The sequence below is a fragment of the Platichthys flesus genome, chromosome 20, assembly GCF_949316205.1.
Source record: "Platichthys flesus chromosome 20, fPlaFle2.1, whole genome shotgun sequence".
NCBI lineage: Eukaryota > Metazoa > Chordata > Actinopteri > Pleuronectiformes > Pleuronectidae > Platichthys > Platichthys flesus.
Window position 1 is genome coordinate 1,666,704 of NC_084964.1, and position 144,179 is coordinate 1,810,882.

General features: G+C 39.0%; 20 non-coding genes across 20 annotated transcripts; all 20 read left to right on the forward strand.

Moving 5' to 3' along the window:
• The first annotated feature begins 4,826 nt into the window (after positions 1 to 4,826).
• trnam-cau (transfer RNA methionine (anticodon CAU)) lies at positions 4,827 to 4,900 on the forward strand. Its single transcript has one exon. It is a non-coding gene; the product is annotated as a tRNA-Met (tRNA).
• A 455-nt stretch (positions 4,901 to 5,355) lies between these two features.
• trnak-uuu (transfer RNA lysine (anticodon UUU)) lies at positions 5,356 to 5,429 on the forward strand. The gene has a single exon. It is a non-coding gene; the product is annotated as a tRNA-Lys (tRNA).
• Positions 5,430 to 12,199: 6,770 nt separating this feature from the next.
• Positions 12,200 to 12,273, forward strand: trnak-uuu (transfer RNA lysine (anticodon UUU)). The gene has a single exon. It is a non-coding gene; the product is annotated as a tRNA-Lys (tRNA).
• A 7,080-nt stretch (positions 12,274 to 19,353) lies between these two features.
• Positions 19,354 to 19,427, forward strand: trnak-cuu (transfer RNA lysine (anticodon CUU)). The gene has a single exon. It is a non-coding gene; the product is annotated as a tRNA-Lys (tRNA).
• Positions 19,428 to 32,259: 12,832 nt separating this feature from the next.
• On the forward strand, positions 32,260 to 32,333 carry trnak-uuu (transfer RNA lysine (anticodon UUU)). Its single transcript has one exon. It is a non-coding gene; the product is annotated as a tRNA-Lys (tRNA).
• Positions 32,334 to 39,413: 7,080 nt separating this feature from the next.
• Positions 39,414 to 39,487, forward strand: trnak-cuu (transfer RNA lysine (anticodon CUU)). The gene has a single exon. It is a non-coding gene; the product is annotated as a tRNA-Lys (tRNA).
• A 9,165-nt stretch (positions 39,488 to 48,652) lies between these two features.
• Positions 48,653 to 48,727, forward strand: trnak-uuu (transfer RNA lysine (anticodon UUU)). Its single transcript has one exon. It is a non-coding gene; the product is annotated as a tRNA-Lys (tRNA).
• A 456-nt stretch (positions 48,728 to 49,183) lies between these two features.
• On the forward strand, positions 49,184 to 49,257 carry trnak-uuu (transfer RNA lysine (anticodon UUU)). Its single transcript has one exon. It is a non-coding gene; the product is annotated as a tRNA-Lys (tRNA).
• A 453-nt stretch (positions 49,258 to 49,710) lies between these two features.
• On the forward strand, positions 49,711 to 49,785 carry trnak-uuu (transfer RNA lysine (anticodon UUU)). Its single transcript has one exon. It is a non-coding gene; the product is annotated as a tRNA-Lys (tRNA).
• Positions 49,786 to 54,981: 5,196 nt separating this feature from the next.
• On the forward strand, positions 54,982 to 55,055 carry trnak-uuu (transfer RNA lysine (anticodon UUU)). Its single transcript has one exon. It is a non-coding gene; the product is annotated as a tRNA-Lys (tRNA).
• A 5,714-nt stretch (positions 55,056 to 60,769) lies between these two features.
• On the forward strand, positions 60,770 to 60,843 carry trnak-uuu (transfer RNA lysine (anticodon UUU)). The gene has a single exon. It is a non-coding gene; the product is annotated as a tRNA-Lys (tRNA).
• Positions 60,844 to 74,503: 13,660 nt separating this feature from the next.
• On the forward strand, positions 74,504 to 74,577 carry trnak-cuu (transfer RNA lysine (anticodon CUU)). The gene has a single exon. It is a non-coding gene; the product is annotated as a tRNA-Lys (tRNA).
• A 6,250-nt stretch (positions 74,578 to 80,827) lies between these two features.
• Positions 80,828 to 80,901, forward strand: trnak-cuu (transfer RNA lysine (anticodon CUU)). The gene has a single exon. It is a non-coding gene; the product is annotated as a tRNA-Lys (tRNA).
• Positions 80,902 to 90,316: 9,415 nt separating this feature from the next.
• trnak-cuu (transfer RNA lysine (anticodon CUU)) lies at positions 90,317 to 90,390 on the forward strand. Its single transcript has one exon. It is a non-coding gene; the product is annotated as a tRNA-Lys (tRNA).
• A 14,674-nt stretch (positions 90,391 to 105,064) lies between these two features.
• On the forward strand, positions 105,065 to 105,138 carry trnak-cuu (transfer RNA lysine (anticodon CUU)). The gene has a single exon. It is a non-coding gene; the product is annotated as a tRNA-Lys (tRNA).
• A 7,814-nt stretch (positions 105,139 to 112,952) lies between these two features.
• Positions 112,953 to 113,026, forward strand: trnam-cau (transfer RNA methionine (anticodon CAU)). The gene has a single exon. It is a non-coding gene; the product is annotated as a tRNA-Met (tRNA).
• A 4,148-nt stretch (positions 113,027 to 117,174) lies between these two features.
• Positions 117,175 to 117,248, forward strand: trnak-cuu (transfer RNA lysine (anticodon CUU)). The gene has a single exon. It is a non-coding gene; the product is annotated as a tRNA-Lys (tRNA).
• A 981-nt stretch (positions 117,249 to 118,229) lies between these two features.
• trnam-cau (transfer RNA methionine (anticodon CAU)) lies at positions 118,230 to 118,303 on the forward strand. The gene has a single exon. It is a non-coding gene; the product is annotated as a tRNA-Met (tRNA).
• A 2,565-nt stretch (positions 118,304 to 120,868) lies between these two features.
• trnak-cuu (transfer RNA lysine (anticodon CUU)) lies at positions 120,869 to 120,942 on the forward strand. The gene has a single exon. It is a non-coding gene; the product is annotated as a tRNA-Lys (tRNA).
• Positions 120,943 to 133,502: 12,560 nt separating this feature from the next.
• Positions 133,503 to 133,576, forward strand: trnak-cuu (transfer RNA lysine (anticodon CUU)). Its single transcript has one exon. It is a non-coding gene; the product is annotated as a tRNA-Lys (tRNA).
• Positions 133,577 to 144,179: the final 10,603 nt, after the last annotated feature.

The window sequence follows — 144,179 nt, forward strand, 5'->3', positions numbered from 1 at the left end:
TTTCATACAAGAGGGTTTTACTTGTCATGAAACATATTTCTTGCATTCTAACATTTCTATTGTGATGGGAAGTTATAAGGAAGAAGCCCGGCTAGCTCAGTTCGGTAGATTATGAGACTCTTAATTTCAGGGTCGTGGTTTCGAGCCCCACGTTGGGCTATGGAGCTTTTGAGATTCGGAATTGAGCACCAGCATGCAGATCAAAGTCTTAGCTTAAAAGACTCCTTATTAAAGGATACTTCAGAGCAAATACATTCCATAGAGTTCACACACACCAAGCAAACATCAACGGCTGATCAGAAAATTATATATATACTGAACCCATCAATTTGTCTAGATTATCTAGCTTAACTAGAATGGAAAACTGCAAGAGATTGAATCCCTAACCAATGACAAGCGTTGGTTTGGTCTTCTTGCGAAAGAATTGGACAACATGGTTCAGGGTGTTTTTGTTCACGGAACTTGTGCTGAAAACATTAAAGGAAAAATTTATTCTGTAATCTGATCATTATCTCAGACCTATGTTGTTTTCATACAAGAGGGTTTTACTTGTCATGAAACATATTTCTTGCATTCTAACATTTCTATTGTGATGGGAAGTTATAAGGAAGAAACCCGGCTAGCTCAGTTCGGTAGAGCATGAGACTCTTAATTTCAGGTTCGTGGTTTCGAGCCCCACGTTGGGCTATGGACCGTTTGAGATTCGGAATTGAGCACCAGCATGCAGATCAAAGTCTTAGCTTAAAAGACTCCTTATTAAAGGATACTACAGAGCAAATACATTCCATAGAGTTCACACACACCAAGCAAACATCAACGGCTGATCAGAATATTATATACATATTAAACCCATCAATTTGTCTAGATTATATAGCTAAACTAGAATGGAAAACTGCAAGAGATTGAATCCCTAACCAATGACAAGCGTGTGTTTGATCTTCTTGCGAAAGAATTGGACAACATGGTTCAGGCAGTTTTTGTTCACGGAACTTGTGCTCAAAAATATTAAAGGTAAAACTTATTCGGTAATCGCATCATTATCTCAGACCTAGGTTGTTTTCATACAAGAGGGTTTTACTTCTCATGAAACATATTTCTTGCATTCTAACATTTCTATTATGATGGGAAGTTATTTGGAAGAAGCGCCAGCTAGCTCAGTTCGGTAGAGCATGACACTTTTAATCTCAGGGTTGTGGGTTCGAGCCCCACGTTGAGCTATGGAGCTTTTGAGATTCGGAATTGAGCACCAGCATGCAGATCAAAGTCTTAGCTTAAAAGACTCCTTATTAAAGAATACTTCAGAGAAAATACGTTCCATAGAGGTCACACACACCAAGCAAACATCAACGGCTGATCAGAAAATTATATATATACTGAACCCATCATTTTGTCTAGATTAACTAGCTTAACTAGAATGGAAAACTGCAAGAGATTGAATCCCTAACCAATGACAAGCGTTGGTTTGGTCTTCTTGCGAAAGAATTGGACAACATGGTTCAGGGTGTTTTTGTTCACGGAACTTGTGCTGAAAACATTAAAGGTAAAACTTATTCTGTAATCTGATCATTATCTCAGACCTATGTTGTTTTCATACAAGAGGGTTTTACTTGTCATGAAACATATTTCTTGCATTCTAACATTTCTATTGTGATGGGAAGTTATAAGGAAGAAGCCCGGCTAGCTCAGTTCGGTAGAGCATGAGACTCTTAATTTCAGGGTCGTGGTTTCGAGCCCCACGTTGGGCTATGGAGCTTTTGAGATTCGGAATTGAGCACCAGCATGCAGATCAAAGTCTTAGCTTAAAAGACTCCTTATTAAAGGATACTTCAGAGCAAATACATTCCATAGACTTCACACACACCAAGCAAACATCAACGAATGATCAGAAAATTATATATATACTGAACCCATCAATTTGTCTAGATTATCTAGCTTAACTAGAATGGAAAACTGCAAGAGATTGAATCCCTAACCAATGACAAGCGTTGGTTTGGTCTTCTTGCGAAAGAATTGGACAACATGGTTCAGGGTGTTTTTGTTCACGGAACTTGTGCTGAAAACATTAAAGGTAAAACTTATTCTGTAATCTGATCATTATCTCAGACCTATGTTGTTTTCATACAAGAGGGTTTTACTTGTCATGAAACATATTTCTTGCATTCTAACATTTCTATTGTGATGGGAAGTTATAAGGAAGAAACCCGGCTAGCTCAGTTCGGTAGAGCATGAGACTCTTAATTTCAGGGTCGTGGTTTCGAGCCCCACGTTGGGCTATGGAGCTTTTGAGATTCGGAATTGAGCACCAGCATGCAGATCAAAGTCTTAGCTTAAAAGACTCCTTATTAAAGGATACTACAGAGCAAATACATTCCATAGAGTTCACACACACCAAGCAAACATCAACGGCTGATCAGAAAATTATATATATAATGAACCCATCAATTTGTCTAGTTTAACTAGAATGGAAAACTGCAAGAGATTGAATCCCTAACCAATGACAAGCGTCGGTTTGATCTTCTTGCGAAAGAATTGGACAACATGGTTCATGCGGTGTTTGTTCACAGAACTTGTGCTCAAAAATATTAAATGTAAAACATATTGTCTAATCTCATCATTATCTCAGACCTAGGTTGTTTTCATACAAGAAGGTTTTACTTCTCATGAAACATATTTCTTGCATTCTAACATTTCTATTGTGATGGGAAGTTATTTGGAAGAAGCGCCAGCTCAGTTCTGTAGAGCATGACACTTTTAATCTCAGGGTTGTGGGTTCGAGCCCCACGTTGGGCTATGGAGATTTTAAGGTTAGGAATTGAGCACCAGCATGCAGATCAAAGTCTTATCTTAAAAGACTCCTTATTAAAGGATACTTCAGAGCAAATACATTCCATAGAGTTCACACACACCAAGCAAACATCAACGGCTGATCAGAATATTATATATATATTAAACCCATCAATTTGTCTACATTATATAGCTAAACTAGAATGGAAAACTGCAAGAGATTGAACCCCTAACCAATGACAAGCGTGTGTTTGATCTTCTTGCGAAAGAATTGGACAACATGGTTCAGGCGGTTTTTGTTCACGGAACTTGTGCTGAAAACATGAAAGGTAAAACTTATTCTGTAATCTCATCATTATCTCAGACCTAGGTTGTTTTCATACAAGAGGGTTTTACTTCTCATGAAACATATTTCTTGCATTCTAACATTTCTATTGTGATGGGAAGTTATAAGGAAGATGCCAGGCTAGCTCAGTTCGGTAGAGCATGAGACTCTTAATTTCAGGTTCGTGGTTTCGAGCCCCACGTTGGGCTATGGAGCTTTTGAGATTCGGAATTGAGCACCAGCATGCAGATCAAAGTCTTAGCTTAAAAGACTCCTTATTAAAGGATACTTCAGAGAAAATACATTCCATAGTGTTCACACACACCAAGCAAACATCAACGGCTGATCAGAAAATTATATATATATTGAACCCATCAATTTGTCTAGATTATCTAGCTTAACTAGAATGGAAAACTGCAAGAGATTGAATCCCTAACCAATGACAAGCGTTGGTTTGGTCTTCTTGCGAAAGAATTGGACAACATGGTTCAGGGTGTTTTTGTTCACGGAACTTGTGCTGAAAACATTAAAGGTAAAACTTATTCTGTAATCTGATCATTATCTCAGACCTATGTTGTTTTCATACAAGAGGGTTTTACTTGTCATGAAACATATTTCTTGCATTCTAACATTTCTATTGTGATGGGAAGTTATAAGGAAGAAACCCGGCTAGCTCAGTTCGGTAGAGCATGAGACTCTTAATTTCAGGGTCGTGGTTTCGAGCCCGACGTTGGGCTATGGAGCTTTTGAGATTCGGAATTGAGCACCAGCATGCAGATCAAAGTCTTAGCTTAAAAGACTCCTTATTAAAGGATACTTCAGAGCAAATACATTCCATAGAGTTCACACACACCAAGCAAACATCAACGGCTGATCAGAAAATTATATATATATTAAACCCATCAATTTATCTAGATTATATAGCTAAACTAGATTGGAAAACTGCAAGAGAATGAATCCCTAACCAATGACAAGCGTGTGTTTGATCTTCTTGCGAAAGAATTGGACAACATGGTTCAGGCAGTTTTTGTTCACGGAACTTGTGCTCAAAAATATTAAAGGTAAATCTTATTCGGTAATCGCATCATTATCTCAGACCTAGGTTGTTTTCATACAAGAGGGTTTTACTTCTCATGAAACATATTTCTTGCATTCTAACATTTCTATTATGATGGGAAGTTATTTGGAAGAAGCGCCAGCTCAGTTCGATAGAGCATGACACTCTTAATCTCAGGGTCGTGGGTTCGAGCCCCACGTTGGGCTACGGAGATTTTAAGGTTAGGAATTGAGCACCAGCATGCAGATGAAAGTCTTGGCTTAAAAGACTCCTTATTAAAGGAAACATCAGAGGATATACATTCCATAGGGTTCACACACACCAAGCAAACATCAACGGCTGATCAGAATATTATACATATATTAAACCCATCAATTTGTCTAGATTATATAGCTAAACTAGAATTGAAAACTGCAAGAGATTGAATCCCTAACCAATTACAAGCGTTGGTTTGGTCTTCTTGCGAAAGAATTGGACAACATGGTTCAGGGTGTTTTTGTTCACGGAACTTGTGCTGAAAACATTAAAGGTAAAACTTATTCTGTAATCTGATCATTATCTCAGACCTAGGTTGTTTTCATACAAAAGGGTTTTACTTGTCATGAAACATATTTCTTGCATTCTAACATTTCTATTGTGATGGGAAGTTATAAGGAAGAAGCCCGGCTAGCTCAGTTCGGTAGAGCATGAGACTCATAATCTCAGGGTCGTGTGTTCAAGCCCCACGTTGGGCTATGGAGCTTTTGAGATTCGGAATTGAGCACCAGCATGCAGATCAAAGTCTTAGCTTAAAAGACTCCTTATTAAAGGATACTTCAGAGCAAATACATTCCATAGAGTTCACAAACACCAAGCAAACATCAACGGCTGATCAGAATATTATATATATATTAAACCCATCAATTTGTCTAGATTATATAGCTAAACTAGAATGGAAAACTGCAAGAGATTGAATCCCTAACCAATGACAAGCATGTGTTTGATCTTCTTGCGAAAGAATTGGACAACATGGTTCAGGGTGTTTTTGTTCACGGAACTTGTGCTCAAAAATATTAAATGTAAAACTTATTCTGTAATCTCATCATTATCTCAGACCTAGGTTGTTTTGATACAAGAAGGTTTTACTTCTCATGAAACATATTTCTTGCATTCTAACATTTCTATTGTGATGGGAAGTTATAAGGAAGAAGCCCGTCTAGCTCAGTTCGGTAGAGCATTACACTTTTAATTTCAGGGTCGTGGGTTCGAGCCCCACGTTGGGCTATGGACCTTTTGAGATTCGGAATTGAGCACCAGCATGCAGATCAAAGTCTTAGCTTAAAAGACTCCTTATTAAAGAATACTTCAGAGAAAATACATTCCATGGAGTTCACACACACCAAGCAGACATCAACGGCTGATCAGAAAATTATATATATACTGAACCCATCAATTTGTCTAGATTATCTAGCTTAACTAGAATGGAAAACTGCAAGAGATTGAATCCCTAACCAATGACAAGCGTTGGTTTGGTCTTCTTGCGAAAGAATTGGACAACATGGTTCAGGGTGTTTTTGTTCACGGAACTTGTGCTGAAAACATTAAAGGTAAAACTTATTCTGTAATCTGATCATTATCTCAGACCTATGTTGTTTTCATACAAGAGGGTTTTACTTGTCATGAAACATATTTCTTGCATTCTAACATTTCTATTGTGATGGGAAGTTATAAGGAAGAAGCCCGGCTAGCTCAGTTCGGTAGAGCATGAGACTCTTAATTTCAGGGTCGTGGTTTCGAGACCCACGTTGGGCTATGGAGCTTTTGAGATTCGGAATTGAGCACCAGCATGCAGATCAAAGTCTTAGCTTAAAAGACTCCTTATTAAAGGATACTTCAGAGCAAATACATTCCATAGAGTTCACACACACCAAGCAAACATCAACGAATGATCAGAAAATTATATATATACTGAACCCATCAATTTGTCTAGATTATATAGCTTAACTAGAATGGAAAACTGCAAGAGATTGAATCCCTAACCAATGACAAGCGTTGGTTTGGTCTTCTTGCGAAAGAATTGGACAACATGGTTCAGGGTGTTTTTGTTCACGGAACTTGTGCTGAAAACATTAAAGGTAAAATTTATTCTGTAATCTCATCATTATCTCAGACCTAGGTTGTTTTCATACAAGAGGGTTTTACTTCTCATGAAACATATTTCTTGCATTCTAACATTTCTATTGTGATGGGAAGTTATAAGGAAGAAGCCCGGCTAGCTCAGTTCGGTAGAGCATGAGACTCTTAATTTCAGGGTCGTGGTTTCGAGACCCACGTTGGGCTATGGAGCTTTTGAGATTCGGAATTGAGCACCAGCATGCAGATCAAAGTCTTAGCTTAAAAGACTCCTTATTAAAGGATACTTCAGAGCAAATACATTCCATAGAGTTCACACACACCAAGCAAACATCAACGAATGATCAGAAAATTATATATATACTGAACCCATCAATTTGTCTAGATTATCTAGCTTAACTAGAATGGAAAACTGCAAGAGATTGAATCCCTAACCAATGACAAGCGTTGGTTTGGTCTTCTTGCGAAAGAATTGGACAACATGGTTCAGGGTGTTTTTGTTCACGGAACTTGTGCTGAAAACATTAAAGGTAAAATTTATTCTGTAATCTGATCATTATCTCAGACCTATGTTGTTTTCATACAAGAGGGTTTTACTTGTCATGAAACATATTTCTTGCATTCTAACATTTCTATTGTGATGGGAAGTTATAAGGAAGAAGCCCGGCTAGCTCAGTTCGGTAGAGCATGAGACTCTTAATTTCAGGGTCGTGGTTTCGAGCCCCACGTTGGGCTATGGAGCTTTTGAGATTCGGAATTGAGCACCAGCATGCAGATCAAAGTCTTAGCTTAAAAGACTCCTTATTAAAGGATACTTCAGAGCAAATACAGTCCATAGAGTTCACACACACCAAGCAAACATCAACGGCTGATCAGAAAATTATATATATATTGAACCCATCAATTTGTCTAGATTATCTAGTTTAACTAGAATGGAAAACTGCAAGAGATTGAATCCCTAACCAATGACAAGCGTCGGTTTGATCTTCTTGCGAAATAATTGGACAACATGGTTCAGGGTGTTTTTGTTCACGGAACTTGTGCTGAAAACATGAAAGATAAAATTTATTCTGTAATCTCATCATTATCTCAGACCTAGGTTGTTTTCATACAAGAGGGTTTTACTTCTCATGAAACATATTTCTTGCATTCTAACATTTCTATTGTGATGGGAAGTTATAAGGAAGAAGCCCGGCTAGCTCAGTTCGGTAGAGCATGAGACTCTTAATTTCAGGGTCGTGGTTTCGAGCCCCACGTTGGGCTATGGAGCTTTTGAGATTCGGAATTGAGCACCAGCATGCAGATCAAAGTCTTAGCTTAAAAGACTCCTTATTAAAGGATACTTCAGAGAAAATACATTCCATAGAGTTCACACACACCAAGCAAACATCAACGGCTGATCAGAAAATTATATATATATTGAACCCATCAATTTGTCTAGATTATCTAGCTTAACTAGAATGGAAAACTGCAAGAGATTGAATCCCTAACCAATGACAAGCGTGTGTTTGATCTTCTTGCGAAAGAATTGGACAACATGGTTCAGGCGGTTTTTGTTCACAGAACTTGTGCTCAAAAATATTAAATGTAAAACATATTGTGTAATCTCATCATCATCTCAGACCTAGGTTGTTTTCATACAAGAAGGTTTTACTTCTCATGAAACATATTTCTTGCATTCTAACATTTCTATTGTGATGGGAAGTTATTTGGAAGAAGCGCCAGCTCAGTTCGGTAGAGCATGACACTTTTAATCTCAGGGTTGTGGGTTCGAGCCCCACGTTGGGCTTTGGAGATTTTAAGGTTAGGAATTGAGCACCAGCATGCAGATCAAAGTCTTAGCTTAAAAGACTCCTTATTAAAGGATACTTCAGAGCAAATACATTCCATAGAGTTCGCAAACATCAACGGCTCATCAGAATATTATATATTTATTAAACCCATCAATTTGTCTAGATTATATAGCTAAACTAGAATCGAAAACTGCAAGAGATTGAATCCCAAACCAATGACAAGCGTGTGTTTGATCTTCTTGCGAAAGAATTGGACAACATGGTTCAGGCAGTTTTTGTTCACGGAACTTGTGCTCAAAAATATTAAAGGTAAAACTTATTCGGTAATCGCATCATTATCTCAGACCTAGGTTGTTTTCATACAAGAGGGTTTTACTTCTCATGAAACATATTTCTTGCATTCTAACATTTCTATTATGATGGGAAGTTATTTGGAAGAAGCGCCAGCTCAGTTCGATAGAGCATGACACTCTTAATCTCAGGGTTGTGGGTTCAAGCCCCACGTTGGGCTATAGAGATTTTAAGTTAAGGAATTGAGCACCAGCATACAGATGCATGTCTTATCTTAAAAGACTCCTTATTAAAGGATACTAAAGAGAAAATACATTCCATAGAGTTCACACACACCAAGCAAACATCAACGGCTGATCAGATAATTATATATATATTGAACCCATCAATTTTTCTAGATTTTCTAGCCTAACTAGAATGGAAAACTGCAAGAGATTGAATCCCTAACCAATGACAAGCGTTGGTTTGATCTTCTTGCGAAATAATTGGACAACATGGTTCAGGTTGTTTTTCTTCACGGAACTTGTGCTCAAAAACATTAAAGGTAAAATGTATTCTGTAATCTGATCATTATCTCAGACCTAGGTTGTTTTCATACAAGAAGGTTTTACTTCTCATGAAACATATTTCTTGCATTCTAACATTTCTATTGTGATGGGAAGTTATTTGGAAGAAGCGCCAGCTCAGTCCGGTAGAGCATCACACTTTTAATTTCAGGGTCTTGGTTTCGAGCCCCATGTTGGGCTATGGAGCTTTTGAGATTCGGAATTGAGCACCAGCATGCAGATCAAAGCTTAGCTTAAAAGACTCCTTATTAAAGAATACTTCAGAGCAAATACATTCCATAGAGTTCACACACACCAAGCAAACATCAACGTCTGATCAGAAAATTATATATATACTGAACCCATCAATTTGTCTAGATTATCTAGCTTAACTAGAATGGAAAACTGCAAGAGATTGAATCCCTAACCAATGACAAGCGTTGGTTTGGTCTTCTTGCGAAAGAATTGGACAACATGGTTCAGGGTGTTTTTGTTCACGGAACTTGTGCTGAAAACATTAAAGGTAAAACTTATTCTGTAATCTGATCATTATCTCAGACCTATGTTGTTTTCATACAAGAGGGTTTTACTTGTCATGAAACATATTTCTTGCATTCTAACATTTCTATTGTGATGGGAAGTTATAAGGAAGAATCCCGGCTATCTCAGTTCGGTAGAGCATGAGACTCTTAATTTCAGGGTCGTGGTTTCGAGCCCCACGTTGGGCTATGGAGCTTTTGAGATTCGGAATTGAGCACCAGCATGCAGATCAAAGTCTTAGCTTAAAAGACTCCTTATTAAAGGATACTTCAGAGCAAATACATTCCATAGAGTTCACACACACCGAGCAAACTTCAACGGCTGATCAGAATATATTATATATATTAAACCCATCAATTTGTCTAGATTATATAGCTAAACTAGAATGGAAAACTGCAAGAGATTGAACCCCTAACCAATGACAAGCGTGTGTTTGATCTTCTTGCGAAAGAATTGGACAACATGGTTCAGGCGGTTTTTGTTCACGGAACTTGTGCTGAAAACATGAAAGGTAAAACTTATTCTGTAATCTCATCATTATCTCTGACCTAGGTTGTTTTCATACAAGAGGGTTTTACTTCTCATGAAACATATTTCTTGCATTCTAACATTTCTATTGTGATGGGAAGTTACAAGGAAGAAGCCCGGCTAGCTCAGTTCGGTAGAGCATGAGACTCTTAATTTCAGGGTCGTGGTTTCGAGCCCCACGTTGGGCTATGGAGCTTTTGAGATTCGGAATTGAGCACCAGCATGCAGATCAAAGTCTTAGCTTAAAAGACTCCTTATTAAAGGATACTTCAGAGCAAATACATTCCATAGAGTTCACACACACCAAGCAAACATCAACGGCTGATCAGAAAATTATATATATATTGAACCCATCAATTTGTCTAGATTATCTAGTTTAACTAGAATGGAAAACTGCAAGAGATTGAATCCCTAACCAATGACAAGCGTCGGTTTGATCTTCTTGCGAAATAATTGGACAACATGGTTCAGGGTGTTTTTGTTCACGGAACTTGTGCTGAAAACATGAAAGATAAAATTTATTCTGTAATCTCATCATTATCTCAGACCTAGGTTGTTTTCATACAAGAGGGTTTTACTTCTCATGAAACATATTTCTTGCATTCTAACATTTCTATTGTGATGGGAAGTTATGAGAGAAGCCCGGCCAGCTCAGTTCGGTAGAGCATGAGACTCTTAATCTCAGGGTCGTGGTTTCGAGCCCCACGTTGGGCTATGGAGATTTTGAGATTCTGAATTGAGCACCAGCATGCAGATCAAAGTCTTAGCTTAAAAGACTCCTTATTAAAGGATACTACAGAGCAAATACATTCCATAGAGTTCACACACACCAAGCAAACATCAACGGCTGATCAGAATATTATATACATATTAAACCCATCAATTTGTCTAGATTATTTAGCTTAACTAGAATGGAAAACTGCAAGAGATTGAATCCCTAACCAATGACAAGCGTTGGTTTGGTCTTCTTGCGAAAGAATTGGACAACATGGTTCAGGGTGTTTTTGTTCACGGAACTTGTGCTGAAAACATTAAAGGTAAAACTTATTCTGTAATCTGATCATTATCTCAGACCTAGGTTGTTTTCATACAAGAGGGTTTTACTTCTCATGAAACATATTTCTTGCATTCTAACATTTCTTTTGTGATGGGAAGTTATAAGGAAAATGCCAGGCTAGCTCAGTTCGGTAGAGCATGAGACTCTTAATCTCAGGGTGTGGTTTCGAGCCCCACGTTGGGCTATGGAGCTTTTGAGATTCGGAATTGAGCACCAGCATGCAGATCAAAGTCTTAGCTTAAAAGACTCCTTATTAAAGGATACTACAGAGCAAATACATTCCATAGAGTTCACACACACCAAGCAAACATCAACGGCTGATCAGAATATTATATACATATTAAACCCATCAATTTGTCTAGATTATATAGCTAAACTACAATGGAAAACTGCAAGAGATTGAATCCCTAACCAATGACAAGCTTGTGTTTGATCTTCTTGCGAAAGAATTGGACAACATGGTTCAGGCGGTTTTTGTTCACGGAACTTGTGCTCAAAAATATTAAAGGTAAAACTTATTCGGTAATCTCATCATTATCTCAGACCTATGTTGTTTTCATACAAGAGGGTTTTACTTGTCATGAAACATATTTCTTGCATTCTAACATTTCTATTGTGATGGGAAGTTATAAGGAAGAAGCCCGGCTAGCTCAGTTCGGTAGAGCATGAGACTCTTAATTTCAGGGTCGTGGTTTCGAGCCCCACGTTGGGCTACAGAGATTTTAAGTTAAGGAATTGAGCACCAGCATGCAGATCAAAGTCTTAGCTTAAAAGACTCCTTATTAAAGGATACTTCAGAGCAAATACATTCCATAGAGTTCACAAACACCAAGCAAACATCAACGGCTGATCAGAATATTATATATATATTAAACCCATCAATTTGTCTAGATTATATAGCTAAACTAGAATGGAAAACTGCAAGAGATTGAATCCCTAACCAATGACAAGCGTTTGTTTGATCTTCTTGCGAAAGAATTGGACAACATGGTTCAGGGTGTTTTTGTTCACGGAACTTGTGCTCAAAAATATTAAATGTAAAACTTATTCTGTAATCTCATCATTATCTCAGCCCTAGGTTGTTTTCATACAAGAAGGTTTTACTTCTCATGAAACATATTTCTTGCATTCTAACATTTCTATTGTGATGGGAAGTATAAGGAAGAAGCCCGGCTAGCTCAGTTCGGTAGAGCATTACACTTTTAATCTCAGGGTCGTGGGTTCGAGCCCCACGTTGGGCTATGGAGCTTTTGAGATTCGGAATTGAGCACCAGCATGCAGATCAAAGTCTTAGCTTAAAAGACTCCTTATTAAAGAATACTTCAGAGAAAATACATTCCATAGAGTTCACACACACCAAGCAAACATCAACGGCTGATCAGAAAGTTATATATATACTGAACCCATCAATTTGTCTAGATTATCTAGCTTAACTAGAATGGAAAACTGCAAGAGATTGAATCCCTAACCAATGACAAGCGTTGGTTTGGTCTTCTTGCGAAAGAATTGGACAACATGGTTCAGGGTGTTTTTGTTCACGGAACTTGTGCTGAAAACATTAAAGGTAAAACTTATTCTGTAATATGATCATTATCTCAGACCTATGTTGTTTTCATACAAGAGGGTTTTACTTGTCATGAAACATATTTCTTGCATTCTAACATTTCTATTGTGATGGGAAGTTATAAGGAAGAAGCCCGGCTAGCTCAGATCGGTAGAGCATGAGACTCTTAATTTCAGGGTCGTGGTTTCGAGCCCCACGTTGGGCTATGGAGCTTTTGAGATTCGGAATTGAGCACCAGCATGCAGATCAAAGTCTTAGCTTAAAAGACTCCTTATTAAAGGCTACTTCAGAGCAAATACATTCCATAGAGTTCACACACCAAGCAAACATCAACGAATGATCAGAAAATTATATATATACTGAACCCATCAATTTGTCTAGATTATCTAGCTTAACTAGAATGGAAAACTGCAAGAGATTGAATCCCTAACCAATGAAAAGCGTTGGTTTGATCTTCTTGCGAAAGAATTGGACAACATGGTTCAGGGTGTTTTTGTTCACGGAACTTGTGCTCAAAAATATTAAATGTAAAACTTATTCTGTAATCTCATCATTATCTCAGACCTAGGTTGTTTTCATACAAGAAGGTTTTACTTCTCATGAAACATATTTCTTGCATTCTAACATTTCTATTATGATGGGAAGTTATTTGGAAGAAGCGCCAGCTCAGTTCGATAGAGCATGACACTCTTAATCTCAGGGTCGTGGGTTCGAGCCCCACGTTGGGCTACGGAGATTTTAAGGTTAGGAATTGAGCACCAGCATGCAGATGAAAGTCTTGGCTTAAAAGACTCCTTATTAAAGGAAACATCAGAGGATATACATTCCATAGGGTTCACACACACCAAGCAAACATCAACGGCTGATCAGAATATTATACATATATTAAACCCATCAATTTGTCTAGATTATATAGCTAAACTAGAATGGAAAACTGCAAGAGATTGAATCCCTAACCAATGACAAGCGTTGGTTTGGTCTTCTTGCGAAACAATTGGACAACATGGTTCAGGGTGTTTTTGTTCACGGAACTTGTGCTGAAAACATTAAAGGTAAAACTTATTCTGTAATCTGATCATTATCTCAGACCTAGGTTGTTTTCATACAAGAGGGTTTTACTTGTCATGAAACATATTTCTTGCATTCTAACATTTCTATTGTGATGTCAAGTTATAAGGAAGAAGCCCGGCTAGCTCAGTTCGGTAGAGCATGAGACTCTTAATCTCAGGGTCGTGGTTTCGAGCCCCACGTTGGGCTATGGAGCTTTTGAGATTCGGAATTGAGCACCAGCATGCAGAGCAAAGTCTTAGCTTAAAAGACTCCTTATTAAAGGATACTTCAGAGCAAATACATTCCATAGAGTTCACACACACCAAGCAAACATCAACGTCTGATCAGTAAATTATATATATATTGAACCCATCAATTTGACTAGATTATCTAGCCTAACTAGAATGGAAAACTGCAAGAGATTGAATCCCTAACCAATGACAAGCGTTGGTTTGATCTTCTTGCGAAATAATTGGACAACATGGTTCAGGTTGTTTTTGTTCACGGAACTTGTGCTCAAAAACATTAAAGGTAAAATGTATTCTGTAAACTGATCATTACCTCAGACCTAGGTTGTTTTCATACAAGAGGGTTTTACTTCTCATGAAACATATTTCTTGCATTCTAACATTTCTATTGTGATGGGAAGTTATAAGGAAGAAGCCCGGCTAGCTCAGTTCGGTAGAGCATGAGACTCTTAATCTCAGGGTCGTGTGTTCAAGCCCCACGTTGGGCTATGGAGCTTTTGAGATTCGGAATTGAGCACCAGCATGCAGATCAAAGTCTTAGCTTAAAAGACTCCTTATTAAAGGATACTTCAGAGCAAATACATTCCATAGAGTTCACAAACACCAAGCAAACATCAACGGCTGATCATCTCATCTCATCTCATTTTCATCCGCTTATCCGGGGTCGGGTCGCGGGGGGAGCAGCTCAAGCAGGGGGCCCCAGACTTCCCTTTCCCGGGCCACATTGACCAACTCTGACGGGGGGATCCCGAGGCGTTCCCAGGCCAGTGTTGAGATATAATCTCTCCACCTAGTCCTGGGTCTTCCCCGAGGTCTCCTCCCCACTGGACGTGCCTGAAACACCTCCCAAGGAAGGCGCCCAGTGGGCATCCTTACCAGATGCCCGAACCACCTCAGCTGACTCCTTTCTAAGTGAAGGAGCAGCGGCTCTAATCCGAGTTCCTCACGGATGGCTGAGCTTCTCACCCTATCCCTAAGGGATACGCCAGCCACCCTTCTGAGAAAACTCATCTTGGCCGCTTGTACCCGTGATCTCGTCCTTTCGGTCATCACCCAGCCCTCATGACCATAGGTGAGGATAGGAACGAAGATCGACCGGTAGATCGAGAGCTTTGCCTTGCGGCTCAGCTCTCTTTTCGTTACAACGGTGCGGTAAAGCGAACGCAATACCGCCCCCGCTGCTCCGATTCTCCGGCCAATCTCACGCTCCATAGTACCCTCACTCGCGAACAAGACCCCAAGGTACTTGAACTCCTTCACTTGGGCTAAGGACTCATTTCCTACCCGGAGTAAGCAATCCATCGGTTTCCTGCTAAGAGTCATGGCCTCAGATTTAGAGGTGCTGATCCTCATCCCAGCCGCTTCACACTCGGCCACCGGCCGATCCAGTGAGTGCTGAAGGTCACAGGCCGATGAGCCAATGAGGACCACGTCATCTGCAAAAAGCAGTGACGAGATCCTCAGACCACCGAACTGCAACCCCTCCCCACCCCGACTACGCCTCGATATCCTGTCCATGTATATCACAAACAGGATTGGTGACAAGGCGCAGCCCTGGCGGAGACCAGCATCCACTGAGAACGAAACTGACTGGCTGCCGAGGACGCGAACACAGCTCTCGCTTTGGGAGTACAGGGATTGGATGGCCCTGAGGATAGACCCCCTTACCCCATACTCCCGCAGCACCTCCCACAGTTTCTCCCGGGGGACCCGGTCATACGCCTTCTCCAGATCCACAAAACACATGTAGACCGGATGGGCATACTCCCAGGCCCCCTCCAGGATCCTTGCGAGAGTGAAGAGCTGGTCTGTAGTTCCACGTCCGGGGCGAAAACCGCATTGTTCCTCTTCAATCTGAGGTTCGACGATCGGCCGAACCCTCCTTTCCAGCACCTTGGAGTAGACTTTACCAGGGAGGCTGAGAAGTGTGATGCCCCGGTAATTGGCACACACTCTCTGGTCCCCCTTTTTGAACAGGGGAACCACCACCCCAGTTTGCCACTCCTTTGGCACTGTACCCGACTCCCACGCGATGTTGAATAGGCGTGTCAACCATGACAGCCCCTCAACACCCAGAGCCTTTAGCATTTCTGGCCGGATCTCATCAATCCCTGGGGCCTTGCCACTGCGGAGATGTTTGACCACCTCAGTGACCTCCACCAGGGAAATTGACGATGAAACACCATCAACCTCGAGCTCTGCCTCCAACATAGAGGGCGTGTTATTCGGATTCAGGAGTTCCTCAAAGTGTTCCTTCCAACGTCCGACAACCTCCTCAGTTGAGGTCAACAGAGTCCCATCCTTACTGTACACAGCTTGGATGGTTCCCCGTTTCCCCCTCCTGAGGTGCCGGATAGTCTTCCAGAAACACTTTGGTGCCGACCGAAAGTCCTTCTCCATGACCTCTCCGAACTTCTCCCACACCCGCTGCTTAGCCTCCGACACGGCAGCAGCTGCAGCCCTTCGGGCCTGTCGGTACCCTGCAACCGAGTCAGGAGTCCTCCAGGATATCATATCCCGGAAGGCCTCCTTCTTCAATCGGACGGCTTCCCTGACCACCGGTGTCCACCACGGTGTCCGAGGGTTACCGCCCCTTGAGGAGCCTAAGACCCTGAGGCCACAGCTAGCCGCCGCAGCTTCAGCAATGGAGGCTTTGAACACCGCCCACTCCGGCTCAATGCCCCCAACCTCCACAGGAATGCCAGAAAAACTCCGCCGGAGGTTTGAGTTGAAGATACCTAGGACGGGGGCCTCCTCCAGACGTTCCCAGTTCACCCGCACTACTCGTTTGGGCTTACCAGGTCTATCCGGAAATTTCCCCCACTCCCTGATCCAACTCACAACCAGATGGTGGTCGGTTGACAGTTCCGCCCCTCTCTTTACCCGAGTGTCCAAAACATGCGGCCTCAGATCAGATGACACGATCACAAAATCGATCATTGATCTTCGGCCTAGGGTACTCTGGTACCAGGTACACTTATGAGCACCCTTATGTTCGAACATGGTGTTTGTTATGGACAATCCATGGCTAGCACAGAAGTCCAATAACAAACGACCGCTCGGGTTCAGATCAGGGAGGCCGTTCCTCCCCACCACGCCTCTCCAGGTGTCTCCATCGTTGCCCACGTGGGCGTTGAAGTCACCCAGCAGAACTACGGAGTCCCCTACTGGAGCCCCATACAGGACTCCATTCAGGGTCTCCAAGAAGGCCGAGTACTCTGAACTGCTGTTTGGTGCATACGCACAAACAACAGTCAGAGTTTTCCCCCCTACAACCCTTAGGCGCAGGGAGGCGACCCTCTCGTCTACCGGGGTAAACTCCAACACCGCGGCGCTCAGCCGGGGATTTATGAGTATCCCCACACCCGCCCGACGCCTCACGCCCTTGGCAACTCCGGAGAAGAATAAAGTCCAACCCTTATCCAGGAGTACGGTACCAGAGCTGAGACTGTGCGTGGAGGTAAGCCCCACCAGATCTAACTGATAGCGCTCCACCTCCCTCACAAGCTCCGGTTCCTTTCCCCACAGCGAGGTGACGTTCCACGGCTCAAAGGCTGATCAGAATATTATATATATATTAAACCCATCAATTTGTCTAGATTATATAGCTAAACTAGAATGGAAAACTGCAAGAGATTGAATCCCTAACCAATGACAAGCGTGTGTTTGATCTTCTTGCGAAAGAATTGGACAACATGGTTCAGGGTGTTTTTGTTCACGGAACTTGTGCTCAAAAATATTAAATGTAAAACTTATTCTGTAATCTCATCATTATCTCAGCCCTAGGTTGTTTTCATACAAGAAGGTTTTACTTCTCATGAAACATATTTCTTGCATTCTAACATTTCTATTGTGATGGGAAGTTATAAGGAAGAAGCCCGGCTAGCTCAGTTCGGTAGAGCATTACACTTTTAATCTCAGGGTCGTGGGTTCGAGCCCCAGGTTGGGCTATGGAGCTTTTGAGATTCGGAATTGAGCACCAGCATGCAGATCAAAGTCTTAGCTAAAAAGACTCCTTATTAAAGAAAACTTCAGAGAAAATACATTCCATAGAGTTCACACACACCAAGCAAACATCAACGGCTGATCAGAAAATGATATATATACTGAACCCATCAATTTGTCTAGATTATCTAGCTTAACTAGAATGGAAAACTGCAAGAGATTGAATCCCTAACCAATGACAAGCGTTGGTTTGGTCTTCTTGCGAAAGAATTGGACAACATGGTTCAGGGTGTTTTTGTTCACGGAACTTGTGCTGAAAACATTAAAGGTAAAACTTATTCTGTAATCTGATCATTATCTCAGACCTATGTTGTTTTCATACAAGAGGGTTTTACTTGTCATGAAACATATTTCTTGCATTCTAACATTTCTATTGTGATGGGAAGTTATAAGGAAGAAGCCCAGCTAGCTCAGTTCGGTAGAGCATGAGACTCTTAATTTCAGGGTCGTGGTTTCGAGCCCCACGTTGGGCTATGGAGCTTTTGAGATTCGGAATTGAGCACCAGCATGCAGATCAAAGTCTTAGCTTAAAAGACTCCTTATTAAAGGATACTTCAGAGCAAATACATTCCATAGAGTTCACACACCAAGCAAACATCAACGAATGATCAGAAAATTATATATATACTGAACCCATCAATTTGTCTAGATTATCTAGCTTAACTAGAATGGAAAACTGCAAGAGATTGAATCCCTAACCAATGACAAGCGTTGGTTTGGTCTTCTTGCGAAAGAATTGGACAACATGGTTCAGGGTGTTTTTGTTCACGGAACTTGTGCTGAAAACATTAAAGGTAAAATTTATTCTGTAATCTAATCATTATCTCAGACCTATGTTGTTTTCATACAAGAGGGTTTTACTTGTCATGAAACATATTTCTTGCATTCTAACATTTCTATTGTGATGGGAAGTTATGAGGAAGAAGCCCGGCCAGCTCAGTTCGGTAGAGCATGAGACTCTTAATCTCAGGGTCGTGGTTTCGAGCCCCACGTTGAGCTATGGAGATTTTAAGGTTAGGAATTGAGCACCAGCATGCAGATCAAAGTCTTATCTTAAAAGACTCCTTATTAAAGGATACTTCAGAGAAAATACATTCCATAGTGTTCACACACACCAAGCAAACATCAACGGCTGATCAGAAAATTATATATATATTGAACCCATCAATTTGTCTAGATTATCTAGTTTAACTAGAATGGAAAACTGCAAGAGATTGAATCCCTAACCAATGACAAGCGTGTGTTTGATCTTCTTGCGAAAGAATTTGACAACATGGTTCAGGCGGTTTTTGTTCACAGAACTTGTGCTCAAAAATATTAAATGTAAAACATATTGTGTAATCTCATCATTATTTCAGACCTAGGTTGTTTTCATACAAGAAGGTTTTACTTCTCATGAAACATATTTCTTGCATTCTAACATTTCTATTGTGATGGGAAGTTATAAAGAAGAAGCCCGGCTAGCTCAGTTCGGTAGAGCATGAGACTCTTAATCTCAGGGTCGTGGGTTCAAGCCCCACGTTGGGCTATGGAGCTTTTGAGATTCGGAATTGAGCACCAGCATGCAGATCAAAGTCTTAGCTTGAAAGACTCCTTATTAAAGGATACTTCAGAGCAAATACATTCCATAGAGTTCACACACACCAAGCAAACATCAACGTCTGATCAGAAAATTATATATATACTGAACCCATCAATTTGTCTAGATTATCTAGCTTAACTAGAATGGAAAACTGCAAGAGATTGAATCCCTAACCAATGACAAGCGTTGGTTTGGTCTTCTTGCGAAAGAATTGGACAACATGGTTCAGGGTGTTTTTGTTCACGGAACTTGTGCTGAAAACATTAAAGGTAAAACTTATTCTGTAATCTGATCATTATCTCAGACCTAGGTTGTTTTCATACAAGAGGGTTTTACTTCTCATGAAACATATTTCTTGCATTCTAACATTTCTATTGTGATGGGAAGTTATAAGGAAGATGCCAGGCTAGCTCAGTTCGGTAGAGCATGAGACTCTTAATCTCAGGGTCGTGGTTTCGAGCCCCACGTTGGGCTATGGAGCTTTTGAGATTCGGAATTGAGCACCAGCATGCAGATCAAAGTCTTAGCTTAAAAGACTCCTTATTAAAGGATACTACAGAGCAAATACATTCCATAGAGTTCACACACACCAAGCAAACATCAACGGCTGATCAGAATATTATATACATATTGAACCCATCAATTTGTCTAGATTATCTAGCCTAACTAGAAAGGAAAACTGCAAGAGATTGAATCCCTAACCAATGACAAGCGTGTGTTTGATCTTCTTGCGAAAGAATTGGACAACATGGTTCAGGCGGTTTTTGTTCACGGAACTTGTGCTCAAAAATATTAAATGTAAAACTTATTCTGTAATCTCATCATTATCTCAGACCTAGGTTGTTTTCATACAAGAAGGTTTTACTTCTCATGAAACATATTTCTTGCATTCTAACATTTCTATTGTGATGGGAAGTTATTTGGAAGAAGCGCCAGCTCAGTTCGGTAGAGCAGTGATTCTCAAATTGGGGTATGCGTACCCCTGGGGGTACTTGAAGGTACTCCAGGGGGTACTTGAGATTTTTTTTAAATATATTTAAAATAAGCATCCATTCAAAAATCCTTGAAAAATTGTTATTTAACATATATTCAATAAAATATAAGTGTAAGTTCATGAACTAAATTTTATATTCAGTAGGCTTTTCAATTTAATTATCCTAAAAAAACAGAGTCTCCCCCATACCGATGGTTTGACCCAACCTGGCACACGCCACCTGTCATCACCTGTCATCACCTGCCTTGAAAACTTCAAAAATGGAGTCGAGTTGAAGTGCAGCAGCAATGCTGCTGAAACACGGAGGGACAAGTACCAAAGATGGCGAAACCAGAGCAGAGAGCCTTCTCTAAACAACACCGTGAGAGCTAGTGCTTCTTCGGAGGGGCGCTAAAATGGAAAAGTTTTCCGTTGTGAAGGTAATGATTCATAACAATAAGTCTGCGTCTCTACCGGTACCCTTTCAAAATAAAAGCATGTAATACAAAAGCGGAAATTAAATTGTATGACCCTAAAGCGAGCAAATATGTCACAATAAAATAACAGAAAGACACTTCAATAATATTAACAATAACATAGATTGGGTTATTTACACTTTATGTTTTTTCTGTGGGGAGAGATTAGCCAGCAGTGGCATTAAGCCACCACATCTTCAGCGGTATCTCCAGACAAAACATGAAAGTCATGTTGGTAAGCCACCTGAGTTTTTTAAGAGGAAACTTTCTGAATTCAGGTCATCTCAAGACACGATGCGAAAAGCCTCCCCAAAACCCGGAAACAAGCTACCTGTCAGTATTCTTTTCAATCCTTAAAGAAGATATTTTAAGATGATGAATATTAAAAAAATATGTTTTGAGCTAATCTTTTATTTAAAACTAAGTTAATGATTTATTTTTTGGGAAGAAGTGTTTAGCTATAATTAAGTTCATGAGTTCAGTTTGAGAACATATCTTTATTATGATCCCAAAAGAGGTCACTTTAAGTTGATAATTATTTTGAGGTGCACAAATCTTTATTTATATTGAGATAATAATAAAAGTCTTTAGTTATTTTATATCTTTTTATTTCGTAATAGTTCAAGAGAGACCACTACAAATGAGCAATGTTATGGACATTGATGGAGTTTTAAATTTGAATGTGTCTAGTTACAAGGCTTAATACATCACATTACATCTTTCTTTCAACCAAAAATACTTTGCGCTGGTTAGGGGGTACTCGGCAGAATTTTTTCTTCGAAGGGGGTACTTCACTGAAAAAAGGTTGAGAACCACTGCGGTAGAGCATGACACTTTTAATCTCAGGGTCGTGGGTTCGAGCCCCACGTTGGGCTATGGAGATTTTAAGGTTAGGAATTGAGCACCAGCATGCAGATCAAAGTCTTATCTTAAAAGACTCCTTATTAAAGGATACTTCAGCGCAAATACATTCCATAGAGTTCACACACACCAAGCAAAAATCAACGTCTGATCAGAAAATTATATATATATTGAACCCATCAATTTGTCTAGATTATCTAGCTTAACTATAATGGAAAACTGCAAGAGATTGAATCCCTAACCAATGACAAGCGTGTGTTTGATCTTCTTGCGAAAGAATTGGACAACATGGTTCAGGCGGTTTTTGTTCACGTAACTTGTGGTCAAAAATATTAAAGATAAAACTTATTCTGTAAACTGATCATTACCTCAGACCTAGGTTGTTTTCATACAAGAGGGTTTTACTTCTCATGAAACATATTTCTTGCATTCTAACATTTCTATTGTGATGGGAAGTTATTTGGAAGAAGCGCCAGCTCAGTTTGATAGAGCATGACACTTTTAATCTCAGGGTCGTGGGTTCGAGCCCCACGTTGGGCTATGGAGCTTTTGAGATTCGGAATTGAGCACCAGCATGCAGATCAAAGTCTTAGCTTAAAAGACTCCTTATTAAAGGATACTTCAGAGAAAATACATTCCATAGAGTTCACACACACCAAGCAAACATCAACGGATGATCAGAAAATTATATATATATTGAACCCATCAAATTGTCTAGATTTTCTAGCCTTACTAGAATGGAAAACTGCAAGAGATTGAATCCCTAACCAATGACAAGCGTTGGTTTGATCTTCTTGCGAAATAATTGGACAACATGGTTCAGGTTGTTTTTGTTCACGGAACTTGTGCTCAAAAACATTAAAGGTAAAATGTATTCTGTAAACTGATCATTACCTCAGACCTAGGTTGTTTTCATACAAGAGGGTTTTACTTGTCATGAAACATATTTCTTGCATTCTAACATTTCTATTGTGATGGGAAGTTATGAGGAAGAAGCCCGGCTAGCTCATTTCGGTAGAGCATGAGACTCTTAATCTCAGGGTCGTGGTTTCGAGCCCCACGTTGGGCTATGGAGCTTTTGAGATTCGGAATTGAGCACCAGCATGCAGAGCAAAGTCTTAGCTTAAAAGACTCCTTATTAAAGGATACTTCAGAGCAAATACATTCCATAGAGTTCACACACACCAAGCAAACATCAACGGCTGATCAGAAAATTATATATATACTGAACCCATCAATTTGTCTAGATTATCTAGCTTAACTAGAATGGAAAACTGCAAGAGATTGAATCCCTAACCAATGACAAGCGTTGGTTTGGTCTTCTTGCGAAAGAATTGGACAACATGGTTCAGGGTGTTTTTGTTCACGGAACTTGTGCTGAAAACATTAAAGGTAAAACTTATTCTGTAATCTGATCATTATCTCAGACCTATGTTGTTTTCATACAAGAGGGTTTTACTTGTCATGAAACATATTTCTTGCATTCTAACATTTCTATTGTGATGGGAAGTTATAAGGAAGAAGCCCGGCTAGCTCAGTTCGGTAGAGCATGAGACTCTTAATTTCAGGGTCGTGGTTTCGAGACCCACGTTGGGCTATGGAGCTTTTGAGATTCGGAATTGAGCACCAGCATGCAGATCAAAGTCTTAGCTTAAAAGACTCCTTATTAAAGGATACTTCAGAGCAAATACATTCCATAGAGTTCACACACACCAAGCAAACATCAACGAATGATCAGAAAATTATATATATACTGAACCCATCAATTTGTCTAGATTATATAGCTTAACTAGAATGGAAAACTGCAAGAGATTGAATCCCTAACCAATGACAAGCGTTGGTTTGGTCTTCTTGCGAAAGAATTGGACAACATGGTTCAGGGTGTTTTTGTTCACGGAACTTGTGCTGAAAACATTAAAGGTAAAATTTATTCTGTAATCTCATCATTATCTCAGACCTAGGTTGTTTTCATACAAGAGGGTTTTACTTCTCATGAAACATATTTCTTGCATTCTAACATTTCTATTGTGATGGGAAGTTATAAGGAAGAAGCCCGGCTAGCTCAGTTCGGTAGAGCATGAGACTCTTAATTTCAGGGTCGTGGTTTCGAGACCCACGTTGGGCTATGGAGCTTTTGAGATTCGGAATTGAGCACCAGCATGCAGATCAAAGTCTTATCTTAAAAGACTCCTTATTAAAGGATACTTCAGAGCAAATACATTCCATAGAGTTCACATACACCAAGCAAACATCAACGAATGATCAGAAAATTATATATATACTGAACCCATCAATTTGTCTAGATTATCTAGCTTAACTAGAATGGAAAACTGCAAGAGATTGAATCCCTAACCAATGACAAGCGTTGGTTTGGTCTTCTTGCGAAAGAATTGGACAACATGGTTCAGGGTGTTTTTGTTCACGGAACTTGTGCTGAAAACATTAAAGGTAAAATTTATTCTGTAATCTGATCATTATCTCAGACCTATGTTGTTTTCATACAAGAGGGTTTTACTTGTCATGAAACATATTTCTTGCATTCTAACATTTCTATTGTGATGGGAAGTTATAAGGAAGAAGCCCGGCTAGCTCAGTTCGGTAGAGCATGAGACTCTTAATTTCAGGGTCGTGGTTTCGAGCCCCACGTTGGGCTATGGAGCTTTTGAGATTCGGAATTGAGCACCAGCATGCAGATCAAAGTCTTAGCTTAAAAGACTCCTTATTAAAGGATACTTCAGAGCAAATACAGTCCATAGAGTTCACACACACCAAGCAAACATCAACGGCTGATCAGAAAATTATATATATATTGAACCCATCAATTTGTCTAGATTATCTAGTTTAACTAGAATGGAAAACTGCAAGAGATTGAATCCCTAACCAATGACAAGCGTCGGTTTGATCTTCTTGCGAAATAATTGGACAACATGGTTCAGGGTGTTTTTGTTCACGGAACTTGTGCTGAAAACATGAAAGATAAAATTTATTCTGTAATCTCATCATTATCTCAGACCTAGGTTGTTTTCATACAAGAGGGTTTTACTTCTCATGAAACATATTTCTTGCATTCTAACATTTCTATTGTGATGGGAAGTTATGAGGAAGAAGCCCGGCCAGCTCAGCTCGGTAGAGCATGAGACTCTTAATCTCAGGGTCGTGGTTTCGAGCCCCACGTTGGGCTATGGAGATTTTAAGGTTAGGAATTGAGCACCAGCATGCAGATCAAAGTCTTATCTTAAAAGACTCCTTATTAAAGGATACTTCAGAGCAAATACATTCCATAGAGTTCACACACACCAAGCAAACATCAACGAATGATCAGAAAATTATATATATACTGAACCCATCAATTTGTCTAGATTATCTAGCTTAACTAGAATGGAAAACTGCAAGAGATTGAATCCCTAACCAATGACAAGCGTTGGTTTGGTCTTCTTGCGAAAGAATTGGACAACATGGTTCAGGGTGTTTTTGTTCACGGAACTTGTGCTGAAAACATTAAAGGTAAAATTTATTCTGTAATCTGATCATTATCTCAGACCTATGTTGTTTTCATACAAGAGGGTTTTACTTGTCATGAAACATATTTCTTGCATTCTAACATTTCTATTGTGATGGGAAGTTATAAGGAAGAAGCCCGGCTAGCTCAGTTCGGTAGAGCATGAGACTCTTAATTTCAGGGTCGTGGTTTCGAGCCCCACGTTGGGCTATGGAGCTTTTGAGATTCGGAATTGAGCACCAGCATGCAGATCAAAGTCTTAGCTTAAAAGACTCCTTATTAAAGGATACTTCAGAGAAAATACATTCCATAGAGTTCACACACACCAAGCAAACATCAACGGCTGATCAGAAAATTATATATATATTGAACCCATCAATTTGTCTAGATTATCTAGCTTAACTAGAATGGAAAACTGCAAGAGATTGAATCCCTAACCAATGACAAGCGTGTGTTTGATCTTCTTGCGAAAGAATTGGACAACATGGTTCAGGCGGTTTTTGTTCACAGAACTTGTGCTCAAAAATATTAAATGTAAAACATATTGTGTAATCTCATCATCATCTCAGACCTAGGTTGTTTTCATACAAGAAGGTTTTACTTCTCATGAAACATATTTCTTGCATTCTAACATTTCTATTGTGATGGGAAGTTATTTGGAAGAAGCGCCAGCTATGTTCGGTAGAGCATGACACTTTTAATCTCAGGGTTGTGGGTTCGAGCCCCACGTTGGGCTTTGGAGATTTTAAGGTTAGGAATTGAGCACCAGCATGCAGATCAAAGTCTTAGCTTAAAAGACTCCTTATTAAAGGATACTTCAGAGCAAATACATTCCATAGAGTTCGCAAACATCAACGGCTCATCAGAATATTATATATTTATTAAACCCATCAATTTGTCTAGATTATATAGCTAAACTAGAATCGAAAACTGCAAGAGATTGAATCCCAAACCAATGACAAGCGTGTGTTTGATCTTCTTGCGAAAGAATTGGACAACATGGTTCAGGCAGTTTTTGTTCACGGAACTTGTGCTCAAAAATATTAAAGGTAAAACTTATTCGGTAATCGCATCATTATCTCAGACCTAGGTTGTTTTCATACAAGAGGGTTTTACTTCTCATGAAACATATTTCTTGCATTCTAACATTTCTATTATGATGGGAAGTTATTTGGAAGAAGCGCCAGCTCAGTTCGATAGAGCATGACACTCTTAATCTCAGGGTTGTGGGTTCAAGCCCCACGTTGGGCTATAGAGATTTTAAGTTAAGGAATTGAGCACCAGCATACAGATGCATGTCTTATCTTAAAAGACTCCTTATTAAAGGATACTAAAGAGAAAATACATTCCATAGAGTTCACATACACCAAGCAAACATCAACGAATGATCAGAAAATTATATATATACTGAACCCATCAATTTGTCTAGATTATCTAGCTTAACTAGAATGGAAAACTGCAAGAGATTGAATCCCTAACCAATGACAAGCGTTGGTTTGGTCTTCTTGCGAAAGAATTGGACAACATGGTTCAGGGTGTTTTTGTTCACGGAACTTGTGCTGAAAACATTAAAGGTAAAATTTATTCTGTAATCTGATCATTATCTCAGACCTATGTTGTTTTCATACAAGAGGGTTTTACTTGTCATGAAACATATTTCTTGCATTCTAACATTTCTATTGTGATGGGAAGTTATAAGGAAGAAGCCCGGCTAGCTCAGTTCGGTAGAGCATGAGACTCTTAATTTCAGGGTCGTGGTTTCGAGCCCCACGTTGGGCTATGGAGCTTTTGAGATTCGGAATTGAGCACCAGCATGCAGATCAAAGTCTTAGCTTAAAAGACTCCTTATTAAAGGATACTTCAGAGCAAATACAGTCCATAGAGTTCACACACACCAAGCAAACATCAACGGCTGATCAGAAAATTATATATATATTGAACCCATCAATTTGTCTAGATTATCTAGTTTAACTAGAATGGAAAACTGCAAGAGATTGAATCCCTAACCAATGACAAGCGTCGGTTTGATCTTCTTGCGAAATAATTGGACAACATGGTTCAGGGTGTTTTTGTTCACGGAACTTGTGCTGAAAACATGAAAGATAAAATTTATTCTGTAATCTCATCATTATCTCAGACCTAGGTTGTTTTCATACAAGAGGGTTTTACTTCTCATGAAACATATTTCTTGCATTCTAACATTTCTATTGTGATGGGAAGTTATGAGGAAGAAGCCCGGCCAGCTCAGCTCGGTAGAGCATGAGACTCTTAATCTCAGGGTCGTGGTTTCGAGCCCCACGTTGGGCTATGGAGATTTTAAGGTTAGGAATTGAGCACCAGCATGCAGATCAAAGTCTTATCTTAAAAGACTCCTTATTAAAGGATACTTCAGAGCAAATACATTCCATAGAGTTCACACACACCAAGCAAACATCAACGAATGATCAGAAAATTATATATATACTGAACCCATCAATTTGTCTAGATTATCTAGCTTAACTAGAATGGAAAACTGCAAGAGATTGAATCCCTAACCAATGACAAGCGTTGGTTTGGTCTTCTTGCGAAAGAATTGGACAACATGGTTCAGGGTGTTTTTGTTCACGGAACTTGTGCTGAAAACATTAAAGGTAAAATTTATTCTGTAATCTGATCATTATCTCAGACCTATGTTGTTTTCATACAAGAGGGTTTTACTTGTCATGAAACATATTTCTTGCATTCTAACATTTCTATTGTGATGGGAAGTTATAAGGAAGAAGCCCGGCTAGCTCAGTTCGGTAGAGCATGAGACTCTTAATTTCAGGGTCGTGGTTTCGAGCCCCACGTTGGGCTATGGAGCTTTTGAGATTCGGAATTGAGCACCAGCATGCAGATCAAAGTCTTAGCTTAAAAGACTCCTTATTAAAGGATACTTCAGAGAAAATACATTCCATAGAGTTCACACACACCAAGCAAACATCAACGGCTGATCAGAAAATTATATATATATTGAACCCATCAATTTGTCTAGATTATCTAGCTTAACTAGAATGGAAAACTGCAAGAGATTGAATCCCTAACCAATGACAAGCGTGTGTTTGATCTTCTTGCGAAAGAATTGGACAACATGGTTCAGGCGGTTTTTGTTCACAGAACTTGTGCTCAAAAATATTAAATGTAAAACATATTGTGTAATCTCATCATCATCTCAGACCTAGGTTGTTTTCATACAAGAAGGTTTTACTTCTCATGAAACATATTTCTTGCATTCTAACATTTCTATTGTGATGGGAAGTTATTTGGAAGAAGCGCCAGCTCAGTTCGGTAGAGCATGACACTTTTAAACTCAGGGTTGTGGGTTCGAGCCCCACGTTGGGCTTTGGAGATTTTAAGGTTAGGAATTGAGCACCAGCATGCAGATCAAAGTCTTAGCTTAAAAGACTCCTTATTAAAGGATACTTCAGAGCAAATACATTCCATAGAGTTCGCAAACATCAACGGCTCATCAGAATATTATATATTTATTAAACCCATCAATTTGTCTAGAATATATAGCTAAACTAGAATCGAAAACTGCAAGAGATTGAATCCCAAACCAATGACAAGCGTGTGTTTGATCTTCTTGCGAAAGAATTGGACAACATGGTTCAGGCAGTTTTTGTTCACGGAACTTGTGCTCAAAAATATTAAAGGTAAAACTTATTCGGTAATCGCATCATTATCTCAGACCTAGGTTGTTTTCATACAAGAGGGTTTTACTTCTCATGAAACATATTTCTTGCATTCTAACATTTCTATTATGATGGGAAGTTATTTGGAAGAAGCGCCAGCTCAGTTCGATAGAGCATGACACTCTTAATCTCAGGGTTGTGGGTTCAAGCCCCACGTTGGGCTATAGAGATTTTAAGTTAAGGAATTGAGCACCAGCATACAGATGAATGTCTTATCTTAAAAGACTCCTTATTAAAGGATACTAAAGAGAAAATACATTCCATAGAGTTCACACACACCAAGCAAACATCAACGGCTGATCAGATAATTATATATATATTGAACCCATCAATTTTTCTAGATTTTCTAGCCTAACTAGAATGGAAAACTGCAAGAGATTGAATCCCTAACCAATGACAAGCGTTGGTTTGATCTTCTTGCGAAATAATTGGACAACATGGTTCAGGTTGTTTTTCTTCACGGAACTTGTGCTCAAAAACATTAAAGGTAAAATGTATTCTGTAATCTGATCATTATCTCAGACCTAGGTTGTTTTCATACAAGAGGGTTTTACTTGTCATGAAACATATTTCTTGCATTCTAACATTTCTATTGTGATGGGAAGTTATAAGGAAGAAGCCCGGCTATCTCAGTTCGGTAGAGCATGAGACTCTTAATTTCAGGGTCGTGGTTTCGAGCCCCACGTTGGGCTATGGAGCTTTTGAGATTCGGGATTGAGCACCAGCATGCAGATCAAAGTCTTAGCTTAAAAGACTCCTTATTAAAGGATACTTCAGAGCAAATACATTCCATAGAGTTCACACACACCGAGCAAACATCAACGGCTGATCAGAATATATTATATATATTAAACCCATCAATTTGTCTAGATTATATAGCTAAACTAGAATGGAAAACTGCAAGAGATTGAACCCCTAACCAATGACAAGCGTGTGTTTGATCTTCTTGCGAAAGAATTGGACAACATGGTTCAGGCGGTTTTTGTTCACGGAACTTGTGCTGAAAACATGAAAGGTAAAACTTATTCTGTAATCTCATCATTATCTCTGACCTAGGTTGTTTTCATACAAGAGGGTTTTACTTCTCATGAAACATATTTCTTGCATTCTAACATTTCTATTGTGATGGGAAGTTACAAGGAAGAAGCCCGGCTAGCTCAGTTCGGTAGAGCATGAGACTCTTAATTTCAGGGTCGTGGTTTCGAGCCCCACGTTGGGCTATGGAGCTTTTGAGATTCGGAATTGAGCACCAGCATGCAGATCAAAGTCTTAGCTTAAAAGACTCCTTATTAAAGGATACTTCAGAGCAAATACATTCCATAGAGTTCACACACACCAAGCAAACATCAACGGCTGATCAGAAAATTATATATATATTGAACCCATCAATTTGTCTAGATTATCTAGTTTAACTAGAATGGAAAACTGCAAGAGATTGAATCCCTAACCAATGACAAGCGTCGGTTTGATCTTCTTGCGAAATAATTGGACAACATGGTTCAGGGTGTTTTTGTTCACGGAACTTGTGCTGAAAACATGAAAGATAAAATTTATTCTGTAATCTCATCATTATCTCAGACCTAGGTTGTTTTCATACAAGAGGGTTTTACTTCTCATGAAACATATTTCTTGCATTCTAACATTTCTATTGTGATGGGAAGTTATGAGAGAAGCCCGGCCAGCTCAGTTCGGTAGAGCATGAGACTCTTAATCTCAGGGTCGTGGTTTCGAGCCCCACGTTGGGCTATGGAGATTTTGAGATTCTGAATTGAGCACCAGCATGCAGATCAAAGTCTTAGCTTAAAAGACTCCTTATTAAAGGATACTACAGAGCAAATACATTCCATAGAGTTCACACACACCAAGCAAACATCAACGGCTGATCAGAATATTATATACATATTAAACCCATCAATTTGTCTAGATTATTTAGCTTAACTAGAATGGAAAACTGCAAGAGATTGAATCCCTAACCAATGACAAGCGTTGGTTTGGTCTTCTTGCGAAAGAATTGGACAACATGGTTCAGGGTGTTTTTGTTCACGGAACTTGTGCTGAAAACATTAAAGGTAAAACTTATTCTGTAATCTGATCATTATCTCAGACCTAGGTTGTTTTCATACAAGAGGGTTTTACTTCTCATGAAACATATTTCTTGCATTCTAACATTTCTTTTGTGATGGGAAGTTATAAGGAAAATGCCAGGCTAGCTCAGTTCGGTAGAGCATGAGACTCTTAATCTCAGGGTGTGGTTTCGAGCCCCACGTTGGGCTATGGAGCTTTTGAGATTCGGAATTGAGCACCAGCATGCAGATCAAAGTCTTAGCTTAAAAGACTCCTTATTAAAGGATACTACAGAGCAAATACATTCCATAGAGTTCACACACACCAAGCAAACATCAACGGCTGATCAGAATATTATATACATATTAAACCCATCAATTTGTCTAGATTATATAGCTAAACTACAATGGAAAACTGCAAGAGATTGAATCCCTAACCAATGACAAGCTTGTGTTTGATCTTCTTGCGAAAGAATTGGACAACATGGTTCAGGCGGTTTTTGTTCACGGAACTTGTGCTCAAAAATATTAAAGGTAAAACTTATTCGGTAATCTCATCATTATCTCAGACCTATGTTGTTTTCATACAAGAGGGTTTTACTTGTCATGAAACATATTTCTTGCATTCTAACATTTCTATTGTGATGGGAAGTTATAAGGAAGAAGCCCGGCTAGCTCAGTTCGGTAGAGCATGAGACTCTTAATTTCAGGGTCGTGGTTTCGAGCCCCACGTTGGGCTACAGAGATTTTAAGTTAAGGAATTGAGCACCAGCATGCAGATCAAAGTCTTAGCTTAAAAGACTCCTTATTAAAGGATACTTCAGAGCAAATACATTCCATAGAGTTCACAAACACCAAGCAAACATCAACGGCTGATCAGAATATTATATATATATTAAACCCATCAATTTGTCTAGATTATATAGCTAAACTAGAATGGAAAACTGCAAGAGATTGAATCCCTAACCAATGACAAGCGTTTGTTTGATCTTCTTGCGAAAGAATTGGACAACATGGTTCAGGGTGTTTTTGTTCACGGAACTTGTGCTCAAAAATATTAAATGTAAAACTTATTCTGTAATCTCATCATTATCTCAGCCCTAGGTTGTTTTCATACAAGAAGGTTTTACTTCTCATGAAACATATTTCTTGCATTCTAACATTTCTATTGTGATGGGAAGTATAAGGAAGAAGCCCGGCTAGCTCAGTTCGGTAGAGCATTACACTTTTAATCTCAGGGTCGTGGGTTCGAGCCCCACGTTGGGCTATGGAGCTTTTGAGATTCGGAATTGAGCACCAGCATGCAGATCAAAGTCTTAGCTTAAAAGACTCCTTATTAAAGAATACTTCAGAGAAAATACATTCCATAGAGTTCACACACACCAAGCAAACATCAACGGCTGATCAGAAAATTATATATATACTGAACCCATCAATTTGTCTAGATTATCTAGCTTAACTAGAATGGAAAACTGCAAGAGATTGAATCCCTAACCAATGACAAGCGTTGGTTTGGTCTTCTTGCGAAAGAATTGGACAACATGGTTCAGGGTGTTTTTGTTCACGGAACTTGTGCTGAAAACATTAAAGGTAAAACTTATTCTGTAATATGATCATTATCTCAGACCTATGTTGTTTTCATACAAGAGGGTTTTACTTGTCATGAAACATATTTCTTGCATTCTAACATTTCTATTGTGATGGGAAGTTATAAGGAAGAAGCCCGGCTAGCTCAGATCGGTAGAGCATGAGACTCTTAATTTCAGGGTCGTGGTTTCGAGCCCCACGTTGGGCTATGGAGCTTTTGAGATTCGGAATTGAGCACCAGCATGCAGATCAAAGTCTTAGCTTAAAAGACTCCTTATTAAAGGCTACTTCAGAGCAAATACATTCCATAGAGTTCACACACCAAGCAAACATCAACGAATGATCAGAAAATTATATATATACTGAACCCATCAATTTGTCTAGATTATCTAGCTTAACTAGAATGGAAAACTGCAAGAGATTGAATCCCTAACCAATGAAAAGCGTTGGTTTGATCTTCTTGCGAAAGAATTGGACAACATGGTTCAGGGTGTTTTTGTTCACGGAACTTGTGCTCAAAAATATTAAATGTAAAACTTATTCTGTAATCTCATCATTATCTCAGACCTAGGTTGTTTTCATACAAGAAGGTTTTACTTCTCATGAAACATATTTCTTGCATTCTAACATTTCTATTATGATGGGAAGTTATTTGGAAGAAGCGCCAGCTCAGTTCGATAGAGCATGACACTCTTAATCTCAGGGTCGTGGGTTCGAGCCCCACGTTGGGCTACGGAGATTTTAAGGTTAGGAATTGAGCACCAGCATGCAGATGAAAGTCTTGGCTTAAAAGACTCCTTATTAAAGGAAACATCAGAGGATATACATTCCATAGGGTTCACACACACCAAGCAAACATCAACGGCTGATCAGAATATTATACATATATTAAACCCATCAATTTGTCTAGATTATATAGCTAAACTAGAATGGAAAACTGCAAGAGATTGAATCCCTAACCAATGACAAGCGTTGGTTTGGTCTTCTTGCGAAACAATTGGACAACATGGTTCAGGGTGTTTTTGTTCACGGAACTTGTGCTGAAAACATTAAAGGTAAAACTTATTCTGTAATCTGATCATTATCTCAGACCTAGGTTGTTTTCATACAAGAGGGTTTTACTTGTCATGAAACATATTTCTTGCATTCTAACATTTCTATTGTGATGTCAAGTTATAAGGAAGAAGCCCGGCTAGCTCAGTTCGGTAGAGCATGAGACTCTTAATCTCAGGGTCGTGGTTTCGAGCCCCACGTTGGTCTATGGAGCTTTTGAGATTCGGAATTGAGCACCAGCATGCAGAGCAAAGTCTTAGCTTAAAAGACTCCTTATTAAAGGATACTTCAGAGCAAATACATTCCATAGAGTTCACACACACCAAGCAAACATCAACGTCTGATCAGTAAATTATATATATATTGAACCCATCAATTTGACTAGATTATCTAGCCTAACTAGAATGGAAAACTGCAAGAGATTGAATCCCTAACCAATGACAAGCGTTGGTTGGATCTTCTTGCGAAATAATTGGACAACATGGTTCAGGTTGTTTTTGTTCACGGAACTTGTGCTCAAAAACATTAAAGGTAAAATGTATTCTGTAAACTGATCATTACCTCAGACCTAGGTTGTTTTCATACAAGAGGGTTTTACTTCTCATGAAACATATTTCTTGCATTCTAACATTTCTATTGTGATGGGAAGTTATAAGGAAGAAGCCCGGCTAGCTCAGTTCGGTAGAGCATGAGACTCTTAATCTCAGGGTCGTGTGTTCAAGCCCCACGTTGGGCTATGGAGCTTTTGAGATTCGGAATTGAGCACCAGCATGCAGATCAAAGTCTTAGCTTAAAAGACTCCTTATTAAAGGATACTTCAGAGCAAATACATTCCATAGAGTTCACAAACACCAAGCAAACATCAACGGCTGATCATCTCATCTCATCTCATTTTCATCCGCTTATCCGGGGTCGGGTCGCGGGGGGAGCAGCTCAAGCAGGGGGCCCCAGACTTCCCTTTCCCGGGCCACATTGACCAACTCTGACGGGGGGATCCCGAGGCGTTCCCAGGCCAGTGTTGAGATATAATCTCTCCACCTAGTCCTGGGTCTTCCCCGAGGTCTCCTCCCCACTGGACGTGCCTGAAACACCTCCCAAGGAAGGCGCCCAGTGGGCATCCTTACCAGATGCCCGAACCACCTCAGCTGACTCCTTTCTAAGTGAAGGAGCAGCGGCTCTAATCCGAGTTCCTCACGGATGGCTGAGCTTCTCACCCTATCCCTAAGGGATACGCCAGCCACCCTTCTGAGAAAACTCATCTTGGCCGCTTGTACCCGTGATCTCGTCCTTTCGGTCATCACCCAGCCCTCATGACCATAGGTGAGGATAGGAACGAAGATCGACCGGTAGATCGAGAGCTTTGCCTTGCGGCTCAGCTCTCTTTTCGTTACAACGGTGCGGTAAAGCGAACGCAATACCGCCCCCGCTGCTCCGATTCTCCGGCCAATCTCACGCTCCATAGTACCCTCACTCGCGAACAAGACCCCAAGGTACTTGAACTCCTTCACTTGGGCTAAGGACTCATTTCCTACCCGGAGTAAGCAATCCATCGGTTTCCTGCTAAGAGTCATGGCCTCAGATTTAGAGGTGCTGATCCTCATCCCAGCCGCTTCACACTTGGCCACCGGCCGATCCAGTGAGTGCTGAAGGTCACAGGCCGATGAGCCAATGAGGACCACGTCATCTGCAAAAAGCAGTGACGAGATCCTCAGACCACCGAACTGCAACCCCTCCCCACCCCGACTACGCCTCGATATCCTGTCCATGTATATCACAAACAGGATTGGTGACAAGGCGCAGCCCTGGCGGAGACCAGCATCCACTGAGAACGAAACTGACTGGCTGCCGAGGACGCGAACACAGCTCTCGCTTTGGGAGTACAGGGATTGGATGGCCCTGAGGATAGACCCCCTTACCCCATACTCCCGCAGCACCTCCCACAGTTTCTCCCGGGGGACCCGGTCATACGCCTTCTCCAGATCCACAAAACACATGTAGACCGGATGGGCATACTCCCAGGCCCCCTCCAGGATCCTTGCGAGAGTGAAGAGCTGGTCTGTAGTTCCACGTCCGGGGCGAAAACCGCATTGTTCCTCTTCAATCTGAGGTTCGACGATCGGCCGAACCCTCCTTTCCAGCACCTTGGAGTAGACTTTACCAGGGAGGCTGAGAAGTGTGATGCCCCGGTAATTGGCACACACTCTCTGGTCCCCCTTTTTGAACAGGGGAACCACCACCCCAGTTTGCCACTCCTTTGGCACTGTACCCGACTCCCACGCGATGTTGAATAGGCGTGTCAACCATGACAGCCCCTCAACACCCAGAGCCTTTAGCATTTCTGGCCGGATCTCATCAATCCCTGGGGCCTTGCCACTGCGGAGATGTTTGACCACCTCAGTGACCTCCACCAGGGAAATTGACGATGAAACACCATCAACCTCGAGCTCTGCCTCCAACATAGAGGGCGTGTTATTCGGATTCAGGAGTTCCTCAAAGTGTTCCTTCCAACGTCCGACAACCTCCTCAGTTGAGGTCAACAGAGTCCCATCCTTACTGTACACAGCTTGGATGGTTCCCCGTTTCCCCCTCCTGAGGTGCCGGATAGTCTTCCAGAAACACTTTGGTGCCGACCGAAAGTCCTTCTCCATGACCTCTCCGAACTTCTCCCACACCCGCTGCTTAGCCTCCGACACGGCAGCAGCTGCAGCCCTTCGGGCCTGTCGGTACCCTGCAACCGAGTCAGGAGTCCTCCAGGATATCATATCCCGGAAGGCCTCCTTCTTCAATCGGACGGCTTCCCTGACCACCGGTGTCCACCACGGTGTCCGAGGGTTACCGCCCCTTGAGGAGCCTAAGACCCTGAGGCCACAGCTAGCCGCCGCAGCTTCAGCAATGGAGGCTTTGAACACCGCCCACTCCGGCTCAATGCCCCCAACCTCCACAGGAATGCCAGAAAAACTCCGCCGGAGGTTTGAGTTGAAGATACCTAGGACGGGGGCCTCCTCCAGACGTTCCCAGTTCACCCGCACTACTCGTTTGGGCTTACCAGGTCTATCCGGAAATTTCCCCCACTCCCTGATCCAACTCACAACCAGATGGTGGTCGGTTGACAGTTCCGCCCCTCTCTTTACCCGAGTGTCCAAAACATGCGGCCTCAGATCAGATGACACGATCACAAAATCGATCATTGATCTTCGGCCTAGGGTACTCTGGTACCAGGTACACTTATGAGCACCCTTATGTTCGAACATGGTGTTTGTTATGGACAATCCATGGCTAGCACAGAAGTCCAATAACAAACGACCGCTCGGGTTCAGATCAGGGAGGCCGTTCCTCCCCACCACGCCTCTCCAGGTGTCTCCATCGTTGCCCACGTGGGCGTTGAAGTCACCCAGCAGAACTACGGAGTCCCCTACTGGAGCCCCATACAGGACTCCATTCAGGGTCTCCAAGAAGGCCGAGTACTCTGAACTGCTGTTTGGTGCATACGCACAAACAACAGTCAGAGTTTTCCCCCCTACAACCCTTAGGCGCAGGGAGGCGACCCTCTCGTCTACCGGGGTAAACTCCAACACCGCGGCGCTCAGCCGGGGATTTATGAGTATCCCCACACCCGCCCGACGCCTCACGCCCTTGGCAACTCCGGAGAAGAATAAAGTCCAACCCTTATCCAGGAGTACGGTACCAGAGCTGAGACTGTGCGTGGAGGTAAGCCCCACCAGATCTAACTGATAGCGCTCCACCTCCCTCACAAGCTCCGGTTCCTTTCCCCACAGCGAGGTGACGTTCCACGGCTCAAAGGCTGATCAGAATATTATATATATATTAAACCCATCAATTTGTCTAGATTATATAGCTAAACTAGAATGGAAAACTGCAAGAGATTGAATCCCTAACCAATGACAAGCGTGTGTTTGATCTTCTTGCGAAAGAATTGGACAACATGGTTCAGGGTGTTTTTGTTCACGGAACTTGTGCTCAAAAATATTAAATGTAAAACTTATTCTGTAATCTCATCATTATCTCAGCCCTAGGTTGTTTTCATACAAGAAGGTTTTACTTCTCATGAAACATATTTCTTGCATTCTAACATTTCTATTGTGATGGGAAGTTATAAGGAAGAAGCCCGGCTAGCTCAGTTCGGTAGAGCATTACACTTTTAATCTCAGGGTCGTGGGTTCGAGCCCCAGGTTGGGCTATGGAGCTTTTGAGATTCGGAATTGAGCACCAGCATGCAGATCAAAGTCTTAGCTTAAAAGACTCCTTATTAAAGAAAACTTCAGAGAAAATACATTCCATAGAGTTCACACACACCAAGCAAACATCAACGGCTGATCAGAAAATGATATATATACTGAACCCATCAATTTGTCTAGATTATCTAGCTTAACTAGAATGGAAAACTGCAAGAGATTGAATCCCTAACCAATGACAAGCGTTGGTTTGGTCTTCTTGCGAAAGAATTGGACAACATGGTTCAGGGTGTTTTTGTTCACGGAACTTGTGCTGAAAACATTAAAGGTAAAACTTATTCTGTAATCTGATCATTATCTCAGACCTATGTTGTTTTCATACAAGAGGGTTTTACTTGTCATGAAACATATTTCTTGCATTCTAACATTTCTATTGTGATGGGAAGTTATAAGGAAGAAGCCCAGCTAGCTCAGTTCGGTAGAGCATGAGACTCTTAATTTCAGGGTCGTGGTTTCGAGCCCCACGTTGGGCTATGGAGCTTTTGAGATTCGGAATTGAGCACCAGCATGCAGATCAAAGTCTTAGCTTAAAAGACTCCTTATTAAAGGATACTTCAGAGCAAATACATTCCATAGAGTTCACACACCAAGCAAACATCAACGAATGATCAGAAAATTATATATATACTGAACCCATCAATTTGTCTAGATTATCTAGCTTAACTAGAATGGAAAACTGCAAGAGATTGAATCCCTAACCAATGACAAGCGTTGGTTTGGTCTTCTTGCGAAAGAATTGGACAACATGGTTCAGGGTGTTTTTGTTCACGGAACTTGTGCTGAAAACATTAAAGGTAAAATTTATTCTGTAATCTAATCATTATCTCAGACCTATGTTGTTTTCATACAAGAGGGTTTTACTTGTCATGAAACATATTTCTTGCATTCTAACATTTCTATTGTGATGGGAAGTTATGAGGAAGAAGCCCGGCCAGCTCAGTTCGGTAGAGCATGAGACTCTTAATCTCAGGGTCGTGGTTTCGAGCCCCACGTTGAGCTATGGAGATTTTAAGGTTAGGAATTGAGCACCAGCATGCAGATCAAAGTCTTATCTTAAAAGACTCCTTATTAAAGGATACTTCAGAGAAAATACATTCCATAGTGTTCACACACACCAAGCAAACATCAACGGCTGATCAGAAAATTATATATATATTGAACCCATCAATTTGTCTAGATTATCTAGTTTAACTAGAATGGAAAACTGCAAGAGATTGAATCCCTAACCAATGACAAGCGTGTGTTTGATCTTCTTGCGAAAGAATTTGACAACATGGTTCAGGCGGTTTTTGTTCACAGAACTTGTGCTCAAAAATATTAAATGTAAAACATATTGTGTAATCTCATCATTATTTCAGACCTAGGTTGTTTTCATACAAGAAGGTTTTACTTCTCATGAAACATATTTCTTGCATTCTAACATTTCTATTGTGATGGGAAGTTATAAAGAAGAAGCCCGGCTAGCTCAGTTCGGTAGAGCATGAGACTCTTAATCTCAGGGTCGTGGGTTCAAGCCCCACGTTGGGCTATGGAGCTTTTGAGATTCGGAATTGAGCACCAGCATGCAGATCAAAGTCTTAGCTTGAAAGACTCCTTATTAAAGGATACTACAGAGCAAATACATTCCATAGAGTTCACACACACCAAGCAAACATCAACGGCTGATCAGAATATTATATACATATTGAACCCATCAATTTGTCTAGATTATCTAGCCTAACTAGAAAGGAAAACTGCAAGAGATTGAATCCCTAACCAATGACAAGCGTGTGTTTGATCTTCTTGCGAAAGAATTGGACAACATGGTTCAGGCGGTTTTTGTTCACGGAACTTGTGCTCAAAAATATTAAATGTAAAACTTATTCTGTAATCTCATCATTATCTCAGACCTAGGTTGTTTTCATACAAGAAGGTTTTACTTCTCATGAAACATATTTCTTGCATTCTAACATTTCTATTGTGATGGGAAGTTATTTGGAAGAAGCGCCAGCTCAGTTCGGTAGAGCAGTGATTCTCAAATTGGGGTATGCGTACCCCTGGGGGTACTTGAAGGTACTCCAGGGGGTACTTGAGATTTTTTTTAAATATATTTAAAATAAGCATCCATTCAAAAATCCTTGAAAAATTGTTATTTAACATATATTCAATAAAATATAAGTGTAAGTTCATGAACTAAATTTTATATTCAGTAGGCTTTTCAATTTAATTATCCTAAAAAAACAGAGTCTCCCCCATACCGATGGTTTGACCCAACCTGGCACACGCCACCTGTCATCACCTGTCATCACCTGCCTTGAAAACTTCAAAAATGGAGTCGAGTTGAAGTGCAGCAGCAATGCTGCTGAAACACGGAGGGACAAGTACCAAAGATGGCGAAACCAGAGCAGAGAGCCTTCTCTAAACAACACCGTGAGAGCTAGTGCTTCTTCGGAGGGGCGCTAAAATGGAAAAGTTTTCCGTTGTGAAGGTAATGATTCATAACAATAAGTCTGCGTCTCTACCGGTACCCTTTCAAAATAAAAGCATGTAATACAAAAGCGGAAATTAAATTGTATGACCCTAAAGCGAGCAAATATGTCACAATAAAATAACAGAAAGACACTTCAATAATATTAACAATAACATAGATTGGGTTATTTACACTTTATGTTTTTTCTGTGGGGAGAGATTAGCCAGCAGTGGCATTAAGCCACCACATCTTCAGCGGTATCTCCAGACAAAACATGAAAGTCATGTTGGTAAGCCACCTGAGTTTTTTAAGAGGAAACTTTCTGAATTCAGGTCATCTCAAGACACGATGCGAAAAGCCTCCCCAAAACCCGGAAACAAGCTACCTGTCAGTATTCTTTTCAATCCTTAAAGAAGATATTTTAAGATGATGAATATTAAAAAAATATGTTTTGAGCTAATCTTTTATTTAAAACTAAGTTAATGATTTATTTTTTGGGAAGAAGTGTTTAGCTATAATTAAGTTCATGAGTTCAGTTTGAGAACATATCTTTATTATGATCCCAAAAGAGGTCACTTTAAGTTGATAATTATTTTGAGGTGCACAAATCTTTATTTATATTGAGATAATAATAAAAGTCTTTAGTTATTTTATATCTTTTTATTTCGTAATAGTTCAAGAGAGACCACTACAAATGAGCAATGTTATGGACATTGATGGAGTTTTAAATTTGAATGTGTCTAGTTACAAGGCTTAATACATCACATTACATCTTTCTTTCAACCAAAAATACTTTGCGCTGGTTAGGGGGTACTCGGCAGAATTTTTTCTTCGAAGGGGGTACTTCACTGAAAAAAGGTTGAGAACCACTGCGGTAGAGCATGACACTTTTAATCTCAGGGTCGTGGGTTCGAGCCCCACGTTGGGCTATGGAGATTTTAAGGTTAGGAATTGAGCACCAGCATGCAGATCAAAGTCTTATCTTAAAAGACTCCTTATTAAAGGATACTTCAGCGCAAATACATTCCATAGAGTTCACACACACCAAGCAAAAATCAACGTCTGATCAGAAAATTATATATATATTGAACCCATCAATTTGTCTAGATTATCTAGCTTAACTATAATGGAAAACTGCAAGAGATTGAATCCCTAACCAATGACAAGCGTGTGTTTGATCTTCTTGCGAAAGAATTGGACAACATGGTTCAGGCGGTTTTTGTTCACGTAACTTGTGGTCAAAAATATTAAAGATAAAACTTATTCTGTAAACTGATCATTACCTCAGACCTAGGTTGTTTTCATACAAGAGGGTTTTACTTCTCATGAAACATATTTCTTGCATTCTAACATTTCTATTGTGATGGGAAGTTATTTGGAAGAAGCGCCAGCTCAGTTTGATAGAGCATGACACTTTTAATCTCAGGGTCGTGGGTTCGAGCCCCACGTTGGGCTATGGAGCTTTTGAGATTCGGAATTGAGCACCAGCATGCAGATCAAAGTCTTAGCTTAAAAGACTCCTTATTAAAGGATACTTCAGAGAAAATACATTCCATAGAGTTCACACACACCAAGCAAACATCAACGGATGATCAGAAAATTATATATATATTGAACCCATCAAATTGTCTAGATTTTCTAGCCTTACTAGAATGGAAAACTGCAAGAGATTGAATCCCTAACCAATGACAAGCGTTGGTTTGATCTTCTTGCGAAATAATTGGACAACATGGTTCAGGTTGTTTTTGTTCACGGAACTTGTGCTCAAAAACATTAAAGGTAAAATGTATTCTGTAAACTGATCATTACCTCAGACCTAGGTTGTTTTCATACAAGAGGGTTTTACTTGTCATGAAACATATTTCTTGCATTCTAACATTTCTATTGTGATGGGAAGTTATGAGGAAGAAGCCCGGCTAGCTCATTTCGGTAGAGCATGAGACTCTTAATCTCAGGGTCGTGGTTTCGAGCCCCACGTTGGGCTATGGAGCTTTTGAGATTCGGAATTGAGCACCAGCATGCAGAGCAAAGTCTTAGCTTAAAAGACTCCTTATTAAAGGATACTTCAGAGCAAATACATTCCATAGAGTTCACACACACCAAGCAAACATCAACGGCTGATCAGAAAATTATATATATATTGAACCCATCAATTTGTCTAGATTATCTAGTTTAACTAGAATGGAAAACTGCAAGAGATTGAATCCCTAACCAATGACAAGCGTCGGTTTGATCTTCTTGCGAAATAATTGGACAACATGGTTCAGGGTGTTTTTGTTCACGGAACTTGTGCTGAAAACATGAAAGGTAAAACTTATTCTGTAATCTCATCATTATCTCAGACCTAGGTTGTTTTCAAACAAGAGGGTTTGACTTCTCATGAAACATATTTCTTGCATTCTAACATTTCTATTGTGATGGGAAGTTATGAGGAAGAAGCCCGGCCAGCTCATTTCGGTAGAGAATGAGACTCTTAATCTCAGGGTCGTGGGTTCGAGCCCCACGTTGGGCTATGGAGATTTTAAGGTTAGGAATTGAGCACCAGCATGCAGATCAAAGTCTTAGCTTAAAAGACTCCTTATTAAAGGATACTTCAGAGAAAATACATTCCATAGTGTTCACACACACCAAGCAAAAATCAACGTCTGATCAGAAAATTATATATATACTGAACCCATCAATTTGTCTAGATTATCTAGCTTAACTAGAATGGAAAACTGCAAGAGATTGAATCCCTAACCAATGACAAGCGTTGGTTTGGTCTTCTTGCGAAAGAATTGGACAACATGGTTCAGGGTGTTTTTGTTCACAGAACTTGTGCTGAAAACATTAAAGGTAAAACTTATTCTGTAATCTGATCATTATCTCAGACCTAGGTTGTTTTCATACAAGAGGGTTTTACTTGTCATGAAACATATTTCTTGCATTCTAACATTTCTATTGTGATGGGAAGTTATAAGGAAGAAGCCCGGCTAGCTCAGTTCGGTAGAGCATGAGACTCTTAATCTCAGGGTCGTGGTTTCGAGCCCCACGTTGGGCTATGGAGCTTTTGAGATTCGGAATTGAGCACCAGCATGCAGAGCAAAGTCTTAGCTTAAAAGACTCCTTATTAAAGGATAATTCAGAGCAAATACATTCCATAGAGTTCACACACACCAAGCAAACATCAACGGCTGATCAGAAAATTATATATATATTGAACCCATCAATTTGTCTAGATTATCTAGTTTAACTAGAATGGAAAACTGCAAGAGATTGAATCCCTAACCAATGACAAGCGTCGGTTTGATCTTCTTGCGAAATAATTGGACAACATGGTTCAGGGTGTTTTTGTTCACGGAACTTGTGCGGAAAACATGAAAGGTAAAACTTATTCTGTAATCTCATCATTATCTCAGACCTAGGTTGTTTTCATACAAGAGGGTTTTACTTGTCATGAAACATATTTCTTGCATTCTAACATTTCTATTGTGATGGGAAGTTATGAGGAAGAAGTCCGGCCAGCTCATTTCGGTAGAGCATGAGACTCTTAATCTCAGGGTCGTGGTTTCGAGCCCCACGTTGGGCTATGGAGATTTTGACATTTGGAATTGAGCACCAGCATGCAGATCAAAGTCTTAGCTTAAAAGACTCCTTATTAAAGGATACTTCAGAGCAAATACATTCCATAGAGTTCACACACACCAAGCAAACATCAACGGCTGATCAGAAAATTATATATATATTAAACCCATCAATTTGTCTAGATTATATAGCTAAACTAGAATGGAAAACTGCAAGAGCTTGAATCCCTAACCAATGACAAGCGTGTGTTTGATCTTCTTGCGAAAGAATTGGACAACATCGTTCAGGCGGTTTTTGTTCACGGAACTTGTGCTCAAAAATATTAAATGTAAAAGTTATTCTGTAATCTCATCATTATCTCAGACCTAGGTTGTTTTCATACAAGAAGGTTTTACTTCTCATGAAACATATTTCTTGCATTCTAACATTTCTTTTATGATGGGAAGTTATTTGGAAGAAGCGCCAGCTCAGTTCGATAGAGCATGACACTCTTAATCTCAGGGTCGTGGGTTCGAGCCCCACGTTGGGCTACGGAGATTTTAAGGTTAGGAATTGAGCACCAGCATGCAGATGAAAGTCTTGGCTTAAAAGACTCCTTATTAAAGGAAACATCAGAGGATATACATTCCATAGGGTTCACACACACCAAGCAAACATCAACGGCTGATCAGAATATTATACATATATTAAACCCATCAATTTGTCTAGATTATATAGCTTAACTAGAATGGAAAACTGCAAGAGATTGAATCCCTAACCAATGTCAATCGTGTGTTTGATCTTCTTGCGAAAGAATTGGACAACATGGTTCAGGCGGTTTTTGTTCACGGAACTTGTGCTCAAAAACATTAAAGGTAAAACTTATTCTGTAATCTCATCATTATCTCAGACCTAGGTTGTTTTCATACAAGAAGGTTTTACTTCTCATGAAACATATTTCTTGCATTCTAACATTTCTATTGTGATGGGAAGTTATTTGGAAGAAGCGCCAGCTCAGTTCGGTAGAGCATGACACTTTTAATCTCAGGGTCGTGGGTTCGAGCCCCACGTTGGGCTATGGAGATTTTAAGGTTAGGAATTGAGCACCAGCGTGCAGATGAAAGTCTTGGCTTAAAAGACTCCTTATTAAAGGAAACATCAGAGGATATACATTCCATAGGGTTCACACACACCAAGCAAACATCAACGGCTGATCAGAATATTATACATATATTTAACTCATCAATTTGTCTAGATTATGTAGCTAAACTAGAATGGAAAACTGCAAGAGATTGAATCCCTAACCAATGACAAGCGTTGGTTTGGTCTTCTTGCGAAAGAATTGGACAACATGGTTCAGGGTGTTTTTGTTCACGGAATTTGTGCTGAAAACATTAAAGGTAAAACTTATTCTGTAATCTGATCATTATCTCAGACATAGGTTGTTTTCATACAAGAGGGTTTTACTTGTCATGAAACATATTTCTTGCATTCTAACATTTCTATTGTGATGGGAAGTTATAAGGAAGAAGCCCGGCTAGCTCACTTCGGTAGAGCATGAGACTCTTAATCTCAGGGTCGTGGTTTCGAGCCCCACGTTGGTCTATGGAGCTTTTGAGATTCGGAATTGAGCACCAGCATGCAGAGCAAAGTCTTAGCTTAAAAGACTCCTTATTAAAGGATACTTCAGAGCAAATACATTCCATAGAGTTCACACACACCAAGCAAACATCAACGGCTGATCAGAAAATTATATATATATTAAACCCATCAATTTGTCTAGATTATATAGCTAAACTAGAATGGAAAACTGAAAGAGATTGAATCCCTAACCAATGACAAGCGTTGGTTTGATCTTCTTGCGAAATAATTGGACAACATGGTTCAGGTTGTTTTTGTTCACGGAACTTGTGCTCAAAAACATTAAAGGTAAAATGTATTCTGTAAACTGATCATTACCTCAGACCTAGGTTGTTTTCATACAAGAGGGTTTTACTTCTCATGAAACATATTTCTTGCATTCTAACATTTCTTTTGTGATGGGAAGTTATAAGGAAGAAGCCTGGCTAGCTCAGTTCGGTAGATCATGAGACTCTTAATCTCAGGGTCGTGGGTTTGAGCCCCACGTTGGGCTATGGAGCTTTTGAGATTCGGAATTGAGCACCAGCATGCAGATCAAAGTCTTAGCTTAAAAGACTCCTTATTAAAGGATACTTCAAGGCAAATACATTCCATAGAGTTCACACACACCAAGCAAACATCAACGAATGATCAGAAAATTATATATATACTGAACCCATCAATTTGTCTAGATTATCTAGCTTAACTAGAATGGAAAACTGCAAGAGATTGAATCCCTAACCAATGACAAGCGTTGGTTTGGTCTTCTTGCGAAAGAATTGGACAACATGGTTCAGGGTGTTTTTGTTCACGGAACTTGTGCTGAAAACATTAAAGGTAAAATGTATTCTGTAATCTGATCATTATCTCAGACCTATGTGGTTTTCATACAAGAGGGTTTTACTTGTCATGAAACATATTTCTTGCATTCTAACATTTCTATTGTGATGGGAAGTAATAAGGAAGAAGCCCGGCTAGCTCAGTTCGGTAGAGCATGAGACTCTTAATCTCAGGGTCGTGGTTTCGAGCCCCACGTTGGGCTATGGAGCTTTTGAGATTCGGAATTGAGCACCAGCATGCAGATCAAAGTCTTAGCTTAAAAGACTCCTTATTAAAGGATACTTCAGAGCAAATACATTCCATAGAGTTCACACACACCAAGCAAACATCAACGGCTTATCAGAAAATTATATATATATTGAACCCATCAATTTGTCTAGATTATCTAGTTTAACTAGAATGGAAAACTGCAAGAGATTGAATCCCTAACCAATGACAAGCGTCGGTTTGATCTTCTTGCGAAATAATTGGACAACATGGTTCAGGGTGTTTTTGCTCACGGAGCTTGTGCGGAAAACATGAAAGGTAAAATTTATCCTGTAATCTCATCATTATCTCAGACCTAGGTTGTTTTCATACAAGAGGGTTTTACTTCTCATGAAACATATTTCTTGCATTCTAACATTTCTATTGTGATGGGAAGTTATGAGGAAGAAGCCCGGCCAGCTCATTTCGGTAGAGCATGACACTTTCAATCTCAGGGTCGTGGGTTCGAGCCCTACGTTGGGCTATGGAGATTTTAAGGTTAGGAATTGAGCACCAGCGTGCAGATGAAAGTCTTGGCTTAAAAGACTCCTTATTAAAGGAAACATCAGAGGATATACATTCCATAGTGTTCGCACACACCAAGCAAACATCAACGGCTGATCAGAATATTATACATATATTAAACTCATCAATTTGTCTAGATTATATAGCTAAACTAGAATGGAAAACTGCAAGAGATTGAATCCCTAACCAATGACAAGCGTTGGTTTGGTCTTCTTGCGAAAGAATTGGACAACATGGTTCAGGGTGTTTTTGTTCACGGAACTTGTGCTGAAAACATTAAAGGTAAAACTTATTCTGTAATCTGATCATTATCACAGACCTAGGTTGTTTTCATACAAGAGGGTTTTACTTGTCATGAAACATATTTCTTGCATTCTAACATTTCTATTGTGATGGGAAGTTATAAGGAAGAAGCCCGGCTAGCTCAGTTCGGTAGAGCATGAGACTCTTAATCTCAGGGTCGTGTTTTCGAGCCCCACGTTGGGCTATGGAGCTTTTGAGATTCGGAATTGAGCACCAGCATGCAGATCAAAGTCTTAGCTTAAAAGACTCCTTATTAAAGAATACTTCAGAGAAAATACATTCCATAGAGTTCACACACACCAAGCAAACATCAACGGCTGATCAGAAAATTATATATATATTAAACCCATCAATTTGTCTAGATTTAATAGCTAAACTAGAATGGAAAACTGCAAGAGATTGAATCCCTAACCAATGACAAGCGTTGGTTTGATCTTCTTGCGAAATAATTGGACAAAATGGTTCAGGTTGTTTTTGTTCACGGAACTTGTGCTGAAAACATTAAAGGTAAAACTTATTCTGTAATCTGATCATTATCTCAGACCTATGTTGTTTTCATACAAGAGGGTTTTACTTGTCATGAAACATATTTCTTGCATTCTAACATTTCTATTGTGATGGGAAGTTATAAGGAAGAAGCCCGGCTAGCTCAGTTCGGTAGAGCATGAGACTCTTAATCTCAGGGTCGTGTTTTCGAGCCCCACGTTGGGCTATGGAGCTTTTGAGATTCGGAATTGAGCACCAGCATGCAGATCAAAGTCTTAGCTTAAAAGACTCCTTATTAAAGAATACTTCAGAGAAAATACATTCCATAGAGTTCACACACACCAAGCAAACATCAACGGCTGATCAGAAAATTATATATATATTAAACCCATCAATTTGTCTAGATTTAATAGCTAAACTAGAATGGAAAACTGCAAGAGATTGAATCCCTAACCAATGACAAGCGTTGGTTTGATCTTCTTGCGAAAGAATTGGACAACATGGTTCAGGCAGTTTTTGTTCACGGAACTTGTGCTCAAAAATATTAAAGGTAAAACTTATTCGGTAATCGCATCATTATCTCAGACCTAGGTTGTTTTCATACAAGAGGGTTTTACTTCTCATGAAACATATTTCTTGCATTCTAACATTTCTATTATGATGGGAAGTTATTTGGAAGAAGCGCCAGCTAGCTCAGTTCGGTAGAGCATGACACTTTTAATCTCAGGGTCGTGGGTTCGAGCCCCACGTTGGGCTATGGAGCTTTTGAGATTCGGAATTGAGCACCAGCATGCAGATCAAAGTCTTAGCTTAAAAGACTCCTTATTAAAGGAAACATCAGAGGATATACATTCCATAGGGTTCACACACACCAAGCAAACATCAACGGCTGATCAGAAAATTATATATATACTGAACCCATCATTTTGTCTAGATTATCTAGCTTAACTAGAATGGAAAACTGCAAGAGATTGAATCCCTAACCAATGACAAGCGTTGGTTTGGTCTTCTTGCAAAAGAATTGGACAACATGGTTCAGGGTGTTTTTGTTCACGGAACTTGTGCTGAAAACATTAAAGGTAAAATGTATTCTGTAAACTGATCATTACCTCAGACCTAGGTTGTTTTCATACAAGAGGGTTTTTAACTTCTCATGAAACATATTTCTTGCATTCTAACATTTCTTTTGTGATGGGAAGTTATAAGGAAGAAGCCCGGCTAGCTCAGTTCGGTAGAGCATGACACTTTTAATCTCAGGGTTGTGGGTTCGAGCCCCACGTTGGGCTATGGAGATTTTAAGGTTAGGAATTGAGCACCAGCATGCAGATCAAAGTCTTATCTTAAAAGACTCCTTATTAAAGGATACTTCAGAGCAAATATATTCCAGAGTTCACACACACCAAGCAAACATCAACGGCTGATCAGAATATTATATATATATTAAACCCATCAATTTGTCTAGATTATATAGCTAAACTAGAATGGAAAACTGCAAGAGATTGAACCCCTAACCAATGACAAGCGTGTGTTTGATCTTCTTGCGAAAGAATTGGACAACATGGTTCAGGCAGTTTTTGTTCACGGAACTTGTGCTCAAAAATATTAAAGGTAAAACTTATTCGGTAATCGCATCATTATCTCAGACCTAGGTTGTTTTCATACAAGAGGGTTTTACTTCTCATGAAACATATTTCTTGCATTCTAACATTTCTATTATGATGGGAAGTTATTTGGAAGAAGCGCCAGCTAGCTCAGTTCGGTAGAGCATGACACTTTTAATCTCAGGGTCGTGGGTTCGAGCCCCACGTTGGGCTATGGAGCTTTTGAGATTCGGAATTGAGCACCAGCATACAGATCAAAGTCTTAGCTTAAAAGACTCCTTATTAAAGAATACTTCAGAGAAAATACGTTCCATAGAGGTCACACACACCAAGCAAACATCAACGGCTGATCAGAAAATTATATATATACTGAACCCATCATTTTGTCTCGATTATCTAGCTTAACTAGAATGGAAAACTGCAAGAGATTGAATCCCTAACCAATGACAAGCGTTGGTTTGGTCTTCTTGCGAAAGAATTGGACAACATGGTTCAGGGTGTTTTTGTTCACGGAACTTGTGCTGAAAACATTAAAGGTAAAACTTATTCTGTAATCTGATCATTATCTCAGACCTATGTTGTTTTCATACAAGAGGGTTTTACTTGTCATGAAACATATTTCTTGCATTCTAACATTTCTATTGTGATGGGAAGTTATAAGGAAGAAGCCCGGCTAGCTCAGTTCGGTAGATTATGAGACTCTTAATTTCAGGGTCGTGGTTTCGAGCCCCACGTTGGGCTATGGAGCTTTTGAGATTCGGAATTGAGCACCAGCATGCAGATCAAAGTCTTAGCTTAAAAGACTCCTTATTAAAGGATACTTCAGAGCAAATACATTCCATAGAGTTCACACACACCAAGCAAACATCAACGGCTGATCAGAAAATTATATATATACTGAACCCATCAATTTGTCTAGATTATCTAGCTTAACTAGAATGGAAAACTGCAAGAGATTGAATCCCTAACCAATGACAAGCGTTGGTTTGGTCTTCTTGCGAAAGAATTGGACAACATGGTTCAGGGTGTTTTTGTTCACGGAACTTGTGCTGAAAACATTAAAGGAAAAATTTATTCTGTAATCTGATCATTATCTCAGACCTATGTTGTTTTCATACAAGAGGGTTTTACTTGTCATGAAACATATTTCTTGCATTCTAACATTTCTATTGTGATGGGAAGTTATAAGGAAGAAACCCGGCTAGCTCAGTTCGGTAGAGCATGAGACTCTTAATTTCAGGTTCGTGGTTTCGAGCCCCACGTTGGGCTATGGAGCGTTTGAGATTCGGAATTGAGCACCAGCATGCAGATCAAAGTCTTAGCTTAAAAGACTCCTTATTAAAGGATACTACAGAGCAAATACATTCCATAGAGTTCACACACACCAAGCAAACATCAACGGCTGATCAGAATATTATATACATATTAAACCCATCAATTTGTCTAGATTATATAGCTAAACTAGAATGGAAAACTGCAAGAGATTGAATCCCTAACCAATGACAAGCGTGTGTTTGATCTTCTTGCGAAAGAATTGGACAACATGGTTCAGGCAGTTTTTGTTCACGGAACTTGTGCTCAAAAATATTAAAGGTAAAACTTATTCGGTAATCGCATCATTATCTCAGACCTAGGTTGTTTTCATACAAGAGGGTTTTACTTCTCATGAAACATATTTCTTGCATTCTAACATTTCTATTATGATGGGAAGTTATTTGGAAGAAGCGCCAGCTAGCTCAGTTCGGTAGAGCATGACACTTTTAATCTCAGGGTTGTGGGTTCGAGCCCCACGTTGAGCTATGGAGCTTTTGAGATTCGGAATTGAGCACCAGCATGCAGATCAAAGTCTTAGCTTAAAAGACTCCTTATTAAAGAATACTTCAGAGAAAATACGTTCCATAGAGGTCACACACACCAAGCAAACATCAACGGCTGATCAGAAAATTATATATATACTGAACCCATCATTTTGTCTAGATTAACTAGCTTAACTAGAATGGAAAACTGCAAGAGATTGAATCCCTAACCAATGACAAGCGTTGGTTTGGTCTTCTTGCGAAAGAATTGGACAACATGGTTCAGGGTGTTTTTGTTCACGGAACTTGTGCTGAAAACATTAAAGGTAAAACTTATTCTGTAATCTGATCATTATCTCAGACCTATGTTGTTTTCATACAAGAGGGTTTTACTTGTCATGAAACATATTTCTTGCATTCTAACATTTCTATTGTGATGGGAAGTTATAAGGAAGAAGCCCGGCTAGCTCAGTTCGGTAGAGCATGAGACTCTTAATTTCAGGGTCGTGGTTTCGAGCCCCACGTTGGGCTATGGAGCTTTTGAGATTCGGAATTGAGCACCAGCATGCAGATCAAAGTCTTAGCTTAAAAGACTCCTTATTAAAGGATACTTCAGAGCAAATACATTCCATAGACTTCACACACACCAAGCAAACATCAACGAATGATCAGAAAATTATATATATACTGAACCCATCAATTTGTCTAGATTATCTAGCTTAACTAGAATGGAAAACTGCAAGAGATTGAATCCCTAACCAATGACAAGCGTTGGTTTGGTCTTCTTGCGAAAGAATTGGACAACATGGTTCAGGGTGTTTTTGTTCACGGAACTTGTGCTGAAAACATTAAAGGTAAAACTTATTCTGTAATCTGATCATTATCTCAGACCTATGTTGTTTTCATACAAGAGGGTTTTACTTGTCATGAAACATATTTCTTGCATTCTAACATTTCTATTGTGATGGGAAGTTATAAGGAAGAAACCCGGCTAGCTCAGTTCGGTAGAGCATGAGACTCTTAATTTCAGGGTCGTGGTTTCGAGCCCCACGTTGGGCTATGGAGCTTTTGAGATTCGGAATTGAGCACCAGCATGCAGATCAAAGTCTTAGCTTAAAAGACTCCTTATTAAAGGATACTTCAGAGCAAATACATTCCATAGAGTTCACACACACCAAGCAAACATCAACGGCTGATCAGAAAATTATATATATATTGAACCCATCAATTTGTCTAGTTTAACTAGAATGGAAAACTGCAAGAGATTGAATCCCTAACCAATGACAAGCGTCGGTTTGATCTTCTTGCGAAAGAATTGGACAACATGGTTCAGGCGGTGTTTGTTCACAGAACTTGTGCTCAAAAATATTAAATGTAAAACATATTGTCTAATCTCATCATTATCTCAGACCTAGGTTGTTTTCATACAAGAAGGTTTTACTTCTCATGAAACATATTTCTTGCATTCTAACATTTCTATTGTGATGGGAAGTTATTTGGAAGAAGCGCCAGCTCAGTTCTGTAGAGCATGACACTTTTAATCTCAGGGTTGTGGGTTCGAGCCCCACGTTGGGCTATGGAGATTTTAAGGTTAGGAATTGAGCACCAGCATGCAGATCAAAGTCTTATCTTAAAAGACTCCTTATTAAAGGATACTTCAGAGCAAATACATTCCATAGAGTTCACACACACCAAGCAAACATCAACGGCTGATCAGAATATTATATATATATTAAACCCATCAATTTGTCTAGATTATATAGCTAAACTAGAATGGAAAACTGCAAGAGATTGAACCCCTAACCAATGACAAGCGTGTGTTTGATCTTCTTGCGAAAGAATTGGACAACATGGTTCAGGCGGTTTTTGTTCACGGAACTTGTGCTGAAAACATGAAAGGTAAAACTTATTCTGTAATCTCATCATTATCTCAGACCTAGGTTGTTTTCATACAAGAGGGTTTTACTTCTCATGAAACATATTTCTTGCATTCTAACATTTCTATTGTGATGGGAAGTTATAAGGAAGATGCCAGGCTAGCTCAGTTCGGTAGAGCATGAGACTCTTAATTTCAGGTTCGTGGTTTCGAGCCCCACGTTGGGCTATGGAGCTTTTGAGATTCGGAATTGAGCACCAGCATGCAGATCAAAGTCTTAGCTTAAAAGACTCCTTATTAAAGGATACTACAGAGCAAATACATTCCATAGGGTTCACACACACCAAGCAAACATCAACGGCTGATCAGAATATTATATACATATTAAACCCATCAATTTATCTAGATTATATAGCTAAACTAGAATGGAAAACTGCAAGAGAATGAATCCCTAACCAATGACAAGCGTGTGTTTGATCTTCTTGCGAAAGAATTGGACAACATGGTTCAGGCAGTTTTTGTTCACGGAACTTGTGCTCAAAAATATTAAAGGTAAATCTTATTCGGTAATCGCATCATTATCTCAGACCTAGGTTGTTTTCATACAAGAGGGTTTTACTTCTCATGAAACATATTTCTTGCATTCTAACATTTCTATTATGATGGGAAGTTATTTGGAAGAAGCGCCAGCTCAGTTCGATAGAGCATGACACTCTTAATCTCAGGGTCGTGGGTTCGAGCCCCACGTTGGGCTACGGAGATTTTAAGGTTAGGAATTGAGCACCAGCATGCAGATGAAAGTCTTGGCTTAAAAGACTCCTTATTAAAGGAAACATCAGAGGATATACATTCCATAGGGTTCACACACACCAAGCAAACATCAACGGCTGATCAGAATATTATACATATATTAAACCCATCAATTTGTCTAGATTATATAGCTAAACTAGAATGGAAAACTGCAAGAGATTGAATCCCTAACCAATTACAAGCGTTGGTTTGGTCTTCTTGCGAAAGAATTGGACAACATGGTTCAGGGTGTTTTTGTTCACGGAACTTGTGCTGAAAACATTAAAGGTAAAACTTATTCCTTAATCTGATCATTATCTCAGACCTAGGTTGTTTTCATACAAAAGGGTTTTACTTGTCATGAAACATATTTCTTGCATTCTAACATTTCTATTGTGATGGGAAGTTATAAGGAAGAAGCCCGGCTAGCTCAGTTCGGTAGAGCATGAGACTCTTAATCTCAGGGTCGTGTGTTCAAGCCCCACGTTGGGCTATGGAGCTTTTGAGATTCGGAATTGAGCACCAGCATGCAGATCAAAGTCTTAGCTTAAAAGACTCCTTATTAAAGGATACTTCAGAGCAAATACATTCCATAGAGTTCACAAACACCAAGCAAACATCAACGGCTGATCAGAATATTATATATATATTAAACCCATCAATTTGTCTAGATTATATAGCTAAACTAGAATGGAAAACTGCAAGAGATTGAATCCCTAACCAATGACAAGCATGTGTTTGATCTTCTTGCGAAAGAATTGGACAACATGGTTCAGGGTGTTTTTGTTCACGGAACTTGTGCTCAAAAATATTAAATGTAAAACTTATTCTGTAATCTCATCATTATCTCAGACCTAGGTTGTTTTGATACAAGAAGGTTTTACTTGTCATGAAACATATTTCTTGCATTCTAACATTTCTATTGTGATGGGAAGTTATAAGGAAGAAGCCCGGCTAGCTCAGTTCGGTAGAGCATTACACTTTTAATTTCAGGGTCGTGGGTTCGAGCCCCACGTTGGGCTATGGACCTTTTGAGATTCGGAATTGAGCACCAGCATGCAGATCAAAGTCTTAGCTTAAAAGACTCCTTATTAAAGAATACTTCAGAGAAAATACATTCCATGGAGTTCACACACATCAACGGCTCATCAGAATATTATATATTTATTAAACCCATCAATTTGTCTAGATTATATTGCTAAACTAGAATCGAAAACTGCAAGAGATTGAATCCCAAACCAATGACAAGCGTGTGTTTGATCTTCTTGCGAAAGAATTGGACAACATGGTTCAGGCAGTTTTTGTTCACGGAACTTGTGCTCAAAAATATTAAAGGTAAAACTTATTCGGTAATCGCATCATTATCTCAGACCTAGGTTGTTTTCATACAAGAGGGTTTTACTTCTCATGAAACATATTTCTTGCATTCTAACATTTCTATTATGATGGGAAGTTATTTGGAAGAAGCGCCAGCTCAGTTCGATAGAGCATGACACTCTTAATCTCAGGGTTGTGGGTTCAAGCCCCACGTTGGGCTATAGAGATTTTAAGTTAAGGAATTGAGCACCAGCATACAGATGCATGTCTTATCTTAAAAGACTCCTTATTAAAGGATACTAAAGAGAAAATACATTCCATAGAGTTCACACACACCAAGCAAACATCAACGGCTGATCAGATAATTATATATATATTGAACCCATCAATTTTTCTAGATTTTCTAGCCTAACTAGAATGGAAAACTGCAAGAGATTGAATCCCTAACCAATGACAAGCGTTGGTTTGATCTTCTTGCGAAATAATTGGACAACATGGTTCAGGTTGTTTTTCTTCACGGAACTTGTGCTCAAAAACATTAAAGGTAAAATGTATTCTGTAATCTGATCATTATCTCAGACCTAGGTTGTTTTCATACAAGAAGGTTTTACTTCTCATGAAACATATTTCTTGCATTCTAACATTTCTATTGTGATGGGAAGTTATTTGGAAGAAGCGCCAGCTCAGTCCGGTAGAGCATCACACTTTTAATTTCAGGGTCTTGGTTTCGAGCCCCATGTTGGGCTATGGAGCTTTTGAGATTCGGAATTGAGCACCAGCATGCAGATCAAAGCTTAGCTTAAAAGACTCCTTATTAAAGAATACTTCAGAGCAAATACATTCCATAGAGTTCACACACACCAAGCAAACATCAACGTCTGATCAGAAAATTATATATATACTGAACCCATCAATTTGTCTAGATTATCTAGCTTAACTAGAATGGAAAACTGCAAGAGATTGAATCCCTAACCAATGACAAGCGTTGGTTTGGTCTTCTTGCGAAAGAATTGGACAACATGGTTCAGGGTGTTTTTGTTCACGGAACTTGTGCTGAAAACATTAAAGGTAAAACTTATTCTGTAATCTGATCATTATCTCAGACCTATGTTGTTTTCATACAAGAGGGTTTTACTTGTCATGAAACATATTTCTTGCATTCTAACATTTCTATTGTGATGGGAAGTTATAAGGAAGAAGCCCGGCTATCTCAGTTCGGTAGAGCATGAGACTCTTAATTTCAGGGTCGTGGTTTCGAGCCCCACGTTGGGCTATGGAGCTTTTGAGATTCGGAATTGAGCACCAGCATGCAGATCAAAGTCTTAGCTTAAAAGACTCCTTATTAAAGGATACTTCAGAGCAAATACATTCCATAGAGTTCACACACACCGAGCAAACATCAACGGCTGATCAGAATATATTATATATATTAAACCCATCAATTTGTCTAGATTATATAGCTAAACTAGAATGGAAAACTGCAAGAGATTGAACCCCTAACCAATGACAAGCGTGTGTTTGATCTTCTTGCGAAAGAATTGGACAACATGGTTCAGGCGGTTTTTGTTCACGGAACTTGTGCTGAAAACATGAAAGGTAAAACTTATTCTGTAATCTCATCATTATCTCTGACCTAGGTTGTTTTCATACAAGAGGGTTTTACTTCTCATGAAACATATTTCTTGCATTCTAACATTTCTATTGTGATGGGAAGTTACAAGGAAGAAGCCCGGCTAGCTCAGTTCGGTAGAGCATGAGACTCTTAATTTCAGGGTCGTGGTTTCGAGCCCCACGTTGGGCTATGGAGCTTTTGAGATTCGGAATTGAGCACCAGCATGCAGATCAAAGTCTTAGCTTAAAAGACTCCTTATTAAAGGATACTTCAGAGCAAATACATTCCATAGAGTTCACACACACCAAGCAAACATCAACGGCTGATCAGAAAATTATATATATATTGAACCCATCAATTTGTCTAGATTATCTAGTTTAACTAGAATGGAAAACTGCAAGAGATTGAATCCCTAACCAATGACAAGCGTCGGTTTGATCTTCTTGCGAAATAATTGGACAACATGGTTCAGGGTGTTTTTGTTCACGGAACTTGTGCTGAAAACATGAAAGATAAAATTTATTCTGTAATCTCATCATTATCTCAGACCTAGGTTGTTTTCATACAAGAGGGTTTTACTTCTCATGAAACATATTTCTTGCATTCTAACATTTCTATTGTGATGGGAAGTTATGAGAGAAGCCCGGCCAGCTCAGTTCGGTAGAGCATGAGACTCTTAATCTCAGGGTCGTGGTTTCGAGCCCCACGTTGGGCTATGGAGATTTTGAGATTCTGAATTGAGCACCAGCATGCAGATCAAAGTCTTAGCTTAAAAGACTCCTTATTAAAGGATACTACAGAGCAAATACATTCCATAGAGTTCACACACACCAAGCAAACATCAACGGCTGATCAGAATATTATATACATATTAAACCCATCAATTTGTCTAGATTATTTAGCTTAACTAGAATGGAAAACTGCAAGAGATTGAATCCCTAACCAATGACAAGCGTTGGTTTGGTCTTCTTGCGAAAGAATTGGACAACATGGTTCAGGGTGTTTTTGTTCACGGAACTTGTGCTGAAAACATTAAAGGTAAAACTTATTCTGTAATCTGATCATTATCTCAGACCTATGTTGTTTTCATACAAGAGGGTTTTACTTGTCATGAAACATATTTCTTGCATTCTAACATTTCTATTGTGATGGGAAGTTATAAGGAAGAAGCCCGGCTATCTCAGTTCGGTAGAGCATGAGACTCTTAATTTCAGGGTCGTGGTTTCGAGCCCCACGTTGGGCTATGGAGCTTTTGAGATTCGGAATTGAGCACCAGCATGCAGATCAAAGTCTTAGCTTAAAAGACTCCTTATTAAAGGATACTTCAGAGCAAATACATTCCATAGAGTTCACACACACCGAGCAAACATCAACGGCTGATCAGAATATATTATATATATTAAACCCATCAATTTGTCTAGATTATATAGCTAAACTAGAATGGAAAACTGCAAGAGATTGAACCCCTAACCAATGACAAGCGTGTGTTTGATCTTCTTGCGAAAGAATTGGACAACATGGTTCAGGCGGTTTTTGTTCACGGAACTTGTGCTGAAAACATGAAAGGTAAAACTTATTCTGTAATCTCATCATTATCTCTGACCTAGGTTGTTTTCATACAAGAGGGTTTTACTTCTCATGAAACATATTTCTTGCATTCTAACATTTCTATTGTGATGGGAAGTTACAAGGAAGAAGCCCGGCTAGCTCAGTTCGGTAGAGCATGAGACTCTTAATTTCAGGGTCGTGGTTTCGAGCCCCACGTTGGGCTATGGAGCTTTTGAGATTCGGAATTGAGCACCAGCATGCAGATCAAAGTCTTAGCTTAAAAGACTCCTTATTAAAGGATACTTCAGAGCAAATACATTCCATAGAGTTCACACACACCAAGCAAACATCAACGGCTGATCAGAAAATTATATATATATTGAACCCATCAATTTGTCTAGATTATCTAGTTTAACTAGAATGGAAAACTGCAAGAGATTGAATCCCTAACCAATGACAAGCGTCGGTTTGATCTTCTTGCGAAATAATTGGACAACATGGTTCAGGGTGTTTTTGTTCACGGAACTTGTGCTGAAAACATGAAAGATAAAATTTATTCTGTAATCTCATCATTATCTCAGACCTAGGTTGTTTTCATACAAGAGGGTTTTACTTCTCATGAAACATATTTCTTGCATTCTAACATTTCTATTGTGATGGGAAGTTATGAGAGAAGCCCGGCCAGCTCAGTTCGGTAGAGCATGAGACTCTTAATCTCAGGGTCGTGGTTTCGAGCCCCACGTTGGGCTATGGAGATTTTGAGATTCTGAATTGAGCACCAGCATGCAGATCAAAGTCTTAGCTTAAAAGACTCCTTATTAAAGGATACTACAGAGCAAATACATTCCATAGAGTTCACACACACCAAGCAAACATCAACGGCTGATCAGAATATTATATACATATTAAACCCATCAATTTGTCTAGATTATTTAGCTTAACTAGAATGGAAAACTGCAAGAGATTGAATCCCTAACCAATGACAAGCGTTGGTTTGGTCTTCTTGCGAAAGAATTGGACAACATGGTTCAGGGTGTTTTTGTTCACGGAACTTGTGCTGAAAACATTAAAGGTAAAACTTATTCTGTAATCTGATCATTATCTCAGACCTAGGTTGTTTTCATACAAGAGGGTTTTACTTCTCATGAAACATATTTCTTGCATTCTAACATTTCTTTTGTGATGGGAAGTTATAAGGAAAATGCCAGGCTAGCTCAGTTCGGTAGAGCATGAGACTCTTAATCTCAGGGTGTGGTTTCGAGCCCCACGTTGGGCTATGGAGCTTTTGAGATTCGGAATTGAGCACCAGCATGCAGATCAAAGTCTTAGCTTAAAAGACTCCTTATTAAAGGATACTACAGAGCAAATACATTCCATAGAGTTCACACACACCAAGCAAACATCAACGGCTGATCAGAATATTATATACATATTAAACCCATCAATTTGTCTAGATTATATAGCTAAACTACAATGGAAAACTGCAAGAGATTGAATCCCTAACCAATGACAAGCTTGTGTTTGATCTTCTTGCGAAAGAATTGGACAACATGGTTCAGGCGGTTTTTGTTCACGGAACTTGTGCTCAAAAATATTAAAGGTAAAACTTATTCGGTAATCTCATCATTATCTCAGACCTATGTTGTTTTCATACAAGAGGGTTTTACTTGTCATGAAACATATTTCTTGCATTCTAACATTTCTATTGTGATGGGAAGTTATAAGGAAGAAGCCCGGCTAGCTCAGTTCGGTAGAGCATGAGACTCTTAATTTCAGGGTCGTGGTTTCGAGCCCCACGTTGGGCTACAGAGATTTTAAGTTAAGGAATTGAGCACCAGCATGCAGATCAAAGTCTTAGCTTAAAAGACTCCTTATTAAAGGATACTTCAGAGCAAATACATTCCATAGAGTTCACAAACACCAAGCAAACATCAACGGCTGATCAGAATATTATATATATATTAAACCCATCAATTTGTCTAGATTATATAGCTAAACTAGAATGGAAAACTGCAAGAGATTGAATCCCTAACCAATGACAAGCGTTTGTTTGATCTTCTTGCGAAAGAATTGGACAACATGGTTCAGGGTGTTTTTGTTCACGGAACTTGTGCTCAAAAATATTAAATGTAAAACTTATTCTGTAATCTCATCATTATCTCAGCCCTAGGTTGTTTTCATACAAGAAGGTTTTACTTCTCATGAAACATATTTCTTGCATTCTAACATTTCTATTGTGATGGGAAGTATAAGGAAGAAGCCCGGCTAGCTCAGTTCGGTAGAGCATTACACTTTTAATCTCAGGGTCGTGGGTTCGAGCCCCACGTTGGGCTATGGAGCTTTTGAGATTCGGAATTGAGCACCAGCATGCAGATCAAAGTCTTAGCTTAAAAGACTCCTTATTAAAGAATACTTCAGAGAAAATACATTCCATAGAGTTCACACACACCAAGCAAACATCAACGGCTGATCAGAAAATGATATATATACTGAACCCATCAATTTGTCTAGATTATCTAGCTTAACTAGAATGGAAAACTGCAAGAGATTGAATCCCTAACCAATGACAAGCGTTGGTTTGGTCTTCTTGCGAAAGAATTGGACAACATGGTTCAGGGTGTTTTTGTTCACGGAACTTGTGCTGAAAACATTAAAGGTAAAACTTATTCTGTAATATGATCATTATCTCAGACCTATGTTGTTTTCATACAAGAGGGTTTTACTTGTCATGAAACATATTTCTTGCATTCTAACATTTCTATTGTGATGGGAAGTTATAAGGAAGAAGCCCGGCTAGCTCAGATCGGTAGAGCATGAGACTCTTAATTTCAGGGTCGTGGTTTCGAGCCCCACGTTGGGCTATGGAGCTTTTGAGATTCGGAATTGAGCACCAGCATGCAGATCAAAGTCTTAGCTTAAAAGACTCCTTATTAAAGGCTACTTCAGAGCAAATACATTCCATAGAGTTCACACACCAAGCAAACATCAACGAATGATCAGAAAATTATATATATACTGAACCCATCAATTTGTCTAGATTATCTAGCTTAACTAGAATGGAAAACTGCAAGAGATTGAATCCCTAACCAATGAAAAGCGTTGGTTTGATCTTCTTGCGAAAGAATTGGACAACATGGTTCAGGGTGTTTTTGTTCACGGAACTTGTGCTCAAAAATATTAAATGTAAAACTTATTCTGTAATCTCATCATTATCTCAGACCTAGGTTGTTTTCATACAAGAAGGTTTTACTTCTCATGAAACATATTTCTTGCATTCTAACATTTCTATTATGATGGGAAGTTATTTGGAAGAAGCGCCAGCTCAGTTCGATAGAGCATGACACTCTTAATCTCAGGGTCGTGGGTTCGAGCCCCACGTTGGGCTACGGAGATTTTAAGGTTAGGAATTGAGCACCAGCATGCAGATGAAAGTCTTGGCTTAAAAGACTCCTTATTAAAGGAAACATCAGAGGATATACATTCCATAGGGTTCACACACACCAAGCAAACATCAACGGCTGATCAGAATATTATACATATATTAAACCCATCAATTTGTCTAGATTATATAGCTAAACTAGAATGGAAAACTGCAAGAGATTGAATCCCTAACCAATGACAAGCGTTGGTTTGGTCTTCTTGCGAAACAATTGGACAACATGGTTCAGGGTGTTTTTGTTCACGGAACTTGTGCTGAAAACATTAAAGGTAAAACTTATTCTGTAATCTGATCATTATCTCAGACCTAGGTTGTTTTCATACAAGAGGGTTTTACTTGTCATGAAACATATTTCTTGCATTCTAACATTTCTATTGTGATGTCAAGTTATAAGGAAGAAGCCCGGCTAGCTCAGTTCGGTAGAGCATGAGACTCTTAATCTCAGGGTCGTGGTTTCGAGCCCCACGTTGGGCTATGGAGCTTTTGAGATTCGGAATTGAGCACCAGCATGCAGAGCAAAGTCTTAGCTTAAAAGACTCCTTATTAAAGGATACTTCAGAGCAAATACATTCCATAGAGTTCACACACACCAAGCAAACATCAACGTCTGATCAGTAAATTATATATATATTGAACCCATCAATTTGACTAGATTATCTAGCCTAACTAGAATGGAAAACTGCAAGAGATTGAATCCCTAACCAATGACAAGCGTTGGTTTGATCTTCTTGCGAAATAATTGGACAACATGGTTCAGGTTGTTTTTGTTCACGGAACTTGTGCTCAAAAACATTAAAGGTAAAATGTATTCTGTAAACTGATCATTACCTCAGACCTAGGTTGTTTTCATACAAGAGGGTTTTACTTCTCATGAAACATATTTCTTGCATTCTAACATTTCTATTGTGATGGGAAGTTATAAGGAAGAAGCCCGGCTAGCTCAGTTCGGTAGAGCATGAGACTCTTAATCTCAGGGTCGTGTGTTCAAGCCCCACGTTGGGCTATGGAGCTTTTGAGATTCGGAATTGAGCACCAGCATGCAGATCAAAGTCTTAGCTTAAAAGACTCCTTATTAAAGGATACTTCAGAGCAAATACATTCCATAGAGTTCACAAACACCAAGCAAACATCAACGGCTGATCATCTCATCTCATCTCATTTTCATCCGCTTATCCGGGGTCGGGTCGCGGGGGGAGCAGCTCAAGCAGGGGGCCCCAGACTTCCCTTTCCCGGGCCACATTGACCAACTCTGACGGGGGGATCCCGAGGCGTTCCCAGGCCAGTGTTGAGATATAATCTCTCCACCTAGTCCTGGGTCTTCCCCGAGGTCTCCTCCCCACTGGACGTGCCTGAAACACCTCCCAAGGAAGGCGCCCAGTGGGCATCCTTACCAGATGCCCGAACCACCTCAGCTGACTCCTTTCTAAGTGAAGGAGCAGCGGCTCTAATCCGAGTTCCTCACGGATGGCTGAGCTTCTCACCCTATCCCTAAGGGATACGCCAGCCACCCTTCTGAGAAAACTCATCTTGGCCGCTTGTACCCGTGATCTCGTCCTTTCGGTCATCACCCAGCCCTCATGACCATAGGTGAGGATAGGAACGAAGATCGACCGGTAGATCGAGAGCTTTGCCTTGCGGCTCAGCTCTCTTTTCGTTACAACGGTGCGGTAAAGCGAACGCAATACCGCCCCCGCTGCTCCGATTCTCCGGCCAATCTCACGCTCCATAGTACCCTCACTCGCGAACAAGACCCCAAGGTACTTGAACTCCTTCACTTGGGCTAAGGACTCATTTCCTACCCGGAGTAAGCAATCCATCGGTTTCCTGCTAAGAGTCATGGCCTCAGATTTAGAGGTGCTGATCCTCATCCCAGCCGCTTCACACTCGGCCACCGGCCGATCCAGTGAGTGCTGAAGGTCACAGGCCGATGAGCCAATGAGGACCACGTCATCTGCAAAAAGCAGTGACGAGATCCTCAGACCACCGAACTGCAACCCCTCCCCACCCCGACTACGCCTCGATATCCTGTCCATGTATATCACAAACAGGATTGGTGACAAGGCGCAGCCCTGGCGGAGACCAGCATCCACTGAGAACGAAACTGACTGGCTGCCGAGGACGCGAACACAGCTCTCGCTTTGGGAGTACAGGGATTGGATGGCCCTGAGGATAGACCCCCTTACCCCATACTCCCGCAGCACCTCCCACAGTTTCTCCCGGGGGACCCGGTCATACGCCTTCTCCAGATCCACAAAACACATGTAGACCGGATGGGCATACTCCCAGGCCCCCTCCAGGATCCTTGCGAGAGTGAAGAGCTGGTCTGTAGTTCCACGTCCGGGGCGAAAACCGCATTGTTCCTCTTCAATCTGAGGTTCGACGATCGGCCGAACCCTCCTTTCCAGCACCTTGGAGTAGACTTTACCAGGGAGGCTGAGAAGTGTGATGCCCCGGTAATTGGCACACACTCTCTGGTCCCCCTTTTTGAACAGGGGAACCACCACCCCAGTTTGCCACTCCTTTGGCACTGTACCCGACTCCCACGCGATGTTGAATAGGCGTGTCAACCATGACAGCCCCTCAACACCCAGAGCCTTTAGCATTTCTGGCCGGATCTCATCAATCCCTGGGGCCTTGCCACTGCGGAGATGTTTGACCACCTCAGTGACCTCCACCAGGGAAATTGACGATGAAACACCATCAACCTCGAGCTCTGCCTCCAACATAGAGGGCGTGTTATTCGGATTCAGGAGTTCCTCAAAGTGTTCCTTCCAACGTCCGACAACCTCCTCAGTTGAGGTCAACAGAGTCCCATCCTTACTGTACACAGCTTGGATGGTTCCCCGTTTCCCCCTCCTGAGGTGCCGGATAGTCTTCCAGAAACACTTTGGTGCCGACCGAAAGTCCTTCTCCATGACCTCTCCGAACTTCTCCCACACCCGCTGCTTAGCCTCCGACACGGCAGCAGCTGCAGCCCTTCGGGCCTGTCGGTACCCTGCAACCGAGTCAGGAGTCCTCCAGGATATCATATCCCGGAAGGCCTCCTTCTTCAATCGGACGGCTTCCCTGACCACCGGTGTCCACCACGGTGTCCGAGGGTTACCGCCCCTTGAGGAGCCTAAGACCCTGAGGCCACAGCTAGCCGCCGCAGCTTCAGCAATGGAGGCTTTGAACACCGCCCACTCCGGCTCAATGCCCCCAACCTCCACAGGAATGCCAGAAAAACTCCGCCGGAGGTTTGAGTTGAAGATACCTAGGACGGGGGCCTCCTCCAGACGTTCCCAGTTCACCCGCACTACTCGTTTGGGCTTACCAGGTCTATCCGGAAATTTCCCCCACTCCCTGATCCAACTCACAACCAGATGGTGGTCGGTTGACAGTTCCGCCCCTCTCTTTACCCGAGTGTCCAAAACATGCGGCCTCAGATCAGATGACACGATCACAAAATCGATCATTGATCTTCGGCCTAGGGTACTCTGGTACCAGGTACACTTATGAGCACCCTTATGTTCGAACATGGTGTTTGTTATGGACAATCCATGGCTAGCACAGAAGTCCAATAACAAACGACCGCTCGGGTTCAGATCAGGGAGGCCGTTCCTCCCCACCACGCCTCTCCAGGTGTCTCCATCGTTGCCCACGTGGGCGTTGAAGTCACCCAGCAGAACTACGGAGTCCCCTACTGGAGCCCCATACAGGACTCCATTCAGGGTCTCCAAGAAGGCCGAGTACTCTGAACTGCTGTTTGGTGCATACGCACAAACAACAGTCAGAGTTTTCCCCCCTACAACCCTTAGGCGCAGGGAGGCGACCCTCTCGTCTACCGGGGTAAACTCCAACACCGCGGCGCTCAGCCGGGGATTTATGAGTATCCCCACACCCGCCCGACGCCTCACGCCCTTGGCAACTCCGGAGAAGAATAAAGTCCAACCCTTATCCAGGAGTACGGTACCAGAACTGAGACTGTGCGTGGAGGTAAGCCCCACCAGATCTAACTGATAGCGCTCCACCTCCCTCACAAGCTCCGGTTCCTTTCCCCACAGCGAGGTGACGTTCCACGGCTCAAAGGCTGATCAGAATATTATATATATATTAAACCCATCAATTTGTCTAGATTATATAGCTAAACTAGAATGGAAAACTGCAAGAGATTGAATCCCTAACCAATGACAAGCGTGTGTTTGATCTTCTTGCGAAAGAATTGGACAACATGGTTCAGGGTGTTTTTGTTCACGGAACTTGTGCTCAAAAATATTAAATGTAAAACTTATTCTGTAATCTCATCATTATCTCAGCCCTAGGTTGTTTTCATACAAGAAGGTTTTACTTCTCATGAAACATATTTCTTGCATTCTAACATTTCTATTGTGATGGGAAGTTATAAGGAAGAAGCCCGGCTAGCTCAGTTCGGTAGAGCATTACACTTTTAATCTCAGGGTCGTGGGTTCGAGCCCCAGGTTGGGCTATGGAGCTTTTGAGATTCGGAATTGAGCACCAGCATGCAGATCAAAGTCTTAGCTTAAAAGACTCCTTATTAAAGAAAACTTCAGAGAAAATACATTCCATAGAGTTCACACACACCAAGCAAACATCAACGGCTGATCAGAAAATGATATATATACTGAACCCATCAATTTGTCTAGATTATCTAGCTTAACTAGAATGGAAAACTGCAAGAGATTGAATCCCTAACCAATGACAAGCGTTGGTTTGGTCTTCTTGCGAAAGAATTGGACAACATGGTTCAGGGTGTTTTTGTTCACGGAACTTGTGCTGAAAACATTAAAGGTAAAACTTATTCTGTAATCTGATCATTATCTCAGACCTATGTTGTTTTCATACAAGAGGGTTTTACTTGTCATGAAACATATTTCTTGCATTCTAACATTTCTATTGTGATGGGAAGTTATAAGGAAGAAGCCCAGCTAGCTCAGTTCGGTAGAGCATGAGACTCTTAATTTCAGGGTCGTGGTTTCGAGCCCCACGTTGGGCTATGGAGCTTTTGAGATTCGGAATTGAGCACCAGCATGCAGATCAAAGTCTTAGCTTAAAAGACTCCTTATTAAAGGATACTTCAGAGCAAATACATTCCATAGAGTTCACACACCAAGCAAACATCAACGAATGATCAGAAAATTATATATATACTGAACCCATCAATTTGTCTAGATTATCTAGCTTAACTAGAATGGAAAACTGCAAGAGATTGAATCCCTAACCAATGACAAGCGTTGGTTTGGTCTTCTTGCGAAAGAATTGGACAACATGGTTCAGGGTGTTTTTGTTCACGGAACTTGTGCTGAAAACATTAAAGGTAAAATTTATTCTGTAATCTAATCATTATCTCAGACCTATGTTGTTTTCATACAAGAGGGTTTTACTTGTCATGAAACATATTTCTTGCATTTTAACATTTCTATTGTGATGGGAAGTTATGAGGAAGAAGCCCGGCCAGCTCAGTTCGGTAGAGCATGAGACTCTTAATCTCAGGGTCGTGGTTTCGAGCCCCACGTTGAGCTATGGAGATTTTAAGGTTAGGAATTGAGCACCAGCATGCAGATCAAAGTCTTATCTTAAAAGACTCCTTATTAAAGGATACTTCAGAGAAAATACATTCCATAGTGTTCACACACACCAAGCAAACATCAACGGCTGATCAGAAAATTATATATATATTGAACCCATCAATTTGTCTAGATTATCTAGTTTAACTAGAATGGAAAACTGCAAGAGATTGAATCCCTAACCAATGACAAGCGTGTGTTTGATCTTCTTGCGAAAGAATTTGACAACATGGTTCAGGCGGTTTTTGTTCACAGAACTTGTGCTCAAAAATATTAAATGTAAAACATATTGTGTAATCTCATCATTATTTCAGACCTAGGTTGTTTTCATACAAGAAGGTTTTACTTCTCATGAAACATATTTCTTGCATTCTAACATTTCTATTGTGATGGGAAGTTATTTGGAAGCAGTGCCAGCTCAGTTCGGTAGAGCATGACACTTTTAATCTCAGGGTCGTGGTTTCGAGCCCCATGTTGGGCTATGGAGCTTTTGAGATTCGGAATTGAGCACCAGCATGCAGATCAAAGTCTTAGCTTAAAAGACTCCTTATTAAAGAATACTTCAGAGCAAATACATTCCATAGAGTTCACACACACCAAGCAAACATCAACGTCTGATCAGAAAATTATATATATACTGAACCCATCAATTTGTATGGATTATCTAGCTTAACTAGAATGGAAAACTGCAAGAGATTGAATCCCTAACCAATGACAAGCGTTGGTTTGGTCTTCTTGCGAAAGAATTGGACAACATGGTTCAGGGTGTTTTTGTTCACGGAACTTGTGCTGAAAACATTAAAGGTAAAACTTATTCTGTAATCTGATCATTATCTCAGACCTAGGTTGTTTTCATACAAGAGGGTTTTACTTCTCATGAAACATATTTCTTGCATTCTAACATTTCTATTGTGATGGGAAGTTATAAGGAAGATGCCAGGCTAGTTCAGTTCGGTAGAGCATGAGACTCTTAATCTCAGGGTGTGGTTTCGAGCCCCACGTTGGGCTAGGGAGCTTTTGAGATTCGGAATTGAGTACCAGCATGCAGATCAAAGTCTTAGCTTAAAAGACTCCTTATTAAAGGATACTACAGAGCAAATACATTCCATAGAGTTCACACACACCAAGCAAACATCAACGGCTGATCAGAATATTATATACATATTAAACCCATCAATTTGTCTAGATTATATAGCTAAACTAGAATGGAAAACTGCAAGAGATTGAATCCCTAACCAATGACAAGCGTGTGTTTGATCTTCTTGCGAAAGAATTGGACAACATGGTTCAGGCGGTTTTTGTTCACGGAACTTGTGCTAAAAAATATTAAAGGTAAAACTTATTCGGTAATCTCATCATTATCTCAGACCTAGGTTGTTTTCATACAAGAGGGTTTTACTTCTCATGAAACATATTTCTTGACTTCTAACATTTCTATTATGATGGGAAGTTATTTGGAAGAATCGCCAGCTAAGTTCGATAGAGCATTACACTCTTAATCTCAGGGTCGTGGGTTCGAGCCCCACGTTGGGCTACAGAGATTTTAAGTTAAGGAATTGAGCACCAGCATACAGATGAAAGTCTTAGCTTAAAAGACTCCTTATTAAAGGATACTAAAGAGAAAATACATTCCATAGAGTTCACACACACCAAGCAAAAATCAACGGCTGATCAGAAAATTATATATATATTGAACCCATCAATTTTTCTAGATTTTCTAGCCTAACTAGAATGGAAAACTGCAAGAGATTGAATCCCTAACCAACGACAAGCGTTGGTTTGATCTTCTTGCGAAACAATTGGACAACATGGTTCAGGTTGTTTTTCTTCACGGAACTTGTGCTCAAAAACATTAAAGGTAAAATGTATTCTGTAATCTGATCATTATCTCAGACCTAGGTTGTTTTCATACAAGAAGGTTTTACTTCTCATGAAACATATTTCTTGCATTCTAACATTTCTATTGTGATGGGAATTTATTTGGAAGAAGCGCCAGCTCAGTTCGGTAGAGCATCACACTTTTAATCTCAGGGTCGTGGGTTCGAGCCCCAAGTTGGGCTATGGAGATTTTGAGATTCGGAATTGAGCACCAGCATGCAGATCAAAGTCTTAGCTTAAAAGACTCCTTATTAAAGGATACTTCAGAGCAAATACATTCCATAGAGTTCACACACACCAAGCAACCATCAACGGCTGATCAGAATATTATATATATATTAAACCCATCAATTTGTCTAGATTATATAGCTAAACTAGAATGGAAAACTGCAAGAGATTGAATCCCTAACCAATGTCAAGCGTGTGTTTGATCTTCTTGCGAAAGAATTGGACAACATGGTTCAGGCGGTTTTTGTTCACAGAACTTGTGCTCAAAAACATTAAAGGTAAAACTTATTTGGTAATCTCATCATTATCTCAGACCTAGGTTGTTTTCATACAAGAGGGTTTTACTTCTCATGAAACATATTTCTTGCATTCTAACAATTCTGTTATGATTGGAAGTTATTTGGAAGAAGTCAATCAATCAATCAATCAAATTTTATTTGTATAGCCCATATTCACAAATTACAATTCATCTCATAGGGCTTTAACAGGGTGTGACATCCTCTGTCCTTAACCCTCAGCAAGAGTAAGGAAAAACTACAAAAAACCCTTTTAACAGGGTAAAAATATGTAGAAACCTCAGAGAGAGCCACATGTGAGGGATCCCTCTCCCAGGACGGACAGAAGTGCAATAGATGCCACGTGCAGGAGAACATCATCAATAATCAAAGTCTCTAGCAGCATTGATGAAGCACAGTCCATGCTCAGCAACCATCTAGACCACGATCCACCATCCAGACCAGACGCCACTTCAGTCCTCAGTCACCGTCCACCGCCGCCCACCAGGAGGACCCATCACAAGCCACCACTGCGGTCCTGGTCCACCGCCCGTGCCCAATGCCAACGCGACACAGGGTTCGCCACCAGCACCACGATCAGCCCACATGACTCAGAATCCGCCACACTGGATCCAACACCGCGACCCCCGGTGCGCGATCCACAAACCGTAATCCATGGTGCGGCCACAGAGGCCCTGGATCTGCGGGTGATAAAGGAAAGGGATTCCGGGGAAGGGGGATAGGGATGGAGAAGAGGAAGGAGAAGCTGGAAAGAGAAGCTCCGTGTGTCATGTGTCATAAAATAGAACAAGTAACGTTCTGGCGCACTAATTAGCTCTAACTATAAGCTTTATCAAAAAGGAAGGTTTTGAGCCTACTTTTAAACGAACAGATGGTGACTGCCTCCCGAACTGAAAGTGGTAGATTATTCCACAGCCGAGGGGCTTGATGGCTAAAAGCTCTGGCTCCTACTCTACTTTTAGAGAATTTAGGGACGACAAGTAGGCTTGAATTCTGGGAGCGGAGTGCTCTAGTGGGTTTATAAGGTATTAACAGCTCTTTAAGGTATAAAGGCGCTATATTATTAAGGGCCTTGAAGGTGAGGAGGAGAATTTTAAATTCTATTCTAGATTTAACTGGAAGCCAGTGTAGCGATGCTAATATTGGAGAAATGTGCTCTCTTCTCTTTGTTCTCGTCAGGACACGTGCTGCAGCATTTTGGACAAGCTGTAGAGTCTTTAACGACTTCCTGCTGGAGCCTGATAATAATGAATTACAATAGTCCAGTCTCGATGTAACAAAGGCGTGGACTAGTTTTTCTGCATCTTTTTGTGAAAGGACATGTCTAATTTTTGAAATATTACGCAAGTGGAAAAAAGCGGTCCTAGAAATTTGTTTTAAGTGACTATTAAAGGATAAATCAGGATCGAAGATCACTCCCAAGTTCCTGACTGTTTCATTGGAAGCAAGGGCAATGTCGTCTAGCGCAGCTATATCATTAGATAATGCATCTCTAAGGTGTTTGGGGCCAAGTATTATAACCTCTGTTTTGTCTGAGTTTAATAAGAGAAAATTGCGGGTCATCCAGGTTTTTATGTCCTTGAGACATGTTCGAAGTTTAGTTAATTGATTACTTTGTTCAGGTTTTATTGACAAATATAACTGGGTGTCATCCGCATAGCAGTGGAAATTTACCGAGTGTGTCCTGATAATGTTTCCTAGTGGAAGCATATATAATGAGAATAAAATTGGGCCGAGCACAGAGCCCTGTGGAACACCATGATTAACTTTGGTGCGCACAGATGACTCATCATTAATTTGCACAAATTGGGAGCGATCAGAAAAATACGATTTAAACCAGTTAAGGGCGGTTCCATTAATGTTAATTAACTGTTTTAGTCTTTGTAATAAAATTTGATGGTCAATTGTGTCGAATGCTGCACTGAGATCTAACAGAACGAGGACAGACACAAGTCCCTGATCTGAGGCTATTAAAAGGTCATTAGTGACTTTTGCCAAGGCTGTCTCTGTACTGTGATTGGCTCTAAACCCCGATTGAAAGTCTTCATATATATTATTTTCCTGGAGAAACTCACACAGCTGATTGGCTACCACTTTTTCTAAGATTTTAGAAATGAAGGAGAGGTTAGATATTGGTCTGTAATTGGCTAAAACCTCTGGGTCTAGGGTGGGTTTTTTGAGTAGGGGTTTGATGACAGCTATTTTAAAAGACTGTGGTACATAACCTGATGATAATGACAGATTGATAATGTTAAGTAACGAACTATCAATTAGGGGCAGAATGTCTTTAAGTAAGTTGGTAGGAATGGGATCTAAGATACAGGTTGTTGGTTTAGAACCTGAGATTAATTTGGTAAACTGATCACGGGTGATCAGAGAGAAGCTGTCTAAGTAATGGGTAGGATTCTCAGCCGTTTCTGAGATCTCTGTTGTTGGAAGGGTATTAGTGCCAATTGAGGGCAGGAGATGGTTGATTTTATTTCTAATAGTTTGAATTTTATCATTAAAAAAGGTCATAAAGATATTGCTATTCAGGGATGGAGGAATACTGGGTTCGGTGGAGGTGTGACTCTCTGTCAGCCTGGCTACAGTGCAGAAGAGAAACCTGGGGTTATTTTTATTCTCTTCTATTAGTTTTGAATAGTAGGCGGCTCTTACTTTGTGGAGAGCCGTTTTATATTCTTTAACACTATTCTTCCAGTCTATGAGGTTTTCAACATTGTTGCTGGAGCGCCACTTCCTTTCTAGTTTTCTTGATAATTGTTTTAACTCATTTGTCTGGGAATTATACCACGGAGCTAATTTACTATGTTTGACATTTTTCTTTTTTAGAGGCGCTATTGAGTCTAATGTTAATCGTAATGAGTCTGCAGAGCTATCGACGAGGTGGTCGATCTCAATGGAGCTCAGGGTTTTAAAGAATTTGTTGTTTATATCTACTGCTAATACGGGTTTAAATGTAATTGGGATTATTTCCTTAAATTTAGCTACAGCACTATCAGGTAGACATCTAGAAAATGAATTTTTTATTAGTGGCATATATTCAGTTATTGAAAAATCAAAGGTTATTAAATTATGGTCTGATAGAACTGGATTGCGCGGAAGTACTGTTAAATTTTCAATTGCGACACCGTACGATAATACAAGGTCAAGTGTGTGGTTACCACAATGAGTAGGTTTGTGCACAGACTGACTGAAACCAATAGAGTCTAGTATTGAAATAAGTGCTACGCTAAGGCAATCTTTATTATTATCAACATGAATATTAAAGTCACCAACAATAATAATTTTATCGGTCTTTAGGACTAAGTTTGATAAAAACTCAGGGAATTCCTTTAAAAATTCAGTATAAGCCCTGGGAGCACGGTAAACTACGGCAAATATGATTGGCTGTTGGTGGTTCCTGGATTGGCGTGGAAGACTAAGAATCAGACATTCAAATGACTTGTAGCTGAGTTTAGGTTTAGGATTAATTGATAGACTGGAGTTAAAAATAGCAGCAACTCCACCTCCTCGCCCAATTTCTCTAGGAACCTGTGAATTGATATGACTGGGGGGAGTAGATTCATTTAGACTGACATAATCATCAGGATGCAGCCACGTCTCAGTGAGGGACAATAAATCTATGTTGTAATCAGAGACTATTTCATTAACTAAAAGAGCCTTTTTTTCCAGTGATCTAATGTTTAAAAGACCACATTTAAAAGTCTGGGTTTCCTGTATTGTTTCAGAGGTTGTTTTAATTTGTATTAAATTTTTGTGTGGAGTTCTCGCTCTATTATTGTTTAATTTCAATAATTTAATCGGACGGTGAACAGACACAATCTCTATGGGGTTTTGTGACTGATCCAGAGGGAGCGCAGAGAAGTGTTTAGCACTGCAGCTCTGCTTCCTGGTCCCAACTATGGGTTGTCATGTTATAGACTTAGTAATATTCCTAGATAAGAGAGCTGCTCCATCCCAAGTGGGATGAACGCCGTCTCTCCTAACAAGACCAGGTTTTCTCAAAAAAGTTAGCCAATTATCTATAAAGCCCACGCCGTTTACAGGACACCACCTCGAAGTGCCAGCTCAGTTTCGATAGAGCATGACACTCTTAATCTCAGGGTTGTGGGTTTGAGCCCCACGTTGGGCTATGGAGCTTTTGAGATTCGGAATTGAGCACCAGCATGCAGATCAAAGTCTTAGCTTAAAAGACTCCTTATTAGAGGATACTTCAGAGCAAATACATTCCATAGAGTTCACACACCAAGCAAACATCAACGAATGATCAGAAAATTATATATATACTGAACCCATCAATTTGTCTAGATTATCTAGCTTAACTAGAATGGAAAACTGCAAGAGATTGAATCCCTAACCAATGACAAGCGTGTGTTTGATCTTCTTGCGAAATAATTGGACAACATGGTTCAGGTTGTTTTTGTTCACGGAACTTGTGCTCAAAAACATTAAAGGTAAAATGTATTCTGTAAACTGATCATTACCTCAGACCTAGGTTGTTTTCATACAAGAGGGTTTTACTTCTCATGAAACATATTTCTTGCATTCTAACATTTCTATTGTGATGGGAAGTTATACGGAAGAAGCCCGGCTAGCTCAGTTCGGTAGAGCATGAGACTCTTAATCTCAGGGTCGTGGGTTCGAGCCCCACGTTGGGCTATGGAGATTTTAAGGTTAGGAATTGAGCACCAGCATGCAGATCAAAGTCTTAGCTTAAAACACTCCTTATTAAGGGATACTTCAGAGCAAATACATTCCATAGAGTTCACACACACCAAGCAAACATCAACGTCTGATCAGAAAATTATATATATACTGAACCCATCAATTTGTCTAGATTATCTAGCTTAACTAGAATGGAAAACTGCAAGAGATTGAATCCCTAACCAATGACAGGCGTTGGTTTGGTCTTCTTGCGAAAGAATTGGACAACATCGTTCAGGCAGTTTTTGTTCACGGAACTTGTGCTCAAAAATATTAAAGGTAAAATGTATTCTGTAATCTGATCATTATCTCAGACCTAGGTTTTTTTCATACAAGAAGGTTTTACTTCTCATGAAACATATTTCTTGCATTCTAACATTTCTATTGTGATGGGAAGTTGTAAGGAAGAAGCCCGGCTAGCTCAGTTCGGTAGAGCATGAGACTCTTAATCTCAGGGTCATGGGTTCGAGACCCACGTTGGGCTATGGAGCTTTTGAAATTCGGAATTGAGCACCAGCATTCAGATCAAAGTCTTAGCTTAAAAGACTCCTTATTAAAGAATACTTCATAGAAAATACATTCCATAGAGTTCACACACACTAAGCAAACATCAACGGCTGATCAGAATATTATATATATATTAAACCCATCAATTTGTCTAGATTATATAGCTAAACTAGAATGGAAAACTGCAAGAGATTGAATCCCTAACCAATGACAAGCGTGTGTTTGATCTTCTTGCGAAAGAATTGGACAACATGGTTCAGGCGTTTTTTGTTCACGGAACTTGTGCTCAAAAATATTAAAGGTAAAACTTATTCGGTAATCTCATCATTATCTCAGACCTAGGTTGTTTTCATACAAGAGGGTTTTACTTCTCATGAAACATATTTCTTGCATTCTAACATTTCTATTATGATGGGAATTATTAGGAAGAAGCGCCAGCTCAGTTTGATAGAGCATGACACTCTTAATCTCAGGGTCGTGGGTTCGAGCCCCACGTTGGGCTACAGAGATTTTAAGGTTAGGAATTGAGCACCAGCATACAGATGAAAGTCTTAGCTTAAAAGACTCCTTATTAAAGGATACTAAAGAGAAAATACATTCCATAGAGTTCACACACACCAAGCAAACATCAACGGCTGATCGGAAAATTATATATATATTGAACCCATCAATTTTTCTAGATTTTCTAGCCTAACTAGAATGGAAAACTGCAAGAGATTGAATCCCTAACTAATGACAAGCGTCGGTTTGATATTCTTGCGAAATAATTGGACAACATGGTTCAGGGTGTTTTTGTTCACGGAACTTGTGCTGAAAACATGAAAGATAAAACTTATTCTGTAATCTCATCATTATCTCAGACCTAGGTTGTTTTCATACAAGAGGGTTTTACTTCTCATGAAACATATTTCTTGCATTCTAACATTTCTATTGTGATGGGAAGTTATGAGGAAGAAGCCCGGCCAGCTCAGTTCGGTAGAGCATGAGACTCTTAATCTCAGGGTCGTGGTTTCGAGCCCCGCGTTGGGCTATGGAGATTTTAAGGTTAGGAATTGAGCACCAGCATGCAGATCAAAGTCTTATCTTAAAAGACTCCTTATTAAAGGATACTTCAGAGAAAATACATTCCATAGTGTTCACACACACCAAGCAAACATCAACGGCTGATCAGAAAATTATATATATATTGAACCCATCAATTTGTCTAGATTATCTAGCTTAACTAGAATGGAAAACTGCAAGAGATTGAATCCCTAACCAATGACAAGCGTGTGTTTGATCTTCTTGCGAAAGAATTGGACAACATGGTTCAGGCGGTTTTTGTTCACAGAACTTGTGCTCAAAAATATTGAATGTAAAACATATTGTGTAATCTCATCATTAATTCAGACCTAGGTTGTTTTCATACAAGAAGGTTTTACTTCTCATGAAACATATTTCTTGCATTCTAACATTTCTATTGTGATGGGAAGTTATTTGGAAGAAGCGCCAGCTCAGTTCGGTAGAGCATGACACTTTTAATCTCAGGGTTGTGGGTTCGAGCCCCACGTTGGGCTATGGAGATTTTAAGGTTAGGAATTGAGCACCAGCATGCAGATCAAAGTCTTAGCTTAAAAGACTCCTTATTAAAGGATACTTCAGAGCAAATACATTCCATAGAGTTCACAAACACCAAGCAAACATCAACGGCTGATCAGAATATTATATATATATTAAACCCATCAATTTGTCTAGATTATATAGCTAAACTAGAATGGAAAACTGCAAGAGATTGAATCCCTAACCAATGACAAGCGTGTGTTTGATCTTCTTGCGAAAGAATTGGACAACATGGTTCAGGCGTTTTTTGTTCACGGAACTTGTGCTCAAAAATATTAAAGGTAAAACTTATTCGGTAATCTCATCATTATCTCAGACCTAGGTTGTTTTCATACAAGAGGGTTTTACTTCTCATGAAACATATTTCTTGCATTCTAACATTTCTATTATGATGGGAAATATTAGGAAGAAGCGCCAGCTCAGTTTGATAGAGCATGACACTCTTAATCTCAGGGTCGTGGGTTCGAGCCCCACGTTGGGCTACAGAGATTTTAAGGTTAGGAATTGAGCACCAGCATACAGATGAAAGTCTTAGCTTAAAAGACTCCTTATTAAAGGATACTAAAGAGAAAATACATTCCATAGAGTTCACACACACCAAGCAAACATCAACGGCTGATCGGAAAATTATATATATATTGAACCCATCAATTTTTCTAGATTTTCTAGCCTAACTAGAATGGAAAACTGCAAGAGATTGAATCCCTAACCAATGACAAGCGTCGGTTTGATATTCTTGCGAAATAATTGGACAACATGGTTCAGGGTGTTTTTGTTCACGGAACTTGTGCTGAAAACATGAAAGATAAAACTTATTCTGTAATCTCATCATTATCTCAGACCTAGGTTGTTTTCATACAAGAGGGTTTTACTTCTCATGAAACATATTTCTTGCATTCTAACATTTCTATTGTGATGGGAAGTTATGAGGAAGAAGCCCGGCCAGCTCAGTTCGGTAGAGCATGAGACTCTTAATCTCAGGGTCGTGGTTTCGAGCCCCACGTTGGGCTATGGAGATTTTAAGGTTAGGAATTGAGCACCAGCATGCAGATCAAAGTCTTATCTTAAAAGACTCCTTATTAAAGGATACTTCAGAGAAAATACATTCCATAGTGTTCACACACACCAAGCAAACATCAACGGCTGATCAGAAAATTATATATATATTGAACCCATCAATTTGTCTAGATTATCTAGCTTAACTAGAATGGAAAACTGCAAGAGATTGAATCCCTAACCAATGACAAGCGTGTGTTTGATCTTCTTGCGAAAGAATTGGACAACATGGTTCAGGCGGTTTTTGTTCACAGAACTTGTGCTCAAAAATATTAAATGTAAAACATATTGTGTAATCTCATCATTATTTCAGACCTAGATTGTTTTCATACAAGAAGGTTTTACTTCTCATGAAACATATTTCTTGCATTCTAACATTTCTATTGTGATGGGAAGTTATTTGGAAGAAGCGCCAGCTCAGTTCGGTAGAGCATGACACTTTTAATCTCAGGGTTGTGGGTTCGAGCCCCACGTTGGGCTATGGAGATTTTAAGGTTAGGAATTGAGCACCAGCATGCAGATCAAAGTCTTAGCTTAAAAGACTCCTTATTAAAGGATACTTCAGAGCAAATACATTCCATAGAGTTCACAAACACCAAGCAAACATCAACGGCTGATCAGAATATTATATATATATTAAACCCATCAATTTGTCTAGATTATATAGCTAAACTAGAATGGAAAACTGCAAGAGATTGAATCCCTAACCAATGACAAGCGTGTGTTTGATCTTCTTGCGAAAGAATTGGACAACATGGTTCAGGGTGTTTTTGTTCACGGAACTTGTGCTCAAAAATATTAAATGTAAAACTTATTCTGTAATCTCATCATTATCTCAGCCCTAGGTTGTTTTCATACAAGAAGGTTTTACTTCTCATGAAACATATTTCTTGCATTCTAACATTTCTATTGTGATGGGAAGTTAAAAGGAAGAAGCCCGGCTACCTCAGTTCGGTAGAGCATTACACTTTTAATCTCAGGGTCGTGGGTTCGAGCCCCACGTTGGGCTATGGAGCTTTTGAGATTCGGAATTGAGCACCAGCATGCAGATCAAAGTCTTAGCTTAAAAGACTCCTTATTAAAGAATACTTCAGAGAAAATACATTCCATAGAGTTCACACACACCAAGCAAACATCAACGGCTGATCAGAAAATTATATATATACTGAACCCATCAATTTGTCTAGATTATCTAGCTTAACTAGAATGGAAAACTGCAAGAGATTGAACCCCTAACCAATGACAAGCGTGTGTTTGATCTTCTTGCGAAAGAATTGGACAACATGGTTCAGGCGGTTTTTGTTCACGGAACTTGTGCTGAAAACATGAAAGGTAAAACTTATTCTGTAATCTCATCATTATCTCTGACCTAGGTTGTTTTCATACAAGAGGGTTTTACTTCTCATGAAACATATTTCTTGCATTCTAACATTTCTATTGTGATGGGAAGTTATAAGGAAGATGCCAGGCTAGCTCAGTTCGGTAGAGCATGAGACTCTTAATTTCAGGGTCGTGGTTTCGAGCCCCATGTTGGGCTATGGAGCTTTTGAGATTCGGAATTGAGCACCAGCATGCAGATCAAAGTCTTAGCTTAAAAGACTCCTTATTAAAGAATACTTCAGAGCAAACACATTCCATAGTGTTCACACACACCAAGCAAACATCAACGGCTGATCAGAAAATGATATATATATTGAACCCATCAATTTGTCTAGATTATCTACCTTAACTAGAATGGAAAACTGCAAGAGATTGAATCCCTAACCAATGACAAGCGTTGGTTTGGTCTTCTTGTGAAAGAATTGGACAACATGGTTCAGGCGGTTTTTGTTCAGGGAACTTGTGCTCAAAAATATAAAGGTAAAACTTATTCGGTAATCTCATCATTATCTCAGACCTAGGTTGTTTTCATACAAGAAGGTTTTACTTCTCATGAAACATATTTCTTGCATTCTAACATTTCTATTATGATGGGAAGTTATTTGGAAGAATCGCCAGCTAAGTTCGATAGAGCATTACACTCTTAATCTCAGTGTCGTGGGTTCGAGCCCCACGTTGGGCTACAGAGATTTTAAGTTAAGGAATTGAGCACCAGCATACAGATGAAAGTCTTAGCTTAAAAGACTCCTTATTAAAGGATACTAAAGAGAAAATACATTCCATAGAGTTCACACACACCAAGCAAACATCAACGGCTGATCAGAAAATTATATATATATTGAACCCATCAATTTTTCTAGATTTTCTAGCCTAACTAGAATGGAAAACTGCAAGAGATTGAATCCCTAACCAATGACAAGCGTTGGTTTGATCTTCTTGCGAAACAATTGGACAACATGGTTCAGGTTGTTTTTCTTCACGGAACTTGTGCTCAAAAACATTAAAGGTAAAATGTATTCTGTAATCTGATCATTATCTCAGACCTAGGTTGTTTTCATACAAGAAGGTTTTACTTCTCATGAAACATATTTCTTGCATTCTAACATTTCTATTGTGATGGGAATTTATTTGGAAGAAGCGCCAGCTCAGTTCGGTAGAGCATCACACTTTTAATCTCAGGGTCGTGGGTTCGAGCCCCACATTGGGCTATGGAGCTTTTGAAATTCGGAATTGAGCACCAGCATGCAGATCAAAGTCTTAGCTTAAAAGACTCCTTATTAAAGGATACTTCAGAGCAAATACTTTCCATACAGTTCACACACACCAAGCAAACATCAACGGCTGATCAGAATATTTTATATATATTAAACCCATCAATTTGTCTAGATTATATAGCTTAACTAGAATGGAAAACTGCAAGAGATTGAATCCCTAACCAATGTCAAGCGTGTGTTTGATCTTTTTGCGAAAGAATTGGACAACATGGTTCAGGCGGTTTTTGTTCACGGAACTTGTGCTCAAAAACATTAAAGGTAAAATGTATTCTGTAATCTGATCATTATCTCAGACCTAGGTTGTTTTCATACAAGAGGGTTTAACTTCTCATGAAACATATTTCTTGCATTCTAACATTTCTATTGTGATGGGAAGTTATAAGGAAGAAGCCCGGCTGGCTCAGTTCGGTAGAGCATGAGACTCTTAATCTCAGGGTCGTGGGTTCGAACCCCACGTTGGGCTATGGAGATTTTAAGTTTAGGAATTGAGTACCAGCATGCAGTTCAAAGTCTTAGCTTAAAAGACTCCTTATTAAAGAATACTTCAGAGAAAATACATTCCATAGTGTTCACATACACCAAGCAAACATCAACGGCTGATCAGAAAATTATATATATATTGAACCAATCAATTTGTCTAGATTATCTAGTTTAACTAGAATGGAAAACTGCAAGAGATTGAATCCCTAACCAATGACAAGAGTGTGTTTGATCTTTTTGCGAAAGAATTGGACAACATGGTTCAGGCGGTTTTTGTTCACGGAACTTGTGCTCAAAAACATTAAAGGTAAAACTTATTTGGTAATCTCATCATTATCTCAGACCTAGGTTGTTTTCATACAAGAGGGTTTTACTTCTCATGAAACATATTTCTTGCATTCTAACAATTCTGTTATGATTGGAAGTTATTTGGAAGAAGCGCCAGCTCAGTTCGATAGAGCATGAGACTCTTAATCTCAGGGTCGTGGGTTCGAGCCCCACGTTGGGCTATGGAGATTTTAAGGTTAGGAATTGAGCACCAGCATGCAGATCAAAGTCTTAGCTTAAAAGACTCCTTATTAAGGGATACTTCAGAGCAAATACATTCCATAGAGTTCACACACACCAAGCAAACATCAACGTCTGATCAGAAAATTATATATATACTGAACCCATCAATTTGTCTAGATTATCTAGCTTAACTAGAATGGAAAACTGCAAGAGATTGAATCCCTAACCAATGACAGGCGTTGGTTTGGTCTTCTTGCGAAAGAATTGGACAACATCGTTCAGGCGGTTTTTGTTCACGGAACTTGTGCTCAAAAATATTAAAGGTAAAATGTATTCTGTAATCTGATCATTATCTCAGACCTAGGTTGTTTTCATACAAGAAGGTTTTACTTCTCATGAAACATATTTCTTGCATTCTAACATTTCTATTGTGATGGGAAGTTGTAAGGAAGAAGCCCGGCTAGCTCAGTTCGGTAGAGCATGAGACTCTTAATCACAGGGTCGTGGGTTCGAGCCCCACGTTGGGCTATGGAGATTTTAAGGTTAGGAATTGAGCACCAGCATTCAGATCAAAGTCTTAGCTTAAAAGACTCATTATTAAAGGATACTTCAGAGCAAATACATTCCATAGAGTTCACACACACCAAGCAAACATCAACGGCTGATCAGAATATTATATATATATTAAACCCATCAATTTGTCTAGATTATATAGCTAAACTAGAATGGAAAACTGCAAGAGATTGAATCCCTAACCAATGACAAGCGTGTGTTTGATCTTCTTGCGAAAGAATTGAACAACATGGTTCAGGCGTTTTTTGTTCACGGAACTTGTGCTCAAAAATATTAAAGGTAAAACTTATTCGGTAATCTCATCATTATCTCAGACCTAGGTTGTTTTCATACAAGAGGGTTTTACTTCTCATGAAACATATTTCTTGCATTCTAACATTTCTATTATGATGGGAATTATTAGGAAGAAGCGCCACCTCAGTTCGATAGAGCATGACACTCTTAATCTCAGGGTCGTGGGTTCGAGCCCCACGTTGGGCTATGGAGATTTTAAGGTTAGGAATTGAGCACCAGCATGCAGATCAAAGTCTTAGCTTAAAAGACTCCTTATTAAAGGATACTTCAGAGCAAATACATTCCATAGAGTTCACACACACCAAGCAAACATCAACGTCTGATCAGAAAATTATATATATACTGAACCCATCAATTTGTCTAGATTATCTAGCTTAACTAGAATGGAAAACTGCAAGAGATTGAATCCCTAACCAATGACAAGCGTTGGTTTGGTCTTCTTGCGAAAGAATTGGACAACATCGTTCAGGCGGTTTTTGTTCACGGAACTTGTGCTCAAAAATATTAAAGGTAAAATGTATTCTGTAATCTGATCATTATCTCAGACCTAGGTTGTTTTCATACAAGAAGGTTTTACTTCTCATGAAACATATTTCTTGCATTCTAACATTTCTATTGTGATGGGAAGTTATAAGGAAGAAGCCCGGCTAGCTCAGTTCGGTAGAGCATGAGACTCTTAATCTCAGGGTCGTGGGTTCGAGCCCCTGTGGGCTATGGAGCTTTGAAATTCGGAATTGAGCACCAGCATGTAGATCAAAGTCTTAGCTTAAAAGACTCCTTATTAAAGGATACTTCAGAGCAAATACATTCCATAGAGTTCACACACACCAAGCAAACATCAACGGCTGATCAGAATATTATATATATATTAAACCCACCAATTTGTCTAGATTATATAGCTAAACTAGAATGGAAAACTGCAAGAGATTGAATCCCTAACCAATGACAAGCGTTGGTTTGATCTTCTTGCGAAATAATTGGACAACATGGTTCAGGTTGTTTTTGTTCACGGAACTTGTGCTCAAAAACATTAAAGGTAAAACTTATTCTGTAATCTGATCATTATCTCAGACCTAGGTTGTTTTCATACAAGAGCGTTTTACTTGTCATGAAACATATTTCTTGCATTCTAACATTTCTATTGTGATGTGAAGCTATAAGGAAGAAGCCCGGCTAGCTCAGTTCGGTAGAGCATGAGACTCTTAATCTCAGGGTCGTGGTTTCGAGCCCCACGTTGGGCTATGGAGCTTTTGAGATTCGGAATTGAGCACCAGCATGCAGAGCAAAGTCTTAACTTAAAAGACTCCTTATTAAAGGATACTTCAGAGCAAATACATTCCATAGAGTTCACACACACCAAGCAAACATCAACGGCTGATCAGAATATTATATATATATTAAACCCATCAATTTGTCTAGATTATATAGCTAAACTAGAATGGAAAACTGCAAGAGATTGAATCCCTAACCAATGACAAGCGTGAGTTTGATCTTCTTGCGAAATAATTGGACAACATGGTTCAGGTTGTTTTTGTTCACGGAACTTGTGCTCAAAAACATTAAAGGTAAAATGTATTCTGTAAACTGATCATTACCTCAGACCTAGGTTGTTTTCATACAAGAGGGTTCTACTTCTCATGAAACATATTTCTTGCATTCTAACATTTCTATTGTGATGGGAAGTTATAAGGAAGAAGCCCCGCTAGCTCAGTTCGGTAGAGCATGAGACTCTTAATCTCAGGGTCGTGGGTTCGAGCCCCATGTTGGGCTATGGAGATTTTAAGGTTAGGAATTGAGCACCAGCATGCAGATCAAAGTCTTAGCTTAACAAACTCCTTATTAAAGGATACTTCAGAGCAAATACATTCCATAGAGTTCACACACACCAAGCAAACATCAACGTCTGATCAGAAAATTATATATATACTGAACCCATCAATTTGTCTAGATTATCTAGCTTAACTAGAATGGAAAACTGCAAGAGATTGAATCCCTAACCAATGACAAGCGTTGGTTTGGTCTTCTTGCGAAAGAATTGGACAACATCGTTCAGGCGGTTTTTGTTCACGGAACTTGTGCTCAAAAATATTAAAGGTAAAATGTATTCTGTAATCTGATCATTATCTCAGACCTAGGTTGTTTTCATACAAGAAGGTTTTACTTCTCATGAAACATATTTCTTGCATTCTAACATTTCTATTGTGATGGGAAGTTATAAGGAAGAAGCCCGGCTAGCTCAGTTCGGTAGAGCATGAGACTCTTAATCTCAGGGTCGTGGGTTCGAGCCCCTGTGGGCTATGGAGCTTTGAAATTCGGAATTGAGCACCAGCATGTAGATCAAAGTCTTAGCTTAAAAGACTCCTTATTAAAGGATACTTCAGAGCAAATACATTCCATAGAGTTCACACACACCAAGCAAACATCAACGGCTGATCAGAATATTATATATATATTAAACCCATCAATTTGTCTAGATTATATAGCTAAACTAGAATGGAAAACTGCAAGAGATTGAATCCCTAACCAATGACAAGCGTTGGTTTGATCTTCTTGCGAAATAATTGGACAACATGGTTCAGGTTGTTTTTGTTCACGGAACTTGTGCTCAAAAACATTAAAGGTAAAACTTATTCTGTAATCTGATCATTATCTCAGACCTAGGTTGTTTTCATACAAGAGCGTTTTACTTGTCATGAAACATATTTCTTGCATTCTAACATTTCTATTGTGATGTGAAGCTATAAGGAAGAAGCCCGGCTAGCTCAGTTCGGTAGAGCATGAGACTCTTAATCTCAGGGTCGTGGTTTCGAGCCCCACGTTGGGCTATGGAGCTTTTGAGATTCGGAATTGAGCACCAGCATGCAGAGCAAAGTCTTAACTTAAAAGACTCCTTATTAAAGGATACTTCAGAGCAAATACATTCCATAGAGTTCACACACACCAAGCAAACATCAACGGCTGATCAGAATATTATATATATATTAAACCCATCAATTTGTCTAGATTATATAGCTAAACTAGAATGGAAAACTGCAAGAGATTGAATCCCTAACCAATGACAAGCGTGAGTTTGATCTTCTTGCGAAATAATTGGACAACATGGTTCAGGTTGTTTTTGTTCACGGAACTTGTGCTCAAAAACATTAAAGGTAAAATGTATTCTGTAAACTGATCATTACCTCAGACCTAGGTTGTTTTCATACAAGAGGGTTCTACTTCTCATGAAACATATTTCTTGCATTCTAACATTTCTATTGTGATGGGAAGTTATAAGGAAGAAGCCCCGCTAGCTCAGTTCGGTAGAGCATGAGACTCTTAATCTCAGGGTCGTGGGTTCGAGCCCCATGTTGGGCTATGGAGATTTTAAGGTTAGGAATTGAGCACCAGCATGCAGATCAAAGTCTTAGCTTAACAAACTCCTTATTAAAGGATACTTCAGAGCAAATACATTCCATAGAGTTCACACACACCAAGCAAACATCAACGTCTGATCAGAAAATTATATATATACTGAACCCATCAATTTGTCTAGATTATCTAGTTTAACTAGAATAGAAAACTGCAAGAGATTGAATCCCTAACCATTGACAAGCGTTGGTTTGGTCTTCTTGCGAAAGAATTGGACAACATGGTTCAGGGTGTTTTTGTTCACGGAACTTGTGCTGAAAACATTAAAGGTAAAACTTATTCTGTAATCTGATCATTATCTCAGACCTATGTTGTTTTCATACAAGAGGGTTTTAATGGTCATGAAACATATTTCTTGCATTCTAACATTTCTATTGTGATGGGAAGTTATTTGGAAGAAGCGCCAGCTCAGTTCGGTAGAGCATGACACTTTTAATCTCAGGGTCGTAGTTTCGAGCCCCACGTTGGGCTATGGAGCTTTTGAGATTCGGAATTGAGCACCAGCATGCAGATCAAAGTCTTACCTTAAAAGACTCCTTATTAAAGGATACTACAGAGCAAATACATTCCATAGAGTTCACACACACCAAGCAAACATCAACGGCTGATCAATTATATATATATTAAACCCATCAATTTGTCTAGATTTTATAGCTAAACTAGAATGGAAAACTGCAAGAGATTGAATCCCTAACCAATGACAAGCGTGTGTTTGATCTTCTTGCGAAAGAATTGGACAACATGGTTCAGGCGGTTTTTGTTCACGGAACTTGTGCTCAAAAATATTAAAGGTAAAACTTATTCGGTAATCTCATCATTATCTCAGACCTAGGTTGTTTTCATACAAGAGGGTTTTACTTCTCATGAAACATATTTCTTGCATTCTACCATTTCTGTTATGATGGGAAGTTATTTGGAAGAAGCGCCAGCTCAGTTCGATAGAGCATGACACTCTTAATCTCAGGGTCGTGGTTTCGAGCCCCACGTTGGGCTATGGAGCTTTTGCGATTCGGAATTGAGCACCAGCATGCAGATCAAAGTCTTAGCTTAAAAGACTCCTTATTAAAGGATACTTCAGAGCAAATACATTCCATAGAGTTCACACACACCAAGCAAACATCAACGGCTGATCAGAATATTATATATATATTAAACCCATCAATTTGTCTAGATTATATAGCTAAACTAGAATGGAAAACTGCAAGAGATTGAATCCCTAACCAATGACAAGCGTGTGTTTGATCTTCTTCGAAAGAATTGGACAACATGGTTCAGGCGGTTTTTGTTCACGGAACTTGTGCTGAAAACATGAAAGGTAAAACTTATTCTGTAATCTCATCATTATCTCAGACCTAGGTTGTTTTCATACAAGAGGGTTTTACTTCTCATGAAACATATTTCTTGCATTCTAACATTTCTATTGTGATGGGAAGTTATGAGGAAGAAGCCCGGCCAGCTCATTTCGGTAGAGCATGAGACTCTTAATCTCAGGTTCGTGGTTTCGAGCCCCAAAATGGGCTATGGAGATTTTGAGATTCGGAATTGAGCACCAGCATGCAGATCAAAGTCTTAGCTTAAAAGACTCCTTATTAAAGGATACTTCAGAGCAAATACATTCCATAGAGTTCACACACACCAAGCAAACATCAACGTCTGATCAGAAAATTATATATATACTGAACCCATCAATTTGTCTAGATTATCTAGTTTAACTAGAATAGAAAACTGCAAGAGATTGAATCCCTAACCAATGACAAGCGTTGGTTTGATCTTCTTGCGAAATAATTGGACAACATGGTTCAGGTTGTTTTTGTTCACGGAACTTGTGCTCAAAAACATTAAAGGTAAAACTTATTCTGTAATCTGATCATTATCTCAGACCTAGGTTGTTTTCATACAAGAGCGTTTTACTTGTCATGAAACATATTTCTTGCATTCTAACATTTCTATTGTGATGTGAAGCTATAAGGAAGAAGCCCGGCTAGCTCAGTTCGGTAGAGCATGAGACTCTTAATCTCAGGGTTGTGGTTTCGAGCCCCACGTTGGGCTATGGAGCTTTTGCGATTCGGAATTGAGCACCAGCATGCAGATCAAAGTCTTAGCTTAAAAGACTCCTTATTAAAGGATACTTCAGAGCAAATACATTCCATAGAGTTCACACACACCAAGCAAACATCAACGGCTGATCAGAATATTATATATATATTAAACCCATCAATTTGTCTAGATTATATAGCTAAACTAGAATGGAAAACTGCAAGAGATTGAATCCCTAACCAATGACAAGCGTGTGTTTGATCTTCTTCGAAAGAATTGGACAACATGGTTCAGGCGGTTTTTGTTCACGGAACTTGTGCTGAAAACATGAAAGGTAAAACTTATTCTGTAATCTCATCATTATCTCAGACCTAGGTTGTTTTCATACAAGAGGGTTTTACTTCTCATGAAACATATTTCTTGCATTCTAACATTTCTATTGTGATGGGAAGTTATGAGGAAGAAGCCCGGCCAGCTCATTTCGGTAGAGCATGAGACTCTTAATCTCAGGTTCGTGGTTTCGAGCCCCAAGTTGGGCTATGGAGATTTTGAGATTCGGAATTGAGCACCAGCATGCAGATCAAAGTCTTAGCTTAAAAGACTCCTTATTAAAGGATACTTCAGAGCAAATACATTCCATAGAGTTCACACACACCAAGCAACCATCAACGGCTGATCAGAATATTATATATATATTAAACCCATCAATTTGTCTAGATTATATAGCTAAACTAGAATGGAAAACTGCAAGAGATTGAATCCCTAACCAATGTCAAGCGTGTGTTTGATCTTCTTGCGAAAGAATTGGACAACATGGTTCAGGCGGTTTTTGTTCACGGAACTTGTGCTCAAAAACATTAAAGGTAAAATGTATTCTGTAATCTGATCATTATCTCAGACCTAGGTTGTTTTCATACAAGAGGGTTTTACTTCTCATGAAACATATTTCTTGCATTCTAACATTTCTATTGTGATGGGAAGTTATTTGGAAGAAGCGCCAGCTCAGTTCGGTAGAGCATGAGACTCTTAATCTCAGGGTCGTGGGTCGAGCCCCACGTTGGGCTATGGAGATTTTAAGGTTAGGAATTGAGCACCAGCATGCAGATGAAAGTCTTAGCTTAAAAGACTCCTTATTAAAGGATACTTCAGAGCAAATACATTCCATAGAGTTCACACACACCAAGCAATCATCAACGTCTGATCAGTAAATTATATATATATTGAACCCATCAATTTGTCTAGATTATCTAGCCTAACTAGAATGGAAAACTGCAAGAGATTGAATCCCTAACCATTGACAAGCGTTGGTTTGATCTTCTTGCGAAATAATTGGACAACATGGTTCAGGTTGTTTTTGTTCACGTAACTTGTGCTCAAAAATATTAAAGGTAAAACTTATTCTGTAAACTGATCATTAACTCAGACCTAGGTTGTTTTCATACAAGAGGGTTTTACTTCTCATGAAACATATTTCTTGCATTCTAACATTTCTATTATGATGGGAAGTTATTTGGAAGAAGCGCCAGCTCAGTTCGATAGAGCATGACACTCTTAATCTCAGGCTCGTGGGTTCGAGCCCCACGTTGGGCTATGGAGATTTTAAGGTTAGGAATTGAGCACCAGCATGCAGATGAAAGTCTTAGCTTAAAAGACTCCTTATTAAAGGATACTTCAGAGCAAATACATTCCATAGAGTTCACACACACCAAGCAAACATCAACGTCTGATCAGTAAATTATAAATATATATTGAACCCATCAATTTGTCTAGATTATCTAGCCTAACTAGAATGGAAAACTGCAAGAGATTGAATCCCTAACCAATGACAAGCGTTGGTTTGATCTTCTTGCGAAATAATTGGACAACATGGTTCAGGTTGTTTTTGTTCACGGAACTTGTGCTCAAAAACATTAAAGGTAAAATGTATTCTGTAAACTGATCATTACCTCAGACCTAGGTTGTTTTCATACAAGAGCGTTTTACTTGTCATGAAACATATTTCTTGCATTCTAACATTTCTATTGTGATGTGAAGCTATAAGGAAGAAGCCCGGCTAGCTCAGTTCGGTAGAGCATGAGACTCTTAATCTCAGGGTCGTGTTTTCGAGCCCCACGTTGGGCTATGGAGCTTTTGAGATTCGGAATTGAGCACCAGCATGCAGATCAAAGTCTTAGCTTAAAAGACTCCTTATTAAAGAATACTTCAGAGAAAATACATTCCATAGAGTTCACACACACCAAGCAAACATCAACGGCTGATCAGAATATTTTATATATATTAAACCCATCAATTTGTCTAGATTATATAGCTTAACTAGAATGGAAAACTGCAAGAGATTGAATCCCTAACCAATGTCAAGCGTGTGTTTGATCTTTTTGCGAAAGAATTGGACAACATGGTTCAGGCGGTTTTTGTTCACGGAACTTGTGCTCAAAAACATTAAAGGTAAAATGTATTCTGTAATCTGATCATTATCTCAGACCTAGGTTGTTTTCATACAAGAGGGTTTAACTTCTCATGAAACATATTTCTTGCATTCTAACATTTCTTTTGTGATGGGAAGTTATAAGGAAGAAGCCCGGCTGGCTCAGTTCGGTAGAGCATGAGACTCTTAATCTCAGGGTCGTGGGTTCGAACCCCACGTTGGGCTATGGAGATTTTAAGTTTAGGAATTGAGTACCAGCATGCAGTTCAAAGTCTTAGCTTAAAAGACTCCTTATTAAAGAATACTTCAGAGAAAATACATTCCATAGTGTTCACATACACCAAGCAAACATCAACGGCTGATCAGAAAATTATATATATATTGAACCAATCAATTTGTCTAGATTATCTAGTTTAACTAGAATGGAAAACTGCAAGAGATTGAATCCCTAACCAATGACAAGAGTGTGTTTGATCTTTTTGCGAAAGAATTGGACAACATGGTTCAGGCGGTTTTTGTTCACGGAACTTGTGCTGAAAACATGAAAGGTAAAACTTATTCTGTAATCTCATCATTATCTCAGACCTAGGTTGTTTTCATACAAGAGGGTTTTACTTCTCATGAAACATATTTCTTGCATTCTAACATTTCTTTGTGATGGGAAGTTATGAGGAAGAAGCCCGGCCAGCTCATTTCGGTAGAGCATGAGACTCTTAATCTCAGGTTCGTGGTTTCGAGCCCCAATTTGGGCTATGGAGATTTTGAGATTCGGAATTGAGCACCAGCATGCAGATCAAGTCTTAGCTTAAAAGACTCCTTATTAAAGGATACTTCAGAGCAAATACATTCCATAGAGTTCACACACACCAAGCAACCATCAACGGCTGATCAGAATATTATATATATATTAAACCCATCAATTTGTCTAGATTATATAGCTAAACTAGAATGGAAAACTGCAAGAGATTGAATCCCTAACCAATGTCAAGCGTGTGTTTGATCTTCTTGCGAAAGAATTGGACAACATGGTTCAGGCGGTTTTTGTTCACGGAACTTGTGCTCAAAAACATTAAAGGTAAAACTTATTTGGTAATCTCATCATTATCTCAGACCTAGGTTGTTTTCATACAAGAGGGTTTTACTTCTCATGAAACATATTTCTTGCATTCTAACAATTCTGTTATGATTGGAAGTTATTTGGAAGAAGCGCCAGCTCAGTTCGATAGAGCATGAGACTCTTAATCTCAGGGTCGTGGGTTCGAGCCCCACGTTGGGCTATGGAGATTTTAAGGTTAGGAATTGAGCACCAGCATGCAGATCAAAGTCTTAGCTTAAAAGACTCCTTATTAAGGGATACTTCAGAGCAAATACATTCCATAGAGTTCACACACACCAAGCAAACATCAACGTCTGATCAGAAAATTATATATATACTGAACCCATCAATTTGTCTAGATTATCTAGCTTAACTAGAATGGAAAACTGCAAGAGATTGAATCCCTAACCAATGACAGGCGTTGGTTTGGTCTTCTTGCGAAAGAATTGGACAACATCGTTCAGGCGGTTTTTGTTCACGGAACTTGTGCTCAAAAATATTAAAGGTAAAATGTATTCTGTAATCTGATCATTATCTCAGACCTAGGTTGTTTTCATACAAGAAGGTTTTACTTCTCATGAAACATATTTCTTGCATTCTAACATTTCTATTGTGATGGGAAGTTGTAAGGAAGAAGCCCGGCTAGCTCAGTTCGGTAGAGCATGAGACTCTTAATCACAGGGTCGTGGGTTCGAGCCCCACGTTGGGCTATGGAGATTTTAAGGTTAGGAATTGAGCACCAGCATTCAGATCAAAGTCTTAGCTTAAAAGACTCATTATTAAAGGATACTTCAGAGCAAATACATTCCATAGAGTTCACACACACCAAGCAAACATCAACGGCTGATCCGAATATTATATATATATTAAACCCATCAATTTGTCTAGATTATATAGCTAAACTAGAATGGAAAACTGCAAGAGATTGAATCCCTAACCAATGACAAGCGTGTGTTTGATCTTCTTGCGAAAGAATTGGACAACATGGTTCAGGCGTTTTTTGTTCACGGAACTTGTGCTCAAAAATATTAAAGGTAAAACTTATTCGGTAATCTCATCATTATCTCAGACCTAGGTTGTTTTCATACAAGAGGGTTTTACTTCTCATGAAACATATTTCTTGCATTCTAACATTTCTATTATGATGGGAATTATTAGGAAGAAGCGCCACCTCAGTTCGATAGAGCATGACACTCTTAATCTCAGGGTCGTGGGTTCGAGCCCCACGTTGGGCTATGGAGATTTTAAGGTTAGGAATTGAGCACCAGCATGCAGATCAAAGTCTTAGCTTAAAAGACTCCTTATTAAAGGATACTTCAGAGCAAATACATTCCATAGAGTTCACACACACCAAGCAAACATCAACGTCTGATCAGAAAATTATATATATACTGAACCCATCAATTTGTCTAGATTATCTAGCTTAACTAGAATGGAAAACTGCAAGAGATTGAATCCCTAACCAATGACAAGCGTTGGTTTGGTCTTCTTGCGAAAGAATTGGACAACATCGTTCAGGCGGTTTTTGTTCACGGAACTTGTGCTCAAAAATATTAAAGGTAAAATGTATTCTGTAATCTGATCATTATCTCAGACCTAGGTTGTTTTCATACAAGAAGGTTTTACTTCTCATGAAACATATTTCTTGCATTCTAACATTTCTATTGTGATGGGAAGTTATAAGGAAGAAGCCCGGCTAGCTCAGTTCGGTAGAGCATGAGACTCTTAATCTCAGGGTCGTGGGTTCGAGCCCCTGTGGGCTATGGAGCTTTGAAATTCGGAATTGAGCACCAGCATGTAGATCAAAGTCTTAGCTTAAAAGACTCCTTATTAAAGGATACTTCAGAGCAAATACATTCCATAGAGTTCACACACACCAAGCAAACATCAACGGCTGATCAGAATATTATATATATATTAAACCCATCAATTTGTCTAGATTATATAGCTAAACTAGAATGGAAAACTGCAAGAGATTGAATCCCTAACCAATGACAAGCGTTGGTTTGATCTTCTTGCGAAATAATTGGACAACATGGTTCAGGTTGTTTTTGTTCACGGAACTTGTGCTCAAAAACATTAAAGGTAAAACTTATTCTGTAATCTGATCATTATCTCAGACCTAGGTTGTTTTCATACAAGAGCGTTTTACTTGTCATGAAACATATTTCTTGCATTCTAACATTTCTATTGTGATGTGAAGCTATAAGGAAGAAGCCCGGCTAGCTCAGTTCGGTAGAGCATGAGACTCTTAATCTCAGGGTCGTGGTTTCGAGCCCCACGTTGGGCTATGGAGCTTTTGAGATTCGGAATTGAGCACCAGCATGCAGAGCAAAGTCTTAACTTAAAAGACTCCTTATTAAAGGATACTTCAGAGCAAATACATTCCATAGAGTTCACACACACCAAGCAAACATCAACGGCTGATCAGAATATTATATATATATTAAACCCATCAATTTGTCTAGATTATATAGCTAAACTAGAATGGAAAACTGCAAGAGATTGAATCCCTAACCAATGACAAGCGTGAGTTTGATCTTCTTGCGAAATAATTGGACAACATGGTTCAGGTTGTTTTTGTTCACGGAACTTGTGCTCAAAAACATTAAAGGTAAAATGTATTCTGTAAACTGATCATTACCTCAGACCTAGGTTGTTTTCATACAAGAGGGTTCTACTTCTCATGAAACATATTTCTTGCATTCTAACATTTCTATTGTGATGGGAAGTTATAAGGAAGAAGCCCCGCTAGCTCAGTTCGGTAGAGCATGAGACTCTTAATCTCAGGGTCGTGGGTTCGAGCCCCATGTTGGGCTATGGAGATTTTAAGGTTAGGAATTGAGCACCAGCATGCAGATCAAAGTCTTAGCTTAACAAACTCCTTATTAAAGGATACTTCAGAGCAAATACATTCCATAGAGTTCACACACACCAAGCAAACATCAACGTCTGATCAGAAAATTATATATATACTGAACCCATCAATTTGTCTAGATTATCTAGTTTAACTAGAATAGAAAACTGCAAGAGATTGAATCCCTAACCATTGACAAGCGTTGGTTTGGTCTTCTTGCGAAAGAATTGGACAACATGGTTCAGGGTGTTTTTGTTCACGGAACTTGTGCTGAAAACATTAAAGGTAAAACTTATTCTGTAATCTGATCATTATCTCAGACCTATGTTGTTTTCATACAAGAGGGTTTTAATGGTCATGAAACATATTTCTTGCATTCTAACATTTCTATTGTGATGGGAAGTTATTTGGAAGAAGCGCCAGCTCAGTTCGGTAGAGCATGACACTTTTAATCTCAGGGTCGTAGTTTCGAGCCCCACGTTGGGCTATGGAGCTTTTGAGATTCGGAATTGAGCACCAGCATGCAGATCAAAGTCTTACCTTAAAAGACTCCTTATTAAAGGATACTACAGAGCAAATACATTCCATAGAGTTCACACACACCAAGCAAACATCAACGGCTGATCAATTATATATATATTAAACCCATCAATTTGTCTAGATTTTATAGCTAAACTAGAATGGAAAACTGCAAGAGATTGAATCCCTAACCAATGACAAGCGTGTGTTTGATCTTCTTGCGAAAGAATTGGACAACATGGTTCAGGCGGTTTTTGTTCACGGAACTTGTGCTCAAAAATATTAAAGGTAAAACTTATTCGGTAATCTCATCATTATCTCAGACCTAGGTTGTTTTCATACAAGAGGGTTTTACTTCTCATGAAACATATTTCTTGCATTCTACCATTTCTGTTATGATGGGAAGTTATTTGGAAGAAGCGCCAGCTCAGTTCGATAGAGCATGACACTCTTAATCTCAGGGTCGTGGTTTCGAGCCCCACGTTGGGCTATGGAGCTTTTGCGATTCGGAATTGAGCACCAGCATGCAGATCAAAGTCTTAGCTTAAAAGACTCCTTATTAAAGGATACTTCAGAGCAAATACATTCCATAGAGTTCACACACACCAAGCAAACATCAACGGCTGATCAGAATATTATATATATATTAAACCCATCAATTTGTCTAGATTATATAGCTAAACTAGAATGGAAAACTGCAAGAGATTGAATCCCTAACCAATGACAAGCGTGTGTTTGATCTTCTTCGAAAGAATTGGACAACATGGTTCAGGCGGTTTTTGTTCACGGAACTTGTGCTGAAAACATGAAAGGTAAAACTTATTCTGTAATCTCATCATTATCTCAGACCTAGGTTGTTTTCATACAAGAGGGTTTTACTTCTCATGAAACATATTTCTTGCATTCTAACATTTCTATTGTGATGGGAAGTTATGAGGAAGAAGCCCGGCCAGCTCATTTCGGTAGAGCATGAGACTCTTAATCTCAGGTTCGTGGTTTCGAGCCCCAAAATGGGCTATGGAGATTTTGAGATTCGGAATTGAGCACCAGCATGCAGATCAAAGTCTTAGCTTAAAAGACTCCTTATTAAAGGATACTTCAGAGCAAATACATTCCATAGAGTTCACACACACCAAGCAAACATCAACGTCTGATCAGAAAATTATATATATACTGAACCCATCAATTTGTCTAGATTATCTAGTTTAACTAGAATAGAAAACTGCAAGAGATTGAATCCCTAACCAATGACAAGCGTTGGTTTGATCTTCTTGCGAAATAATTGGACAACATGGTTCAGGTTGTTTTTGTTCACGGAACTTGTGCTCAAAAACATTAAAGGTAAAACTTATTCTGTAATCTGATCATTATCTCAGACCTAGGTTGTTTTCATACAAGAGCGTTTTACTTGTCATGAAACATATTTCTTGCATTCTAACATTTCTATTGTGATGTGAAGCTATAAGGAAGAAGCCCGGCTAGCTCAGTTCGGTAGAGCATGAGACTCTTAATCTCAGGGTCGTGGTTTCGAGCCCCACGTTGGGCTATGGAGCTTTTGCGATTCGGAATTGAGCACCAGCATGCAGATCAAAGTCTTAGCTTAAAAGACTCCTTATTAAAGGATACTTCAGAGCAAATACATTCCATAGAGTTCACACACACCAAGCAAACATCAACGGCTGATCAGAATATTATATATATATTAAACCCATCAATTTGTCTAGATTATATAGCTAAACTAGAATGGAAAACTGCAAGAGATTGAATCCCTAACCAATGACAAGCGTGTGTTTGATCTTCTTCGAAAGAATTGGACAACATGGTTCAGGCGGTTTTTGTTCACGGAACTTGTGCTGAAAACATGAAAGGTAAAACTTATTCTGTAATCTCATCATTATCTCAGACCTAGGTTGTTTTCATACAAGAGGGTTTTACTTCTCATGAAACATATTTCTTGCATTCTAACATTTCTATTGTGATGGGAAGTTATGAGGAAGAAGCCCGGCCAGCTCATTTCGGTAGAGCATGAGACTCTTAATCTCAGGTTCGTGGTTTCGAGCCCCAAGTTGGGCTATGGAGATTTTGAGATTCGGAATTGAGCACCAGCATGCAGATCAAAGTCTTAGCTTAAAAGACTCCTTATTAAAGGATACTTCAGAGCAAATACATTCCATAGAGTTCACACACACCAAGCAACCATCAACGGCTGATCAGAATATTATATATATATTAAACCCATCAATTTGTCTAGATTATATAGCTAAACTAGAATGGAAAACTGCAAGAGATTGAATCCCTAACCAATGTCAAGCGTGTGTTTGATCTTCTTGCGAAAGAATTGGACAACATGGTTCAGGCGGTTTTTGTTCACGGAACTTGTGCTCAAAAACATTAAAGGTAAAATGTATTCTGTAATCTGATCATTATCTCAGACCTAGGTTGTTTTCATACAAGAGGGTTTTACTTCTCATGAAACATATTTCTTGCATTCTAACATTTCTATTGTGATGGGAAGTTATTTGGAAGAAGCGCCAGCTCAGTTCGGTAGAGCATGAGACTCTTAATCTCAGGGTCGTGGGTCGAGCCCCACGTTGGGCTATGGAGATTTTAAGGTTAGGAATTGAGCACCAGCATGCAGATGAAAGTCTTAGCTTAAAAGACTCCTTATTAAAGGATACTTCAGAGCAAATACATTCCATAGAGTTCACACACACCAAGCAATCATCAACGTCTGATCAGTAAATTATATATATATTGAACCCATCAATTTGTCTAGATTATCTAGCCTAACTAGAATGGAAAACTGCAAGAGATTGAATCCCTAACCATTGACAAGCGTTGGTTTGATCTTCTTGCGAAATAATTGGACAACATGGTTCAGGTTGTTTTTGTTCACGTAACTTGTGCTCAAAAATATTAAAGGTAAAACTTATTCTGTAAACTGATCATTAACTCAGACCTAGGTTGTTTTCATACAAGAGGGTTTTACTTCTCATGAAACATATTTCTTGCATTCTAACATTTCTATTATGATGGGAAGTTATTTGGAAGAAGCGCCAGCTCAGTTCGATAGAGCATGACACTCTTAATCTCAGGCTCGTGGGTTCGAGCCCCACGTTGGGCTATGGAGATTTTAAGGTTAGGAATTGAGCACCAGCATGCAGATGAAAGTCTTAGCTTAAAAGACTCCTTATTAAAGGATACTTCAGAGCAAATACATTCCATAGAGTTCACACACACCAAGCAAACATCAACGTCTGATCAGTAAATTATAAATATATATTGAACCCATCAATTTGTCTAGATTATCTAGCCTAACTAGAATGGAAAACTGCAAGAGATTGAATCCCTAACCAATGACAAGCGTTGGTTTGATCTTCTTGCGAAATAATTGGACAACATGGTTCAGGTTGTTTTTGTTCACGGAACTTGTGCTCAAAAACATTAAAGGTAAAATGTATTCTGTAAACTGATCATTACCTCAGACCTAGGTTGTTTTCATACAAGAGCGTTTTACTTGTCATGAAACATATTTCTTGCATTCTAACATTTCTATTGTGATGTGAAGCTATAAGGAAGAAGCCCGGCTAGCTCAGTTCGGTAGAGCATGAGACTCTTAATCTCAGGGTCGTGGTTTCGAGCCCCACGTTGGGCTATGGAGCTTTTGAGATTCGGAATTGAGCACCAGCATGCAGAGCAAAGTCTTAACTTAAAAGACTCCTTATTAAAGGATACTTCAGAGCAAATACATTCCATAGAGTTCACACACACCAAGCAAACATCAACGGCTGATCAGAATATTATATATATATTAAACCCATCAATTTGTCTAGATTATATAGCTAAACTAGAATGGAAAACTGCAAGAGATTGAATCCCTAACCAATGACAAGCGTGAGTTTGATCTTCTTGCGAAATAATTGGACAACATGGTTCAGGTTGTTTTTGTTCACGGAACTTGTGCTCAAAAACATTAAAGGTAAAATGTATTCTGTAAACTGATCATTACCTCAGACCTAGGTTGTTTTCATACAAGAGGGTTTTACTTCTCATGAAACATATTTCTTGCATTCTAACATTTCTATTGTGATGGGAAGTTATAAGGAAGAAGCCCCGCTAGCTCAGTTCGGTAGAGCATGAGACTCTTAATCTCAGGGTCGTGGGTTCGAGCCCCATGTTGGGCTATGGAGATTTTAAGGTTAGGAATTGAGCACCAGCATGCAGATCAAAGTCTTAGCTTAACAAACTCCTTATTAAAGGATACTTCAGAGCAAATACATTCCATAGAGTTCACACACACCAAGCAAACATCAACGTCTGATCAGAAAATTATATATATACTGAACCCATCAATTTGTCTAGATTATCTAGTTTAACTAGAATAGAAAACTGCAAGAGATTGAATCCCTAACCATTGACAAGCGTTGGTTTGGTCTTCTTGCGAAAGAATTGGACAACATGGTTCAGGGTGTTTTTGTTCACGGAACTTGTGCTGAAAACATTAAAGGTAAAACTTATTCTGTAATCTGATCATTATCTCAGACCTATGTTGTTTTCATACAAGAGGGTTTTACTGGTCATGAAACATATTTCTTGCATTCTAACATTTCTATTGTGATGGGAAGTTATTTGGAAGAAGCGCCAGCTCAGTTCGGTAGAGCATGACACTTTTAATCTCAGGGTCGTAGTTTCGAGCCCCACGTTGGGCTATGGAGCTTTTGAGATTCGGAATTGAGCACCAGCATGCAGATCAAAGTCTTACCTTAAAAGACTCCTTATTAAAGGATACTACAGAGCAAATACATTCCATAGAGTTCACACACACCAAGCAAACATCAACGGCTGATCAATTATATATATATTAAACCCATCAATTTGTCTAGATTTTATAGCTAAACTAGAATGGAAAACTGCAAGAGATTGAATCCCTAACCAATGACAAGCGTGTGTTTGATCTTCTTGCGAAAGAATTGGACAACATGGTTCAGGCGGTTTTTGTTCACGGAACTTGTGCTCAAAAATATTAAAGGTAAAACTTATTCGGTAATCTCATCATTATCTCAGACCTAGGTTGTTTTCATACAAGAGGGTTTTACTTCTCATGAAACATATTTCTTGCATTCTACCATTTCTGTTATGATGGGACGTTATTTGGAAGAAGCGCCAGCTCAGTTCGATAGAGCATGACACTCTTAATCTCAGGGTCGTGGTTTCGAGCCCCACGTTGGGCTATGGAGCTTTTGCGATTCGGAATTGAGCACCAGCATGCAGATCAAAGTCTTAGCTTAAAAGACTCCTTATTAAAGGATACTTCAGAGCAAATACATTCCATAGAGTTCACACACACCAAGCAAACATCAACGGCTGATCAGAATATTATATATATATTAAACCCATCAATTTGTCTAGATTATATAGCTAAACTAGAATGGAAAACTGCAAGAGATTGAATCCCTAACCAATGACAAGCGTGTGTTTGATCTTCTTCGAAAGAATTGGACAACATGGTTCAGGCGGTTTTTGTTCACGGAACTTGTGCTGAAAACATGAAAGGTAAAACTTATTCTGTAATCTCATCATTATCTCAGACCTAGGTTGTTTTCATACAAGAGGGTTTTACTTCTCATGAAACATATTTCTTGCATTCTAACATTTCTATTGTGATGGGAAGTTATGAGGAAGAAGCCCGGCCAGCTCATTTCGGTAGAGCATGAGACTCTTAATCTCAGGTTCGTGGTTTCGAGCCCCAAAATGGGCTATGGAGATTTTGAGATTCGGAATTGAGCACCAGCATAAAGATCAAAGTCTTAGCTTAAAAGACTCCTTATTAAAGGATACTTCAGAGCAAATACATTCCATAGAGTTCACACACACCAAGCAAACATCAACGTCTGATCAGAAAATTATATATATACTGAACCCATCAATTTGTCTAGATTATCTAGTTTAACTAGAATAGAAAACTGCAAGAGATTGAATCCCTAACCAATGACAAGCGTTGGTTTGATCTTCTTGCGAAATAATTGGACAACATGGTTCAGGTTGTTTTTGTTCACGGAACTTGTGCTCAAAAACATTAAAGGTAAAACTTATTCTGTAATCTGATCATTATCTCAGACCTAGGTTGTTTTCATACAAGAGCGTTTTACTTGTCATGAAACATATTTCTTGCATTCTAACATTTCTATTGTGATGTGAAGCTATAAGGAAGAAGCCCGGCTAGCTCAGTTCGGTAGAGCATGAGACTCTTAATCTCAGGGTCGTGGTTTCGAGCCCCACGTTGGGCTATGGAGCTTTTGCGATTCGGAATTGAGCACCAGCATGCAGATCAAAGTCTTAGCTTAAAAGACTCCTTATTAAAGGATACTTCAGAGCAAATACATTCCATAGAGTTCACACACACCAAGCAAACATCAACGGCTGATCAGAATATTATATATATATTAAACCCATCAATTTGTCTAGATTATATAGCTAAACTAGAATGGAAAACTGCAAGAGATTGAATCCCTAACCAATGACAAGCGTGTGTTTGATCTTCTTCGAAAGAATTGGACAACATGGTTCAGGCGGTTTTTGTTCACGGAACTTGTGCTGAAAACATGAAAGGTAAAACTTATTCTGTAATCTCATCATTATCTCAGACCTAGGTTGTTTTCATACAAGAGGGTTTTACTTCTCATGAAACATATTTCTTGCATTCTAACATTTCTATTGTGATGTGAAGCTATAAGGAAGAAGCCCGGCTAGCTCAGTTCGGTAGAGCATGAGACTCTTAATCTCAGGGTCGTGGTTTCGAGCTCCACGTTGGGCTATGGAGCTTTTGCGATTCGGAATTGAGCACCAGCATGCAGATCAAAGTCTTAGCTTAAAAGACTCCTTATTAAAGGATACTTCAGAGCAAATACATTCCATAGAGTTCACACACACCAAGCAAACATCAACGGCTGATCAGAATATTATATATATATTAAACCCATCAATTTGTCTAGATTATATAGCTAAACTAGAATGGAAAACTGCAAGAGATTGAATCCCTAACCAATGACAAGCGTGTGTTTGATCTTCTTCGAAAGAATTGGACAACATGGTTCAGGCGGTTTTTGTTCACGGAACTTGTGCTGAAAACATGAAAGGTAAAACTTATTCTGTAATCTCATCATTATCTCAGACCTAGGTTGTTTTCATACAAGAGGGTTTTACTTCTCATGAAACATATTTCTTGCATTCTAACATTTCTATTGTGATGGGAAGTTATGAGGAAGAAGCCCGGCCAGCTCATTTCGGTAGAGCATGAGACTCTTAATCTCAGGTTCGTGGTTTCGAGCCCCAAGTTGGGCTATGGAGATTTTGAGATTCGGAATTGAGCACCAGCATGCAGATCAAAGTCTTAGCTTAAAAGACTCCTTATTAAAGGATACTTCAGAGCAAATACATTCCATAGAGTTCACACACACCAAGCAACCATCAACGGCTGATCAGAATATTATATATATATTAAACCCATCAATTTGTCTAGATTATATAGCTAAACTAGAATGGAAAACTGCAAGAGATTGAATCCCTAACCAATGTCAAGCGTGTGTTTGATCTTCTTGCGAAAGAATTGGACAACATGGTTCAGGCGGTTTTTGTTCACGGAACTTGTGCTCAAAAACATTAAAGGTAAAATGTATTCTGTAATCTGATCATTATCTCAGACCTAGGTTGTTTTCATACAAGAGGGTTTTACTTCTCATGAAACATATTTCTTGCATTCTAACATTTCTATTGTGATGGGAAGTTATTTGGAAGAAGCGCCAGCTCAGTTCGGTAGAGCATGAGACTCTTAATCACAGGGTCGTGGGTTCGAGCCCCACGTTGGGCTATGGAGATTTTAAGGTTAGGAATTGAGCACCAGCATGCAGATCAAAGTCTTAGCTTAAAATACTCCTTATTAAAGGATACTTCAGAGCAAATACATTCCATAGAGTTCACACACACCAAGCAAACATCAACGTCTGATCAGAAAATTATATATATACTGAACCCATCAATTTGTCTAGATTATCTAGCTTAACTAGAATGGAAAACTGCAAGAGATTGAATCCCTAACCAATGACAAGCGTTGGTTTGGTCTTCTTGCAAAAGAATTGGACAACATGGTTCAGGGTGTTTTTGTTCACGGAACTTGTGCTCAAAAACATTAAAGGTAAAACTTATTCTGTAATCTGATCATTATCTCAGACCTAGGTTGTTTTCATACAAGAGCGTTTTACTTGTCATGAAACATATTTCTTGCATTCTAACATTTCTATTGTGATGTGAAGCTATAAGGAAGAAGCCCGGCTAGCTCAGTTCGGTAGAGCATGAGACTCTTAATCTCAGGGTCGTGGTTTCGAGCCCCACGTTGGGCTATGGAGCTTTTGAGATTCGGAATTGAGCACCAGCATGCAGAGCAAAGTCTTAACTTAAAAGACTCCTTATTAAAGGATACTTCAGAGAAAATACATTCCATAGAGTTCACACACACCAAGCAAACATCAACGGCTGATCAGAATATTATATATATATTAAACCCATCAATTTGTCTAGATTATATAGCTAAACTAGAATGGAAAACTGCAAGAGATTGAATCCCTAACCAATGACAAGCGTGAGTTTGATCTTCTTGCGAAATAATTGGACAACATGGTTCAGGTTGTTTTTGTTCACGGAACTTGTGCTCAAAAACATTAAAGGTAAAATGTATTCTGTAAACTGATCATTACCTCAGACCTAGGTTGTTTTCATACAAGAGAGTTTTACTTCTCATGAAACATATTTCTTGCATTCTAACATTTCTATTGTGATGGGAAGTTATGAGGAAGAAGCCCCGCTAGTTCAGTTCGGTAGAGCATGAGACTCTTAATCTCAGGGTCGTGGGTTCGAGCCCCACGTTGGGCTATGGAGATTTTAAGGTTAGGAATTGAGCACCAGCATGCAGATCAAAGTCTTAGCTTAAAATACTCCTTATTAAAGGATACTTCAGAGCAATTACATTCCATAGAGTTCACACACACCAAGCAAACATCAACGTCTGATCAGAAAATTATATATATACTGAACCCATCAATTTGTCTAGATTATCTAGTTTAACTAGAATGGAAAACTGCAAGAGATTGAATCCCTAACCATTGACAAGCGTTGGTTTGGTCTTCTTGCGAAAAAATTGGACAACATGGTTCAGGGTGTTTTTGTTCACGGAACTTGTGCTGAAAACATTAAAGGTAAAACTTATTCTGTAATCTCATCATTATCTCAGACCTAGGTTGTTTTCATACAAGAAGGTTTTACTTCTCATGAAACATATTTCTTGCATTCTAACATTTCTATTGTGATGGGAAGTTATTTGGAAGAAGCGCCAGCTCAGTTCGGTAGAGCATGACACTTTTAATCTCAGGGTCGTGGTTTCGAGCCCCACGTTGGGCTATGGAGCTTTTGAGATTCGGAATTGAGCACCAGCATGCAGATCAAAGTCTTACCTTAAAAGACTCCTTATTAAAGGATACTACAGAGCAAATACATTCCATAGAGTTCACACACACCAAGCAAACATCAACGGCTGATCAATTATATATATATTAAACCCATCAATTTGTCTAGATTTTATAGCTAAACTAGAATGGAAAACTGCAAGAGATTGAATCCCTAACCAATGACAAGCGTGTGTTTGATCTTCTTGCGAAAGAATTGGACAACATGGTTCAGGCGGTTTTTGTTCACGGAACTTGTGCTCAAAAATATTAAAGGTAAAACTTATTCGGTAATCTCCTCATTATCTCAGACCTAGGTTGTTTTCATACAAGAGGGTTTTACTTCTCATGAAACATATTTCTTGCATTCTACCATTTCTGTTATGATGGGAAGTTATTTGGAAGAAGCGCCAGCTCAGTTCGATAGAGCAAGACAGTCTTAATCTCAGGGTCGTGGGTTCGAGACCCATGTTGGGCTACAGAGATTTTAAGGTTAGGAATTGAGAACCAGCATGCAGATGAAAGTCTTAGCTTAAAAGATTCCTTATTAAAGGATACTTCAGAGCAAATACATTCCATAGAGTTCACACACACCAAGCAAACATCAACGTCTGATCAGAAATATATATATATACTGAACCCATCAATTTGTCTAGATTATCTAGCCTAACTAGAATGGAAAACTGCAAGAGATTGAATCCCTAACCAATGACAAGCGTTGGTTTGATCTTCTTGCGAAATAATTGGACAACATGGTTCAGGTTGTTTTTGTTCACGGAACTTGTGCTCAAAAACATTAAAGGTAAAATGTATTCTGTAAACTGATCATTACCTCAGACCTAGGTTGTTTTCATACAAGAGGGTTTTACTTCTCATGAAACATATTTCTTGCATTCTAGCATTTCTATTGTGATGGGAAGTTATATGGAAGAAGCCCGGCTAGCTCAGTTCGGTAGAGCATGAGACTCTTAATCTCAGGGTCGTGGGTTCGAGCCCCACGTTGGGCTATGGAGCTTTTGAGATTCGGAATTGAGCACCAGCATGCAGATCGAACTCTTAGCTTAAAAGACTTCTTATTAAAGGATACTTCAGAGCAAATACATTCCATAGAGTTCACACACACCAAGCAAACATCAACGGCTGATCAGAATATTATATATATTAAACCCATCAATTTGTCTAGATTATATAGCTAAACTAGAATGGAAAACTGCAAGAGATTGAATCCCTAACCAATGAAAAGCGTTGGTTTGGTCTTCTTGCGAAAGAATTGGACAACATGGTTCAGGTTGTTTTTCTTCACGGAACTTGTGCTCAAAAACATTAAAGGTAAAATGTATTCTGTAATCTGATCATTATCTCAGACCTAGGTTGTTTTCATACAAGAAGGTTTTACTTCTCATGAAACATATTTCTTGCATTCTAACATTTCTATTGTGATGGGAAGTTATAAGGAAGAAGCCCGGCTAGCTCAGTTCGGTAGAGCATGAGACTCTTAATCTCAGGGTCTTGGTTTCGAGCCCCACGTTGGGCTATGGAGCTTTTGAGATTCAGAATTGATCACCAGCATGCAGAGCAAAGTCTTAGCTTAAAAGACTCCTTATTAAAGGATACTTCAGAGCAAATACATTCCATAGAGTTCACACACACCAAGCAAACATCAACGGCTGATCAGAATATTATATACATATTAAACCCATCAATTTGTCTAGATTATATAGCTAAACTAGAATGGAAAACTGCAAGAGATTGAATCCCTAACCAATGACAAGCGTGTGTTTGATCTCCTTGCAAAACAATTGGACAACATGGTTCAGGCGGTTTTTGTTCACGGAACTTGTGCTCAAAAATATTAAAGGTAAAACTTATTCGGTAATCTCATCATTATCTCAGACCTAGGTTGTTTTCATACAAGAGGGTTTTACTTCTCATGAAACATATTTCTTGCATTCTAACATTTCTATTATGATGGGAAGTTATTTGGAAGAAGCTCCAGCTCAGTTCGATAGAGCATGACACTCTTAATCTCAGGGTTGTGGGTTCGAGCCCCAAGTTGGGCTACAGAGTTTTTAAGGTTAGGAATTGAGCACCAGCATACAGATGAAAGTCTTAGCTTAAAATACTCCTTATTAAAGGATACTAAAGAGAAAATACATTCCATAGAGTTCACACACACCAAGCAAACATCAACAGCTGATCAGAAAATTATATACATATTGAACCCATCAATTTGTCTAGATTTTCTAGCCTAACTAGAATGGAAAACTGCAAGAGATTGAATCCCTAACCAATGACAAGCGTTGGTTTGATCTTCTTGCGAAATAATTGGACAACATGGTTCAGGTTGTTTTTCTTCACGGAACTTGTGCTCAAAAACATTAAAGGTAAAATGTATTCTGTAATCTGATCATTATCTCAGATCTAGGTTGTTTTCATACAAGAGGGTTTTACTTCTCATGAAACATATTTCTTGCATTCTAACATTTATATTATGATGGGAAGTTATTTGGAAGAAGCGCCAGCTCAGTTCGATAGAGCATGACACTCTTAATCTCAGGGTTGTGGGTTCGAGCCCCAAGTTGGGCTACAGAGATTTTAAGATTAGGAATTGAGCACCAGCATACAGATCAAAGTCTTAGCTTAAAAGACTCCTTATTAAAGGATACTTCAGAGCAAATACATTCCATAGAGTTCACACACACCAAGCAAACATCAACGGCTGATCAGAATATTATATATATATTAAACCCATCAATTTGTCTAGATTATATAGCTAAACTAGAATGGAAAACTGCAAGAGATTGAATCCCTAACCAATGACAAGCGTTGGTTTGGTCTTCTTGCGAAAGAATTGGACAACATGGTTCAGGGTGTTTTTGTTCACGGAACTTGTGCTGAAAACATTAAAGGTAAAACTTATTCTGTAATCTGATCATTATCTCAGACCTAGGTTGTTTTCATACAAGAGGGTTTTACTTCTCATGAAACATATTTCTTGCATTCTAACATTTCTATTGTGATGGGAAGTTATAAGGAAGATGCCAGGCTAGCTCAGTTCGATAGAGCATGAGACTCTTAATCTCAGGGTCGTGGTTTCGAGCCCCACGTTCGGCTATGGAGCTTTTGAGATTCGGAATTGAGCACCAGCAAGCAGATCAAAGTCTTAGCTTAAAAGACTCCTTATTAAAGGATACTACAGAGCAAATACATTCCATAGAGTTCACACACACCAAGCAAACATCAACGGCTGATCAGAATATTATATATATATTAAACCCATCAATTTGTCTAGATTATATAGCTAAACTAGAATGGAAAACTGCAAGAGATTGAATCCCTAACCAATGACAAGCGTGTGTTTGATCTCCTTGCAAAACAATTGGACAACATGGTTCAGGCGGTTTTTGTTCACGGAACTTGTGCTCAAAAATATTAAAGGTAAAACTTATTCGGTAATCTCATCATTATCTCAGACCTAGGTTGTTTTCATACAAGAGGGTTTTACTTCTCATGAAACATATTTCTTGCATTCTAACATTTCTATTATGATGGGAAGTTATTTGGAAGAAGCTCCAGCTCAGTTCGATAGAGCATGACACTCTTAATCTCAGGGTTGTGGGTTCGAGCCCCAAGTTGGGCTACAGAGTTTTTAAGGTTAGGAATTGAGCACCAGCATACAGATGAAAGTCTTAGCTTAAAATACTCCTTATTAAAGGATACTAAAGAGAAAATACATTCCATAGAGTTCACACACACCAAGCAAACATCAACAGCTGATCAGAAAATTATATACATATTGAACCCATCAATTTGTCTAGATTTTCTAGCCTAACTAGAATGGAAAACTGCAAGAGATTGAATCCCTAACCAATGACAAGCGTTGGTTTGATCTTCTTGCGAAATAATTGGACAACATGGTTCAGGTTGTTTTTCTTCACGGAACTTGTGCTCAAAAACATTAAAGGTAAAATGTATTCTGTAATCTGATCATTATCTCAGATCTAGGTTGTTTTCATACAAGAGGGTTTTACTTCTCATGAAACATATTTCTTGCATTCTAACATTTATATTATGATGGGAAGTTATTTGGAAGAAGCGCCAGCTCAGTTCGATAGAGCATGACACTCTTAATCTCAGGGTTGTGGGTTCGAGCCCCAAATTGGGCTACAGAGATTTTAAGATTAGGAATTGAGCACCAGCATACAGATCAAAGTCTTAGCTTAAAAGACTCCTTATTAAAGGATACTTCAGAGCAAATACATTCCATAGAGTTCACACACACCAAGCAAACATCAACGGCTGATCAGAATATTATATATATATTAAACCCATCAATTTGTCTAGATTATATAGCTAAACTAGAATGGAAAACTGCAAGAGATTAAATCCCTAACCAATGTCAAGCGTTTGTTTGATCTTCTTGCGAAAGAATTGGACAACATGGTTCAGGCGGTTTTTGTTCACGGAACTTGTGCTGAAAACATGAAAGTTAAAACTTATTCTGTAATCTGATCATTATCTCAGACCTAGGTTGTTTTCATACAAGACGGTTTTACTCCTCATAAAACATATTTCTTGCATTCTAACATTTCTATTGTGATGGGAAGTTATAAGGAAGATGCCAGGCTAGCTCAGTTCGGTAGAGCATGACACTCTTAATCTCAGGGTCGTGGGTTCTAGCCCCACGTTGGCTATGGAGATTTTAAGGTTAGGAATTGAGCACCAGATCAAAGTCTTATCTTAAAATACGCCTTATTAAAGGATACTTCAGAGCAAATACATTCCATAGAGTTCACACACACCAAGCAAACATCAACGTCTGATCAGAAAATTATATATATATTGAACCCATCAATTTGTCTAGATTATCTAGCTTAACTAGAATGGAAAACTGCAAGAGATTGAATCCCTAACCAATGATCTTCTTGCGAAAGGATTGGACAACATGGTTCAGGCGGTTTTTGTTTACGTAACTTGTGCTCAAAAATATTAAAGGTAAAACTTATTCGGTAATCTCATCATTATCTCAGACCTAGGTTGTTTTCATACAAGAGGGTTTTACTTCTCATGAAACATATTTCTTGCATTCTAACATTTCTATTATGATGGGAAAATATTTGGGAGAAGCGCCAGCTCAGTTCGATAGAGCATGACACTCTTAATCTCAGGGTCGTGGGTCGAGCCCCACGTTGGGCTATGGAGATTTTAAGGTTAGGAATTGAGCACCAGCATGCAGATGAAAGTCTTAGCTTAAAAGACTCCTTATTAAAGGATACTTCAGAGCAAATACATTCCATAGAGTTCACACACACCAAGCAAACATCAACGTCTGATCAGTAAATTATATATATATTGAACCCAGCAATTTGTCTAGATTATCTAGCCTAACTAGAATGGAAAACTGCAAGAGATTGAATCCCTAACCAATGACAAGCGTTGGTTTGATCTTCTTGCGAAATAATTGGACAACATGGTTCAGGTTGTTTTTGTTCACGTAACTTGTACTCAAAAATATTAAAGGTAAAACTTATTCTGTAAACTGATCATTACCTCAGACCTAGTTTGTTTTCATACAAGAGGGTTTTACTTCTCATGAAACATATTTCTTGCATTCTAACATTTCTATTATGATGGGAAGTTATTTGGAAGAAGCGCCAGCTCAGTTCGATAGAGCATGACACTCTTAATCTCAGGGTCGTGGGTTCGAGCCCCACGTTGGGCTATGGAGATTTTAAGGTTAGGAATTGAGCACCAGCATGCAGATGAAAGTCTTAGCTCAAAAGACTCCATATTAAAGGATACTTCAGAGCAAATACCTTCCATAGAGTTCACACACACTAAGCAAACATCAACGTCTGATCAGTAAATTATATATATATTGAACCCATCAATTTGTCTAGATTATCTAGCCTAACTAGAATGGAAAACTGCAAGAGATTGAATCCCTAACCAATGACAAGCGTTGGTTTGATCTTCTTGCGAAAAAATAGGACAACATGGTTCAGGTTGTTTTTGTTCACGGAACTTGTGCTAAAAAACATTAAAGGTAAAATGTATTCTGTAAACTGATCATTACCTCAGACCTAGGTTGTTTTCATACAAGAGGGTTTTACTTCTCATGAAACATATTTCTTGCATTCTAACATTTCTATTGTGATGGGAAGTCATAAGGAAGAAGCCCGGCTATTCTCAGTTCGGTAGAGCATGAGACTCTTAATCTCAGGGTCGTGGGATGAGCCCCACGTTGGGCTATGGAGCTTTTGAGATTCGGAATTGAGCACCAGGATGCAGATCAAAGTCTTAGCTTAAAAGACTCCTTATTAAAGGATACTTCAGAGCAAATACATTCCATAGAGTTCACACACACCTAGCAAACATCAACGGCTGATCAGAATATTATATATATATTAAACCCATCAATTTGTCTAGATTATATAGCTAAGCTAGAATGGAAAACTGCAAGAGATTGAATCCCTAACCAATGACAAGCGTTGGTTTGGTCTTCTTGCGAAAGAATTGGACAACATGGTTCAGGGTGTTTTTGTTCACGTAACTTGTGCTCAAAAATATTAAAGGTAAAACTTATTCTGTAAACTGATCATTATCTCAGACCTAGGTTGTTTTCATACAAGAGGGTTTTACTTCTCATGAAACATATTTCTTGCATTCTAACATTTCTATTGTGATGTGAAGTTATAAGGAAGAAGCCCGGCTAGCTCAGTTCGGTAGAGCATGAGACTCTTAATCTCAGGGTCGTGGTTTCGAGCCCCACGTTGGGCTGTGGAGCTTTTGAGATTCGGAATTGAGCACCATTATGCAGATCGAAGTCTTAGCTTAAAAGACTCCTTATTAAAGGATACTTCAGAGCAAATACATTCCATAGAGTTCACACACACCAAGCAAACATCAACGGCTGATCAGAATATTATATATATATTAAACCCATCAATTTGTCTAGATTATATAGCTAAACTAGAATGAAAAACTGCAAGAGATTGAATCCCTAACCAATGACAAGCGTTGGTTTGGTCTTCTTGCGAAAGAATTGGACAACATGGTTCAGGGTGTTTTTGTTCACGGAACTTGTGCTCAAAAACATTAAAAGTAAAATGTATTCTGTAATCTGATTATTATCTCAGACCTAGGTTGTTTTCATACAAGAGGGTTTTACTTCTCATGAAACATATTTCTTGCATTCTAACATTTCTATTGTGATGTGAAGTTATAAGGAAGAAGCCCGGCTAGCTCAGTTCGGTAGAGCATGAGACTCTTAATCTCAGGGTCGTGGTTTCGAGCCCCACGTTGGGCTATGGAGCTTTTGAGATTCGGAATTGAGCACCAGCATGCAGAGCAAAGTCTTAGCTTAAAAGACTCCTTATTAAAGGATACTTCAGAGCAAATACATTCCATAGAGTTCACACACACCAAGCAAACATCAACGGCTGATCAGAATATTATATATATATTAAACCCATCAATTTGTCTAGATTATATAGCTAAACTAGAATGGAAAACTGCAAGAGATTGAATCCCTAACCAATGACAAGCGTTGGTTTGGTCTTCTTGCGAAAGAATTGGACAACATGGTTCAGGTTGTTTTTGTTCACGGAACTTGTGCTGAAAACATTAAAGGTAAAACTTATTCTGTAATCTCATCATTATCTCAGACCTAGGTTGTTTTCATACAAGAGGGTTTTACTTCTCATGAAACATATTTCTTGCATTCTAACATTTCTATTGTGATGGGAAGTTATGAGGAAGAAGCCCGGCCAGCTCATTTCGGTAGAGCATAAGACTCTTAATCTCAGGGTCGTGGTTTCGAGCCCCACGTTGGGCTATGGAGATTTTGAGATTCGGAATTGAGCACCAGCATGCAGATGAAAGTCTTAGCTTAAAAGACTCCTTATTAAAGGATACTTCAGAGCAAATACATTCCATAGAGTTCACACACACCAAGCAAACATCAACGTCTGATCAGTAAATTATATATATATTGAACCCATCAATTTGTCTAGATTATCTAGCTTAACTAGAATGGAAAACTGCAAGAGATTGAATCCCTAACCAATGACAAGCGTTGGTTTGATCTTCTTGCGAAATAATTGGAAAACATGGTTCAGGTTGTTTTTGTTCACGGAACTTGTGCTCAAAAACATTAAAGGTAAAATGTATTCTGTAAACTGCTCATTACCTCAGACCTAGGTTGTTTTCATACAAGAGGGTTTTACTTCTCATGAAACATATTTCTTGCATTCTAACATTTCTATTGTGATGGGAAGTTATAAGGAAGAAGCCCGGCTAGCTCAGTTCGATAGAGCATGACACTCTTAATCTCAGGCTCGTGGGTTCGAGCCCCACGTTGGGCTATGGAGATTTTAAGGTTAGGAATTGAGCACCAGCATGCAGATGAAAGTCTTAGCTTAAAAGACTCCTTATTAAAGGATACTTCAGAGCAAATACATTCCATAGAGTTCACACACACCAAGCAAACATCAACGTCTGATCAGAAAATTATATATATATTGAACCCATCAATTTGTCTAGATTATCTAGCCTAACTAGAATGGAAAACTGCAAGAGATTGAATCCCTAACCAATGACAAGCGTTGGTTTGATCTTCTTGCGAAATAATTGGACAACATGGTTCAGGTTGTTTTTCTTCACGGAACTTGTGCTCAAAAACATTAAAGGTAAAATGTATTCTGTAATCTGATCATTATCTCAGACCTAGGTTGTTTTCATACAAGAAGGTTTTACTTCTCATGAAACATATTTCTTGCATTCTAACATTTCTATTGTGATGGGAAGTTATAAGGAAGAAGCCCGGCTAGCTCAGTTCGGGAGAGCATGAGACTCATAATCTCAGGGTCGTGGTTTCGAGCCCCACGTTGGGCTATGGAGCTTTTGAGATTCGGAATTGAGCACCAGCATGCAGATCAAAGTCTTAGCTTAAAAGACTCCTTATTAAAGGATACTTCAGAGCAAATACATTCCATAGAGTTCACACACACCAAGCAAACATCAACGGCTGATCAGAATATTGTATATATATTAAACCCATCAATTTGTCTAGATTATATAGCTAAACTAGAATGGAAAACTGCAAGAGATTGAATCCCTAACCAATGACAAGCGTTGGTTTGGTCTTCTTGCGAAAGAATTGGACAACATGGTTCAGGTTGTTTTTCTTCACGGAACTTGTGCTCAAAAACATTAAAGGTAAAATGTATTCTGTAATCTGATCATTATCTCAGACCTAGGTTGTTTTCATACAAGAAGGTTTTACTTCTCATGAAACATATTTCTTGCATTCTAACATTTCTATTGTGATGGGAAGTTATAAGGAAGAAGCCCGGCTAGCTCAGTTCGGTAGAGCATGAGACTCTTAATCTCAGGGTCGTGGGTTCGAGCCCCTCGTTGGGCTATGGAGCTTTTGAGATTCGGAATTGAGCACCAGCATGCAGATCAAAGTCTTAGCTTAAAAGACTCCTTATTAAAGGATACTTCAGAGCAAATACATTCCATAGAGTTCACACACACCAAGCAAACATCAACGGCTGATCAGAATATTATATATATTAAACCCATCAATTTGTCTAGATTATATAGCTAAACTAGAATGGAAAACTGCAAGAGATTGAATCCCTAACCAATGACAAGCGTTGGTTTGGTCTTCTTGCGAAAGAATTGGACAACATGGTTCAGGGTGTTTTTGTTCACGGAACTTGTGCTGAAAACATTAAAGGTAAAACTTATTCTGTAATCTGATCATTATCTCAGACCTAGGTTGTTTTCATACAAGAGGGTTTTACTTCTCATGAAACATATTTCTTGCATTCTAACATTTCTATTGTGATGGGAAGTTATAAGGAAGATGCCAGGCTAGCTCAGTTCGGTAGAGCATGAGACTCTTAATCTCAGGGTCGTGGTTTCGAGCCCCACGTTGGGCTATGGAGCTTTTGAGATTCGGAATTGAGCACCAGCAAGCAGATCAAAGTCTTAGCTTAAAAGACTCCTTATTAAAGGATACTACAGAGCAAATACATTCCATAGAGTTCACACACACCAAGCAAACATCAACGGCTGATCAGAATATGATATATATATTAAACCCATCAATTTGTCTAGATTATATAGCTAAACTAGAATGGAAAACTGCAAGAGATTGAATCCCTAACCAATGACAAGCGTTGGTTTGGTCTTCTTGCGAAAGAATTGGACAACATGGTTCAGGTTGTTTTTCTTCACGGAACTTGTGCTCAAAAACATTAAAGGTAAAATGTATTCTGTAATCTGATCATTATCTCAGATCTAGGTTGTTTTCATACAAGAGGGTTTTACTTCTCATGAAACATATTTCTTGCATTCTAACATTTATATTATGATGGGAAGTTATTTGGAAGAAGCGCCAGCTCAGTTCGATAGAGCATGACACTCTTAATCTCAGGGTTGTGGGTTCGAGCCCCAAGTTGGGCTACAGAGATATTAAGATTAGGAATTGAGCACCAGCATACAGATCAAAGTCTTAGCTTAAAAGACTCCTTATTAAAGGATACTTCAGAGCAAATACATTCCATAGAGTTCACACACACCAAGCAAACATCAACGGCTGATCAGAATATTATATATATATTAAACCCATCAATTTGTCTAGATTATATAGCTAAACTAGAATGGAAAACTGCAAGAGATTGAATCCCTAACCAAAGACAAGCGTTGGTTTGGTCTTCTTGCGAAAGAATTGGACAACATGGTTCAGGGTGTTTTTGTTCACGGAACTTGTGCTGAAAACATTAAAGGTAAAACTTATTCTGTAATCTGATCATTATCTCAGACCTAGGTTGTTTTCATACAAGAGGGTTTTACTTCTCATGAAACATATTTCTTGCATTCTAACATTTCTATTGTGATGGGAAGTTATAAGGAAGATGCCAGGCTAGCTCAGTTCGGTAGAGCATGAGACTCTTAATCTCAGGGTCGCGGTTTCGAGCCCCACGTTGGGCTATGGAGCTTTTGAGATTCGGAATTGAGCACCAGCATGCAGATCAAAGTCTTAGCTTAAAAGACTCCTTATTAAAGGATACTACAGAGCAAATACATTCCATAGAGTTCACACACACCAAGCAAACATCAACGGCTGATCAGAATATTATATACATATTAAACCCATCAATTTGTCTAGATTATATAGCTAAACTAGAATGGAAAACTGCAAGAGATTGAATCCCTAACCAATGACAAGCGTTGGTTTGGTCTTCTTGCGAAAGAATTGGACAACATGGTTCAGGGTGTTTTTGTTCACGGAACTTGTGCTGAAAACATTAAAGGTAAAACTTATTCTGTAATCTCATCATTATCTCAGACCTAGGTTGTTTTCATACAAGAGGGTTTTACTTGTCATGAAACATATTTCTTGCATTCTAACATTTCTATTGTGATGGGAAGTTATAAGGAAGAAGCCCGGCTAGCTCAGTTCGGTAGAGCATGAGCCTCTTAATCTCAGGGTCGTGGTTTCGAGCCCCACGTTGGGCTATGGAGCTTTTGAGATTCAGAATTGATCACCACCATGCAGAGCAAAGTCTTAGCTTAAAAGACTCCTTATTAAAGGATACTTCAGAGCAAATACATTCCATAGAGTTCACACACACCAAGCAAACATCAACGGCTGATCAGAATGTTATATATATATTAAACCCATCAATTTGTCTAGATTATATAGCTAAACTAGAATGGAAAACTGCAAGAGATTGAATCCCTAACCAATGACAAGCGTGTGTTTGATCTTCTTGCGAAAGAATTGGACAACATGGTTCAGGGTGTTTTTGTTCACGGAACTTGTGCTGAAAACATTAAAGGTAAAACTTATTCTGTAATCTCATCATTATCTCAGACCTAGGTTGTTTTCATACAAGAGGGTTTTACTTCTCATGAAACATATTTCTTGCATTCTAACATTTCTATTGTGATGGGAAGTTATAAGGAAGAAGCCCGGCTAGCTCAGTTCGGTAGAGCATGAGACTCTTAATCTCAGGGTCGTGGTTTCGAGCCCCACGTTGGGCTATGGAGCTTTTGAGATTCAGAATTGATCACCAGCATGCAGAGCAAAGTCTTAGCTTAAAAGACTCCTTATTAAAGGATACTTCAGAGCAAATACATTCCATAGAGTTCACACACACCAAGCAAACATCAACGGCTGATCAGAATGTTACATATATATTAAACCCATCAATTTGTCTAGATTATATAGCTAAACTAGAATGGAAAACTGCAAGAGATTGAATCCCTAACCAATAACAAGCGTGTGTTTGATCTTCTTGCGAAAGAATTGGACAACATGGTTCAGGGTGTTTTTGTTCACGGAACTTGTGCTGAAAACATTAAAGGTAAAACTTATTCTGAAATCTCATCATTATCTCAGACCTAGGTTGTTTTCATACAAGAGGGTTTTACTTCTCATGAAACAAATTTCTTGCATTCTAACATTTCTATTGTGATGGGAAGTTATAAGGAAGAAGCCCGGCTAGCTCAGTTCGGTAGAGCATGAGACTCTTAATCTCAGGGTCGTGGTTTCGAGCCCCACGTTGGGCTATGGAGCTTTTGAGATTCGGAATTGAGCACCAGCATGCAGATCGAAGTCTTAGCTTAAAAGACTCCTTATTAAAGGATACTTCAGAGCAAATACATTCCATAGAGTTCACACACACCAAGCAAACATCAACGTCTGATCAGTAAATTATATATATATTGAACCCATCAATTTGTCTAGATTATCTAGCTTAACTAGAATGGAAAACTGCAAGAGATTGAATCCCTAACCAATGACAAGCGTTGGTTTGATCTTCTTGCGAAATAATTGGAAAACATGGTTCAGGTTGTTTTTGTTCACGGAACTTGTGCTCAAAAACATTAAAGGTAAAATGTATTCTGTAAACTGCTCATTACCTCAGACCTAGGTTGTTTTCATACAAGAGGGTTTTACTTCTCATGAAACATATTTCTTGCATTCTAACATTTCTATTGTGATGGGAAGTTATAAGGAAGAAGCCCGGCTAGCTCAGTTCGGTAGAGCATGAGACTCTTAATCTCAGGGTTGTGGGTTCGAGCCCCACGTTGGGCTATGGAGCTTTTGACATTCGGAATTGAGCACCAGCATGCAGATCAAAGTCTTAGCTTAAAAGACTCCATATTAAAGGATACTTCATAGCAAATACATTCCATAGAGTTCACACACACCAAGCAAACATCAACGGCCGATCAGAATATTATATATACATTGAACCCATCAATTTGTCTAGATTATCTAGCCTAACTAGAATGGAAAACTGCAAGAGATTGAATCCCTAACCATTGACAAGCGTTGGTTTGATCTTCTTGCGAAATAATTGGACAACATGGTTCAGGTTGTTTTTGTTCACGTAACTTGTGCTCAAAAATATTAAAGGTAAAATTTATTCTGTAAACTGATCATTAACTCAGACCTAGGTTGTTTTCATACAAGAGGGTTTTACTTCTCATGAAACATATTTCTTGCATTCTAACATTTCTATTATGATGGGAAGTTATTTGGAAGAAGCGCCAGCTCAGTTCGATAGAGCATGACACTCTTAATCTCAGGCTCGTGGGTTCGAGCCCCACGTTGGGCTATGGAGATTTTAAGGTTAGGAATTGAGCACCAGCATGCAGATGAAAGTCTTAGCTTAAAAGACTCCTTATTAAAGGATACTTCAGAGCAAATACATTCCATAGAGTTCACACACACCAAGCAAACATCAACGTCTGATCAGAAAATTATATATATATTGAACCCATCAATTTGTCTAGATTATCTAGCCTAACTAGAATGGAAAACTGCAAGAGATTGAATCCCTAACCAATGACAAGCGTTGGTTTGATCTTCTTGCGAAATAATTGGACAACATGGTTCAGGTTGTTTTTCTTCACGGAACTTGTGCTCAAAAACATTAAAGGTAAAATGTATTCTGTAATCTGATCATTATCTCAGACCTAGGTTGTTTTCATACAAGAAGGTTTTACTTCTCATGAAACATATTTCTTGCATTCTAACATTTCTATTGTGATGGGAAGTTATAAGGAAGAAGCCCGGCTAGCTCAGTTCGGGAGAGCATGAGACTCATAATCTCAGGGTCGTGGTTTCGAGCCCCACGTTGGGCTATGGAGCTTTTGAGATTCGGAATTGAGCACCAGCAAGCAGATCAAAGTCTTAGCTTAAAAGACTCCTTATTAAAGGATACTACAGAGCAAATACATTCCATAGAGTTCACACACACCAAGCAAACATCAACGGCTGATCAGAATATGATATATATATTAAACCCATCAATTTGTCTAGATTATATAGCTAAACTAGAATGGAAAACTGCAAGAGATTGAATCCCTAACCAATGACAAGCGTTGGTTTGGTCTTCTTGCGAAAGAATTGGACAACATGGTTCAGGTTGTTTTTCTTCACGGAACTTGTGCTCAAAAACATTAAAGGTAAAATGTATTCTGTAATCTGATCATTATCTCAGATCTAGGTTGTTTTCATACAAGAGGGTTTTACTTCTCATGAAACATATTTCTTGCATTCTAACATTTATATTATGATGGGAAGTTATTTGGAAGAAGCGCCAGCTCAGTTTGATAGAGCATGACACTCTTAATCTCAGGGTTGTGGGTTCGAGCCCCAAGTTGGGCTACAGAGATATTAAGATTAGGAATTGAGCACCAGCATACAGATCAAAGTCTTAGCTTAAAAGACTCCTTATTAAAGGATACTTCAGAGCAAATACATTCCATAGAGTTCACACACACCAAGCAAACATCAACGGCTGATCAGAATATTATATATATATTAAACCCATCAATTTGTCTAGATTATATAGCTAAACTAGAATGGAAAACTGCAAGAGATTGAATCCCTAACCAATGACAAGCGTTGGTTTGGTCTTCTTGCGAAAGAATTGGACAACATGGTTCAGGGTGTTTTTGTTCACGGAACTTGTGCTGAAAACATTAAAGGTAAAACTTATTCTGTAATCTGATCATTATCTCAGACCTAGGTTGTTTTCATACAAGAGGGTTTTACTTCTCATGAAACATATTTCTTGCATTCTAACATTTCTATTGTGATGGGAAGTTATAAGGAAGATGCCAGGCTAGCTCAGTTCGGTAGAGCATGAGACTCTTAATCTCAGGGTCGCGGTTTCGAGCCCCACGTTGGGCTATGGAGCTTTTGAGATTCGGAATTGAGCACCAGCATGCAGATCAAAGTCTTAGCTTAAAAGACTCCTTATTAAAGGATACTACAGAGCAAATACATTCCATAGAGTTCACACACACCAAGCAAACATCAACGGCTGATCAGAATATTATATACATATTAAACCCATCAATTTGTCTAGATTATATAGCTAAACTAGAATGGAAAACTGCAAGAGATTGAATCCCTAACCAATGACAAGCGTTGGTTTGGTCTTCTTGCGAAAGAATTGGACAACATGGTTCAGGGTGTTTTTGTTCACGGAACTTGTGCTGAAAACATTAAAGGTAAAACTTATTCTGTAATCTCATCATTATCTCAGACCTAGGTTGTTTTCATACAAGAGGGTTTTACTTGTCATGAAACATATTTCTTGCATTCTAACATTTCTATTGTGATGGGAAGTTATAAGGAAGAAGCCCGGCTAGCTCAGTTCGGTATAGCATGAGCCTCTTAATCTCAGGGTCGTGGTTTCGAGCCCCACGTTGGGCTATGGAGCTTTTGAGATTCAGAATTGATCACCACCATGCAGAGCAAAGTCTTAGCTTAAAAGACTCCTTATTAAAGGATACTTCAGAGCAAATACATTCCATAGAGTTCACACACACCAAGCAAACATCAACGGCTGATCAGAATGTTATATATATATTAAACCCATCAATTTGTCTAGATTATATAGCTAAACTAGAATGGAAAACTGCAAGAGATTGAATCCCTAACCAATGACAAGCGTGTGTTTGATCTTCTTGCGAAAGAATTGGACAACATGGTTCAGGGTGTTTTTGTTCACGGAACTTGTGCTGAAAACATTAAAGGTAAAACTTGTTCTGTAATCTCATCATTATCTCAGACCTAGGTTGTTTTCATACAAGAGGGTTTTACTTCTCATGAAACATATTTCTTGCATTCTAACATTTCTATTGTGATGTGAAGTTATAAGGAAGATGCCAGGCTAGCTCAGTTAGGTAGAGCATGAGACTCTTAATCTCAGGGTCGTGGTTTCGAGCCCCACGTTGGGCTATGGAGCTTTTGAGATTCAGAATTGATCACCAGCATGCAGAGCAAAGTCTTAGCTTAAAAGACTCCTTATTAAAGGATACTTCAGAGCAAATACATTCCATAGAGTTCACACACACCAAGCAAACATCAACGTCTGATCAGTAAATTATATATATATTGAACCCATCAATTTGTCTAGATTATCTAGCTTAACTAGAATGGAAAACTGCAAGAGATTGAATCCCTAACCAATGACAAGCGTTGGTTTGATCTTCTTGCGAAATAATTGGAAAACATGGTTCAGGTTGTTTTTGTTCACGGAACTTGTGCTCAAAAACATTAAAGGTAAAATGTATTCTGTAAACTGCTCATTACCTCAGACCTAGGTTGTTTTCATACAAGAGGGTTTTACTTCTCATGAAACATATTTCTTGCATTCTAACATTTCTATTGTGATGGGAAGTTATAAGGAAGAAGCCCGGCTAGCTCAGTTCGGTAGAGCATGAGACTCTTAATCTCAGGGTTGTGGGTTCGAGCCCCACGTTGGGCTATGGAGCTTTTGACATTCGGAATTGAGCACCAGCATGCAGATCAAAGTCTTAGCTTAAAAGACTCCATATTAAAGGATACTTCATAGCAAATACATTCCATAGAGTTCACACACACCAAGCAAACATCAACGGCCGATCAGAATATTATATATACATTGAACCCATCAATTTGTCTAGATTATCTAGCCTAACTAGAATGGAAAACTGCAAGAGATTGAATCCCTAACCATTGACAAGCGTTGGTTTGATCTTCTTGCGAAATAATTGGACAACATGGTTCAGGTTGTTTTTGTTCACGTAACTTGTGCTCAAAAATATTAAAGGTAAAATTTATTCTGTAAACTGATCATTAACTCAGACCTAGGTTGTTTTCATACAAGAGGGTTTTACTTCTCATGAAACATATTTCTTGCATTCTAACATTTCTATTATGATGGGAAGTTATTTGGAAGAAGCGCCAGCTCAGTTCGATAGAGCATGACACTCTTAATCTCAGGCTCGTGGGTTCGAGCCCCACGTTGGGCTATGGAGATTTTAAGGTTAGGAATTGAGCACCAGCATGCAGATGAAAGTCTTAGCTTAAAAGACTCCTTATTAAAGGATACTTCAGAGCAAATACATTCCATAGAGTTCACACACACCAAGCAAACATCAACGTCTGATCAGAAAATTATATATATATTGAACCCATCAATTTGTCTAGATTATCTAGCCTAACTAGAATGGAAAACTGCAAGAGATTGAATCCCTAACCAATGACAAGCGTTGGTTTGATCTTCTTGCGAAATAATTGGACAACATGGTTCAGGTTGTTTTTCTTCACGGAACTTGTGCTCAAAAACATTAAAGGTAAAATGTATTCTGTAATCTGATCATTATCTCAGACCTAGGTTGTTTTCATACAAGAAGGTTTTACTTCTCATGAAACATATTTCTTGCATTCTAACATTTCTATTGTGATGGGAAGTTATAAGGAAGAAGCCCGGCTAGCTCAGTTCGGGAGAGCATGATACTCATAATCTCAGGGTCGTGGTTTCGAGCCCCACGTTGGGCTATGGAGCTTTTGAGATTCGGAATTGAGCACCAGCAAGCAGATCAAAGTCTTAGCTTAAAAGACTCCTTATTAAAGGATACTACAGAGCAAATACATTCCATAGAGTTCACACACACCAAGCAAACATCAACGGCTGATCAGAATATGATATATATATTAAACCCATCAATTTGTCTAGATTATATAGCTAAACTAGAATGGAAAACTGCAAGAGATTGAATCCCTAACCAATGACAAGCGTTGGTTTGGTCTTCTTGCGAAAGAATTGGACAACATGGTTCAGGTTGTTTTTCTTCACGGAACTTGTGCTCAAAAACATTAAAGGTAAAATGTATTCTGTAATCTGATCATTATCTCAGATCTAGGTTGTTTTCATACAAGAGGGTTTTACTTCTCATGAAACATATTTCTTGCATTCTAACATTTATATTATGATGGGAAGTTATTTGGAAGAAGCGCCAGCTCAGTTTGATAGAGCATGACACTCTTAATCTCAGGGTTGTGGGTTCGAGCCCCAAGTTGGGCTACAGAGATATTAAGATTAGGAATTGAGCACCAGCATACAGATCAAAGTCTTAGCTTAAAAGACTCCTTATTAAAGGATACTTCAGAGCAAATACATTCCATAGAGTTCACACACACCAAGCAAACATCAACGGCTGATCAGAATATTATATATATATTAAACCCATCAATTTGTCTAGATTATATAGCTAAACTAGAATGGAAAACTGCAAGAGATTGAATCCCTAACCAATGACAAGCGTTGGTTTGGTCTTCTTGCGAAAGAATTGGACAACATGGTTCAGGGTGTTTTTGTTCACGGAACTTGTGCTGAAAACATTAAAGGTAAAACTTATTCTGTAATCTGATCATTATCTCAGACCTAGGTTGTTTTCATACAAGAGGGTTTTACTTCTCATGAAACATATTTCTTGCATTCTAACATTTCTATTGTGATGGGAAGTTATAAGGAAGATGCCAGGCTAGCTCAGTTCGGTAGAGCATGAGACTCTTAATCTCAGGGTCGCGGTTTCGAGCCCCACGTTGGGCTATGGAGCTTTTGAGATTCGGAATTGAGCACCAGCATGCAGATCAAAGTCTTAGCTTAAAAGACTCCTTATTAAAGGATACTACAGAGCAAATACATTCCATAGAGTTCACACACACCAAGCAAACATCAACGGCTGATCAGAATATTATATACATATTAAACCCATCAATTTGTCTAGATTATATAGCTAAACTAGAATGGAAAACTGCAAGAGATTGAATCCCTAACCAATGACAAGCGTTGGTTTGGTCTTCTTGCGAAAGAATTGGACAACATGGTTCAGGGTGTTTTTGTTCACGGAACTTGTGCTGAAAACATTAAAGGTAAAACTTATTCTGTAATCTCATCATTATCTCAGACCTAGGTTGTTTTCATACAAGAGGGTTTTACTTGTCATGAAACATATTTCTTGCATTCTAACATTTCTATTGTGATGGGAAGTTATAAGGAAGAAGCCCGGCTAGCTCAGTTCGGTATAGCATGAGCCTCTTAATCTCAGGGTCGTGGTTTCGAGCCCCACGTTGGGCTATGGAGCTTTTGAGATTCAGAATTGATCACCACCATGCAGAGCAAAGTCTTAGCTTAAAAGACTCCTTATTAAAGGATACTTCAGAGCAAATACATTCCATAGAGTTCACACACACCAAGCAAACATCAACGGCTGATCAGAATGTTATATATATATTAAACCCATCAATTTGTCTAGATTATATAGCTAAACTAGAATGGAAAACTGCAAGAGATTGAATCCCTAACCAATGACAAGCGTGTGTTTGATCTTCTTGCGAAAGAATTGGACAACATGGTTCAGGGTGTTTTTGTTCACGGAACTTGTGCTGAAAACATTAAAGGTAAAACTTATTCTGTAATCTCATCATTATCTCAGACCTAGGTTGTTTTCATACAAGAGGGTTTTACTTCTCATGAAACATATTTCTTGCATTCTAACATTTCTATTGTGATGGGAAGTTATAAGGAAGAAGCCCGGCTAGCTCAGTTCGGTAGAGCATGAGACTCTTAATCTCAGGGTCGTGGTTTCGAGCCCCACGTTGGGCTATGGAGCTTTTGAGATTCAGAATTGATCACCAGCATGCAGAGCAAAGTCTTAGCTTAAAAGACTCCTTATTAAAGGATACTTCAGAGCAAATACATTCCATAGAGTTCACACACACCAAGCAAACATCAACGGCTGATCAGAATGTTACATATATATTAAACCCATCAATTTGTCTAGATTATATAGCTAAACTAGAATGGAAAACTGCAAGAGATTGAATCCCTAACCAATAACAAGCGTGTGTTTGATCTTCTTGCGAAAGAATTGGACAACATGGTTCAGGGTGTTTTTGTTCACGGAACTTGTGCTGAAAACATTAAAGGTAAAACTTATTCTGAAATCTCATCATTATCTCAGACCTAGGTTGTTTTCATACAAGAGGGTTTTACTTCTCATGAAACAAATTTCTTGCATTCTAACATTTCTATTGTGATGGGAAGTTATAAGGAAGAAGCCCGGCTAGCTCAGTTCGGTAGAGCATGAGACTCTTAATCTCAGGGTCGTGGTTTCGAGCCCCACGTTGGGCTATGGAGCTTTTGAGATTCGGAATTGAGCACCAGCATGCAGATCGAAGTCTTAGCTTAAAAGACTCCTTATTAAAGGATACTTCAGAGCAAATACATTCCATAGAGTTCACACACACCAAGCAAACATCAACGGCTGATCAGAATATTATATATATATTAAACCCATCAATTTGTCTAGATTATATAGCTAAACTAGAATGGAAAACTGCAAGAGATTGAATCCCTAACCAATGACAAGCGTTGGTTTGGTCTTCTTGCGAAAGAATTGGACAACATGGTTCAGGGTGTTTTTGTTCACGGAACTTGTGCTCAAAAACATTAAAAGTAAAATGTATTCTGTAATCTGATTATTATCTCAGACCTAGGTTGTTTTCATACAAGAGGGTTTTACTTCTCATGAAACATATTTCTTGCATTCTAACATTTCTATTGTGATGTGAAGTTATAAGGAAGAAGCCCGGCTAGCTCAGTTCGGTAGAGCATGAGACTCTTAATCTCAGGGTCGTGGTTTCGAGCCCCACGTTGGGCTATGGAGCTTTTGAGATTCGGAATTGAGCACCAGCATGCAGAGCAAAGTCTTAGCTTAAAAGACTCCTTATTAAAGGATACTTCAGAGCAAATACATTCCATAGAGTTCACACACACCAAGCAAACATCAACGGCTGATCAGAATATTATATATATATTAAACCCATCAATTTGTCTAGATTATATAGCTAAACTAGAATGGAAAACTGCAAGAGATTGAATCCCTAACCAATGACAAGCGTTGGTTTGGTCATCTTGCGAAAGAATTGGACAACATGGTTCAGGGTGTTTTTGTTCACGGAACTTGTGCTGAAAACATTAAAGGTAAAACTTATTCTGTAATCTGATCATTATCTCAGACCTAGGTTGTTTTCATACAAGAGGGTTTTACTTCTCATGAAACATATTTCTTGCATTCTAACATTTCTATTGTGATGTGAAGTTATAAGGAAGAAGCCCGGCTAGCTCAGTTCGGTAGAGCATGAGACTCTTAATCTCAGGGTCGTGGTTTCGAGCCCCACGTTGGGCTATGGAGCTTTTCAGATTCAGAATTGAGCACCAGCATGCAGAGCAAAGTCTTAGCTTAAAAGACTCCTTATTAAAGGATACTTCAGAGCAAATACATTCCATAGAGTTCACACACACCAAGCAAACATCAACGGCTGATCAGAATATTATATATATATTAAACCCATCAATTTGTCTAGATTATATAGCTAAACTAGAATGGAAAACTGCAAGAGATTGAATCCCTAACCAATGACAAGCGTTGGTTTGGTCATCTTGCGAAAGAATTGGACAACATGGTTCAGGGTGTTTTTGTTCACGGAACTTGTGCTGAAAACATTAAAGGTAAAACTTATTCTGTAATCTGATCATTATCTCAGACCTAGGTTGTTTTCATACAAGAGGGTTTTACTTCTCATGAAACATATTTCTTGCATTCTAACATTTCTATTGTGATGGGAAGTTATAAGGAAGATGCCAGGCTAGCTCAGTTCGGTAGAGCATGAGCCTCTTAATCTCAGGGTCGTGGTTTCGAGCCCCACGTTGGGCTATGGAGCTTTTGAGATTCGGAAGTGAGCACCAGCAAGCAGATCAAAGTCTTAGCTTAAAAGACTCCTTATTAAAGGATACTACAGAGCAAATACATTCCATAGAGTTCACACACACCAAGCAAACATCAACGGCTGATCAGAATATTATATATATATTAAACCCATCAATTTGTCTAGATTATATAGCTAAACTAGAATGGAAAACTGCAAGAGATTGAATCCCTAACCAATGTCAAGCGTGTGTTTGATCTTCTTGCGAAAGAATTGGACAACATGGTTCAGGCGTTTTTTGTTCACGGAACTTGTGCTCAAAAATATTAAAGGTAAAACTTATTCGGTAATCTCATCATTATCTCAGACCTAGGTTGTTTTCATACAAGAGGGTTTTACTTCTCATGAAACATATTTCTTGCATTCTAACATTTCTATTGTGATGGGAAGTTATTTGGAAGAAGCGCCAGCTCAGTTTGGTAGAGCATGAGACTCTTAATCACAGGGTCGTGGGTTCGAGCCCCACGTTGGGCTATGGAGATTTTAAGGTTAGGAATTGAGCACCAGCATGCAGATCAAAGTCTTAGCTTAAAATACTCCTTATTAAAGGATACTTCAGAGCAAATACATTCCATAGAGTTCACACACACCAAGCAAACATCAACGTCTGATCAGAAAATTATATATATACTGAACCCATCAATTTGTCTAGATTATCTAGCTTAACTAGAATGGAAAACTGCAAGAGATTGAATCCCTAACCAATGACAAGCGTTGGTTTGATCTTCTTGCGAAATAATTGGACAACATGGTTCAGGTTGTTTTTGTTCACGGAACTTGTGCTCAAAAACATTAAAGGTAAAACTTATTCTTTAATCTGATCATTATCTCAGACCTAGGTTGTTTTCATACAAGAGCGTTTTACTTGTCATGAAACATATTTCTTGCATTCTAACATTTCTATTGTGATGTGAAGCTATAAGGAAGAAGCCCGGCTAGCTCAGTTCGGTAGAGCATGAGACTCTTAATCTCAGGGTCGTGGTTTCGAGCCCCACGTTGGGCTATGGAGCTTTTGAGATTCGGAATTGAGCACCAGTATGCAGAGCAAAGTCTTAACTTAAAAGACTCCTTATTAAAGGATACTTCAGAGCAAATACATTCCATAGAGTTCACACACACCAAGCAAACATCAACGGCTGATCAGAATATTATATATATATTAAACCCATCAATTTGTCTAGATTATATAGCTAAACTAGAATGGAAAACTGCAAGAGATTGAATCCCTAACCAATGACAAGCGTGAGTTTGATCTTCTTGCGAAATAATTGGACAACATGGTTCAGGTTGTTTTTGTTCACGGAACTTGTGCTCAAAAACATTAAAGGTAAAATGTATTCTGTAAACTGATCATTACCTCAGACCTAGGTTGTTTTCATACAAGAGGGTTTTACTTCTCATGAAACATATTTCTTGCATTCTAACATTTCTATTGTGATGGGAAGTTATAAGGAAGAAGCCCCGCTAGCTCAGTTCGGTAGAGCATGAGACTCTTAATCTCAGGGTCGTGGGTTCGAGCCCCACGTTGGGCTATGGAGATTTTAAGGTTAGGAATTGAGCACCAGCATGCAGATCAAAGTCTTAGCTTAAAATACTCCTTATTAAAGGATACTTCAGAGCAAATACATTCCATAGAGTTCACACACACCAAGCAAACATCAACGTCTGATCAGAAAATTATATATATACTGAACCCATCAATTTGTCTAGATTATCTAGTTTAACTAGAATAGAAAACTGCAAGAGATTGAATCCCTAACCATTGACAAGCGTTGGTTTGGTCTTCTTGCGAAAGAATTGGACAACATGGTTCAGGGTGTTTTTGTTCACGGAACTTGTGCTGAAAACATTAAAGGTAAAACTTATTCTGTAATCTGATCATTATCTCAGACCTATGTTGTTTTCATACAAGAGGGTTTTACTGGTCATGAAACATATTTCTTGCATTCTAACATTTCTATTGTGATGGGAAGTTATTTGGAAGAAGCGCCAGCTCAGTTCGGTAGAGCATGACACTTTTAATCTCAGGGTCGTAGTTTCGAGCCCCACGTTGGGCTATGGAGCTTTTGAGATTCGGAATTGAGCACCAGCATGCAGATCAAAGTCTTACCTTAAAAGACTCCTTATTAAAGGATACTACAGAGCAAATACATTCCATAGAGTTCACACACACCAAGCAAACATCAACGGCTGATCAATTATATATATATTAAACCCATCAATTTGTCTAGATTTTATAGCTAAACTAGAATGGAAAACTGCAAGAGATTGAATCCCTAACCAATGACAAGCGTGTGTTTGATCTTCTTGCGAAAGAATTGGACAACATGGTTCAGGCGGTTTTTGTTCACGGAACTTGTGCTCAAAAATATTAAAGGTAAAACTTATTCGGTAATCTCATCATTATCTCAGACCTAGGTTGTTTTCATACAAGAGGGTTTTACTTCTCATGAAACATATTTCTTGCATTCTACCATTTCTGTTATGATGGGAAGTTATTTGGAAGAAGCGCCAGCTCAGTTCGATAGAGCATGACACTCTTAATCTCAGGGTCGTGGTTTCGAGCCCCACGTTGGGCTATGGAGCTTCTGCGATTCGGAATTGAGCACCAGCATGCAGATCAAAGTCTTAGCTTAAAAGACTCCTTATTAAAGGATACTTCAGAGCAAATACATTCCATAGAGTTCACACACACCAAGCAAACATCAACGTCTGATCAGAAAATTATATATATACTGAACCCATCAATTTGTCTAGATTATCTAGTTTAACTAGAATAGAAAACTGCAAGAGATTGAATCCCTAACCAATGACAAGCGTTGGTTTGATCTTCTTGCGAAATAATTGGACAACATGGTTCAGGTTGTTTTTGTTCACGGAACTTGTGCTCAAAAACATTAAAGGTAAAACTTATTCTGTAATCTGATCATTATCTCAGACCTAGGTTGTTTTCATACAAGAGCGTTTTACTTGTCATGAAACATATTTCTTGCATTCTAACATTTCTATTGTGATGTGAAGCTATAAGGAAGAAGCCCGGCTAGCTCAGTTCGGTAGAGCATGAGACTCTTAATCTCAGGGTCGTGGTTTCGAGCCCCACGTTGGGCTATGGAGCTTTTGCGATTCGGAATTGAGCACCAGCATGCAGATCAAAGTCTTAGCTTAAAAGACTCCTTATTAAAGGATACTTCAGAGCAAATACATTCCATAGAGTTCACACACACCAAGCAAACATCAACGGCTGATCAGAATATTATATATATATTAAACCCATCAATTTGTCTAGATTATATAGCTAAACTAGAATGGAAAACTGCAAGAGATTGAATCCCTAACCAATGACAAGCGTGTGTTTGATCTTCTTCGAAAGAATTGGACAACATGGTTCAGGGTGTTTTTGTTCACGGAACTTGTGCTGAAAACATTAAAGGTAAAACTTATTCTGTAATCTCATCATTATCTCAGACCTAGGTTGTTTTCATACAAGAAGGTTTTACTTCTCATGAAACATATTTCTTGCATTCTAACATTTCTATTGTGATGGGAAGTTATTTGGAAGAAGCGCCAGCTCAGTTCGGTAGAGCATGACACTTTTAATCTCAGGGTCGTGGTTTCGAGCCCCACGTTGGGCTATGGAGCTTTTGAGATTCGGAATTGAGCACCAGCATGCAGATCAAAGTCTTACCTTAAAAGACTCCTTATTAAAGGATACTACAGAGCAAATACATTCCATAGAGTTCACACACACCAAGCAAACATCAACGGCTGATCAATTATATATATATTAAACCCATCAATTTGTCTAGATTTTATAGCTAAACTAGAATGGAAAACTGCAAGAGATTGAATCCCTAACCAATGACAAGCGTGTGTTTGATCTTCTTGCGAAAGAATTGGACAACATGGTTCAGGCGGTTTTTGTTCACGGAACTTGTGCTCAAAAATATTAAAGGTAAAACTTATTCGGTAATCTCCTCATTATCTCAGACCTAGGTTGTTTTCATACAAGAGGGTTTTACTTCTCATGAAACATATTTCTTGCATTCTACCATTTCTGTTATGATGGGAAGTTATTTGGAAGAAGCGCCAGCTCAGTTCGATAGAGCAAGACAGTCTTAATCTCAGGGTCGTGGGTTCGAGACCCATGTTGGGCTACAGAGATTTTAAGGTTAGGAATTGAGAACCAGCATGCAGATGAAAGTCTTAGCTTAAAAGATTCCTTATTAAAGGATACTTCAGAGCAAATACATTCCATAGAGTTCACACACACCAAGCAAACATCAACGTCTGATCAGAAATATATATATATACTGAACCCATCAATTTGTCTAGATTATCTAGTTTAACTAGAATGGAAAACTGCAAGAGATTGAATCCCTAACCAATGACAAGTGTTGGTTTGGTCTTCTTGCGAAAGAATTGGACAACATGGTTCAGGGTGTTTTTGTTCACGGAACTTGTGCTGAAAACATTAAAGGTAAAACTTATTCTGTAATCTGATCATTATCTCAGAGCTAGGTTGTTTTCATACAAGAGGGTTTTACTTGTCATGAAACACATTTCTTGCATTCTAACATTTCTATTGTGATGGGAAGTTATAAGGAAGAAGCCCGGCTAGCTCAGTTCGGTAGAGCTTGAGACTCTTAATCTCAGGGTCATGGGTTCGAGCCCCACGTTGGGCTATGGAGATTTTAAGGTTAGGAATTGAGCACCAGATCAAAGTCTTATTTTAAAATACTCCTTATTAAAGGATACTTCAGAGCAAATACATTCCATAGAGTTCACACACACCAAGCAAACATCAACGCCTGATCAGAAAATTATATATATATTGAACCCATCAATTTGTCTAGATTATCTAGCTTAACTAGAATGGAAAACTGCAAGAGATTGAATCCCTAACCAATGACAAGCGTGTGTTTGATCTTCTTGCGAAAGGATTGGACAACATGGTTCAGGCGGTTTTTGTTTACGTAACTTGTGCTCAAAAATATTAAAGGTAAAACTTATTCGGTAATCTCATCATTATCTCAGACCTAGGCTGTTTTCATACAAGAGGGTTTTACTTCTCATGAAACATATTTCTTGCATTCTAACATTTCTATTATGATGGGAAAATATTTGGGAAAAGCGCCAGCTCAGTTCGATAGAGCATGACACTCTTAATCTCAGGGTCGTGGGTCGAGCCCCACGTTGGGCTATGGAGATTTTAAGGTTAGGAATTGAGCACCAGCATGCAGATGAAAGTCTTAGCTTAAAAGACTCCTTATTAAAGGATACTTCAGAGCAAATACATTCCATAGAGTTCACACACACCAAGCAAACATCAACGTCTGATCAGTAAATTATATATATATTGAACCCATCAATTTGTCTAGATTATCTAGCCTAACTAGAATGGAAAACTGCAAGAGATTGAATCCCTAACCATTGACAAGCGTTGGTTTGATCTTCTTGCGAAATAATTGGACAACATGGTTCAGGTTGTTTTTGTTCACGGAACTTGTGCTCAAAAACATTAAAGGTAAAATGTATTCTGTAAACTGATCATTACCTCAGACCTAGGTTGTTTTCATACAAGAGAGTTTTACTTCTCATGAAACATATTTCTTGCATTCTAACATTTCTATTGTGATGGGAAGTTATAAGGAAGAAGCCCCGCTAGCTCAGTTCGGTAGAGCATGAGACTCTTAATCTCAGGGTCGTGGGTTCGAGCCCCACGTTGGGCTATGGAGATTTTAAGGTTAGGAATTGAGCACCAGCATGCAGATCAAAGTCTTAGCTTAAAATACTCCTTATTAAAGGATACTTCAGAGCAATTACATTCCATAGAGTTCACACACACCAAGCAAACATCAACGTCTGATCAAAAAATTATATATATACTGAACCCATCAATTTGTCTAGATTATCTAGTTTAACTAGAATGGAAAACTGCAAGAGATTGAATCCCTAACCATTGACAAGCGTTGGTTTGGTCTTCTTGCGAAAGAATTGGACAACATGGTTCAGGGTGTTTTTGTTCACGGAACTTGTGCTGAAAACATTAAAGGTAAAACTTATTCTGTAATCTCATCATTATCTCAGACCTAGGTTGTTTTCATACAAGAAGGTTTTACTTCTCATGAAACATATTTCTTGCATTCTAACATTTCTATTGTGATGGGAAGTTATTTGGAAGAAGCGCCAGCTCAGTTCGGTAGAGCATGACACTTTTAATCTCAGGGTCGTGGTTTCGAGCCCCACGTTGGGCTATGGAGCTTTTGAGATTCAGAATTGAGCACCAGCATGCAGATCAAAGTCTTACCTTAAAAGACTCCTTATTAAAGGATACTACAGAGCAAATACATTCCATAGAGTTCACACACACCAAGCAAACATCAACGGCTGATCAATTATATATATATTAAACCCATCAATTTGTCTAGATTTTATAGCTAAACTAGAATGGAAAACTGCAAGAGATTGAATCCCTAACCAATGACAAGCGTGTGTTTGATCTTCTTGCGAAAGAATTGGACAACATGGTTCAGGCGGTTTTTGTTCACGGAACTTGTGCTCAAAAATATTAAAGGTAAAACTTATTCGGTAATCTCCTCATTATCTCAGACCTAGGTTGTTTTCATACAAGAGGGTTTTACTTCTCATGAAACATATTTCTTGCATTCTACCATTTCTGTTATGATGGGAAGTTATTTGGAAGAAGCGCCAGCTCAGTTCGATAGAGCAAGACAGTCTTAATCTCAGGGTCGTGGGTTCGAGACCCATGTTGGGCTACAGAGATTTTAAGGTTAGGAATTGAGAACCAGCATGCAGATGAAAGTCTTAGCTTAAAAGATTCCTTATTAAAGGATACTTCAGAGCAAATACATTCCATAGAGTTCACACACACCAAGCAAACATCAACGTCTGATCAGAAATATATATATATACTGAACCCATCAATTTGTCTAGATTATCTAGCTTAACTAGAATGGAAAACTGCAAGAGATTGAATCCCTAACCAATGACAAGTGTTGGTTTGGTCTTCTTGCGAAAGAATTGGACAACATGGTTCAGGGTGTTTTTGTTCACGGAACTTGTGCTGAAAACATTAAAGGTAAAACTTATTCTGTAATCTGATCATTATCTCAGACCTAGGTTGTTTTCATACAAGAGGGTTTTACTTGTCATGAAACACATTTCTTGCATTCTAACATTTCTATTGTGATGGGAATTTATAAGGAAGAAGCCCGGCTAGCTCAGTTCGGTAGAGCTTGAGACTCTTAATCTCAGGGTCGTGGGTTCGAGCCCCACGTTGGGCTATGGAGATTTTAAGGTTAGGAATTGAGCACCAGATCAAAGTCTTATTTTAAAATACTCCTTATTAAAGGATACTTCAGAGCAAATACATTCCATAGAGTTCACACACACCAAGCAAACATCAACGCCTGATCAGAAAATTATATATATATTGAACCCATCAATTTGTCTAGATTATCTAGCTTAACTAGAATGGAAAACTGCAAGAGATTGAATCCCTAACCAATGACAAGCGTGTGTTTGATCTTCTTGCGAAAGGATTGGACAACATGGTTCAGGCGGTTTTTGTTTACGTAACTTGTGCTCAAAAATATTAAAGGTAAAACTTATTCGGTAATCTCATCATTATCTCAGACCTAGGCTGTTTTCATACAAGAGGGTTTTACTTCTCATGAAACATATTTCTTGCATTCTAACATTTCTATTATGATGGGAAAATATTTGGGAAAAGCGCCAGCTCAGTTCGATAGAGCATGACACTCTTAATCTCAGGGTCGTGGGTCGAGCCCCACGTTGGGCTATGGAGATTTTAAGGTTAGGAATTGAGCACCAGCATGCAGATGAAAGTCTTAGCTTAAAAGACTCCTTATTAAAGGATACTTCAGAGCAAATACATTCCATAGAGTTCACACACACCAAGCAAACATCAACGTCTGATCAGTAAATTATATATATATTGAACCCATCAATTTGTCTAGATTATCTAGCCTAACTAGAATGGAAAACTGCAAGAGATTGAATCCCTAACCATTGACAAGCGTTGGTTTGATCTTCTTGCGAAATAATTGGACAACATGGTTCAGGTTGTTTTTGTTCACGTAACTTGTGCTCAAAAATATTAAAGGTAAAACTTATTCTGTAAACTGATCATTAACTCAGACCTAGGTTGTTTTCATACAAGAGGGTTTTACTTCTCATGAAACATATTTCTTGCATTCTAACATTTCTATTATGATGGGAAGTTATTTGGAAGAAGCGCCAGCTCAGTTCGATAGAGCATGACACTCTTAATCTCAGGCTCGTGGGTTCGAGCCCCACGTTGGGCTATGGAGATTTTAAGGTTAGGAATTGAGCACCAGCATGCAGATGAAAGTCTTAGCTTAAAAGACTCCTTATTAAAGGATACTTCAGAGCAAATACATTCCATAGAGTTCACACACACCAAGCAAACATCAACGTCTGATCAGTAAATTATAAATATATATTGAACCCATCAATTTGTCTAGATTATCTAGCCTAACTAGAATGGAAAACTGCAAGAGATTGAATCCCTAACCAATGACAAGCGTTGGTTTGATCTTCTTGCGAAATAATTGGACAATATGGTTCAGGTTGTTTTTGTTCACGGAACTTGTGCTCAAAAACATTAAAGGTAAAATGTATTCTGTAAACTGATCATTACCTCAGACCTAGGTTGTTTTCATACAAGAGGGTTTTACTTCTCATGAAACATATTTCTTGCATTCTAACATTTCTATTGTGATGGGAAGTTATAAGGAAGAAGCCCGGCTAGCTCAGTTCGGTAGAGCATGAGACTCTTAATCTCAGGGTCTTGGTTTCGAGCCCCACGTTGGGCTATGGAGCTTTTGAGATTCAGAATTGATCACCAGCATGCAGAGCAAAGTCTTAGCTTAAAAGACTCCTTATTAAAGGATACTTCAGAGCAAATACATTCCATAGAGTTCACACACACCAAGCAAACATCAACGGCTGATCAGAATATTATATACATATTAAACCCATCAATTTGTCTAGATTATATAGCTAAACTAGAATGGAAAACTGCAAGAGATTGAATCCCTAACCAATGACAAGCGTGTGTTTGATCTCCTTGCAAAACAATTGGACAACATGGTTCAGGCGGTTTTTGTTCACGGAACTTGTGCTCAAAAATATTAAAGGTAAAACTTATTCGGTAATCTCATCATTATCTCAGACCTAGGTTGTTTTCATACAAGAGGGTTTTACTTCTCATGAAACATATTTCTTGCATTCTAACATTTCTATTATGATGGGAAGTTATTTGGAAGAAGCTCCAGCTCAGTTCGATAGAGCATGACACTCTTAATCTCAGGGTTGTGGGTTCGAGCCCCACGTTCGGCTATGGAGCTTTTGAGATTCGGAATTGAGCACCAGCAAGCAGATCAAAGTCTTAGCTTAAAAGACTCCTTATTAAAGGATACTACAGAGCAAATACATTCCATAGAGTTCACACACACCAAGCAAACATCAACGGCTGATCAGAATATTATATATATATTAAACCCATCAATTTGTCTAGATTATATAGCTAAACTAGAATGGAAAACTGCAAGAGATTGAATCCCTAACCAATGACAAGCGTGTGTTTGATCTCCTTGCAAAACAATTGGACAACATGGTTCAGGCGGTTTTTGTTCACGGAACTTGTGCTCAAAAATATTAAAGGTAAAACTTATTCGGTAATCTCATCATTATCTCAGACCTAGGTTGTTTTCATACAAGAGGGTTTTACTTCTCATGAAACATATTTCTTGCATTCTAACATTTCTATTATGATGGGAAGTTATTTGGAAGAAGCTCCAGCTCAGTTCGATAGAGCATGACACTCTTAATCTCAGGGTTGTGGGTTCGAGCCCCAAGTTGGGCTACAGAGTTTTTAAGGTTAGGAATTGAGCACCAGCATACAGATGAAAGTCTTAGCTTAAAATACTCCTTATTAAAGGATACTAAAGAGAAAATACATTCCATAGAGTTCACACACACCAAGCAAACATCAACAGCTGATCAGAAAATTATATACATATTGAACCCATCAATTTGTCTAGATTTTCTAGCCTAACTAGAATGGAAAACTGCAAGAGATTGAATCCCTAACCAATGACAAGCGTTGGTTTGATCTTCTTGCGAAATAATTGGACAACATGGTTCAGGTTGTTTTTCTTCACGGAACTTGTGCTCAAAAACATTAAAGGTAAAATGTATTCTGTAATCTGATCATTATCTCAGATCTAGGTTGTTTTCATACAAGAGGGTTTTACTTCTCATGAAACATATTTCTTGCATTCTAACATTTATATTATGATGGGAAGTTATTTGGAAGAAGCGCCAGCTCAGTTCGATAGAGCATGACACTCTTAATCTCAGGGTTGTGGGTTCGAGCCCCAAATTGGGCTACAGAGATTTTAAGATTAGGAATTGAGCACCAGCATACAGATCAAAGTCTTAGCTTAAAAGACTCCTTATTAAAGGATACTTCAGAGCAAATACATTCCATAGAGTTCACACACACCAAGCAAACATCAACGGCTGATCAGAATATTATATATATATTAAACCCATCAATTTGTCTAGATTATATAGCTAAACTAGAATGGAAAACTGCAAGAGATTGAATCCCTAACCAATGACAAGCGTTGGTTTGGTCTTCTTGCGAAAGAATTGGACAACATGGTTCAGGGTGTTTTTGTTCACGGAACTTGTGCTGAAAACATTAAAGGTAAAACTTATTCTGTAATCTGATCATTATCTCAGACCTAGGTTGTTTTCATACAAGAGGGTTTTACTTCTCATGAAACATATTTCTTGCATTCTAACATTTCTATTGTGATGGGAAGTTATAAGGAAGATGCCAGGCTAGCTCAGTTCGGTAGAGCATGAGACTCTTAATCTCAGGGTCGTGGTTTCGAGCCCCACGTTCGGCTATGGAGCTTTTGAGATTCGGAATTGAGCACCAGCAAGCAGATCAAAGTCTTAGCTTAAAAGACTCCTTATTAAAGAATACTACAGAGCAAATACATTCCATAGAGTTCACACACACCAAGCAAACATCAACGGCTGATCAGAATATTATATATATATTAAACCCATCAATTTGTCTAGATTATATAGCTAAACTAGAATGGAAAACTGCAAGAGATTGAATCCCTAACCAATGTCAAGCGTGTGTTTGATCTTCTTGCGAAAGAATTGGACAACATGGTTCAGGCGGTTTTTGTTCACGGAACTTGTGCTGAAAACATGAAAGTTAAAACTTATTCTGTAATCTGATCATTATCTCAGACCTAGGTTGTTTTCATACAAGACGGTTTTACTTCTCATGAAACATATTTCTTGCATTCTAACATTTCTATTGTGATGGGAAGTTATAAGGAAGATGCCAGGCTAGCTCAGTTCGGTAGAGCATGAGACTCTTAATCTCAGGGTCGTGGTTTCGAGCCCCACGTTCGGCTATGGAGCTTTTGAGATTCGGAATTGAGCACGAGCAAGCAGATCAAAGTCTTAGCTTAAAAGACTCCTTATTAAAGGATACTACAGAGCAAATACATTCCATAGAGTTCACACACACCAAGCAAACATCAACGGCTGATCAGAATATTATATATATATTAAACCCATCAATTTGTCTAGATTATATAGCTAAACTAGAATGGAAAACTGCAAGAGATTGAATCCCTAACCAATGTCAAGCGTTTGTTTGATCTTCTTGCGAAAGAATTGGACAACATGGTTCAGGCGGTTTTTGTTCACGGAACTTGTGCTGAAAACATGAAAGTTAAAACTTATTCTGTAATCTGATCATTATCTCAGACCTAGGTTGTTTTCATACAAGACGGTTTTACTCCTCATAAAACATATTTCTTGCATTCTAACATTTCTATTGTGATGGGAAGTTATAAGGAAGATGCCAGGCTAGCTCAGTTCGGTAGAGCATGACACTCTTAATCTCAGGGTCGTGGGTTCTAGCCCCACGTTGTCTATGGAGATTTTAAGGTTAGGAATTGAGCACCAGATCAAAGTCTTATCTTAAAATACGCCTTATTAAAGGATACTTCAGAGCAAATACATTCCATAGAGTTCACACACACCAAGCAAACATCAACGTCTGATCAGAAAATTATATATATATTGAACCCATCAATTTGTCTAGATTATCTAGCTTAACTAGAATGGAAAACTGCAAGAGATTGAATCCCTAACCAATGATCTTCTTGCGAAAGGATTGGACAACATGGTTCAGGCGGTTTTTGTTTACGTAACTTGTGCTCAAAAATATTAAAGGTAAAACTTATTCGGTAATCTCATCATTATCTCAGACCTAGGTTGTTTTCATACAAGAGGGTTTTACTTCTCATGAAACATATTTCTTGCATTCTAACATTTCTATTATGATGGGAAAATATTTGGGAGAAGCGCCAGCTCAGTTCGATAGAGCATGACACTCTTAATCTCAGGGTCGTGGGTCGAGCCCCACGTTGGGCTATGGAGATTTTAAGGTTAGGAATTGAGCACCAGCATGCAGATGAAAGTCTTAGCTTAAAAGACTCCTTATTAAAGGATACTTCAGAGCAAATACATTCCATAGAGTTCACACACACCAAGCAAACATCAACGTCTGATCAGTAAATTATATATATATTGAACCCAGCAATTTGTCTAGATTATCTAGCCTAACTAGAATGGAAAACTGCAAGAGATTGAATCCCTAACCAATGACAAGCGTTGGTTTGATCTTCTTGCGAAATAATTGGACAACATGGTTCAGGTTGTTTTTGTTCACGTAACTTGTACTCAAAAATATTAAAGGTAAAACTTATTCTGTAAACTGATCATTACCTCAGACCTAGTTTGTTTTCATACAAGAGGGTTTTACTTCTCATGAAACATATTTCTTGCATTCTAACATTTCTATTATGATGGGAAGTTATTTGGAAGAAGCGCCAGCTCAGTTCGATAGAGCATGACACTCTTAATCTCAGGGTCGTGGGTTCGAGCCCCACGTTGGGCTATGGAGATTTTAAGGTTAGGAATTGAGCACCAGCATGCAGATGAAAGTCTTAGCTCAAAAGACTCCTTATTAAAGGATACTTCAGAGCAAATACCTTCCATAGAGTTCACACACACTAAGCAAACATCAACGTCTGATCAGTAAATTATATATATATTGAACCCATCAATTTGTCTAGATTATCTAGCCTAACTAGAATGGAAAACTGCAAGAGATTGAATCCCTAACCAATGACAAGCGTTGGTTTGATCTTCGTCCGAAATAATTGGACAACATGGTTCAGGTTGTTTTTGTTCACGGAACTTGTGCTAAAAAACATTAAAGGTAAAATGTATTCTGTAAACTGATCATTACCTCAGACCTAGGTTGTTTTCATACAAGAGGGTTTTACTTCTCATGAAACATATTTCTTGCATTCTAACATTTCTATTGTGATGGGAAGTCATAAGGAAGAAGCCCGGCTAGCTCAGTTCGGTAGAGCATGAGACTCTTAATCTCAGGGTCGTGGGATGAGCCCCACGTTGGGCTATGGAGCTTTTGAGATTCGGAATTGAGCACCAGGATGCAGATCAAAGTCTTAGCTTAAAAGACTCCTTATTAAAGGATACTTCAGAGCAAATACATTCCATAGAGTTCACACACACCTAGCAAACATCAACGGCTGATCAGAATATTATATATATATTAAACCCATCAATTTGTCTAGATTATATAGCTAAGCTAGAATGGAAAACTGCAAGAGATTGAATCCCTAACCAATGACAAGCGTTGGTTTGGTCTTCTTGCGAAAGAATTGGACAACATGGTTCAGGGTGTTTTTGTTCACGTAACTTGTGCTCAAAAATATTAAAGGTAAAACTTACTCTGTAAACTGATCATTATCTCAGACCTAGGTTGTTTTCATACAAGAGGGTTTTACTTCTCATGAAACATATTTCTTGCATTCTAACATTTCTATTGTGATGTGAAGTTATAAGGAAGAAGCCCGGCTAGCTCAGTTCGGTAGAGCATGAGACTCTTAATCTCAGGGTCGTGGTTTCGAGCCCCACGTTGGGCTATGGAGCTTTTGAGATTCGGAATTGAGCACCAGCATGCAGATCGAAGTCTTAGCTTAAAAGACTCCTTATTAAAGGATACTTCAGAGCAAATACATTCCATAGAGTTCACACACACCAAGCAAACATCAACGGCTGATCAGAATATTATATATATATTAAACCCATCAATTTGTCTAGATTATATAGCTAAACTAGAATGAAAAACTGCAAGAGATTGAATCCCTAACCAATGACAAGCGTTGGTTTGGTCTTCTTGCGAAAGAATTGGACAACATGGTTCAGGGTGTTTTTGTTCACGGAACTTGTGCTCAAAAACATTAAAAGTAAAATGTATTCTGTAATCTGATTATTATCTCAGACCTAGGTTGTTTTCATACAAGAGGGTTTTACTTCTCATGAAACATATTTCTTGCATTCTAACATTTCTATTGTGATGTGAAGTTATAAGGAAGAAGCCCGGCTAGCTCAGTTCGGTAGAGCATGAGACTCTTAATCTCAGGGTCGTGGTTTCGAGCCCCACGTTGGGCTATGGAGCTTTTGAGATTCGGAATTGAGCACCAGCATGCAGAGCAAAGTCTTAGCTTAAAAGACTCCTTATTAAAGGATACTTCAGAGCAAATACATTCCATAGAGTTCACACACACCAAGCAAACATCAACGGCTGATCAGAATATTATATATATATTAAACCCATCAATTTGTCTAGATTATATAGCTAAACTAGAATGGAAAACTGCAAGAGATTGAATCCCTAACCAATGACAAGCGTTGGTTTGGTCTTCTTGCGAAAGAATTGGACAACATGGTTCAGGTTGTTTTTGTTCACGGAACTTGTGCTGAAAACATTAAAGGTAAAACTTATTCTGTAATCTCATCATTATCTCAGACCTAGGTTGTTTTCATACAAGAGGGTTTTACTTCTCATGAAACATATTTCTTGCATTCTAACATTTCTATTGTGATGGGAAGTTATGAGGAAGAAGCCCGGCCAGCTCATTTCGGTAGAGCATAAGACTCTTAATCTCAGGGTCGTGGTTTCGAGCCCCACGTTGGGCTATGGAGATTTTGAGATTCGGAATTGAGCACCAGCATGCAGATGAAAGTCTTAGCTTAAAAGACTCCTTATTAAAGGATACTTCAGAGCAAATACATTCCATAGAGTTCACACACACCAAGCAAACATCAACGTCTGATCAGTAAATTATATATATATTGAACCCATCAATTTGTCTAGATTATCTAGCCTAACTAGAATGGAAAACTGCAAGAGATTGAATCCCTAACCAATGACAAGCGTTGGTTTGATCTTCTTGCGAAATAATTGGAAAACATGGTTCAGGTTGTTTTTGTTCACGGAACTTGTGCTCAAAAACATTAAAGGTAAAATGTATTCTGTAAACTGCTCATTACCTCAGACCTAGGTTGTTTTCATACAAGAGGGTTTTACTTCTCATGAAACATATTTCTTGCATTCTAACATTTCTATTGTGATGGGAAGTTATAAGGAAGAAGCCCGGCTAGCTCAGTTCGGTAGAGCATGAGACTCTTAATCTCAGGGTTGTGAGTTCGAGCCCCACGTTGGGCTATGGAGCTTTTGACATTCGGAATTGAGCACCAGCATGCAGATCAAAGTCTTAGCTTAAAAGACTCCATATTAAAGGATACTTCATAGCAAATACATTCCATAGAGTTCACACACACCAAGCAAACATCAACGGCCGATCAGAATATTATATATACATTGAACCCATCAATTTGTCTAGATTATCTAGCCTAACTAGAATGGAAAACTGCAAGAGATTGAATCCCTAACCATTGACAAGCGTTGGTTTGATCTTCTTGCGAAATAATTGGACAACATGGTTCAGGTTGTTTTTGTTCACGTAACTTGTGCTCAAAAATATTAAAGGTAAAATTTATTCTGTAAACTGATCATTAACTCAGACCTAGGTTGTTTTCATACAAGAGGGTTTTACTTCTCATGAAACATATTTCTTGCATTCTAACATTTCTATTATGATGGGAAGTTATTTGGAAGAAGCGCCAGCTCAGTTCGATAGAGCATGACACTCTTAATCTCAGGCTCGTGGGTTCGAGCCCCACGTTGGGCTATGGAGATTTTAAGGTTAGGAATTGAGCACCAGCATGCAGATGAAAGTCTTAGCTTAAAAGACTCCTTATTAAAGGATACTTCAGAGCAAATACATTCCATAGAGTTCACACACACCAAGCAAACATCAACGTCTGATCAGAAAATTATATATATATTGAACCCATCAATTTGTCTAGATTATCTAGCCTAACTAGAATGGAAAACTGCAAGAGATTGAATCCCTAACCAATGACAAGCGTTGGTTTGATCTTCTTGCGAAATAATTGGACAACATGGTTCAGGTTGTTTTTCTTCACGGAACGTGTGCTCAAAAACATTAAAGGTAAAATGTATTCTGTAATCTGATCATTATCTCAGACCTAGGTTGTTTTCATACAAGAAGGTTTTACTTCTCATGAAACATATTTCTTGCATTCTAACATTTCTATTGTGATGGGAAGTTATAAGGAAGAAGCCCGGCTAGCTCAGTTCGGGAGAGCATGAGACTCTTAATCTCAGGGTCGTGGTTTCGAGCCCCACGTTGGGCTATGGAGCTTTTGAGATTCGGAATTGAGCACCAGCATGCAGATCAAAGTCTTAGCTTAAAAGACTCCTTATTAAAGGATACTTCAGAGCAAATACATTCCATAGAGTTCACACACACCAAGCAAACATCAACGGCTGATCAGAATATTGTATATATATTAAACCCATCAATTTGTCTAGATTATATAGCTAAACTAGAATGGAAAACTGCAAGAGATTGAATCCCTAACCAATGACAAGCGTTGGTTTGGTCTTCTTGCGAAAGAATTGGACAACATGGTTCAGGGTGTTTTTGTTCACGGAACTTGTGCTGAAAACATTAAAGGTAAAACTTATTCTGTAATCTGATCATTATCTCAGACCTAGGTTGTTTTCATACAAGAGGGTTTTACTTCTCATGAAACATATTTCTTGCATTCTAACATTTCTATTGTGATGGGAAGTTATAAGGAAGATGCCAGGCTAGCTCAGTTCGGTAGAGCATGAGACTCTTAATCTCAGGGTCGTGGTTTCGAGCCCCACGTTGGGCTATGGAGCTTTTGAGATTCGGAATTGAGCACCAGCAAGCAGATCAAAGTCTTAGCTTAAAAGACTCCTTATTAAAGGATACTACAGAGCAAATACATTCCATAGAGTTCACACACACCAAGCAAACATCAACGGCTGATCAGAATATGATATATATATTAAACCCATCAATTTGTCTAGATTATATAGCTAAACTAGAATGGAAAACTGCAAGAGATTGAATCCCTAACCAATGACAAGCGTTGGTTTGGTCTTCTTGCGAAAGAATTGGACAACATGGTTCAGGTTGTTTTTCTTCACGGAACTTGTGCTCAAAAACATTAAAGGTAAAATGTATTCTGTAATCTGATCATTATCTCAGATCTAGGTTGTTTTCATACAAGAGGGTTTTACTTCTCATGAAACATATTTCTTGCATTCTAACATTTATATTATGATGGGAAGTTATTTGGAAGAAGCGCCAGCTCAGTTCGATAGAGCATGACACTCTTAATCTCAGGGTTGTGGGTTCGAGCCCCAAGTTGGGCTACAGAGATTTTAAGATTAGGAATTGAGCACCAGCATACAGATCAAAGTCTTAGCTTAAAAGACTCCTTATTAAAGGATACTTCAGA